The sequence below is a fragment of the Centroberyx affinis genome, unplaced genomic scaffold (genome assembly GCF_046629955.1).
Source record: "Centroberyx affinis isolate AG114_WGS23_722 - 3 ecotype Tasmania unplaced genomic scaffold, CSIRO-AGI_Caff_v1 ptg000264l_1, whole genome shotgun sequence".
In the NCBI taxonomy this organism is placed as follows: domain Eukaryota; kingdom Metazoa; phylum Chordata; class Actinopteri; order Beryciformes; family Berycidae; genus Centroberyx; species Centroberyx affinis.
Window position 1 is genome coordinate 242,965 of NW_027278945.1, and position 142,595 is coordinate 385,559.

Sequence of the window (142,595 nt, forward strand, 5' to 3'; positions counted from 1 at the left end):
TGCATTGAACAGTTCCCATCTATCACATCACTGTGTGTATCATACTAATTTAATAAACCACTGTATGTGTAATCATGCACAATAGAATAAGCAGGGCGGTGCTCAAGAGCAGAAGCTCAGTTAGTTTCATGTTTATGGCTTCTTGCAGTTCATTGGGGTGTAAGTGCCGGACTTTCACGCATGCTGAACAAACTACTGTGATGAACACCATTCTCCCCAGGAGAACACTGTTCAATCCCCCTTGTCTCTGTTGTTGTGACCCCTCTTGTTTGTTCAACTAATCATTCTGTTCCAAAAAAAGAGGATAAACATGGACAGCCTGCCATGTAAAGTACACTACCGTCATAACAATCAATGATCTAAACTTGGTGCATATGGAAGAATTTTCACAATAAATTAAAAAAAAAAAATGTTTACTCATATCAAGGATCAGGATAATTACAGTGTTTGGTGATATATTTGAGAATATTTTTCTTTTTAAACAAGAACGCTAAAAAGAATACAGAAATGAAAGTATATTAAATATTTGGAACCAATCATCACAAGCAGTCTCCATGTGGTATTGAGGTGGAACATGAATAATTCATGCATGCACTCATGAGCACACTGACACAAATTTAAAAAGACACAAACTCAGAGTTTTCGTCGGATATGAAGGATGTGGATGTCTGGACTGCTGAACTCTGGGTCTTGCTTGTCTAAGGGAACCTCCTCACAGTTGAAGCTTTGTTGCAGCAACTGAAATGAAAACACAAAAGGCCACAGTAAGTCATTGATGGCAAGAAGACTGGTAGCTACACAATATCTCAACTTCTTTCTATGTATTTACTAGTAATTACAAATGGAAGACACAGTCAAGTTCTCACCTCAAAAAATTGCCTTTCCACTTTTGGGTTGACGCCCTCAGTGCGTTGCTCATAGCAGCAAATAATGCAGGTCTCTGGTCCAGCAAGCAGTTTCAAGCTTTCCACCAGTGGCACAATAGACTGTATGGGATATGTGATTAGTCATCATAACATATTGTGATCAACAAATGTCCAATAATCCTGGTTTGTGCCATTTTATCATGATGCTGATGAGGTACAATCTTGCAAAGGACCACGTTCTGATTGAAATATGTAAATCAGAGAAATGAGTAGAAGAACACCTGTTTATAATAGATGCAGTCTGCCATAAGGACATAATGTGGAGGTGGCAGGAAGTCAGACACATCTTCACCCCTTTTAAAAAAAGAGAAATCAACATTTAGTATTTTGGAAATGTCTTATGATGTGCCATTTGGTGATATTGATCTCAAAGTGCAATCAAATGTAACATATAAAATAGAAAAAGTGCAAGTACAAACCATTTCAGTACCTTGGCAGTTATGGATCCACTACTGATGAGAGCCTGGTTTTCTTGGATATTCACTTTCAGGAGAGTCTGCAAATCCTCCAGGTCTGTTACTGTAACTTGAGCTCTATGGGATTTAATAGACAGTGATGACATGTATCTTGAGGAAGCATTGGGGTATGGATATAACATTTTCCTGCTGTTGTATAGTGGTTATAATAAAAGACTGATGACAAAACAGACCAGAAAAAAAAACATATCATCTATAGCATAGTAAAAGACAAGCTGGTATCTTCCAAGTTTTGGCTGTGACAGACGGCTACCCACTGAACTTGTCAAGCTATACAGGTGATTAAACATTAGGCAGCTCATGCAACCATCTCTGACGACTACAATAAAACAAAAGTAGTGAAGTCAAGCGTTGATGTCCACATGCTCCAATGCTGAAGTAAATTACAACCTGCTAGTTAGCTAGTTAACTTAGCTAGCGAACTAACGTTGGCAATATGACAAATACATGTTTGAGTAGAGCAGCTTCAACCCACAAACTAACAAGGAAGTTCATTATCAAACTAACCAGTCATCTCACCCCAGTGTTGCTGCCATAAGACCAACAACTCCTGTACCAGCTCCTAACTCCAAAACATCTCTGTTAGCCCAGGCGTTCACTCCCGAGGCAGGGTCACAAAACTGTTTCGTTTCTAGATATTTTGCAAGCACGATGGCTGCGTCCCAAACTACACAGCCGACGTCTCCTTTGTAGCACTGCTTCATTTTTAAAATACAACCATCGTTTTTCTCAATTTCTCTGACAAAGTAGCTACTCTGTTCTGCTTCAGCCGCCATGTTGGCTGTTCCGCCTGTTTCCTCTTTCCCTCCGGTTTGGTGGTTCCCCTCCACTGTCGTTAGTTCCTCTTTGGGACAGGTTTGCATGGGATAAGATCGCGCTTTTGACAGGTTAAAGTAAATCAAGGAATGGGCCAAGTCATACATTGCTTTATCCGTTAGCATAGCAATTAAAATGTTAAATACATCGAGACATTATTTACTTCTGCCAACTACAATTAATGAATCCATGAAATTACAAAATAGCTCCCTAACTTCTCTGTTTGTCTGTCCATGAACTACTACTACTGTCCATGAAACAGACATTATCACTGACATAAACAAGCAGTTATACTTGCAAGTTGCCACACAAGCATGTACGCCTTAATGACGTAAGATGAATGAATGAATGAATGGATGAATGAATCAATCAATCATCTACACCAGTTCAAACCAGTGATTTTTTTCAACCTTTTTCATATCAAGGAACCCTAATTTACATACATACATTAGATACATTACATATTAGGGCTATGGACCCCCATTTGATTAGATTTCTTTTTCTCTCGGACCCAAATCTGAATGTATTTATTGTTAGATATGATTTTGTCCAGAATTCCATGACTATCTGTATTGTAGGCAGATAGATAACAGTGAAACTATGATCAAAACAGTCATTCTACATTCTCTAATCGTGTTAACTTCTTGCAAATTAAATAATGGTGAAGTTTAACAATTCATCTATTTGCTGGGGACCCCCTGGTACCCCCCTCAAGGACCCCTGGTGGTTGACCCCTGGTGGGTGCTCTTAACTACAACTGGAGCGCGCAGCTGCAAACCTTGCAGGTGCATTGTTGATGGCGCGAGGATGGTGTGATGTGCCTGTAACGCGCGCACTACTTTGGTCTGCTTGCTCTGGCCAAAGTTGTTCGCGGAGGTTGTTGGTAAGCTAGGGCAGCTTTGCAGTTTGTAGAGGCCTCCTTTTGCTCTCGCTGCCAGCACATGTTACCTGATATAAAACTATGGATATTAATTTGGTCATCAAGCTTTGTTCGTCTGCTTGCTAGGGTCTGAAATGTTTCGTAGCAGCACAGAGGAGGTAACGGCAGGCGGCGACACCTCTGACTCTGGACAAAGCTGGGTTGTGTCGCCTTTGGACAGAGACGGACCAAACGAAACTACTTCACACGGTCCCGGATCAACATCAACATCCTCAGTTTCATCCTCTCGTAGTTTAGATGAGGCCAGTACGAGCTCTAACCATGGCCCGTCACTTCCCCGAATGGCTGCAGGTAATCGTTAAAGTTAATTGATAGCTAGAGCAGTTTAAGCTAACGTCAGCTGTTTTTTTTTTACTGTCTGGAGCAGGGGGTGGAACCACTGGAAATGAGATAAGAGACAGTAAAAGACCATGACAGTTACATTTCAGATATTAAAATTAATAACTATAGTCCTAAAGACCTGTGCCACAGGTCTTTGAGTGCACTATCTAGTGATTTTGTAAAAAAAAAAAAAAAAAAAAAGCAGAGTGGGCACTGCACTGCCCTTAAGAATTATTTGTTTTGATAGTGGAGAGTAGAGAGGGAGACACAAGAGAAAGCTCTGGAAACATTCAATCCCAGGCCAGTGGGGTCATACTTGTGAGAAAGACTTAACCACTGTACTGTATCTCTGGGTGCTGCACTATTTAGTGATACTGACCTCCTCCTCCTCCTTGTGTTAATATAGGTCAGTTCAACCAAAGCTTCAGGACAAGTTCATCAGTCCCTCCATCTACTTCTGGCAGCTCCTCCTTCCGCAGCCTTGGAGGAACACCGAGACACAGGAGGACCCCGGGTTCTGCCAGGGCTACAGGCTCACACCCTGTTCGGACACCGCTGACCGAACACACAGGTACTCCTCAACTATGTTTCTTTCAAATAGCTGTCAGAGTAGCCTAGTCCGAGTCTCTCATTCTCATTTCTCTATTTCTGCAGCGACAAGTTGCTCCTCTGCCAGCTCAACCTGTGATGCCTCTGTGATTGTGGCAGTGGTAGAAGGCCGCGGTTTGGCCAGGGGAGAGATTGGCATAGCCAGTGTCAACTTGAAATGTCCAGAGCTTGTTCTCTCTCAGTTTGCAGACACGGGGACGTATGCCAAGGTAACACATGCATGCTGAAAAGACAGTCTCAGCTGGCTAATAACAGTTGTTACGCTCTCAGAAGAGACTGTGAAAGAGAAAGCAGCAAAACTCAGTTCTCAAACATCCTCTATACTTTTCAAGGTCATCACCAAGCTTCACATCTTGGTGCCACTGGAAATACTGATGCCAGACACAGCCAGCGAGAAGGGGAAAGGGACAAAGCTGTTCAACCTCATCACAGAGAACTTCCAGGTACCAATGCCGAATGGCTGTAACCAGTAAAAAGAAACAAGTCACTCCAACAAAGATGTGCTTTTTTACTTTTGGTGTGATGTGGTATTTGTTTTCACATTTTTCCTTGTATGTCAGGGAGTAGCTTTCACTGCAATCCAACGGAAGTACTTTAATGAGAGAAAAGGACTGGAGTACATTCAGCAGCTGTGTGCTCCAGAATTTGGCACTGTCCTCATGGAAGTGCAAGCAAAGTATGCCATTGAGTATAGTAATCCATAGTAATTTAACAATAGTCTCTCAGTTTTCATAAGCACACATATAAATAATATGATGTAGGCCTATCGAAAAGGTACCCCTGAGGCAATATACCTGTTTTGATCAAATGTCATGATTTGTTCAGGTATTATTGCCTAGCAGCTGCAGCTGCTCTCCTGAAATACTTAGAGTTCATCCAGAACTCTATCTATGCTCCCAAGTCTCTCAAAGTAAGCTTTAAAGGGAGTGAACAGACTGCCATGATTGACTCAGCATCTGCCACTAACTTGGAGTTGGTGGTCAATAACAGGGACCACAGGTAAGAGGGCCAGCACCAGCACAACTTTGAAAGCATCATCTTTATATGTAGTGCTTGTGTAAGTAGAGATGTGTTGTGTATGTGTCTTTGCTTGTGTGTGTACAGGAGTGAGGATACTCTCTTAGGGGTACTTAACTACACAAAAACACCCGGTGGGGGCCGCAGGTTGCGCTCCAACATCCTGGAGCCCCTACTTGATGTGGATACCATCAACATACGCCTGGACACCATACAGGAGCTGCTACAGGATGAGGAGCTTTTCTTTGGCCTGCAGAATGGTCGGGAGAAAGCGCTAATTGTGTTTTATGACACTGAATGTTGTGTGTACTGATGATTGACAGTTTGACACAGTATATAAATATTTGTTCTTTTACTCCCCAGCCATAGGTCATTTCCTTGATATAGACCAACTGCTCTCTGTTCTTGTCCAAATCCCAAAGCAGGAAACAGTACGTACACAACATAGATTACTTATTCTGTAGAGCCTTAGCATCATTGCTATGGGAGGTCTTTAGATCAAGTGAAGTGCTTGGATATCTGAAATAAATGTAGGGCCAAAAGGTTCTTCTACTTAATAATAGTAAATGATAGATCAATAGTAATTAATTCTTGAAATATGAAATTCACATGCAGGTGTATTTAAGAATGCAATTTACATTTGGATGTGTTGTTGAAATGAAAATATTAGTTAATTTTGTTCTAAATTAGTTCTAAATTAGTAATCTTTTGTTCATATTTTTCCTGTTTGCTTAACTAAGTCTGCAGTTCAGATAAATGAGATGCAGTGTTCTTAATCATATCATTTTGCAGAAACATTTATTCTGCGTCTCTATTTCTTTGTGCCTCCTTTCCAGTCAAGCAATTTAACTATTTATGTGCAGGTTCAAGTTGCTGAATCAAAGATCACACATGTCATTCAGCTGAAGCACACACTGGATTTGGTGCCACCGATAAGGGTATGCGTCTGTTGGCATGCAACACATGAGTTTAGTTCAAAATCACCCCTGTTGTTTACATTTTACAGCCATTGACAGATTGATTAGTAGGACTGGGTGTTACAATCCCTGAAGTTTCTGCACTACAATTGACTTGAGGGGGGTTGTTCTTGGAGATGACCACTAGATGATGTTGCTACCATTACGACACATCTTCAGTTGTGTACCTCGGCGTCACTGGGTGTTTCGGCCTTTTATCACAAGACACCCTCAGCTGAGGCAGGCCCACCGCAGGCTGATCAGACCTGGGTGTGTGTCTCATGGTTAGTCTCTAGATGGTCATTTGGCAGCCCAGAAAGTATCTCTTCTTTTCAGCCACAGCCAGTGACTGCTCCTTTAGGCGGCATTGGCAAGTGCTTTGATTGCCTTCCTATGGGCCTGCCCTCTGACTCCTACTTCCCTCAGGAGCCTTGCGGTGGAACTGGCTACAAAGCCCTGGCAACCCACCTCAACTGGACGCACTTTTACATTCCAGCCTCTCTCCTCTGCTTCGGCCGCAAGGTTGGTGTATCGCAGCCTTTTTTGTTCGTATGCCTCATCCACAGCATCCTCCCAGGGGACCGTCAGCTCAATGATGAAGACACACCAGCAGGAGTTGGACCAGATCCGGTCGCAGGTTGGTCGTTGCAATTTCGGATGGGAAGGTGAGTCTCTGGCCTAGGTCAACACGCATTTCCCAGTCCCTGGCTGCGTTCAGTGGGCATGAGTCAGGAGGCGAGGGGTTAGCCCCCCGTTTCTCTCCTTCCCGGATGAAGGATGGTAATTGCAGGAACGTTGTCTGGGCATTGACAGGCACGGCGTTGGTGTTTACTCTCTTGCACTCAAGTTCAGCTGCCAAACACCTCAGCACTTGGTTGTGTCGCCAGGTGTATCTGCCTTGTGTTAGGCTGGTCTTACAACCAACCAAGATGTGCTTGAGGGTTACTGGAACTGCACACTGGGGACAGGCTGGATCCTCTCCCAGCCAAAGATTTAGGTTTGTGGGAGAGGGCAGGACATGGCTCTGATGATGAAGCTTAACCTATTTGACTCCATGCTCCACAGCTTACTCCATGTGATTTTCCTCCTCTCAACGCCATCCCACCTCATCCAGTGGCCTTGCTGGGCTTGGGATATTGCTTTGGCACACTTGGCTGCTTCTTCTTGGTGGCGCACCTCCTCCACCACCAGGTTCCGTCTTTCAGTTGGAGTAGCCTTTTGCCAGGTAGGTTGCATTGCTCCCAGACCAAAGCCCCTTCTGCCTTGTTGGACATGACCCACTATATACCGGTGTCGGAGGGTGGATTTTGCGTCCATTACTGCTGCGGCTGGGGTCCATTTCTTCCCTGTTGCTAGGGTTGGAGCAATGCCTCTTACGATTGAGTCCCGAGATTCTGTGAGTGTCATGTCCAGCCTTGTTTTGGCACATTTGTATTCCTCCACCAGGCTAGAGATTGGCAGTGAGAGGGCTCCGTTCCCGTAAAGCCCTATGCTGCTGAGGCATCTCGGTAGCCCAAGCCACTTCCTCACTTGTGAGTTCACCAGTCTCTCCAGCCGATTGGCATGAGATAGAGTGACCTTGTAGATGGTAATTGGCCACATGAATCGGGGCAGCAGTCCAAATTGGAGGCACCAAAGTTTCAGCTTCCCTGGGAGAGCAGTGTTGTTGATTTGCTTGAGGCCACTGATTGTATCCTGCCCGAGTTGTTCCACCTGCTCGGTGTCTTTGAGGTCTGCGTTGTACCATTGTCCGAGGCTTTTGATGGGCTTCTCCAGGACAGTTGGTATTGGCTCATCGTTGATGCGGAACCTTTCGTCAGTGAGCCGGCCTTTGACAATGGAAATACTGCAAGATTTGCTGGGTTTGATCTGCATTCGTGCCCATTTGATGTTTCCCTGGAGTTTATCCAGCAGGCGTTTGGTGCATGCTTTTGTTGTTGTTATTGTGGTCATGTCATCCATGTACGCCCTGATTGGAGGAAGACGCAGCCCATTCTTCAAGCGTTCCCCTCAGACCACCCATCGTGATGCTTGGATGATGAGCTCCATTGCCATGGTGAATGCCAGGGGAGAAATGGTACAGCACTCTTTGAATTTGCATGGCGATTCATAAGGAATCCGATTCCTTATGAATCGCCATGCAAATTCGAAGAGTGCTGAAAACTGCGATTCATAGGGGCTGGATACTTTCATTAGCTTCCAGAGGTATTTCAGGATGCCAGGGGTGTTCTTATAGAGCCTGTATGGACCGCCATTGGGCCCTGGGGCTGATACTGTTCTTGCCTGTTTTACTGTGTTCTCCACCTCGTTCCATGTAGAGGGCCTTGTGTCCATCTGATGCTCAGGTGGGTGAATTGGTGGCATGTCATCCGGAATGGTGACTGGCTCATGCCTCTGGTTGTCAGAGTCGGTTTTCCTCAGGTGCTCCTCCAGTTCCCATACAGGTACTCTAAGGATCCCGCTCTTCTCCTTGACAAAGAGGCTTTTGACGAACTTGTAAGGGTCTCTGTAGAAGCCTGTCCTCGCCCGTTCTTTCTATGTTGCTTTCTCAGGCATTCTGCTCTTCGCAGCATTGCCAGGCGCTGCTTTAATTCTGCCTGTAGTGCCTCAAGTCCTTTCCTTTCCACCTCTGTGGCCTTCCTCCACTGTTTTCTCAGCTGTCTTCTTTCCTTCATGAGTCTTTCGATTTCCTGCTGTTTCCTGGACTTGGACTTGACTGCTGGTTCCTTCTGTGTCCTCTGGTTCTTGACCTTCACCCATCTTCTCCAGTTTTCTTTCTACACATCCCTTCAGTCCTTCTAGAAGATGGACGAGGTCTGTGTTGATGGTCTCCCACTCTTTCTTCTGGCAGGATTTAGGCCACAAGATTTGAGGCTTTCGTCCTTCCATCTTCCTCTCTACTGCTGGCCGTGGCTGGTTGGGCTCTGGACTCGTGTCCATTGGTGGGTCTGTACTTGGTTGAGCTTCGCCTGGGGTGCTGATACCCTGTGGACTGTGGTGGTTGTCCTGCCACTGGGCTTCACTCGACTGATTTGACCTACCTCTTAAAAAGTAATGGTCAATGCAAGGCCCCTCGCCGAGCTCCCTCAGGCACTTTTTCCTGCCCTGGTGGATTTTAAGACCCTTCTCTGATGTTATCTTTGTCCAGCCACAGATACAGCTTTGTAGCTTGTGTCCTGCCGGCGCTGCTGCTCTGTCAATTGCCGTGCTGGTCGTCTGATTCATTGTTGTTTCCATTCCTGGGTCTGTTACCGTGTAGTCTGTTGGTGAGTCATCTTGCGCCCCCGTTCTCGCAGACTCAAGGGGTATTCTTCGTCTTGAAGTTTTCGTAGCAATAGATGGTTGGATCCAAAAACGCGGACTAGCGATGGATCCTGCTGGCATGAGTAGCTAGCCCATGCCAGCCCCGCTGGGGTCTGTTCCCTCCAGTCAGCAGTCTCTCCAGGCCATCACCAGGTCTTTCCCTGGTTGTCAGCTGCCCTTTCGCAGCGGTCACTGGTTTGTTCCAGATATTCAGATTGAGACAGAAATAGGAAAATTTGTAGGTTTTTGCTCTACAAAAAACAAAGTGCTAACAGATATTAAAATTTAAGCCTGAGGTTTTCGCATGCTTTAGTAAATCCTTTTAAGCATTGTACTTCATGAACAGATGGTGTTGAAGAACTGCAACACTGCTCTGCTCAAGGCGTACAACAGCTCACTGGAAGACAACAGGTACATACAAATGAACTGTTCTCCTTTGTGGAATTAAATTGACTGTCTGTGTACTGTCTAGAGATTGTTTCAGACTTATGTACGTAGACTCCATCTGCTGTATCTCCTTGCATCCACCCTCAGGTTTGACCTAATCTTGGAGCAGATCAAGACAGTGATTAACGATGACACCACCTACCTGAAGGGGAGCCTCAACATGCGCACCCAAAAGTGTTACGCCGTGCGGCCCAACATCAACGAGTTCCTTGACATCGCCCGGAGAGCTTACACTGAGATAGTCGATGACATTGCAGGTGTTTATGCTGGATGTTCAGTAAATATCTGTGGCTTATGTTTGTATAGAGTGTACATACCACAAGTTTTAAGTGAATCCTGTTGTGATGAACAGGGCTGGTTGACCAGATGGGGGAGAAGTATGGCTTGCTAATGCGCACCAGCTTCAGCACAGCTCGAGGTTTCTTTATTCAGATGAAGCTTGAAGGAGCAGCCTTACCTGATGGGAAACTCCCCTCGGAATTCATCAAGGTATGGCCCAGTAAAGAGATGGATAGATAAACCGCTAAGAGCCAGTAGACTTGTTAAGAATAGAATGGAAGAGAGGATAACTCAGCACTCCTTTTAAGTGAAGGAACCTGTTTCAAATCTTTGACTGTACTTACACCTCCTATATGTGCTGTTTTGCTTGTTTATTATAACCTTGACTTTTAAGTTTAAATTATACTAACTTTGCACCAACATTCTATCTATCATTGTATCTTGAAATCTGAGAGACATGTAGTGATGAAGGCCAGTGCCATTCTCAGCTGCCCTGGTCTCCCCTTTTGTTGCAATAATTTGATTTGTTAGGTGTTTCGTTGTGTTTGCATGGTATGCATTTTTATTGTTTTTAATTAGGTGTTTTTATTCTTTGTTTTTATTGTGTGTGTTTTAATGTCTTCAAACCCAATTGCCCTCATGGGATGATAAAGTTTGTATGGATGAATAAACAAAACATCTGGGTTTCAACATCTGCCACCTCAGGTAACCAAGCACAAGAACAACTACAGCTTCACCACTGCAGACCTGATGAAGATGAATGACCGCTGCGACGAGGCCCTTAGGGAGATCTTCCACATGTCCTATGTGTGAGGAGTTTATGATCATATTGCTTACAAACATGCACTGCAATATGCAGGAAATAAACATTGCTTTTGTACACATGTTCTATCTAAAAAACCCTTCCTCTTAATCCATCTTCCTGTTTAGTTTGTTCTACTTTTTGTCCACTAGAGGGTGCTATTTGTTTATTATTATTAGCTCCTGTACTTTGGCCCTCCAGCCTCTAACCCGTCTCCCTACAGGGTGATATGTCAACTGCTCAGCACTGTTCATGAGCATATCCACTGCCTCTACAAGCTTTCTGATGCTGTATCAATGCTGGACATGCTGCTGTCACTTGCCAATGCCTGCACCGTCTCAGACTATGGTAGGTATGATATGCTGTGTTTTCTTTTCACGCTCAAGTCAATCAAACTGTCAAATTCCTCTTGAAGTGGTCTGACCTGTTGTCTGAGGGAGTGCTGTACGCATATAAGGCAGAAGCCACCCAGTCATGCACCACACATGGCAGCCAGAAACTGCCCTACTAGGCTGGCAGCTCTGCTGGCCTCAGTTCTTTTTGTGTGGGTAGTGGACAGCACCAGTCCTGTCGGCCACGTGGGTGGTGAGCACTGGCCCTCAGCTGTCTGAAAGCATCTCTCCATACACACGTGCTGACTGCCTGCCCCCCTCTATCTCAGCCAGCTTGTACTCAGATTACCCTTGTTACATAAGTGTGCGCTGTATTTAACAAGACAAATCTCCCCACCAGAGGAACTAGCTGGCTGTATCCACTGCATACTCCTCTCTCAGAGATCATCGTTTGATTTTTTGCAACACTTCTTTCTGTTTAGAAAGGTTGTCATTATGGTTATAACAACATAGTACACATAATCATATAAGAATTTAATGGATGAAATATATACAATATTGGTAAGCATGAGTTACCATTTACTGCCTTATAACGTAGGCACATGTGCTTTCAGTGTGACAAATTATCTAATATTGCCACATCCTATTTAGCTATCTTTTGTCATCCTTTGCTTTTTGAGCATCCCATGGAAATGCATGAGACAGAGTTATTATATAAACAAAATACATTGCTGAAAAGACAAGGTGTTTTTGATTGTTTTTGCTCCTTTTCTGCTGTGTCCGCCAGTGCGTCCAGAGTTCACAGACACGCTGGCCATCAAGCAGGGCCGTCACCCCATTCTGGAGCGCATCGCCGGACAGCAGCCTGTGTCCAACAACAGCTATATCTCCGAGGGCAGCAACTTTGTCATCATCACCGGACCCAACATGAGCGGCAAATCCACCTACCTCAAACAGGTGGCACTCTGCCAGATCATGGCTCAGATAGGTTAGCAGAAACGTTTCAGCCTCACATGGATTTTGAAATGCAATCGCCTTGACTCCATTTTTGAACAGGCTCCTGTATTCTTATTGCAGGCTCTTTTGTCCCAGCTGAGTATGCCTCGTTTCGTGTGGCTGATCAGATTTTCACCAGAATCGGCGTGGATGACGATTTTGAAACCAACTCTTCTACCTTTATGGTGGAAATGAAGGAGGTATGTTGTTTCTCACTTGAGCTGCTTATTACCAGTGTTTTACTTTGTGGAAAAAGTATGGTTAACTTCATATTTGTACCCCTAAGGTCTCGTATATAATCCACAATGTAAGCGACAGGTCCCTCATCATCATAGACGAGTTGGGGCGCGGCACCAGTGCTGAGGAGGGCATCGGCATCTGTCACTCAGTTTGCGAGTTCCTCCTTAGCCTCAGGGTAGAGTATGCATCAACACAGGCCTGCATCGCCACTCCTTACTCCAAAAATAAAACTTGATTAATGACATTCATACTATCTGCTTTTAATCAACGAACCCTCCTGTCATTTCTGGTACACCTCTTTGGTCAACAGTTAAGATAATTAAAATAAATATTGGAATTGAAACAGAGTTTGTGCTATAGTGTGTCAGTCTTTAAGGTCTGTGCTGTTTCTCTGCTCTTGTCAGGCGTTCACTCTGTTTGCCACACACTTCCTTGAGCTCTGCCAGCTAGAGACTCTTTATCCCAATGTGGAGAACCAGCACATGGAGGTTCAGCACACACGCAGTGGTGACACTGGCGCTGAGAGTGTGCTCTATACCTACCTGCTGAGTCGAGGATGCTCTGAAGAAAGACACTATGGTACAAAATCTGTGAAATCCACTTACCACCCTGTTGAAATCAGTCATGCCACTGGTTGAGGACCTTATTTGTGCCCTTCTAGGTTTGAGAGCGGCAGAACTGACCGCACTGCCTCCAAGCATAATCCAAGAGGCAAAGACCATTGCCTCCAATGTCAGCCAGCAGCTTTTGGTATGCTTTACCAAAGAGGTCCAATCATTGTTAAGACAAGATTTTGCTTCTTTCCATCTCTCCATCTTTGTTGCCTCAACCTGCATTGCATTTACCTAACATTTACATTTCAGCTCATGCTCTTATCAAGGACTAAACGAGTGCAACAGTAGAACAAGTTTAAATTCCTACTTTGCCAAAATTACAAGAAACCAATATTAAGCAGTGTAAGAGTCAAAGCCACAGAGCCCTGGCCCCTGATGAAAGTCATCACAGATATTTGTGTGTTCCTTGAATGATCACGTCTGATATCTGACAAGTGCTCCACTGCTCTAGGCCAAGCATCACAGCGATCCGGAAACACAAAGGCAGAGAGCTGTGTACCACCTGGCCACCCGCCTCCTGCAGACTGCCAGGAACTCCAGACTGGACCCTGGCAGCCTGCGCATCTATCTGAAGGGTCTGAGGAAGCACTACGAGGCAGAACTGCAGGCCGCAGGACAGCCAGAGTCCATGGAGACAGAGGAGGGATGACTGACGCAGATTGGGAGGGGCAATGAAATGTCTGTGACAATGCAAAACCAGAATATGAAGATTATTACTTGTTTATGGACGTATTGATAGATGAGCTTATTTGTCATTAAATATTTTCTTTTGTAACCTCAGTAGTGGACCTGCAACTTTTTTTTTTTACCTTTTCATACCCTTAGGAAAAAACTGAATTGATTCTACATTCTTTTTTTGTATACTGTAAAAATATAACAAGACGTACTTTTATATAACTCATAACTAATATTTCTATAGAGTTAACATTATAGTGATACCCGAGGAGGTTAAAAAAAATATGAAAGTATTATAACATTACTATAAATTTACTACTGAGTACCACAGACACACTGTAGTCCCCATAGGAATAGTTGAGTGATTTTCGTTCGGGCACTAATGTGTCTCCTCATGTGTTATGGACCCGGGGATAGAGCATCTTTGGTGTAAAGACCACTCCCCTCTTTGCTTTGTCGCTCGTACGATTTGTGAGTGAAGGATCCTTTGAAAAGGCGGGGTTTGCTGTGTTTGCCGAATGTTAAAACGGCTCCACTCGGCCTGTCCCGAGTTACAAAACATGCGCTCCCCAGCAGCCTCTGACCCGCCCCCGCGAAACCGAAACAGCAGATAGACGGATAGCGCAGAAAGCCTGGCTAGGAGCTGCCCTGGGAAGTCAAGGGTCCGCTGAAGTCAACGCGGAACAACGCCATTTCAACATTTCAACGCTATCCAAGGGAACTGCGCAGTACAACCACAGGTATACTATTTGCAACTGCTTTTACCTATACTGTATTTATTTCTTGTAAGAATAGCCATTCATTCCGGTCTTGGCGTAGCTAAGCTGCTCATCCAGGCCTGGGAACGGCCCTCAAGACTTGAACGGTAAAATGGGACGCCAGAGTGGGTCAGAGATTTCAGGAGAGAGGGAGGCTGGGTCACTAGCCAGGCGAGGCCCGTGGGGGGCTGGTCCCCACGCCTCCCGACTGGCGTTGTGTATGATTGAAAAACAAACTTATGTGATCCTACTAAATATCCGCTAGTCACTTTTATCGCGGACTACTTTGTCTGTATCCTGTGTAATAATTGGATCGCCCAGCAACTTGCAGATATGTTACCTAGCTAACGTAGTTGGCTAACGTTAACGTTAGCTCATTCACAGCAGCAGCTCAGTGAGCCGAACTTGAGCAGTGATCAGCCCTTTCCCATATGGGTTCGTGTCTGCTTATAGCACTACCAAAGCCACTGGGTTAGGCTTCGACTGTTAAAATTGACTATATTTCCTGCCTGATATGGTCGTGGAGTCAGTCAATCCAAAGCTGAGTGAGCCTTGCCGTCGACATGTGTGCCACTCCTTGCGTTTTCAAGGTTCATTTGATTCCTACATGTGTGACTTAGTAGCTAGCTTGCTAACGCTAACTAGTTAGATTTAGACGGTGCGGCTTTTCGTGTTTCGTGTTTGCTGGCGGTCTACCCAGAGCTCTAATTTATCTCGCTACAAGACTACCTGTCATTAGCACTGGTATCTTGGTTAACTTGTCTGCACAAGGCCGACGATTAGACATGACATTGCATGCTGGAACATTCAGTACTCAGCCTTACTGAACTGGCCTCATTGCGTGGCCAGCAAGTGGCTTGATGTACAAAACCCGATCTCAAAAAGACAAGCCAAGGTTTTGTATTCCTGATATCTAAATATGGATATGATTTTGTAAAACTACATTTGTGATTAAGGTGGTGACTAAGGTGTGGAGGAGGGGCTCATGTTGCCTCAGAGTTAGGTAAACTAACTCAGTGTTATGCTAAATGAAGTGATATAGCAAAATACAACCTTCAACTTTTCTGGTGATCACCTGGAACCCCTCCAAGGACCCGTGGAAGTCTCTAGACCCCACTTTGAGAAACTTTGGTGTAGAGGCTGTTTGGATATTCCTGAGCTTGTCTGTCTCCTGGCTGGGTGTCAGTACTACAGTTCCTGTTGGCATGTTTGACTCATTAAATTTTTCCCTTTGGTGTATCTACAGATAAGCTCTTATCTAGCTCGTCTTGGGTTTACTTTTAAACATGGACGATGACCTTCAATTTCCTGTTTATTTCTTTATCACAGCCTGACCAGGAAGAACAGTCCATTTCACTGGAATATTACCTGTGTGTTTAATATTATCTGCCATAACTACATGCCTTATCATTTATTATGGTACTTGCTGTTCAGTTTGAATAGTTAGCAGCATACTGATGAAGGGGAATTATCAACTTGTTACCCCTACAGCTTAATTATACATTATACAGTTCCTCTTACACCTGTGTCCTACCTAGTCCACAGTTTAACTGTCTGAAATTACTGAAGTTTCCTGGTTCAAAGATTGTGTCCGACATTTTTTATTGTCAATTGGAAGCTGTTAAGTTGTTATTGCCGGGGGATTGAGTTTTGTGGCTTTGTCAGTGTGGCTTTAGTAGCTTTTATTTTCTTATGTAAGTGAAGAATTGTGCTTGCAAGTCTTTTATTTCAGAGGTATGGCACAGAGTGGTGGCTAGGTTTCTTTTATATCTTATCACCCTCTGACTCCAGAGAGGTGCATTGTGGGATACAAAACTCACTCATCCTTGATGTATGGCCAGCTCTTGTCTACACTGTTATCTACACTATCCTATCAGTGTCTGTGTTGGTTACATTGATTTACATGTTGTAAATTGTACTTGTAGTAGAGTAGCTGTAAGCTAAAGATAAACTGCTTCTGTGTTTTGTGGGACCACAGGTGTGTTGCTCAGTAAATTGTTGTTATCCTAAAGAGGTAGACTGTGTGGAGAGTGCTGCATGGCCTGGTTTTCCAAGTCCTGTCTACTCTGCTTTTTGGGACTGATAGTTATCAGGAGTTCCCTCGATGTCTGTCCCTGCCAAAGCAGGAGCTCTGGCCAGCCAAGTGGCTAGATTCCGGGGAGCCAATGGCCCGAGAGGGCTTTGTCCTCCAGGCTCATTTTGATGCTGGGACATTGCTCTGCTGAACAAGGAAACTCATGCACCTTCCACTCTGAGGCATGGGGTTGAAAAAAAGTAAGCAGGCTTCAAGCTTTACACTACTTGCTCCACCCATCCTGTATACGCCAAGAAGCCCTCTTGCTTAAGTGTTGTTACTTCACAGCTTCAATTGTTCTGACCAGGGAGTTCCCTGAAAAATACAATAAATGTTATGTGAAAATGAATTGCCTCCTATGGTGGTGAAAGGGTTACCAATTGTGCTTCTTTCTAAACCTTGTTTGCCACTGTATCCATGCTGTGTATGTATACATAATACATAGTTTATTTGTGTCTTTGATCTTGTATTCTCAATGTAAAGACACCTGCAAAGTAGCCTAGCTGGTTCGTGTCCAGGTCTTGGACTAATCATTTCTCCCAGCCTCTTAGGACCTTTTTTGGTCTTTGCATGCCGCTCATTACGTGTTGTTTCATTACTGACATTTGGCTGGCCAATATAGATGACGCACCCTCTAATGAGGTCAGAGATAAAATTACTTTATACAACACAGACAAGCAGTAAATCTAATTTAACAAGAAAAATGTAACAACTCAAAATGGGAAAAATCTAGTTGTTGTTTTTTTTATAGTTATTTTATGGGGTCTTAACTTTGCTTAGATAGTGACAGACATTGTGGAACCTTAACACAAACACAGTTGTTCCTCTGTCACAATGGAAGCATATACGTATTTGTTATGAATTTGCCCCAATTCAACCTGCAGTCTTTTGAGAGGAATGCATGCTCTTTGACACAGATGCCTTACCAGGGCCTCTGAGGAATTGCAGTGGGGATTGAATGTATAAGGCAAACATTGTCCATCAACCATAAGAACAACACATCAAATGTAATTTGACTTTGTCAGAGCTCTTCAAAAATGTTACATAAAGTTCTTTTATACCCTGTTGAGAGGAAAAGGTTGGCGTTTGAAGAGGGGCTGTGTTTCTTAGAATAAGGAACAAGTAGGCAAAGTTGTGAGACCTATCACAGGCCTAGTTGATTTGTGTGTGTGTGTGTGTGTGTGTGTGTGTGTGTGTGTGTGTGTGTCAGGCAAGAAGTAATGAGAGCTGTCATAGGCGGTAGTGAAACGGAGTGGACCTTACACTGTAAGTCTGCCAGTCCTAAGGAAGCCCTGCAGCGGAAAGTTATTCTTAAATGTATTATCATGGGTAATCTGCTTAATCCAAATTACCTAAGAGGCCCGGTCTAGGAGAACTACACACAAAGCTGACTCCTATGCTATATTACTGCCACTAATCTTGGCTACAGAGCAGAAGCGTACAGCACTTCAGGTCACCCACTATCTGTGTCTCTATATTGTTGACAAACACAATGCTCAGTTGGTTTATTTTTGCAGTGAGCCCATAAGTGTGCACAAGATACTGTTGTGTGTGAGTTTGTAAGGCATACTATAGGCAAGGCACTCAGGTGTAGAATCTGCTCAGTCCTGGGTGCTACTAGAGCAGTAATATTTGAAAAGGTGTTTTGTTTTTCAACATATTTATTTAATCATGATTATTGGTACTAATGTGATGCTGATGGTATTGCCATTAGCTGTGCTTCCTACAAAGTCACACCGCCACCTTACCAATTATCACAGTAGAAATGCCCTCTGGGGCATTATTACATTTAATGAACAGATACCAACTCATCTGTATTAACTGGAAAAAAAATAATAATAATAAGAACAGAAAAAAGAGGACTAAGCAATATTGCGATCTAGCTCCATGCTTACCCCAAGAGTTAGCATAGTAGTTAATTGTATTTTTGATAAAGTATGGCTAGCTGTGCTTTTTGGAAGTTTTCAGCACAGTTGGAGCATGTCTTGACTAATCAAAAACTATGCATTACCTTGTATGCATATGCATGAATAATTGTGTTACTATGACAAGTGAGCATTCTTCATACAAGTAGCCTAGTCATTGTGCAAGCATTTCCTCTGTGTAATTTTTTGCCAAGAAATGACACATCACAAAAGACTGCCTGTGCTCATATTGTTCATTGTGGCTTGTGGTGAGCTATAAGGCATTTTATGTCTCAAATGATTATTTCGTCTCCATTGACTCCACCCCCAATTGATTCTTACCACATAGCCTTGAGGGGACTACACAGAGTCTCTAAGGATATCTTGGGCAGAGGCGAAACTGTCTCAGGGCCTCTTTACACCATAAACTGTCAGGGCCTGCGATGGAAGGAGAACCTTTTCTCCCTCAGCTCTAAGCAGGCAGGGGCCAAACTGCAGCTGCAGCAGACGTCAGTGGGTGACATTACACGTGGGTGTATTTTTGCCCCTTGCAAAGCCTTCCTGTTTTGAGTTTAGAATGTCATCATGTCATCCTTCAGAGGGTTGAAGGAGGGAAGTGACTACTGAGACAGTGAGCCAAACTGGGATTTCCTTTAGCCTAGTTGTCTCTTTACTGTGGTGACCTATTTTGTACTCTTTTTTTTTTTTTTTTTTGAAGCCATGAATGAAATCAGTGGCCTTAACTCGCCTGTATTAACTTTTTCTATGCAGCTTTTGCCAATCCATGTTGTCAGAGGAGGTATCTCCTTCTCTCTGCCCTGTGTAAAGAGGGTATTAGGCTGTGTAGCTGTGGAAGTGTTGTCTAATAGGATCATATCACTAAAAGAGGACGGGGAGAGTGAGAGGACATGCAGCCCTCCTGATGTACTAATCCTTTCTCCCTCTTTCATCTCACACTCAAACCAGTTCACACGCCATAGACTGGCTTCTGTGGCTGCTTGTAGTGGTTGACCTGTCAATTTATTATTCTGAGAGGAGCTCAATAGCATGCAGCAGGTGTACTGTAGGATTGGATATGAGTAGCAAGCTGGTATTTGGGTGGCACAGAGAAGTGGCTTGGTTTAAAAAAAAAAAAAAAGAAAAAAAAAAAAGAAAAATCTATTACCATAACGTCAAATGATGTATGAAGAATATGAGGTACATAGCATGATGTGAATTGTATCAGGTCTGCTTTTTAACCTTCCAAGTTGAATGTGTGGTGAGAAAGTGACCTAACCTCAACACAAATGTTTTGTGTTTTTTTGCCTCTTTTCTGCAGAATGGCGGTGGATATCTACGACTCTCAGTACCTGCTCATCCTGGCCCCCTCCCTGGTCATCGCCCTCATGTTCCTCTTCTTCTGGCTCTTCATGAAGGAGACCTCCTACGATGAGGTGCTGGCCAGGCAGAAACGCGACCTCAAGCTGCCACCATCTAAACCGGACACCCGCAAGAAGAATGAAAAGAAGAAGAGCAAGAAGAAGGAGAGTGCCAGCGTAGGAGGTGGTGGAGGTGGCGGGGGCGGAGGCGAGTCAGAAGAGGATCTGCGGGACTTTGATGTGGCTGATGCTGCCAGCAGCTCCACTCCAGAGCTAGAGGAGGAGCCTGCACCTATGGCTCCACCAACTCCTATTCCCCCTGTGCCTGTGGCAGTGTCAACAGAGGCTCCCACTGGTCTGAGGGAGAGGAAGAAGAAGGAGAAAAAGGCTGCCAAGGCTGCTGCTGCAGCAGCCACTCCCCCTCCTGAGGAGCCAGAAGTGAACGGCTCAAAGCCGGCCAGCCGCAAGGCAGAACCACCGCTGGCTGTGAGCAAACAGCCCAGCCCACCCTCTCCCCAGACTGACATCCAGGCCCAGACCCAGGCTCCTCTTCAGGCCCAGACACCTCCCCCGATCTCTGGGAAGAAGAAAGAGAAGAAGAAACAAAAAGCCGAGGCTGGTGAGTAGCCAAGAATGCAGTACAAAGCTCAAAGTGGGTGTGTCAAGCACACTTTGTTCCTAAATATGGAATTGGCTAACTAGCGCCTTCCTTCATTACTTCCTATACATCTGTCATTCTGAAGCAAATAAGGCTTTTAAAATTTCAGTGGACATTGCTAGATAAATGGGAGGGAAGGAGTTTGCCATAGTAGCTAGTAGCCACAACATCAAATTACCCCCACACAAGTAATGCCACACAGTCATGGGATATAGCCTAATGGCTGTAATACTGTATGAATATAATTTTTCAGCAATTTCAAGGTAGCATAGCCAAGATTGACAGTGCTCTCCCTTTGCCTGTCCCTGTCCAGTGGATGACCAGCAGCCAGAGGCTAAAGTAGAGCAGGCTCCAGCTCCAGTCAAGAAGGAGGCTCCCTTGATTGCTGAAACCAAAGCTGTGGATGGCGCTGCCCCAACTACTACCAGTGGCAAGAAAAAGAACCACTCTAAGAAGCAGAAGACTGAGCCTGGTAAGGATGATACCCTGACCCTGCATACTAAATTATATCTGAATTTCTTGGAATTAAACATATCAGGACAAATGATCAAGCTGGAGCCTGCCCCTGTCACCTTGTAATCAACCCATTTCTCTCAAATCCAGTAGATGAGTCCCATCTCCTGGCTGACTCCGCAGCTTCTTCCAACCACCAGGCAGCCCATAACGATGATGTGCCTTTCAAGGGCAGTGGCAAGAAACAGAAGAATGAGACCGACAAAGGTAAAAGAGAATATAAATCTGTTCTCACTCTTTTTATACCTTTTGGATCTTTTTTGCTTTCCCATATCCACTGTCCAGACATATAATATCTTGCTTGATTCCATCCCCTATCTGTGTTTTAACAGAGAACACTGAGGTGAAGCTGAAGGAGCTGCTGTCTGGTCTGGCTAGTCTTGCTCTGTCAGAGGCGGAGGCTGTCAGTGTGATGGCCCTCCTCCGTGAGAAGAGCCCTAATGCCCTGGACGCCTGGCACAAGGTGAGGGAGTAATGAGAATTAAGTCTGAATTCTGCGTATTTGAGGAGTAGTGGCGTTCAGTGCTATAACTGAATGCGTTTGGCAGGAGAACTGGTGTTTGTAGTTTTACTTCCTGTGTGTTTATTAATGTTATCTGTCTCACCACCAGTCTACAGCTAGAGCGGACCCAGCAGCCCAGGAAAGAGAGCGTCTCCTCACAACTCTGCAGGAGGAGGCTTCCATCGCCAAGGACAAAGTCAAGCAGCTCAGCCAGGTCTAGTTGTCCTGCCTATTGAATGAAATAATATGATTAATCTCCCCTAAATGCCTTACTCATCGTTCCCTTGGACTCCCTTGGTGTGATGCTTCATGTACCCTCTTGTCTCTGTGTTGCAGGAGCTTCAAGTTGAGAAGCAAAAGACAGGCCGGGCGGAGGGCATGATGAGAGAGCAGCGTGCAGCCATGGAGAAGGAGCTGGGGGGAATGCAGGCCAAAGCACAGGGCAGTTACCAGGAGCTTCAGACCATGCAGATAAAGGTGAGTGTTTAAGTGGGCCCTGTGTATGTATGGAAATCAATCTGATTGTTTCCAAGTCTTGAAAAATGGAATTACACAAAAAGTATGGGGGAGGGGGGTCTGGAAAAAGTATGGAATTTGAAAAATGGGGAGGAACCCTGTTTTAACTCCTAGTGGCATCTGTCTCAAGGCTACATGGGGAGGTGATGGAGTCTGAATCCCACTGTCTGTCATGTGTAGTTCCAGCAGGTGAGGGAGCAGCTGGAGAGCCAGATCACCCGTCTGCAGCAGGAGAACGGCATCCTGAGGGACGCAGTCAGCTCTGCCACCAACCAGATGGAGAGCAAGTCAGTAGTGCCTAGATAAAACCCTATAGCCCATGCTCTCCAGAGATTCAAAAATGTCCCTTGTCTGCTCAGCATACTGAAACACTAGTCACCCTATTCATGCTAAATTTCCAACTCATCTTCTGTGCCACTTACACATCACTTCCTCTCTTTATCCTTTTATTTCTCCTGCCATTGATGCTCATGTTATGGTTAGTAGAGTTCTGTAGTAGCTTGGTCGCCAGATATTATTATTGTTATTTTTATATTTTGAACACAGTGTAACCTTTGTTCTTGGAAGTCCCAGGAGATTGAGTTGTTCATATCACTGAAATTGATTAAAAGTTTGAATATAAATATGAAACATGCATAATTACTACAATTATGAATATTGATAATTAACCATTTCAAATGGCTCATTGTATCCCCATCAGTAGACCAGTTGGATCATAAATCTGACATTGGGATAAAAACAAAGCGCAACCTATAGTGTTGTTTGAGGTGTTGTTTAGTTGAATACCTTTTGGTATCTGTGTGCGTTGCTTGACAGGAATTCAGCCGAGCTGAACAAGCTGCGTTCTGAGTACGCCGGTCTGATGAAAGAACTGGCAGAGAACAACAGCAAGCTGCAGCAGGAGGAGCACCAGAGGAAGTCACTGGAGGTCAGCTACAAGCAGAACGTGTCCCAGCTGGAGGTACACTAATCCAGATGCACAATGGCATTTTACGTGTTTATTTATCCTGCGCTTCAGTAGGCTGACATGGAACAGAAATGATCTGAGATTAACAAAACTTGGACAGGCCAGACAGCCGTAAAACTAGTTAACAGGCGTGGCTCTCTTAACAGGGAAATGCGAGGGAGCGGGGGGTGGGGATGCAGTGGAAGTCCTGGGGAGGGGTGTGGGGGAATAGAACCTGGAAGTGGAGGATTGTGTGGAAGTGGAGGATTGTGTTAGCCCCGGAAGCTGGGATGTTTGAGGCTTTGTGCTGGGTACAAACAACACATTCCTGCTAGACACCCAGGTCAGCCTTTCCTGTCTTTTTATTGACCATAATCAAAGATGGGAATTTAACACGCTGCCTTACCGCAGATGAGTAGCCTTTTGAGTGTTGTGAATAGGAGAGAACCTGAGCAGATTAGTTTTTCATGCTGAAAACTGGTATTGATTGCACTTTGTTTCACAGATTTGTCAATGATAATGTGTATGACATGTCAGACCAAACCTGAGTTTAGAGTATCCATTCATTTATTTTGTCTGCCCCCAAGTTGCATTTCAGTTTTTCAAGAAGGAATAGGCTATAGGGTTAGTGTTAGTGGATTAGTGATGGAAAAAAATCAGAAACTCAAGTGACCTTTATCCAAATTTAAGTCTCATCACTGACCATAACAATACAGTAATGTCGATGGTGAGAGGGCAGCAGATTATGTGAGAAAAAAATGGTTGGATGTCTTTTGTGATCTTGTATAGCACACCTGGTACAGCATGGCCATAACACTGCCAAGATTAGGGGTTTGATTCCCTCTCTGGCCACCCATGCTAAAATTATAAGCACACATGGGACAATAAGATGTGTTGGATAAAAGTGTCGACCAAATTGCATATATCTCTGGATCAACAGGCTCAACTGCAGGATGCTAAGCGACGCTGGGAAGAGCTCCAGAATTACCTCCACAATGTCAACGCTGAGAGGGAGAAGCTTCAAGCTGCCAAACAAGGTGATAAAACCGATATCACCCTAGGAATGCCAAGATTTTTTTTTTTTAATTGTTACTCCTACAACATTAAAGTATAGGGACAGGTTACATTGAGCAAGTGAATGACTCTTGTGTGTGGGCGCAGAGCTCCAGAGCCAGCTGCTGGCAGTGGAGACAGAGATGAACAACAAGAACAAGGAGATCCAGACCCTCCACAGCAGCCTGACTGAAGCCATGGTCTCCAAGGAGCGGGTGGAGCAGAAGGTGATGCAGCTGCTCGAGGCGTCCAAACACAGTATGCCTGATGACTCGCTGCAGGCCCAGGTCCAGGTGAGACACCCCAGCCTCACATACACCATATAGAGTAGGAGTGGCCAATCGTGCCATGGAGTGCCAACAGTGTTTTCATTCAAACCACAAACAACACCAGATGATGTCACTGATTAGTTCCTCCTCTCAGGTGGAGGTATGCTAAGATGTGAAATTCTTGGTGTAGTCTTTGGTTGGAATGAGAACTTGCATGTTCTTGGCCCTCCATGGCACATGATTGCCTTTACATGAACTGGGGCCTCATTCACAAGGATTTTAAGTTTATGTTGTGTTCTTAAATCCTTTTTTATATTCCTTCACTCGTTAATAAAAGCAGCAATAGTGTCTAGCCATAGTTTCAGGAATATTCTCCTGCTACACATCAACAAATGAGATTCCAAATAGGATGTTATCATGGTCATCACAATGTGAACTAGGGTTGGGCGATAGGACGGATATATTGGCTATCGGCGATTGGCTGAGTCCATTGCCGGTTGATTTTTTTTTTGGGGCGATTTTTGTCATTTTATTTTGCTAATTTAATTGGTCTAATTTAATGGTAAATAATTAACCTGTAAAGCGCAATTCAAAGCGTGCGCGAATAGGAACTGGCAGTTGGAGTTGGGCCATATTATGCACGTTCTTGTTGCACTGATTTCTGACAAGTCTTTCACAAAACAGGGCAGTAAATGACAATTAAGCCGTCTTTAGTGGTTGCTGTCCGATCGATTGGTGCTGAAAAGCAACGTCAATTCATAAATCATATTTGAGAACTAGACCAAAAGCTGTATGTGCAGTTGTGCACCCTGATCATTTAATAGCATAATATGTTATCCCCACCTGTTTGTTCATTTGGAGGCTGCAAGCGGAGGCTCCGTCATCTGACACCATCGGACTCTTTTTCAAATAGTGTCGGACAGCTTTTCAATCTTTTGCCGGCACTACTCGTTTGCAAAGATGGCAAATTACTTCATTTAGGTCCTTCGGCTTCCCAGTTTCGTCCAGTTTAAAACCAAAATAATCCCAAATAGGGGATTTTGTATTCTTTTGGCAACAAGTTCTTCCATGATTGTTCGCTGAAGATGGCGTGTGGGGAGTGGGGGACTCTGCCCTGTGTGTGTGTGTGTGTGTGTGTGTGCGCACACACCTGCGCGAATATATCGGCAATCACCGGTTGATGGGCTGACGGTGGCTGGTTGGAAAATTTTAACATATCGCCCAACCCTAATGTGAAGGAGACCATTTTAATGTTCTATCTCGCAAATAACTGCATTGATTTATCCAAAGAAGCCCAAATATTCCTTGTTTCAACCAGTACAAGTAAAATGGAACTTTTTCCCTATATTGAATCACACTGTTTCATATTGCATCACATTGCACCGCATCATATTATTTTGAGACAGAGCAGAATCGAATAATATTGAATTGTTGCCTGCCTACAATGTATCTTAGGTGCACAGAACCATTGATTCTGTATTGAGATCCATAGCGACTCAGAAGGAGTTATACACACCTCTAGTATGCACTAATAAAGTCTGTTTTTGACAGGAACTCTTGAATGAAAACAAAGCCCTTCAGGTCCAGAGTGACACTCTGCAAGTCCAGAATGAGAGCCTGCAGGCCCAGATCTCTTCACAGGTATATGGGTCAACCTCAATTATCCGTGATTAATGAGCAGTGTTTGACTCCAATCTATATAGGGGTGAGTGGATGTGTTTGTGTGTGTATGTAGGCTAATGAGGTATTTCTTTCTTCCTCATTCAGGCCACCCATGTCTCCCACTTTGAGGAGCTGCAGAAACTGTAAGAATGACTTTCTATCTTTTGAACATACTGATTGTATCAATTGGTGATATTGTTCTCATGGCTATTTGGCTGGTGGCCATTTTAGTGTGCACTCCCAACTCTTCTTCTGTTGCGTTTAGGTTGGCGGAAAAGGAGTTGCAGAGGAAGAGTCTGGAGGACTCTCTAAATGCTGAGAGGAGCAGTGGGGCCAGTAGAGAAACTAACATGCAGGTATAGTGACAGCAGCACCCTGTTTACAGCTCCTCATACTAACACTGCATTGGTTCATTAGTCAGCAGGAATGTGTTGAACATGTGGAGGCCTCACACGGCACTGAGGGGAAATATTGATTGAAGGCCATGTACACCACCCTGTCAGAAAGAGGGCATTTTGCTACACATTTACAAATGTTTTAGGTTGGATTTGAAATGGCTCTAATTCTTTTCATGGTTTACAGACCTAGGAGAGAGTTGCCTTGCAGTGTCATTGTTCAGACTATTACACAGTCTGTCAGATCATGTATTCTCTTAGCATAATAGGCGTTGACTCTCTTTTCCTGCCTCTGTCTTCTCTCCTCCCCAGGCCATGCACAATGAGAACATGTCACTGAAGGCAAAGCTTCAGAATCTGCAGGCTCAGATTTCTGAACAGGTCAGCTGTGTAACTTGATTGTTTTTCTAAAACAAAAAGGCTTGTGTGTGTGTTCCTCTGTTTGACACACCCTCTCTTTTTTTCTGCCTTTGACTCTCCCCATGCAGAATGCCTCGCAGCTGGCTTTGGACCAGATCCAGAAGAGGTGTGTGAGAACAGAAAAATTCTTCAAGAAAATTCTGATTGCATTGGCTAGTTAGTGTTGTTGTACCTTCCCAATTATTCGGACCATAATATTGTATATGTCAATCACAGCAGGACCCTATTACAGCCCATTACCCACATTGGTTCCTTGAGTGCAATTACCACTCTCTTACCACAATTTCAAGAACTTATGCAATAAAGTGATGAGGCTGCCCTAATCACTGAGTCTCTGCCATGTCTCCTACTCACAGTGTCCAGGAGAGGGAGGAGAACATCAAGACAGTGGAGGACCTGCTGAAGACGGGGCTGATCGAGGTGGCCAACAAGGAGGAGGAGCTCAAGGTCTGTCTGTCTGTCTGCTCTTGGGCCGTATTCATAAAGCTTCCTAGTACCAAGAGTTGGTCCTTGTGGTGAAATTCTAAGAAAATTCTTAGAATTATAATGTTTTCTAAGAATTTCCCCTTAAAAATTTGATTAAATCTTAGCAAAGATGAAAGCTATTCATTAAGCACCTTAGCCCTTAAGAGAGCTCCTAAGGTGAAAAACTGTTAAGAGTAGGGAGGAGGACTTTTATAAAGCTTAGGATTTTCTTCAGCAGAAGACAAATGGCTGCAAAAGGTGGAGAGGCAGGATTATGCACTACAGATTAGATTGTGCAGGGATGATATTTTTGGTTTATCTTTATCTCATTAGAGATGCCACACTTCCTCACTAAGATAAAAGTTCTTGTCCATTCTTTGCTCAGAGTTGGTCTGAGAACTTTCCTAAATCACTCCTAAGCTGGGAGTCCTTGCTAGTAAATTTTAGGCTAAGTTAAGAGATATTTAAGAGTTAAGAGTATTGTCAGAATGTTTGTGAATACAGCCCCTTGGCTGCCCCTAGAACGGGGCAGCCAAGGGTAGTGAAGGCTCAAGAAACAACTCGAACAAACATGCACCGTCACGCATACGCATAATACCTGCACTTCACTGACATCAGCTTCCCTTAAGTGACACTGCAGTTCGCTGCCTGCCTTGTAATCACTATTCCTAATGGGCAAAAAGTCTAAGTAATTGCTTTCTCTGCTGCAGGCTGTAAGAGAAGAGAATGAGGCACTAAAACAAGAAATGGAGGCCTTAAAGCATCAGACAGCAGAACAGGTGAGTTAACTTAAAATCTGTAACGACTATAAAATGGAAGTACCATGTGTTTTCACTCTATTCTGTATTTATTGGTTTGTTTTTCTCTTTTCTTCCAATCACAGGCATCATCAGAGTCAATAGTGGAAGAATTGCAGAGCAAGTAAGTTCAAATTGGGTAATGTTGGGAACTAGGGATAAGCCTGGTACAAGGTAGTGGGTCTAATTCAACTAAACATCTGTGATGGGAGGTTCCCACTTGATACCCCAGTGACAGACCAGATTCACACAGTCAACACTGCAATATTTAGATTAGGTGGCTGGTGAATGTTGCCGCCTGTCTGTTGGGCCTGTAGATGTATGATTGATAAAATGAAGCTCATCCTATTAAAATTTGAGCAGTTTATTTGTTTTTTGCATTCTTTACTTTAGACAGTTGTGTGTGATGAACTCTTATGTCACTTGTGCTTTCTAGGATCCAAGAGAAGGATGTGAAGCTAAAATCAACAGAGGAGAGTCTACAGGCAGCACAAGACAGTAGTTCTGCCAGTGAGAAGACTATTGAGGTGTGGACTTACTGCTATTCATAGTATTCCCATGATGTCACGTGCATTTCCTACCAATATGGTGCTTTACCATATACACAGCTCATTGGCTGTAGCTGTCATTTGATTATAATCACCTGTTAATTTATTACAATCGCCTGTTATTTTCCTACCAAGATGGCTGTGAGGTTATTCATAGTATTCTGTTACATCACCAGTTTGTTGGTTTACTCTATATCCTTGAATCATTATGTTTGCAGATTTCAGGAGCCCAGAAAAGTCCTGTTGTTTTTTACTTACTGTACTATATGTTGTCTCACAGATTTGGTGCATTGTATTGTCCTAGTTTGAGCTCTGTCTGAAGCAGTTTGTTGTCTTGCAGGCTCTGGAGCAGCAGTTGGTTGCCCTGCAGGCAGAGACAGAGCAGCTGAGACAGAAGGAGACGCCAGAGGAGCAGACCAATGCTGCTGCCCATCTCCAAGAGCTCCAGGCTCAGTAAGTTGACCACACACATCACCGTGCACCTCTAGTCTCTCCGCATCGCCCTGACAAATCAGAGCCATAATCAGGACCTCTGGCCCACAGGCTTGCTGCTAAGGACCAGGAGATCCAATCACTGCAGGTTGAGCTGGAGACGAGGACTAAGGAGGTGTGCGAGAAGGTGGAGCAGCTACAGCAGCAGGTGAGGAAGGACCTCAAAATGAAATGAATCACTGATCAAAGTCTCAGATTCACCTTCCTAGTTCAGATTTAATTTTTTTTTCAACGTAGTTTTCAATGTACTTTTTTTTTCCCCCACCCCAAATAGCAGTCCCATACAGAAGTGCCAAGCCCGGAGCTGCTTACAGCGTGAGTGCTGCGTAATTTCATGACACAATATGCCACATTATAACTTTACCACATGTGGTGGGTGATGTTCATAATTTGCCCTGTTCTTGTCCCCCAGGTTGTCAGATAAGGAGAAGCAGGTATCTGATCTACAGGGTGAGCTGGCTGAGCTGAGGGACTCCCTGGAGCTTCACAGGAAGAAGAACAACGTAGGTTTCCTGCAACGCTGACCTGACCTGACCTATAATACCTGCAACTGCTCTGGTCTATCCCGAGAGACCCCGTCCCCCTTGTGTGGTCCCCCAACACACTCCTCTCACCGTGGAGTCGCACTCTGCATACATCCATATTCCTCGTTGACCACTGCTACCTAGCCTCACCAAGAAATAAGCTTCCTCAGCTAAGGTTGCGTTTGCAAGATGATTATACACATCAGCACAGATGTCTATTTTGATTTGGATTGCTTCAGCTGAGAGTTGCATAACGGGGTTCCAGCCTACTCTTGTTATGCTTGCCGTTGGCCATGACTCTGTATCAGCAAGCTTGTCTGTGCTTGTGGGTGATTCAGAGCATTAGTAACTCGCCTACCTTTTATTTTTGAGAGGGAGACATATTTTGTTCAGAAAGCATATTTATGTTGGCCATTTATTTGGAATTTTGTCTACATTATCTACATCTCTAGACAGTCTTTAACCTTTATTTTGAACAGTAAGTATTTATGAGAAAAGATTCTGTACAAATTTTGCATACTGTGCATGTGCCTTTTCATTCACAAGAGGTGGGTGATTGGGAATATTAAGGCTATTTGTTAATATGTATTTCTAGCAGAGAGGTGTAGTTGGCGACCCATCCAGTCTCTGACTAGAACATGCTAACCTGAGCTAGCACCTGCATCGGAGCACGGGTGAAGAGCAGAGTGCAGTGATTTAAATGAGAAATACTTTATGAGATTTCTCTGTCATCCCTAGCAGTCTGTATTTAAGGGTCACTGAATGATTTTCCCTGAGGCTGAACTGAAAGTAGTATTTCTCTGGAACTGACCAAAACAGGAGCTTCGGGAGAAAAACTGGAGTGCTATGGAGGCTCTGTCAGCCACCGAGTCCATGCTGCAGGGGAAACTCGGCAAGGCCGTCAAGGTTCGACACCCCACTTCCAGTCTGCTTCACTCTAGTTCCAATCTGATACATTCCCCCAAATGCTGTTGTTGCCATAATTGACCCAGTGAGATTTCTCTTGCACCATCATCCATAACAACGCTGCATACTCATTTACCTCATTTCTCTCCCCTTCCTTGTGTTGTTTGGCCTCAAGTTTAAATTGGCTGTGTGCTGAGCTGTTGAACTCTGCTACTCCCCTGAGGAGAATTTAACACCGCAACTTTACAATTACTGATTTCTTTAGTGGATATGTCTACTTAAAGCCCTGTAACATCAAAGATTTCTCCTTGCCCAAAGCTCGGATGCTGATGCTTGGAAATGAGTGTGCAGTGACCTAGAAATGATTTCACTAGATGTCATTAGACTGAGATTCATGGTGATCATTCTGCAGCTTCCTGTCCCTTGTTGTCATGTGACTCTCATTTCCAGCATGCGTTCCATTCTGCTTTGTGATGTCCATACTGTCAATATCACCCGTTAATCAGTCTACCAATAATTGTGTTTTATTCATTTTAATTTGAATGAAATTCAGTACTTTTTAAAGGAAATTTGATTGTGCAAACCTTTTAATGAACATGTAACATTGTCAGTATCAATTTCTCAATGCTCTGTACTCTATATACGCTAAGCAAAATCTATATTGCTATCTAGTTACAGGCCCATTAACTTAGACGTAGAGTAGGCTACCAGATAGCTGTACTATAAACAGTTGTGGTGACGTGTGTATTTTTGCCCCCTCCCCATATCCCCTGCAGCAGGGTAGGGTACATGCTGAACCATCAGCGCAGCAGCTGCTCTCAGCCATCTGAGTACAGTAGAAAGCACCTTCTCAGAGCTGAGCCAGGGAGTTCCTTGGCACCTGTTATGTACCGTCAGAAAAGTGCATACTGGTTGTATACAGCCCAACACTTGTCTCAGAGCTCCCTTCTGACACGGTGCGTTAATGTGAATAGCGGTGAATGTGCCAGCTGGCTAGTGCTTTGCAAGCATTCTCCCATCAGGCCTCAGAGCGACAGTACATGATGTTGGCCTATCGTGGGAGGACTGATCGCTACCATTTTACTTAAGAGAGTTTCAGCGTGCTTTGTGCAGTTTGTGAAAGCGGATCGGTGCGCTTTTAGGCTTTCTGAGGTGGTTCCAGGAGAACTGGAGCATGTGAGCTGCTCTGAATCCGAGGTCGGTAGCCCTTGGCTTACCTCAGGTGACTCATGGTGTAGGTGTGGCCTGTTGAGAGATGCTGAGGATGGTATATAGGGTATTTGGGAGTGAGAAAGCATTTATCCTAAAGCCCTAATGCTATTATTTAAGATTATGCTCTATTAATTATTCCTATCCCATTGATTGGAGTGGGTGACTTGATGATATCCAGTTTAAAATGGGATAATGGAGCGTAGAGAGAGGGAGAGCGAGATTCTGATCATGTCTGCTCAGATGACCACTGCACGTTGTCCTCGAATGACTGTGAACCATTCGTACAGTCAGTGTTCAATCTCCTCTCCTCTCTTTTTTTCCCCCTCTCTGCCCCCTCCCATCACCTCGCAGGAAAACCAGACGACACTGGAGTCGTCCCAGGCTGAGTGTCGAGATGTTCTGCACAGACTTCTGCCCCATGTGCCTCTACCCAATGAGCAGGTATGGCTAATATTGGGTTATCACCTTCAAGCAAATAGTACTTGAGTCTTATAAGCGATACCCTCATTACCCCTTCCCTCTGGTGCTGCTCTTGTCTCTGTTCCACTGATGTGTCTCTTCACCTTTCCTGTCTACCAGAACCATCAGGAGTGGCTGCACAGGTTTGAGACGGCAGTAGCACAGTCTGGTTCCACCCCTGCATCAGGGGACTCTGAGGTAATTAAAGTGGTAACTGAGCATCATTTTTCTGCTACTGAGATTTAGGGTGAAGGTAGCCTCACTTCCCAAGTTGGCTTTAGCCACAAATACTTTTCTCTTACCAGGGACTGGCCGAGAAGCTGAAGGAATCCGAGGAAACCCAAAGGATTCTGCAGAAAGACTGTGAGACGTACAAGAAGGTTTTGGCAGAGACGGTGAGATAAAGTTTTTGTGTTAAGTTCGTGGTGGGGTGGTGGAAATGTTTGTCTAACTAAGCTGTCATACCTGCCGTGTCCACAGGAGGGCATCCTACAGCGCCTCCAGAGCAGCGTGGAGCAGGAGGAGTCTCGCTGGAGGGTGAAGCTGGACGTATCGCAGGGAGAGCTGAAAGAGGTATTGCATTCAGGTTTAGCTGGAAACAACTCCCACACTGAATACCACATCACTGTAGTTATATATAACATTGCATCTTGTGCTCTTCTCATTGCATCATTCTTCTTTGTCCTATCCTAGATGAACCTGAAAGTCACAGCACTGGAGCAGGAGATTGAGAGACTAAGTGATGGAGCAGAGTTGGAAAACGTCAGTGTTCTTGAAACGCACTAATTACACTCGCATATCTTGACTTGATTTAGTATTATTATTATTATTATTAGTGGTAGTAGTAGTAGTATAGTTTTTTGTTTTCAACTGGAGCATGTGTTTGTCTCAGTAGTATGCATCTCTGAATCTCTGTTGTGTTCTGTAGTTGAGAAGAGACAAACAGCACTTGGAGTCTGAGTTGGAGAGGGCAGAGCGTGAGAGCGCCACCTATGTGACAGAAGTCAGAGAGGTGAGCAGAAACGGGACGTCCTCACTGTGTTACTCATGATCCTCAGTCATGTCATACTGTTCATCTTCCTATGGCATAGGGACAAGCTCTGTTGTGTGGGTGTCGGTTATATGTTTATGTGATGGTGTGTGTTTCTATGTTGGTAGTTATGACATGCTCTACATTGTTTAGTTGGGGCATATGCAGTTCACGCAACAAACATTGAATATTTCAGTGTTGTTGAATTGATAGAGTGCACAGGTTTCATATAGTCAGCTCTAGCATTAACTTGGGTATAACACTTACCAGGCTAACAGACCAGACTTTGCCTCTGGTAACTGACGGACTATCATATACACAACAGGATCATTCAGTATTAAGTGCTTTATCCATCGTCACATGGCTCTGCTGAATAGTGAGAGCATTCACTTTTTGTAGATGCCTTATGGCAAGATCAGAGCTAGACTAGCTGTTATCTCACTGCTTAAATGGCAATAATTGCTGTAGGCTATACGCACATCCTTAGTAGCCCGACTTAGTACCCCAGTCTCTCTGATTCATTTGAGTAGAGCTTTCCTGGACCCAGTCCCACAGACACCCATTAAACACATCATCTCAAACTTCATTTCAGCTCAAAGATCTGTTGACTGAATTGCAGAGCAAACTTGATGGCTCTTATACAGAGGCTGTCAGGCAGAATGAGGAGCTGAATTTGGTAAGCGTTGCTCATCCTCTAGCTAGAGCTCCTATTAAACCTATCCCTACTGCACCCAGCAATGTTTCTACACTGGCTGCCACAAGACAGGGTTCTCCATGTTCTACAGGATGGTGGGTCATCATCCACAACCTCAGTGACTGTGCTTACTCAACACAATGTGTTTTCTTTGCACCATTCAAGATATTCACTTGGCTTTCAGGAGCTGTGAATGTGAATTTGTAGACCGTATCAAGAATCAGAGGTTGTGAATGATGATCCACCTTTACACTTAGTGATACTTACAAGACTAACTGTTCCTGCTCTACACTGTCACTCTGGTTCAGTTCACTCTGCCATCATCACGCTTTCTAACAAATGGCTTGCTAGTCGACTTACTGCTGCTCCTGCAAAGGTCAAACATATGCTCCATGTTGCCCGCCATCTGGAATCATTTTACTCCACACCTTGAACTGCACACTATCATTCCATCTTCAGCCATCACCCAGACCTTGTCTGTCACCTGTCTGTCTGTCCCAGTGTCTTTGTCTTGCCATTTATATTGTCTGAATATTTTTCAGTGGTCTTCATGAAGTCTTAGCCATCAGTAGTTAATGCAGCATTATGTTTCTGAGTTCATGGTGTGTTAGAGTAAGGTTGACGTCACAAAGTCGTGCTTTGATGTTTAGTACCATGCTGTGCCACGCTAGTTGTCAAGCAAAACCAGTTTGTCCTTTTAATGTATGAAGTGTTGGCAGGAGGCTTTTGGTAAACGTTCTGGGTGTGCATGCAAATGCACAATTAAAGAAGGGATTCACAGGTGTCAGCAGGCAGTAGGAAGCTGTCATGTGCTTTAGAACTTGTGCTGAGTGTCTGTTTTGATTCCAGCTGAAAACCCAGCTCACTAAGACTCTGTCCAAGCTGGAGACGGAGGAGAGCGAGAGGCAAAAGGTGGCTGGTGACCTCTATAAGGTAAGACTGCTCACATGTACCCATCTCGGCGTAGCAGTGCCTCACATGTACAGGACATTGTTGATAATGGTGCCAGACTCACGCCAGTTTGTTTACAATCAACTGATGGTGTCCTTTCTGACCCTAAACCCAGGCCCAGCAGTCTCTTGATCTCATCCAGGAAGAGCTCTCCAAGGAGACGGGCAACGCTGATCTGATAGAGAATAGCAGTCTCTCGTCACAGACGGTAAGAGTCACGGGCAGTTTGGGGCTATATATATTTGCATGTATGGTATTTAGTTGGTAACATTTGGTGTTTTGAAATTGGGTCTAAACCAGCCATTCTTTCTCTCACAGGAGGAGATTGACAGGAAGGAGAAAATGACTGCAGGGCTGAACCAAACAGTCAGGGAACTGCAGCAGCTGCTACAAGCCGTCAACCGGCAACTCACCAAGGGACAGGAGGGGGTAAGGCCTTTGATGTGCTGTTTCTACCTTCAACAACATAACATTGTAGAACTGACAAAAATGTATTTGTATGTGCATCTTAGAGGGGAAAACGGTGAAGGGTCCTAATTTGTGCTTTCTTCCAGGAGGCTGACAAAGATTTGCCTGAAGTATAGGAGAGGAGGAGCAACCCCCACGCAGCCACCCCGACCTCACTACAGAGACCACCCCTGACCTTTGGTCTCACACTACCACCATCGCACCATGCTGTCACACCCAACCGCCCCCTCGTTTCCAACCTCCGTCACCTGTACTGTAGGCAGCCTCCAGCTGACTCTGGCTCAAGCTCTGGCAAAACACTCCCAGACTCCATGCTGGCCACCAAGAGAGCAGGCAGGGGCTACTGTTAATTCCAAACACTCCAGACACCGTACCAGATCTTACACTACTGCACTCCCACCACATTCCTCTTCTACAGCAGCATCGGCATTTTGTAAACATAAAATCAACATCCAGCATAATTCAGAGTGCGTGTGGCAACCATTCCTCTGTTTAGAACACCCGTATTTTTCAATGAAATCCTTTTGAATACAGCAGTAGTTTTTCTTGTTATTTCTTTGTCAAAAGGGCAGTGATATGGATTTTCCGACTTGACTAAACAAACTTTGGGTTTTCAGTCTTTTTTTTTTTTTTTTTCTTTCTTAACTTAAAGTTTAAGTATTGTTTAAATGTACCAGTTAGGACCTGCTGAACTACACTATGTTGTTGAACTGTTTGCCTCCTGACCAGAAAACTCTGTCACATCCTGTGCATCATTGTGCATTCATGAATTCATAGCTCCATGCATACCTTGGCTCAGTATTGGGTGGGAGCAGGGGGAAGAAAAAGGGGTCTCGGCATGTCAGAAGGGTCACTGTGTAACTGTAACCATGGAGATGCATGGATGTATGCGTGTCTATACTGCAGCTCCAAAGAGAGAGTCTGTGACCCTGGCTGTGGGAGGAGAAGGCCAGGTCAACAGTGTAGAGGTTTTTAATCCTACTGCAAACTACTCTAGGAATAAGCGTCCCATATCATCTGTAATCAACACTTGCTATATTGTTGCTAAGCTCATTAACACTGAAGATTTTGTTCTTTTTGTAACAGGTGACGTTAATAAAAGGGATGCTTGATAAATCTGCCCAGCGTCCTGTGTTGCTCCTATTACTGTTGTACTGCCTGCACTTCCTTCTCCCTGCCACCTTGGGGCGCCACTCTTCCACTGTATTTGAATTTTCACACTAATTTGTTTCTTAGCCTTTTTAAAAAAAAAAAAAAAAACCTGAATGCGCACAAGGAAATTACAGTGCTTCTATTTTTGTAGCATTTGTTGCCTGCAATTTGCTGCTAGGCAAAATATTCCTCATCTGACTTCCCTGTACAAAATAAACATGTTTGTCATGTAATGGTGTCATTGTAGGTAAGTGTGTTTTGTATGACTGAAGAGAAGCTGACACACTATAGAGCCTCAGTTATGGAACTTTTAGGGTGTGACCAGTTTCCCAGGATGGCAACATACAATCCCTCAGAACAGAGGGTTCTTTTTTCTCAGCTCTTGTGCAACAAATTTACCATCAGGAACGGTTGGTGAGAAAGGAAGTGAGTGTGCAACCAGTAACTGTAATAATAAAAAGCTCACCAAGGACAACTGCCCCCTCGGCTGTAATATGGGAAACATTCTCATACAGGCAGACTGTTAATGTTAAAGTGGCTCGTTCATACTGTCAAGTACTGAGTATGAAGGCATAGTGTAACCTTTTTATGTACATCAAGAGAAGAATAAAAGGGGTAAAGATTTACTGAAGTGTTAGGCCTCTCTGTGACTGTTTTCAGTACAGTTTCAGACTTACATTATGCAACATACTGATGTTTTTGCCAACTCCAGCTCTTATATTGAAAGAAGAAATACAGGTTCTATAATGACAGGATGGACTTGACATTAGGTATCGACATAAATCAGAAATCACCTTTTGCTCTGCACATCAGAGGGCCCACCCAATAACAACAGGACTTTTGTGCGGGCCGGGGGTCAGGTCAGGGGCGAGAGCAACATGGGATCAGCACATTCCTCACATTCTCCCACACTGTCATGCTGCAGTCAGCTGATTGGAGCGCTGGCTTTTACCTTCATGGAAACCTCGCGACAAAACGGACGTCACTGTATCTTCAACATACCGCTCATTAACCGGATCGCACAAGGCGTGCCTGTCACAGCCTGCTGCTGCAGGCTGTTGTGCTGCATGTACACAGTCCCATGTGAAGTAGTTGGTTCCCAATATACAGTCACGGGTTTAGATGTCTTGAACTGAACATTTGAAAACTATGAGGGTGATTTTCTCTCTGATGTTGTAAATTCATAGCTATACTCTCCCAAAAGAAGAAAAACATCTGATTTATTTTTGTACAATTCTGTTTTCCTGTGTAATGTGCCTCACAGTTCATGAGAAAACATTAAATGACACAAACTGACTCATTTGCTGGATATTACACTCATCAGAAAGCACTTTTATGGACATTTAACATTTATGGACAGTCTGATGACTTCCATGGAACTGTGAGTGTGAAGCGTTGGTAATGTCTGATGCAGTGGGGTGAGGAAGTTAATTGGGGCTTTGTCTTTCCTATGTCATCATGGCTCATACTGTTAGTCTGAATTGCGCAATCCAGCTTCTTGCATTGGGCCTCCGCTCCGCATGCCTCTTGCCTGGTAACATTCGACTCCGCCTCCTAAACATAGACTTGCACTCACACTACACCAGACCAACTTCAGCAAAGCAGCCCACTCCCTGCATCTGCTCTCCATCAGTGTGGTATGTGCTAGAGAGCCTTTGATCCCCCCCCACTCTACAGTTTGTATGCGTGTGTGTGTGTGTGCATGCAAGTGGGTGAGTCAGACAGAGGGAGAGAAAAGGTTGTAGTGCTCTTTTACACAGACAATGCCCAGTGGATGAAAGCAGGCGGAAAGAGACAGTGACACAAAAGAGCAGTAAATACTCATTATACCCAAGGCAGTGAGGCCGGCCTGGAGGCCTGTGAGTTAAAGGCATAAAGCAGCTTGATCCCTTGGCACAACTGCTGAAGAAGCTGAAGTTCACTCCTCTGTACTATTAATGGACAAGTATGTGCAGCTATGAACGGAACCAACAAATGCCACGGATTAATCTGAGTTGTATTACTTACAGATGGAAAGACAAGATTGCCACATCAGAAAAAACAAATACATCAAAGTTTTCTCTTTAGTGTTACAGGTATATTTTTTAATGTTGTATTAAATATGGACGGGGAGACGAGTGCCTTCACGGGCCCCAGTGACCCCCTACTACCTTTTGTTTTTGTGTCAAGTGTTATTGCACTTTGAAACTGAACACCAGTTCAAACAGAAGGCTGTAATAGCAGAGGCAATGGGACCGCTGAAGGGGCCTGAAGAAGTGAGGGCGCTTCCAGCCGTGCGGATTCTTGTGAAAACAAGACAGAGACAGTAAAGTGTTGATGAGGGTGCCAGACAAAAGTGTAGAAGTGGCACATTCATCAGAAAGGTGTGAGAACAACTGGACATGTGGGATATGGGAAGGGGTGACATTGGGGGGTTGTGGGGGTTAAGAAGTTCTTGACATCTTTACATTCTCACATAAGATGTAGACATTTGGTTGACTTCAGAGAGTCAGACTCTAACATTGACTCATACTAAAAAGAAGCAGTGAAGCAACACTCGGGCCTGATAGGATCGTTTCCATGCAGCCATATGGCAAGATGTAAATCAATTTGATGAGATGTTGCGGCAAAGAAATAAGCATGCAGGCCTGGAACCAAGTTTATCCAAATGAAATATGAAAATAAGAAGCTAAGATGATGATTGAGTGGAATTCTTGTATATTTTGTTCAAATGAGCAAGAGTAATGTGGAATTAAACCTTCCACGCATGCAGATAAATTAAAGCCTATTCATTAGGCTGTAAGCTAACATCAGTTAATTAATCACACGAATTAGCCTATTGCAAAAAGTAGGGTAGATCCCTAAAACCAATCAAAATGGTGACTATTGACTTCTCACCGTCCAAGTGGGGTTCGGGGACCTCCCGGGGACTACAAAGGCCCCCAGGGGGTCCCCAGCAAAATGAGCAAAAGTTTGATTTCACCATTATATCACTCTCTAGAAGTTATCTCAATGAAAGAGGGTACGCATAGGTTTCACTATACCGCCCCAACTACAGTAGGCCTATACAGTCAGTTGTATAATTTTATACTAAGTCCTATCTAGTGACAAAAACTAGCTGAGATGGGGCTCATTGAGCCATTTTTTTTTTTTCAAATAGGGGAGAGTGCTGTAATACTGGGGGTCCTTAGCATGAAAAGGTTTGGGAACTCCTGCTCTAACCAGATGTGGCAGACTGGAAACTTTGCTAACGTAGCCGGGGAAAAGTATGAGCCACGGTATGATCCCTTTAAGAATTCCCAGATTGTACTCTTTGTTTACATAATACAAGGTGCGATCCACGGACCATGCGAGGTGGTCGAAGAAGGGAAGTCTACTCTGAAAACGATCACATTGATCCCCCGGGAATTGATTAAACGCAAAACACTTCTGTCTACAAAGACAAATATTATGGATTATGTCCATAAAATACCGTTCTGTGGTAAACACGAGTCAACATATCGTTTAAAAATAGAGTTGGTAAAGCGTTCTCCCCTATACAAAGTAAAGAACAGGGTAATGGTACATTCCGCCCCCTGCTCCTCGCTGTTTTTGTATCTGCTTCAGAGCGGATTCAACCGCCAAGTAAGTTACGTTTTGCAATGTCATGCAAAAGAAGTTTGAGCTGAATTAATCCATAGAAAACTGGATTCGTGTGGTCACCGAGACATATGCCGCTGGATATATGGTGTGAAATGACAGCGTCTCATGTTTTTTGAAGGGAATTCCTTGTGATTTTCAGCCGCTGTTATTACTACACACAGTGAAGCCAGAAGCCTCATGTTTTCGCCAAGCCAAGAGGAGCACTGCGCCCCGTCTAAAGACCCAGTTAAATACGGGGAGTTGGTAGTATTGGGGTAAGTCGAACCTTAGTGATATTTGTTTTGCTTGGTACAGTTTCATAATGTTACTTTAAAGACATCTCTACCTGGATAAACAAAGCACAGCGTTTGGCGTGATTAGGAAGTTTTCAGAAGCGGCACCGACAGACGGGAGTTTGGTTTTTGAAGAGGAAATGTGATTTTTAAGTGAATTTGTGTTTTGTTTCAAAGACGAAGATAAACTTTTCTTACACAGACACCCCCTATAGTCACAGAAAAAAAACCGTCGAGCCCAGCTGAGAAATTCACGCGCTCACGTTACTCTACAAATCAGACACGTGCGCAATCAGAAATGTGTATGTTTCCGTTTCCCGAGTTGGCAACGATGTTTCATTCCCTCATAACCGGGAACAAGATGTAACGGCTAACGTAGCTACTACCCATGAACACTCAGCTGTTGCACCAAACAGATGCGTTTTATGTGCAAGTTTATTAAACCCGGGCTGTACGTGAATACCCCACTGAGTAAGTGAAAACCGTATTCAGCAAACTCCTACCAGTGCGTACTTTCCCACCTTAAGTTGGATTCATGGGGTTTCAGGAATTCGGAAGTGGTGATGTCCCCTCCCCCAGCCCTCAGGGTTTTTGCAGTGCTATCTGTGGCTCAGAACGCAAAACTTTGCATCTGCAAGATACACAAACCCCCAAAGCTTTCCTTTCACAACTTCTCTAGTGACACGGAGACACACTGTAGGAAGGCCAATGTGTCTATTACCTCTAAGATGCCAAGTTCTGCCTAGCAGTGCACATATGCAGTAACTTCAAAATTGCAATAACAGTTTGCACACAATCTAGTAGGGGGCTGCAACCATTACAAGCCATTTGTGAGCAACATTAGCCATTTATCTGGTGTCCCAGGCTCTTTGTAATGGCAGTTTATTGCATCAACGTTTTGTGATGGTATGCCTTTGATTCCTTGATATTGAACACATTGAAATTAGTCTTTGCAGCACAAATGGTGCTGAAATGATGGTGATTATGGGTCATTTCTTTACATTTGATCTATATATGTCTTTGTTTATATCAAAGCATTTGGCAATGCTTTTTGTCATGGATTTAGCATTGCATCTGCAGACACCATTTAAAATGTGGATATGAGCCAATGCCTGTTGATACAGAAAATGTCAGTCAATAATATTGGTGCCCCAGTCTGTTTCTGTCTCACCCTGCTACTGGGTAAAAATACTGATCTAGCTGTTTCTCTGTTTATTTAAAAAAACTTTATTTGAAAACCTCAGACATAGGCTAACTGCTGTGTAGTTCTAGATTTGCTCAGAAGAAATTCCAACCCTCTTTCATTGTAAAGTTGTGATTATTAGCAGTGGGGAGGACATGAAGTAATGCAACAGTCATTTCCAGGTGTTTGTGCTGTGGGAATTTCACATATATAGAGCTTCTTTTGAACGCATTTTAAATTAGATGCTTATGAAGGCTTTACACAAGCCAGAGAAAAAGAATGTGGTTTTGTCCCCTGCCCTCCACCCATACACTCACAAACAGTCACAGTCATACTCACTGCTTATTACAAGAGACCAAAGGGCTGACTGCTTATTACCCGAGACTGAACATGTGGCATGTTTGAAGTTGATATGTTTGCACCTCTCTCTCGCACGCAGGATATAGCCTATATTTGAATCAAAAGTGATGGGTGTAAAATCATTGCTATGACAACATCACGTCCCCTTGATAATACTGATGGTAGACAAGATAGCTGACTGCATGGAACAAAGCTTGTTTGAGTAGCCATTCTCTCAATGGTTTGTTTCCATGACCAAAGGTGGCTTTTGTGCTTGCATGGCTTCCCCCCGGCTCTGTCTGCCGGGGAGGATTGGCTTGGTGCTGGTCAGTGAGCGGGCCGGGTGCGTGGGTACCCTGGAAATGAAAGGATGGATTGATCAGGACCCAGCCTCTGCCTCTCCTTAGCTCCCTCTGTCCATTGTGCCTGGGAGACTGAGCCTATTGATTGAACTTTGTACATTTCTCCCTCAAGAACCACAAGGAAGTGTACGGACCAACTTGGGGACGTCTCTGGCACAAATTGCCACAGACTGTTCTGTTCGGATGTGACCTTAAGATTTATTTTTGTGATACCCTATTGATCTCTGAAGGAGAAATTCTCTTTTTGCTTTCCCCTCTCCACAAAGAGGTCAGAGAGTAGGGTCAGCTACAGAACAGTGGCTGTGGAGCTGGTAGGGTATCAGTGTCTTGTGTGAGGAGGACACTTCAGCAGGGTGGATGCTTGCTGTCATGGGAGCTTGAACCTGAGCCTCCCAGTTGAAGGACGCTTTCCCCACTCACGATGCCTCCCTGCTGCCCCCCATGCAGTGATGAGGTGCCAGAGATGCATGTGGGCAGTCATGCCATTTAGATTGACCTATCTGAAATACTAATAGCCCGTAGTCCTACTTGACGTCTGTGCAGCATCATCTGACCCCTGTGTCATCTCAGGTGACCCGTTAAGGCTGCCCAAGCCTCTCTCAGTCATGCTAATGAGGGTTATCACTCTAACTAGTCAGCACATATCCTCCACTCTATGCTAACACTTCTTTCAAGTCGGCATAAGTAGTGGGAGGTACTGTTTGCTCCTTAGTGCGGCCCTGGAGGATAGGTGATACTCCCGATTCTCCAATCCCTACTGCTAAGTATTGGAAGGTAAATCCGCTGTCTGCCTGGCACAGGTCAAAAGGGAAATAGATCACAATTAGTTGGAGCACAGCTTTAAAGAGCCTGTCCTAGCTAAGAGGTTTCCAGGCGATAGAACATGCTTCCTGTCTGTAATGATGAATAATAGAAGGCGTGTATGCCATTTCTCACCAATGCAAGGTTTTATTCTGGAATTATAATTCATCATGGCGTAAATGCTTAGCTACAGAGAAATATATTACCTGATCATGTATTATGTGTAAGAAATCCATGCAGAGGAACCACAAATACATAGATATCTGGCACATGACCCCCCCAAATGGATAGAAATTTGAACAAAATGCAAACTGCTCTTTATTTTTGTGGGGACTCTCTGGGACTTGTTCAAGGAAAACCACTCTATTAGATAATAGGCAACAGAAGCAATGTAGGCTGAAGACTTGTTACAGTTATGAATAATTTTACAATGCTGACATTTATTATACAAATGATTATATTTATTATTTATTTTGTTATTTTTGACCCTGGGCTTAATGAGCCTGTGTATCATTATGCTGTCGTTAATATATTATTTCTAGTTTTGTTCACATTATCATCCATGGCCTGTCTTGCTCTCTGTGGGTGGCTTGTCCTACAGGCCAGCTTTGTGCTCTGTGCTGACTGGGACCATGTGTTTCCATGCCTGCCCAGCCGTGTGGAGACATGGGACAGGTGGCCTAGCCTGGGAGGGAGGCAGGCAGGGAGGAGCAGGAGGAGGCTCTGGTCTCTACTGTTGCATTGGTGTTGAGAAGATGAGGAGAAATTTTGGATTACATGCTGTTTGGTAAAGTTTATTCCCTCATGGTAGGAGAATGCATCGCTACGCAAGTTCAAGCCCTTTGATACAGATTTTCCATTGTACAAAGTGTCTGTTCAGCACACTGTGGTTATGTGTGGGAGTGTGTGACAGAAGGTCCATGTGTTGGATGGGAGTGTAGCATGGGGTGTCCCAGCTGTAGGAACCAGCTGGTGGATGGGGAGAGGACCAGTCCTACCGGAAGGGGCTTCTCCATTCACAAGGAGCAGCCTAAGGCTAGTTGCCTCACATTAGACTGAGAGGCAGTAGACTGTTAAAACTAGCATCACAAGCTTGATAGTGAAAGGAGACAATGCTCTGAGACGCTCTTCTGGTCATGTTCAGGTTTATTTTGAATCATTATTTTGAGTCATTAGAGCTTCCCATGTCGGTGTGTAAAACACAGCAACAAGAGATGAGTCAGTTCTCCACCCAGTCTGCAGCCCCAAAGTGGTAGCAGACCTGACGCGCATCCTAAAACCTGCTCTTGCCTGCGACCCAGAGCAGAGGAACAGCTGCAGTTTTACACAGCCTGCTCATTGAGATCACAACAAGTACCAGAGTGCATTATGTAATGAGAGACATTATCCAAGGTGACGCTTAGATTGCTAAGGGGAGAATTAGATCGCTAGTGATGCAATGGGTGGCAAAGCTTCTTTTCAAAATGCTTGAATGTGTTTCTAATTCTCCATGTTTACTTGTTATTTGATTACGAGAATTTTTGCCTGTAAATCTAATTAGGCACATCCCTTTGCAGACACAAAAACAACTCTATGTTTGCATTCTCACAAAAAAAAGAATTAACTGTGAATCTACTGTCCTTGCTTTTTTCCCCTGTGTGTCTGACAGGTACAATGGCTCTCTGCCCAGTGGAGATCGGGGTAGAAGGAAAAGCAGATTTGCGCTATACAGGAGGACCAAAGCCAATGGTGTTAAGCCAAGCACTGTGCACATCCTCAACACACCCCAGGCCAGCAAGGTAAAGAAGGGATCAAAGGATAAATGAGTGATTTAATGAACAGGCTCACAACGGGAATGAGCGCTTGTCAACTTGCCTTTTGATGAATATTTCAGTAAAATATGTCTCTGCATGCAAATGAAGAACTGAGACATGTATCACTGCTTTAGAAATAGATGGCTGATTTTCTCAGTGCATCAATGTAGATTGGAAAGTATGCAATTGGTGTTGAATGGGAATCATGAATCCTATTGTGATTGAACTTACTCAGCACATAAAGGAGGTTGGGATCTTTCAACTCAAGAAAAAACTTGAAAAACACCACAATTGCAGAATTTCAAAGCAGCAGAACGTTGGATTTTTTTCAGGATTTCAGTAGCCTATGCAACGTGGAGTAAACCATTTGCAGTATTCTTGGCGGACCTCAGTGTTGACATTTCCAGTACAATAACTGTAGGTCTTAGCCAGGCCTCCTAACTTTTCTCTGTGGTGCAGTCCTGCCAGAAACTGCCCCGTCCAGTATAACATGTCTGTCTTGCTGCATTCCATCCTTTGGTTCCCTAGCAAAAACTGCCAAACAAGCTAGAGGAGTTGCTTACATCTGCACCTCTTGGAGGCCAGTATTTCAGACATTTGTTGAGAGTTTAGTCCCCTGGCCCAAGGCCCGTTGGTTCAGGTTACTCTCACCTGGTGGAACTTGACTCTAATATCTGTTTATATGTTTTTCTGTGGCTGAGAGTTTTTCATTGTGGAGACTGTGCATTATTCCAGTCGAGCACAGTTTGAACTGTGCGGTATGCTGCAGCGGCCTACGATATATGGCTAATGTTGACTTGCTGCTCCGGGCCAAGAATCATTTCTCAGACAGGCTGCCCAGGGAATCATGTTACATTGGACCTGACTGTTCTTACAACTCAGCACATCAGAATGAAGAGTGCCATTTATGCAATGGGTCACAGACTGTTCCAGAGATGGGAGCTGCTTTACCTTCCTCCCTCTTCACTGCTGCCCCTCTCTGCCGCCCTGTTACCAGGCCCAGGATTAGTAAGGTGAAATGAGGAGGAAGTTGTTGCAGTTGGCTGACTCTCCGCTCCCAGCTGTACACACGGTCAAAAATAGCCGTTCCTTCAAAGGCAAGCAGGGAGATCAGCCCGTTTTGAGGCGAGCTCTCTTCATAAGGTTTACTTTAGAATTCACAGAAGGAGCTAAGTGAACCAAGCCATGCCTCCCTTTTATATTCTTTTTTTTTTTTTTTTTTTTACCACCGCAGTCCCCCAGCCCACTCTCGCCCCCTCACACAGTGTAGCAGTCTCATGCGAATGAATTGAGAATGCTCTCTGGCTGAGAAACTGAGAGGAAAGCTCACGTGTCTGTGCACACTCTGGTGCTCATGGCAGATAATGAGGAGCTCCCATGATCTCTGCCACTGCCAGCCTCCTATTCAAATCCTGCCCCTGCTTTCTAATCTCCCCACTTGATCTCAATTACTGTGTATGCATTTGTGTGTGTGTGTGTGTGTGTGTCTGTCTCGGCTTTCCTACGGGGGTTCCCTAACAAAGGCTCTAGGGCCCATGGGTGTGTGTTTTTTTTTTTCATCCTTTTCCTTTGGGGGTGGTGTGACATTTTGGGGGTTGCGCACATCATAACAAACATAACAAACATCTCTCATGATTTGAAGCGTCCTTGAACTCCATCTATCTGTCCATTGGACAGGTGGAGCAACCGCGGCTTTCATGCAGTGTAATTGAGACGACACTCTCACTGCATCTGCTGACATTTCTCCCCGTCTGTCTCTGATGTTACCGCAGAGTATGGCAGTGGCAGCACTGATGACCCACTTTCTCTCTCCCTCTTTCCCTTACGCACGTGACAAAGGGGGGATGTTTGGGAAATGGAATTTGCAGATTAGAGTGGGATGATAGTGGCATGTGGAAAAGTGTTGATGTGAGCTGGGCTTGAGTGGCTTCAAACCCTCCCCTCGCTACACATTTCTGAGTTCAGCTGATAGGCAAGCCTGTGTTGACTGAGGCCAGTAGACGGTTTATGGTCACTGTCATAGGAGTGTTACTTCGCAAGAACGTCATGCTCCTCTCGACTCCCATTCCAGAAATTCCTGGCTCGGACCCTTCCTTTTTCATCCAGTAATATAATTAAGCAGTAAGCCATGAGAGATCTTGCTTTAGTGATGATAACTGTTAAGAGGCACTGTTAGACACAACATGAAGCAGCTGGCCTCAAGAAGCTTATTGTTTTTATAAAACAATGGTAACAAACCATTGTAATAAAAAATCCCACAAATGTTCAATAAATCTTTTAGTTGCCATCAACAGTGAGAAAATAATGAAATGTTTTCTCCCACCAAGCAATATAGTTCTTGAATAGTAATAGACAATGTGGTTGCTAAGTGACACATAATGTTCAGTTGGCAGTTATATTAAAATTAACTGCTATGCGGTCACGTGTGTGTGTGTGTGTCTGTGTGTATTAACCAGGTGTTTTGCACCGACAGACAGACAGGCTTGGCCGTTCAGAACTGAGGACCAGAACAATCCATTTTTATAATGGAAGTTTTGTTTTGCCACCATCTGTCATTTCACCTCACTAATGATGCAATGATTGCATAAGGCATTAGCTAGTTCCCATTTGTGGAACCTTTGGCACTCTGTAATCCAGTGTTAAAGGAGCAAACTCAGCGGTCATAGGGTTTCTCCTGATTTCACCATTATACACAACAGTAAACAGACTTCTTTGTTGCTGTTGATGTGCTTTTACTTGGAGCCTAATCGTTTCAAATGATATATTTGTTTTTGTGTTTAGTCTGATAAAGTTTACAGTTACATATACTATGTTGTGTGTAATAGGTTGGTTGTTTGTTGTATTTCAGGCTGTGAACTGCAAAGGCCAACACAGTATCTCCTACACGCTGTCCAGGAACCAGACAGTAGTGGTGGAATACTGCCATGATAAAGACACAGACATGTTTCAGGTAAAAGCCAGTTTGATGCCACAATGATGTGTTACATTTTATTGGATCCTCTACATTTGACAAATTGTATTATATAGATGTGCAGTGACAGTCCAATCTATGCTCATTTTGTTATTTTCTCCCCTCCCCTCCCTGACCCACCACCCTCCACCAGTGAGTGCATGTGCTCTGTGTACTGTAAACTGTTCTGCCCCCCCAGCATTAATCTGAATGTACAGCAAAGAGACAGCTCCTCTTTCCCACCAAAGCAAAGTTAGTGCTGCAGACACGTGCTTCACATTCAGCCCTTTATTGTGTCCATGTGTCTGTGAACAGCACTAAGTAAACGGAAACATAGACACAGCAGAGAAGGGGGAGATGTTTAAAAATTAAAAAAAAAAGACTTAAGGACAATTTGAGACCTAAAAGAATGAGGAAATGAAATGGGGAAATGCCTTTTTTACTTCTGTTTGTTCAGCTTGAGAATTGTATGGACATTTTTTCAGTGTTGCACTCTGTAGAAATCTGTAGAAATGCATGAGCTTATTGACTTATTCTTTTTTGAAAAAAGAACAAATTGGATTTTCCTCATTTTTTTTATGCTCCTATTAGGCAGAGGTCTTGATGTAACAAAGAGCATTTTTCATTGCCTGTAACGGCTAGACTGTTCCCGAGTTGCACATGTGCAGTTTGGGACCTTATGTAAAGTGTAACAAGTATGGCCTTGTTGTGAAAGCAGCTTATCTAGGATGAAAGTTACTCTGAATAACCAGGTAATTGATGTGTTGTTCTGTAGATTGGGCGTTCCACAGAGAGCCCTATAGACTTTGTGGTGACTGACACAGTGTCAGGAGGCCAGGAGGGAGAGGAGACCCCGATCACCCAGAGCACCATCTCCCGCTTTGCCTGCCGAGTAGTCTGCGAGCGCAACCCACCCTTCACCGCTCGGATCTACGCAGCTGGCTTTGACTCATCCAAAAACATCTTCCTGGGGGTAATTACTAGTCAGCCTACTATGATATACCTCTGTTTACACTGCTCTCTGCTGTGGAAGATTGTATGGCTCGTCTGTAAATGACTTGAAAACCAGAGGTGGTAACTAGATACACAAATGCAGCTTCTTTCACCTGCAGTGTTATATGAAAAGTGGAACGCTGCATAGCACATATCAGTTTGCATCATCGTCGATGCTCTGTCTCACCCACAGGAAAAAGCCGCAAAGTGGAAGAACCCCGATGGTCACATGGATGGACTGACAACCAATGGTGTGCTGGTGATGCACCCTAGGGGCGGGTTCACAGAGGAGTCCAAGCCTGGCGTATGGAGGGAGATCTCTGTGTGCGGGGATGTTTACACACTGAGAGAGACCCGCTCAGCACAGACCCGAGGCAAACTGGTCAGTAGCTGCATACATACAGTATACATACACAATAGCACATCTGTCACCTGTGAGGTAATTCAGTCATCCCAGACCATATGCTGTTGTTTCCCAAGCCATGAACAAAACAAGGCTACAAAGGTTACATGCACAGTGTCAGCATTCTTCCTTTCATTTAGATGACTTTTTTGCCCAGTGAAACTAAATGTGCATATGCTACATCACCCCCTGCAGGTGGAGAATGAAAGTAATATACTGCAGGACGGCTCCCTGGTGGATCTGTGCGGAGCCACCCTGCTGTGGCGTACAGCCGACGGCCTCTTCCACACTCCCACCCAGAAGCATCTGGAGGCTCTGAGGCAGGAGATCAACGCAGCGCGGCCCCAGTGCCCCGTAGGCCTGAACACCCTGGCCTTCCCCAGCATGCAGCGCAGCCGCGCCCTCTCCTCTCTGGAGGACAAGCAGCCCTGGGTCTACTTGGCCTGTGGCCATGTACATGGTTATCACAACTGGGGCCACCGTTCAGAGCACGAGCCCAACGCTCAGCGAGAGTGCCCCATGTGCCGGGCCGTGGGGCCCTACGTACCATTGTGGTTGGGCTGTGAGCCCGCCTTCTATGTGGACACAGGTGCACCCACTCACGCATTTGTGCCGTGTGGACACGTGTGCTCAGAGAAGTCAGCCAAGTACTGGGCAGAGATCCCTCTGCCTCACGGCACCCACGCCTTCCATGCCGCCTGCCCCTTCTGTGCCACCCAGCTCAGCCTCACCCAGGGCTGCTCCAAGCTCATCTTCCAGGGCCCAGTTGACTGAGCTGGACGGTTCTGCTCTGGGAAAGCGATTAGGCAGGAATGCCAACATGCTGTGAAACTGTTCAGATTATTTAGTGCTTTCTTTTGTTTTTGTAAGCCAACTGTGGAAAGGAGTAAGGCCTCACAAGGTCTGGTCATATACTGTGGATTCTGCACAACAGAGGTCCATTACATAGTGTTTGACTGGGGCCTCCCCTGGCTCTTTGGATGGCCACTGGGATGCAGAGATGTGGAGCACACTGGACCACAGACACCCAGTTCCTCCAAAATGAAATACTGTTCCAACTGTCCTGCCAACCAACCGCTTTCAACAAGGCTCCAGCGCCAGGCTGTTTTAACTATAATAGCTGCTCGTTTTGCATCAAAGGGCCATGAGATTAGGGTCGTAGGAGTGAATTGTTTTCACTCTTTGTCATAAATCCTTAGTCTGAACCAGATAACAGTGAGCAGGTGTAGTTGGGGTCTGTTGGGAAAGGGAGAGGGGGGTAAGGGTTTATAGTCTAGTTCCTGGTGGGTCTGAGACACATGGTTTTTACAGAGCCAGACAGCTGGACTGTTGGCTGGGAGGAAGGCCAGGAGAGACTTGGGCTCATGGCTAACTAGTTGAGTGCTCCCCATTGGCCCCTCGGCCCTTAGCCCCTAATGGCATCCAGATCATGTAGCCTATGCAGCGGTGGGCTCCCTTCCATTTGGTAAACAGACATTTGGGGGAAAAGAGCCTTTTCTTTTTGTGTACAGAGATGTATTCCAGTGCCTCGAATCCCATTAAAACTTTGGGAATATTTTTCATAGATGAGAAAAGCTATTTTGTTGAAGGCAAAGGGAGAGATAGTTTTACATACAGAAGGCATAATGAAATGATAACCCACATGGATTCTTGTCCACATTTTTATCTGTCAGAAGAGGTATTTTACTACACTGAGGCCCTTGTACTGTTTTGTAATGAAAATGTTAATATATTTTTCTCCTGCATAAGTAGTGTGTGCGTGTTTGCGAGTGTGTGCGCGCGCGTGCATGTGTGTGTGTGGGTTGGATCGTGTGGGTGTCTTTGGGCTTTGTTCGACTTGCCCTGCATCATTTCACCCCTCTCCTCTCTATGATCTCGCCCACCACCCAAAAGGCTACACCAGAACACAAGAACTAAATCAACCTTTCGGGGTTTGACAATGAATGTATTCAAATACATTGACTCTCCTCACCGTTGGTGCTTTACCCTAAATTATGCCATTCACTTTCCAAATGGCTAAGAAATTTTCTTCTAAATGTGCTGTAACACATATGGGTCTCTCTTGATATAGGTATGGCCTTCATTTGCAGTGAAAGAGAGAACATTGGAAGTGTACTCCCATACGCAGCCATCCACACCTGCTAGCCTAGCTAGCTAGCTACCTAGCTAGCTGTGGTCCTGCCCCACACTCGCATGTACTGTATCCAATCTGCACTGTTGTTAGCTTTATCCCATGCTGGGTCTGATCCAATGATTTGTACGCTGTCAAACCCGGGCACAGTCTCAGCAGCATCAAGAGATTATACCAAATATAAGGAAGAGGTGTTTTCTCTCCACATGCAAGATGTAACAACCACTCTCTCCAATCCAAAGTGTTCCTGTAAACAATCCTAAACCCAAACCCAAACTGCTGCTATAGTGGAATGTTGACAGCTCTGGATTACAGTCAAGGCTATTCGGTTGCACTCACCAGCTCCATGGGCATAATGATATTAGCACACACGATGCCAAATTTGGTAAGTTCTATTGTGTGTAGATGAATGAAGTTGGCCAAAACCTGGAGTTTTAAAGTGCAAATATATTGAAACTAAAGAATCTGTGGGACAAATCTGTGCACTCTTATTGTGATGCTGGCTTACTGGACTGTGCCCATATGTAGAGTGTAGTTAAAGGCATCAAATCTACCACTAGTTAATCGAATAGCATGGCGAGTATTAAAATTCTGAAATGTTGAGAGCCACGTTTCTATTATAGCATTAAATTTTTCTTCCAAGTTACATTATCATGAATAACATTGAACCTGGAGGGCTTTCTCAGTGTCAAAATGCATATTGTTCTAAGGGCTCATAAACCCAGATGACAAAAAAAATAAATATGCAGTCTCATCAGTGGTGGACTGCTGAGATGCTTTCTTTACTGGTGTATTCCCATGAGAAACATACTTGGCAGTATGAAACCATCAGCAGCATTACGCTACGCTCACAGCACAGAGGATTCTCCAATGGCTTGATTTTCAATTTTTCTATAACTGCCGTGCAGGGTCAAGGACTAAGCCACATACAGTAGCATTCCTTCTAACACTTTCAGCTCAACAACACTGTGCCCCTTGCTAGAGACCGTGTTCTGTAACAGCTGCAAAGTAGCTGCCACAAACATTCCTCCTTGGTAAACATGGGTGGGGCCCTCAGTTCACCCAAGGGCTTGTTCTATGAATTTGTCTCCTACAGGAACTCTGTACACAGGTCATAGAACGCACTGATGCTCCCAATGCCTACTTTGCAAAGAATAAACTATTTTTAAAAACAGAGTATTGTCAGTTGGTGGTCTTTCTGCTTTCGGGCCTACTGAAGCTCTGACAGCAATTTCAAGTTTCTCCATCATGTTATTGTGATTAATCACAACATTATGAACGTGTTTGTTATTCAGTTGCTGGGCTGTGTTGTCCGAGAGTGTTGCTGCCAAAGGCAAGGCTCTGGGACCCTGAGGCTATTTGAAAATGGCTCACATCATCACATCTAACTTGGTATATGCAGTGCCTATGCAGTTTTGTGTGTTAGGGGAAGTTCTTTTTATGTGACAACTCAGTTTGAACTCCAGATGTCTGAGCTGTGCAGGCACAACACAGCAGTAATGTCTAATCACTCAGTTACATACATGTTTCATCATTCCTCAGTATGAGCGTTTCCCTCCTATCTTGGTGGCGCTGAATATTGATAGCTCTATCAAACACACTATTTGTTTGAGATAAGGGACAATTTTTCTTGAAGTCTATTTTATTCAGATTACATGTTCTATCTTATCAGCCTGAATCTTAATATTCACCATACAAAATGACATACAGCAGGAACAGCATTCCCCGGTATTCAAGGCTGTGTGTAGTTTCCTTCTTTAGCCACAGGAGGGCACTACTTCCTCAACAATGGAGATACTGGCACTTCGCCCACAGACCCACTGAGCCTACGGCGTCCAGTAGCCAATAACAGAGAGCAAAGAAATGCAAGTTTGATGTTTATTATAAAAAGACTCAGAATAAATACATTACTTCAGTACATTTCAAACAAGAAAAAACGAATTAACTAAATTAGCATGCCCATAGATGCTTCAAAATCCTCCATATGTGAAATTACCAGAGGAGATGCATGTATATGTTGAAAGTTAGACAGTGTTTTTGCATTCTGAGTGTCTTTATTTTAGCCAATTTTACAAATTAATTATACCTTTCTCAGATTTATTTCAGATTTAAGTCACGGCATCATACACAACAAGACATTTCTGTGAAAAATATGTACAGTGGTGTGCAATTTTTAGCCTTTATTTTTATGTGCATGCAAAAATATTGTACAATGATGGTGACATTTTCCATCATTCGCATGTGACTTCATCTCTATAATAAGGGCATATGAAAGGGATTTAAATACATAACATGTCAGTTAGGCATTTGGAGAGGAATGGAGCAGTGGGATGCCATGCTTCCTAATTAACATTTCTGCAGTAGATGTGAGATGGGTTCATGTGTCTGCGCACTTGCCTGTTTTTCTGAATGACAGAAGAGACACTGAAGGTGACAGCATGCTAATTTTGAGATCACTCGTTGGCTCCCCTGCCTTAAGCAGGGCAGGGTTATGCAAATAAAGTGGAATGATACAATGACTTTTTTACCAGCTTCCTGGATGAGAAAGTACGCTTCCCATGCTGCACTGATGCTGGTTTTGGTAATAAAATTGACACAAACCATAATACTCCATCATCACCTCTCTTGATTCTAATTAACTTCTAATAAACTATACTTTTCAGAACCACACAACTTAATTTCACTGCTTCTTATTTCTCAGCTGCATCTTAATTATAGTCGTACTAAAAAGTTAGTGTCAGGATGAATACTGCCGCTTTGGTTTGTCTGTGTGGGGTTTAGTGCCACACTTCCCTCTCTGATGTCCATCAAGGCACAGAGACAAGGAAAACAGAGACAATGTTCTCGGGCTCCTGACAGCCTCAGACGGGCTGAGGCCCATCCTGCAGGATCAGAGTATGGAGAGGGAACGTATGATGGAACCAAAAGTGAAGAGACATCCTTAACTGTCCATCCTTCTGATGGCCTTCATTTAATCAGGAGGGATCAGACGAATGTGGCTATGGCTAAATAAATGTTAGGCGGGAGAACGGCTCACTCCACCAGAGAAATGTTGGCATGTGTAGTGTTTGCCTCTGCTCCTGCTTCTGGTGCTTTGACCTGACATTTGCTTATAGTGTAGGTGAGCAGGATTTCCCTTTTTTGTCAGGGTTTTAAAAAAAAAAGGGAGAAAAAAAATCTAGATAAGGCATATATACATTGTAATGAGGCCAACTGTGACGGTACAAAATGTTGAGATAATATATTTGTCGTCCCATGCATTTAATATATTAACTAAATGTAATATTGTTTTGTGGTGGTTAATTTATGAGGTACTCTCCATCTCTTTCTGTCTTTCACAAGATCAACAGCATGGAATGAAGATCTGATAACTGGGCATTGTGGAAACCAATTACCTGCATAGTGATAATGGTATAATAATATAATGGTGTAAGAATTATCCCAGAAGCAAGGCAGGGGCTTCAAAATATCTAGGTTTGGAATATGATGTGAAACTGCTGTCTGTCACCCAGTTGTTCCACGAGTCAAATTATTACAGCAGGAGACGAGACACCACCCACCATTTGTATTAAAAGCGTACAACCTTAATTTTGTGTGTATCTCTATATCCTGTCTGCCCTGAGACCTAACATGTGAAATGCCACAGGTGGCTGGGGGCTGTATGCCAAGCTATCAGTAGGACACCTTAGTTGGCAAGTTGAAGGCTGTGATATTTACCTCGATTACCCAGCGTGCAACTGAGGCAAATTATATGCAGATCATCATCTGTAAATAAGAGATAGTGCTCTCCCCCCCTCGTGTAAATGAAGTAACAGCACATGCAACCTCAGAAGCAAACACAACAAGACACACATTTGTCTCCCTGCTTTTTAATATAGTAAACTTGGCAGTCATTTTTATCTTCCGGCAAATTGGACCGGTATGGCACTGTGGCACATGTTGGACGATGCTGTTAATTCCTCACTATTTCTGTCGTGTGCAATTAGTCACTATTTACTGAGGAAAATGTCTCATCAATTATCCACATCGCACCGCTATTTGGCTGTGAGTTGCGTCCACCTTGCTTTGTCCAGCCCCAAGGTCAAACACATCTGGGAATACGGCAAGGGGAGTCAAAGGAGACAGATGCTTTAAAAACCATCTGAATTCATGCAATTTGATCTTGTCATACAAAAACTCCACTTTTTATTTTTCTGCGTTAGCTGTCAGCAAGCTTTGTAGCAGTAAAATTACACAATTCAAGCTGTATGCAGTGCAGTTTGAAAAGGATTATGATTATATCAGGCCTATTTACTATTTCATGTGGCTCTTGATGATACTTTGTACTCAGCCTACTCAGCTTATTACTTTCTCAATGAATAACAAATGAGTTGTCAAATAAAATGCAAATAAACACAGACTAAAGTGAAGCCGATACAAATATTTTTATAACATACAAGGGAAAATAGGTTTGGAAAATCAACCATTAAATTCAAACATTAAAGTGGCACATACCTCTTTGCACACCATCCCCTCCGCCCCTGATGCCCTCCTCCTCTCATCCTCCTACAGAGGCAGATGTGGTGTATTGCCTACTCATCTAAACAAGGGGACAAATTACTTTAATTATGGAGTAATTGCAGAGTCTTGTGTTAATTAAATCTTTATCAGTTCAAGTAAGTGGATTGCTCCCACATGGAAACCATGCGGCGACGTGCTGTCTCGCTCTCCCTCCTCCTGTTCCATCTAAATTTCCCCCACACCACAGTCTGAGACCATCTTTTATTCACAGTCTCACCCGACTCTGCCTCTCTCTCACCCCTGTGTCTCACTGAAATGATTGGGATTAGTGTCATACTGGAAGGGGGGGTTGTTTTACCAACTCTGTCAGTCGCCAGCTGTTTCTTAAAAACACCATAACAAACATGATAGCACCAACATGAGGGAGTGTCCTCCACTGGAAAATGAGATACAAGATTTATCTTCAGGTTCCTGGTGTTTGACAAAATTGAATCCTCTCATTTTAATTGCTCTCAACTAGGTGTGCTGCTCTAGGCGATGGAAACGGGGCTCTGTGTGCTGTCCCTTGTTCGCTTCAGCCCATTATGCTCCATTGTGCAAAATGCCGATTATGATTTGCTTTATCCTTGCCATCTATCTTATTTAGGATCATTTAGTTAGCCACATGGTACAAAGGAACAGCAGTCAGTCCTGTTATTACAGTATATGGGACACAGGAGCAGTGTGTATTCGAGTCCCCTGCTTCTTGTAATGAGAACAGGATCATAGAGGAGAATTAATCTCAAAAGGCTTATTTACTGTTTTAAGGCCTCACTACATTTTACATAATACGCCAGAAAATTCAGTTGTTTCCTTGATTTCTATAGGCCTAACACTGTAGCCAATGAACAAGATCTCAAATAGTAATGCTAAGACAAGTAGTGTATTCTGATGGACAGCTTTCTCTTGCCCGTTTTTACCTATGGTACTCTGGTTTCCTGTGTAGAAAGAAAGGGTGAAGATTGTGCCTGATATGCTGTATGGAAATGTTGGCCCGCAACAGAATAGTGGCTCCCCACACTCCTGACAACATGCTCTAGTTTGCATGTTAAGCAAGAACCAAGCAGGAATGAGGTGAGTGATGATGCTTTATCACGGCTGTACTCTAAGTGCTAACTTTACTCACTACCGTACATGTATAATCAGTGCCAATGGAAGAAAATGTAGAAATTCAAATGATCATTTGCAGTGTGTCTGCTGTATCATTTTGTGCCAATAGTAACTCCCCAATGTTGTGGTTTGTTATTTGTTTTAACCTTTATTAATCCAGGGAAAGTCGACTGAGCATGCTTGCTCTTTTCCAGCGACGCCCTGCTTCACACTCAAGCAAATGCTCATATGGCACAAATACAGTGTAGCACAGACGTTTCCATTTGATCTCTTAAGGTCTACAGTGTGTGAATCTCGGCTTGTGGACATTGTCAGTCAGTGAGCAACTGTTTAGTAGGCAGAATGTTTAGGGAGGATGAATGGTTGTAATATGGCTGTGAAGCAGATTCAAAAGGGCTTAACTGGATTACACCTCATTTCAAGGATGCTTAAGGTAAGATTAAAACAGATATGTGGTAAGTGAGGAAAATACAAAATCAAATAGATCGAATTTCACTGAGTGGCCTCATAAGCCACTTGTTCATGCATGGCTGTTCTGTGTGTATCTGTAAGACACTGAGGTAAAACACCAGAGAAATGTAGAGGGACTACATATGTAAGACAATATGTAGTTTGTTCCTGGAAGAGATTCTTCATTTGAAGGATGCAGCAAAACAAACATGCACACATTACATACAGCAGAGCATCACAGAGTTGTGCTCTGTTGGACCATCACAATTCACTGTTAATGCCCTTTCTTATCTCATACTGCAAATCCCCAGAGCTGGAACATATGAACTCTCTAATCACACACACTGGCACACAGTGTGTGTATATGCACATCAGCACACTCATGCACAGCCATGCGCACACAACACACACACAAAATCACACACCTCACATACAATCTGCAAAGATAATGAATTTAATACCACTGCTATTACAGTCCACTAATGTTTGTTAATAGCTTGGTGCCATATGGAACTGGGGCATCACCCATGTGGGTAATTCCTCTCTTTGGACAAGCTGTCAATAAAAAGCCTTGCATTTTCTGGATGCACGGGGTAGAGGGGGGGAAGCTTGGAGGATGTGCTTAATCCACCAGACTCTCTAATGATTTCCCTATGCCTCTAATAGCAGCCACCACATACACAGGCTTCTATGAATATACTATGTACTTGCAGCTATGTGTTTTATTTTCCCTATCGCAATAGAAATGTGTGTCCATATTAATATTCCACTGAGCATCTGTGTGTGTACTGTACAGTTCGGACGGACATACGACTTCCCTTTTCTGTGCTGGGATGTATGGGGGTAATGGAAGTGTGCCTGAATGCAGCTCCCCTTGCACCCCCCTCCACCCCCCTCCTCCTCCTCCCCATATCCCTCTGCCAGCACTGCAGCCCAGCGGATAACCAAGCATGGATTAACAGTGACATCACACTGAAGAGATGGCTGAGCCTGAGAGTGAGGAAGGGTGAGTACTCGGGTGTGTGTGTCAGATGGGTGTGAGCGTATGTGTGTGTTCAAGACTGATTAGACGGTGAGGGTGGTGGTGAGAGGGGAGCGAGGATTAGAGAGCCATCTGAGAGTTGGCTAGGTGCTGACACCACTCCACCTCACCAAGGGCTCAATTTACTGAGGGATCAGACTCATTTATGGTGGGCTGGGATTATTATCAGTTCAATAGGGCAATTTCTTTATTACAGTAACCCTTCAACCTGTGAATATGGACACTTGTGAGACATTTAAAGGTGCATGTATCTTGTTTCAGTTACATCCTGTGCCATCCCGCTACAGTTAATTGTGTTTTAGCAGAAGCTATAATAACAATACTACGATGATTATGTACCCACGGCAGAAAAAGACAAATGTGTAACTGAAGAACGAGTAGTAATCTTGATATTAAATCTGAAATCACCAAATACATTAATGGGAAATTTGAGTGACTCTCTGTGGTTTTGATTTACAGGCCGTTTTCCATCGCCTTCATTCCATCACAAAAAACAGCCTTTTCTTTATTTTCTGAATGGACAAACGCCTATTAGGAATTTCAGACAAATCCATCCATCATACTTTGACTCCCTGGAGTTTAAAGAGAGCTACGGTGACTGTGGCGTGGAGCTTTTTCAAAAGGCTCTAAATCCGATAAGGCAGGCAGCTATGTTTGAGTTTGGGTTTACCTGGTATGTCAACACTCTTAAGCTGGCCCTCTGTATTGCACCCCTTGTAATGCATTGTGCATCCCTCCACTGATTCTTAGACAGCGCAGTCCACCGAGAAAACAGGTTTCGGCTGCATCCGCAGCAGTACAATAGGCCCCCTTTTGTTTGGTTGTGAAAGGAATGAAGCGTACATGTAGGCCCAATCCTTAGACCAAATGTAAAGCAAGGGCGGCCTTGCCATTGAGAGTCAAGTTTGTAAACTTTGGTGAGATCTATAGTGTGATGGTTGAAAAGACTGCACAATACTTCCATTCACAGATACCCACGATCCATAACTGTTAGGGTCTGTCTAAATTTTAAACTCGAAACAATAGACCCACATTACACTCTAAAAACAAATGTGAAATATAAAAGCACAATTGTAGCCTATATGAGATTTATTTATGAGAGATAAATAGGCAGAGACAGGGAATATAATGTATCAACAACCAGTGCCTTAATCCTTAATGTTAAGTATTTACTATTTATTTGCAACTGATTTTCTAGAAAAACAATAGAGCGGCCAGGTTTGTGCAGATAGTCCCTCACTAAGCATTAGAACTGGACCTAACGGTGGGAGAGGGCTGCATCTGCCTTGTTCGACTCCTAGGAGAAATCACAGAGCTTCATTCAATCTGAACCAGGAAGTGAAATCTTCAGCGGCACCCAGTTTTCAAAGGCAAGGCATTCGAGGAAAAACCTACTTGTTTTCCACTGTCACGGTTTATTGTATTAACTAGCTACAATCTAAATTATGACTACTTGTTGAATTTTCCAGGAATGGCGCGCCCATGATATCGCGAGTTTAGCACGTCGGCGTGAATCACTTTTGGGGTAAGACTACTTCCTGGATCCGAGACGTTTCACTTCTGCTAAACCTGCATATATATGATAGATAACTAAAGTCACTACTTAAGTGTTTTATTAATTTAACGTCAGCTGTAGTTTGACATAGTCAGAGCTCAAGCAATTAATACCTTAGCGTCCCAGTTAATGGTCCCTGCGCATGACATATATGGATGCTAACGTTAGCTAGCTAATCAATTAGCTATTGTGTAAATCTGTGTGTATTTCTCCAGACAGCAGAGCAATGTCTACGGAGCAGAGGAGAAGCTGGATATTGACAAGCGCCACTGTCGCTTGTGTCGCCGCGCTTTATGTGCCGTGTGTGCAGAGAGCCGTCCCCGGTGGAGACTCAGGTTGGTGCTAGCTAGCTAGCTAACATTACCTAGACCATGTGGCTTTGTTGTGTAGCCACACAGCGCCACATGATTGGGGGAGCCAATCATGTGGCGCTGTGTTGATCTAGCTCCTGCAGCTGAACTGGTGCTGTCCGTGGTACTGCTGGCACCAGGAGATCAACTGGGAACGATAGACTGTAAAATAAGAACCCAACCTTGGGAACCCAACCTTGTGCCACCAAATGCTTTTTTTTTTTTACTGCAGTCATCACTCGGAGCCCTTACTTCAACAACTTTTGTGGCCAAAGTTGATCGAATTTATGTTATTTAACCTTTTCTTGAACCAGCTAGTCCCATTTAGATTACAAATCACTTTTTCAAGGTAGACCTGGCCAATAAAATACAATCCACATGAAACATTGAGCATTCTATGTTTTGTGTGTGCCAGTGCTCCAATAAGAAGTAGTCCAGTATCAAAGCAGCAGGCTCAAAGACCAAGGTCCTGATACATTTTGACTAGAAAAAGGAAAGACAGCTCATTTTTGAACTGTTACAAGATTCATTAACCTTTTAAAATCATCAAGAGAGAACAGCTCTTTCTGCTTAAATAAAATGAATGGAAGTAGGTGTCAGCTCACGCACCAGCATTGTCTGATGTTTTTTAGATTCTGCTTCCAGGCCGAGGGACACTGGAGGCAGACATGAGTGTCCAAGGCAGAAATGAAGGGTCCTTTAATGTGAAGCTTGACTGCAGCACATTTGATTTGATTCCTATGTACATTTGTTTAGATGGACTTCAGTGTTCAGTGTCATTATAAATATGATGTGATAAGGGTTTATTTTGCAATATAAAATTTTAATAATAGAATTTTGGAAACTTGAAATCAACAGCCCATGTAGCCTGTTGTAATGTAGTTGTTGTAATTAACTTGACATTGCTCATCCATGTTAGAGTTATACATTTTGAACAGTAAACATTTTTTCTGTGGTGATGAAAGCACACAGAGACCAAAATCTTTAGTACTGAGAAAGTCATGGTTTCTGTGTCTTCCAGCCTTAACTGGCATGTGAGAACTTGATCCAGACAAGTTCTTGCTGACTTTTGCCATTAATGAATCACTATGGGAGTGAACATGTCATCATCACTCAGTTTACAAGCAACTTCAGATGCTGAGCTTTCAGCCATTGGTAGTGGGATAATGCCATACTCATTCATAATTTCATTACAAAAATTGCATGATCATAATTTGTCTTCACCCTTTCACCTGCCTTCAAGAACTCTGCATTTGCTTCTATTCTACAGAAGCCACAAGGGAAAAAAACAGTAGAACATTATGTATTATACTGTCTGCATTACACAGGTAGGTAATATAAGTACCATTAGTAATGACACTGCAATGTTGAAAGCCTTTGACTTCCTGTGAAACTTACCAGACTATAAATGACCAGCTGCCCAGAGTTGGAGTTGTATTTTTTATGTATTTCTTTTGGGAGATGATGGGTCCATCCCCGTAGGGATCCATTAACAGCAACAGTCAGCAACTGGAACTCTCTCAAAACTCAAGATGGGCTGTAAAAATGGTGTGCTTGAGTTTGTATCAATCCAGGCTAAAAAACAAGTCTAATATATAAAAAAATCCTCATTATATAGGCTAGTTCATTTTAATCCAGTGTTGTCTGTTTATGCATAGGTAAGTTTAATTAGCACTGTCCTGTAACAAGGCTGAACTATGCTCATATAGGACTAGTTGAAATGAATAACAGTGGGCTTAAATGTACTTAGCTCAGTACCTTTGTATGTTGTAGTCCATTGTGTTTCACAACATTCATTTAATGCAGTTTATGAAGTAATGCCTTGTACAATTACAAACAGTGTTTAGAAATGATAGCTAGGTTACAGACTGGTAAATGTGGACTCGAGGGCATGAAGGCTCTGCTTAGTAGGTTTGTACTGGCCTGGAATGCACATTTGCAGAATGAAAGCATGTGAAAAGCTTGGCCAGATAGGAGAGAGCGGAGACGGGGAGAGAGCAGGCAAACGGAGCGCTGAGTGGCCCCGCTGGTTGTGCTGCTGCCTAGCGAGCGGGGCCTTTGAAAAAATGGCCAGCCCCTTCTCCACAGTGTTTAGGGACGGTGCAGGATGCCCGCTCTGATAGTGCCAGCTGAACACCCTTCCGAATTCTCCAGGTCTCCGTCTCTGTGTCCTAATCTCTTTAGGTGTGATGTGCCCTGGAGAGGCTTGAGCGCAGCCCCGCGGGTACGCTGTTGTCTAGGAATGTGGAGTGTGGAAATGATGGGGATTATGGGAAGACTGGTGTGGGTGCCCATGCTCCGCTATCACAAAGACTCTTGGCGCCCGTGCTGCTACCCCGTCGAGTCAATATTTTCCCTTTTTAGTACTGGGGCTGCAGAACTGCATCTCTGTGGCACTGAGACGGATGTTTTGGCCCAGTATTAGTTTGAGTTTCTGCGTTGAATGGAGCAAAAGTGTGCCACTACTGAGGGAAAATGAGTGAAATTGAGAAACCGATGAAGGATGAGAAAGTGTGATGTAAAATGATGGCAGGTAGCTGCCGGCTCATGCCAGGTGAAATGGAGCTGTGAAAACATTTAAGCTGTGCAGGTGGAGGAGTTCTGGCTTCATGGTCCATTAGACTGATAAGAGTTAGGGCTCCTCATGTGGCAGAAATTTAGGCATCGTAATTCACTGTATCGGTAAGGTTAAAAAATAAGTAAGGCAGCCAACGCCATCTGAAATTCAACTGCTGTGTTCTATAATGTTGGTATTGCATCAGGGCCCAAGTTCTTGCTGTTCAAAAGTAAGTTTTTGATCACTTACATGTAAAATAACTAGCTATATTCGTAAGTGTTCTTGTTTTCTTTACATGGTTTGATTTACTGTGAATAAGTGCAATGTGTAAAACTGGAGGGCAAGTCAGTTAAACCCATACTTTTTTTTTTTTTTTTTTTTTTTTTAAACTTCCTACCCTTTCAAAGCAGTTTTTTTGCACTATTTTTAGTGTATTTATTTACTAGGCATCTTGCGTAGCTAATATGTTGGGTCAGTAATAGGCTGATTATCCTGTCAGTGTTGATGCAGTAAAAGAGGCCACTGTTTCATTGGCTGTAGGCTTGGAGAGCAGAGATGCAGGCCTACCTATCTGGTACCAGTAGAGGGTGCTGTCTTGAATCCAAACATTTATCAATGTCATTTAATCTGAACCAAATTTCAATTTTCATGAGTGGGAGATGCAAACATTGGGTGAGAAATCAGTATAATTCGAAACGCTCTGGGTGTATTCTGGCACAAATGGGTTTGTGCCCAGATACATTTAGGCTGCCTCAAATAGCTTTTAGGGGTTTTCTTTTCAGTTTGTGCCGCGCCCCACACAGAGCTTGTCAAAAAATTGTGCAACCAGCTCCTATTTTTGCAGCTTACCTCATTCTGTGACTGTCACCAACGCTGCCTTTTTGTATGTGCCCACTGGACTAAGCGAGACATTGAGACACTGGGAGTGTGGGAGCAGGAGAGAGGCACATAGAGCAGCAGAAGAAAGAGGAAGGGAAGGGACCTCGATGCATGGGGAGGATGGGACTGGAAGCATTATTCTCAGATCAGCATATGTGTGTCTTTGTGTGACAGAGCATTGGAGAGAGAGTCTAATGGTTTTTGTGTGTGTGTGTGTGTTTGTATGTGTGTGTATGTGCAGGAGAAGGGGAGGGAGGAATCAGGGGAGAAGCGAGAGATGAAGAGAATGAGCGTGCCGCTTAGGAAATGTCACACTGGGAAGATTTGCAGGTTTTGATCCTGGCAAATTAATGCAAAACCCCAGTGCAAGTATTTGATTTGGGAAAACTTTGGGAGCAGACTTGTCTCTTAATAATAATTATTGGGTTTACATTAATTTCCTCCCCTATTCTCTTCCACAGGAGAGCTGATCACCACTGCTTGTGAGCTGGGGGTAAGTATTAGCTGTATTGTTTAATCAATTCACTCATTAACTCTTATAAGCATTAAGGAAGTTTAATTAAGCATGGGCAGAAAGCAGATTAATTTACTTTCAGTCCACAGGTTTTTTTCCCTTCTTTTCTATACACTTATTTTACTAAGTTACAAGTAGAGAATGCTATAATTTGCAACCCGTTTTTCAAATCCAATTAAAGTCAATGGTAAGGCGATGGCTTTTGTAGGCTTTGCCTTATGTACGGTATAAGGCTTATTATATCCACCCCTCTTTTTTGTGTGTGTGTGTAAGCCGCGAAGAATGAACTAAATCGGGTTAACAGTTATAATAAGTTTTATTATTTAATAAAGTTTATTACGCCGCTGTGATCCTTTTAGGGAGGCTGTGTCGGTGTCACTATGCCAGTAATCCTGCCGTTAGTGCTGCAGTCCGTGTGGCCTGCCTGTCTGCCTTTCAGGCCTCCCCAGGGCACGTAGGCCGTCCCTGGGCCCCAGGCTGCTGGCCCTCCCCTCTGATCCCCAGAGCTCCACCGTTCTGTCTCCCCTTGCTCCCTGTGGCCGTTGTCCCTCAGCTGTCCTTTAGCTGCTTGTCTGTCCATTCCTGTTGGCCACACAGTCCTTCCTCCATGCTCCCTTACCTCATGTTCATTTTGCTGGAGCTACCTGTCTGTCCTTCCCACCCTGCCAAATTGTCCATTTGGTTGTTATCCTTTCTTGCTCCCTCGCTTTCTCTCTCCTTCTCTTTCTGTCTCTGTCTGTCTCTCTCTCCCTCATTGCTCTCTTTTCTCTCTCCTTCTCTGCTTCTCTGCCTCTCTTTCGCTCCTCGACTTCTCCTCCCCTACATGTTCCGTCCCCAAGTTGTAGTTGTTTGTGTGTTTGGACGCAGCCAGGGAGCCTTTGCAGTGTCCGAGATGACCTGGTGAGGTAGTCGCACTCTCACCTTTCAGCTCTGTCTTCATTTGAGGAGCTGCCCCTTCTCCCTGGCTGGGGCATGTTATCAGTGCCAGGGAATGAGTCTGTGTTTAATGACTGAGCCCTTATCAGGGTGGAGGAGACTTAGCGACTAATTGCTGTGATTGCCGAGATCCCCCAGGCGAGAATGACTGCGGCTCGGAGGTGGTTTGGGGGCTGGAGCTGGCAAGCACCACGTGCTGTACCACGGGCTCTAGGGAGGTGCACTGTCCTTGGGAAGAGGCTGGAGGAAAAGGAGTGGGTAGAGGGAGGAGAAGAAGGAGGAAGAGAAAGTGAGATGAGCGCTCTCATATCATAGCAGAGTCAGTTAGCGGTCAGGCTGGCTATGTCTGACTCTTCTCCGTCTCTACAGCCCACCACTGCTGGCATCCACTCAGCGCACAAGGGCAACTCGGGTGTGACACTCAATCAAGAGGGGCTAATGGAAATGACACATCTTCCCTGCTCCGTAACACTATCTGGTTCATTCCTGCTCCTTGCCTTCCATATTGTCCTTCCAGCTTTTGTATTCTTGCTTCAATCTCTAGCTCTTCACATCCCCCCTCTCTCTTTTTAAAACAAAGTGCAACATCTGCACTTTGCAACATCTTATTAAACTGCTGCCCACTGAAGCACTTCTGTGGTGAAGCAGTGCCTGGTTGTTGTACTGTTTTCTTAGTGCTGTGAAATTATCACATTGTCATCGCATCTCTGGGTTTGCATCTATTCCTTTTGTTTGTCTTTGTGTGTTTTAGGTGGCCCATCCTCCAGGCTACCCTCTCTTCACCCTGCTGGCTCGCCTGGCTATGTCTCTTCTGCCTTCCCTCTCTCCAGCCCACAGTGTCAACCTGATGAGCAGCCTGCTGGGGGCTGCAGCCAGCGGGGCCCTCTGCTTCACTGTCTGCAGGTAGGTACATTGAAGTTAGCGTCATTATACATCAGTCATCTTCTATAATTTGATGACGTATTCTTGTCATTTTACTGTCCTGCCACGCACTGATGTGTGCTTTTTTTAGTGTGATTTTTAGTGAATGTGCTTCAATAATTACATTTACAATTTAGAGGTCACTAAAGTCAGCACATTGTTAAACAACAGTGGTCAAAAAAGCCTGAATCTGAATGTCCAAAGAGGGCATCTTTGTGGTCTAGCTCTCTGATCCTTAAACATTCCCCCACTGACTTTTTTGCATCTTCATGGTGTCTGAAACGGAGAGTGGTATTTTTGGGTCCTGACTGACGGCAGTGGCGTCCCTGATCCTCTGTTCAGTATTCAGGAGCAGAGCCCAGCCACCCTCCCCCCTCCCACCAGCATGCCCGGCCTGTTTACCCATCAGCCACCCGTTGCGAGTGTGCGTGTGTGTGTATGTATGTCACAATTATCGTCCACCCCACCCCCACCACGAACTCCCTGTTCTCCTACCCCCCCACTGCCCAGCATGCTCCCAATCCTGACATGGCACGATTTCTAATCTCCCCCTTCTTCCCTCCTGGGTCTGAGAGGAACAGGATCACTAACTCTGCTCCTCCCTCTCCCCTCTCTTCAACCACGTCTCCCCTCACTCACTCAGGACCACAGAGTGTGTTACTGTGTCTCTACATTGCCATCTACCACCCTGCAGTTTTCCCTGCTGCTGACCCCATCATGTAAGGAGTATTTTCCCCCTTCCCTCTTTGTGTGTTTTTATCTCACAAGGTCGGCTGGACTACCTTACATCACCCTTTTGCTGATCTTAGTCATTTTCCACATTGCATTGTTGGTGGCATCTTAGTGTCAAGATTTTTTCCTTTTTGTCATTACTGAACCTGTTTATGCACACTGTGGCATTTCCAAGCATGTAATATACCTTTAATTTTATCTTCCAGCATAGGAATTGTGGAATATGATGTAATTTCTTCCTGCTGTATACCTGCAAATCTTGGCAAGCTGTTTGGGCCCAATAGTAGCGGAGGAACGCAGGTGACGACAGGGTTGCCGGGCTAGTTTGTGTTCCCAGGTGGGCCGCACGGGGCTGGGTGTATTTCCTGTGTGCTTGGCCGGTTGGTGCTAGGTGGCAGGTGGTCCAGAGTAGGTCAGGGTACAGGGTCAGCCCTGCTGGAGTGGGACAGGGGCTGGAGAGGAAGTGCTGCCCAGGGGACTGGCCCTAGGCCCGGACTGCAGCAGCCTCAGACCCTGCCCAGCCTCACCGCTCCTCAGAGGTGAATCAAAACCTGCCAGCTTTGGCCGCTCTGCCCAGGACAAGACAGGAGAGAGGACAAATGAAAGAGAGGACAGAGAAAGACAGGGAAGGAACGCTCTGCCTCTGTAGGACTGTTTGGCTTTATCTCCCTACTGACCCCCCGGTCTTAATGCATTTGATGAATTACCAGTCAATTGGAGGATTGGACTCAGCTCTTGGCCAGACATTTACAGACGGTTATTTTAAGGCCAAAAAATATCCATGCGTTCTGGGTGATATTTGGATCACAGTGCATGTTAACTGCAGCCCTGTTTGTAATCTCTGGGGATTTAGATCCAATTTTGGATTATGGTCAAGTGAAAAGTCATTATGAGGACCTCCACCCCCACCCGCCCCCCACAGGGGCTGATGGGTACTGAGGACTTCAGCCAGAGCACACAGTCACACCCTATAAGCTCTTAAGTATGAACGTATAATCTACGGTTTTCAATTTGAAAAATAAGCATAAAAGGTTTTAGTCATTATCTGTCCGGGGCCTGGTTTGGGCTGAGCTTGTGGCTGTGGATCAGCTGGCAGACTTGGCCTGGTAAAGCTTGAGGGGTGGAGGGGTTACTGGAGAGGGCACAGGAGGGGAGGGGGGAGAGGGTTTCCGGATGGTCAAGACCTCCTTCTTGCTTCTGGCATGGAGGGCGTTGGGTGCTTCGACCATACCCAGTGCATTGGCATAGATGGCATGCCACAGCACTGCGGGGATCCTCCGGCCAGGCCTGTCCCTCAGATGAAATGCCAAGACTGACCAGTTGACACCCGTTCATACCTGCCCTGTCCTTGCAATGACACCGATTGCTCTGTTGTTTTTTCCAACATAATCAACTTTTCTGATGTCTTCTCTTACTTTTGTTTCTTTGAGGCCCACATAAACTTTTTCACTACTTCTTGTTTGGTTTGCATCAGCTGAGAAATAGACTTTTTTCCCCCAAACAAATCATCGCTTTGTATGATTTTTTTTTTTTCCGGATGGTGAAATACATTGAAGTTAATACGGGTACTTGAAGGCAGTTTCTCTCAAATAGTAAATTGTAAGACCTTGAAATTCATCTGGAATATACCCAACATGGCAAGCCTTTGATGTATCAATTTAAATTAGTCGGCCAGATTGCCGTGTTTAATGTGGGGGAATGTAAGTTGATAGGCTTGGAAGCCACTTCTCTCTTGCATAAGTTTAAATGTAGCACTTAGCCTCCCTTTGATTTGTCAATTACAGTCCTCTTGGCTTGATCACATGGTTTGATGGCCAAATTGCATGTCTTGTTATGTTTTCACACCATGGCCTGACAAGCCTTTGAGGATGGTGGCCGTAATGATAATAATTACTATCGATTGCGCTTGAAGGTTCATATCAAAGAACATTTGGCCCATGGAATCCTAAAGTCCTCGACCATGAGTCTCTAGAGGAATAGGAATGTGTGTACCCTTCACAGAGGGATAATCCAGACAGCTCGGTATTCTGTGCTCTCTCGTTTCACAGTTTATCTGCTAAAGCTGCTCTGAATCTGTGCTACCTGAGAGGAATCTCTCCGTTCCCGAGCTTATCCCGAGAAACCAGGAAACAGACACGCTAGTGCGCTGACAGCCATCAGAGCGGAAAAACAACACAAACAACACTCAGCCATCAGCACTTTTCACACTTTTGTTCGATCACATGATTACATAACGGGACCGTTGAGGCACACCAAATGTGTCTGCCCTCTCCCTTCCTCGGCTGCCCCGCGCCCCCCCCAAACCAAAACGCACACCTGCGAGAGGCTCACCTGCCAAGAGCCGGCCCATGTGGCACAGCTGATACCTCAGTGGACTGGAGGGCGGGCGTGGTGCCATCCCCTGCCTAGTGCTGTGTCCCTAGCTCCTTATAAGGACCTCCACCATATGGTCCTGATGGCGCTCCCCCTCCCTGCTCCCCTCTACCCGCTCAGGTGGGTTGTTTTTCCACAGGGGTGGGGTTGCTGGAAGGTTGCGTGTATCTTGTCGGGGTCATCCCTGGAGCAGTGCGTGGGGGGGGTTGTTTTCATGTACCCGTTTGTGTAGTTTTGTTTTTGCAGACCTCTGAGCGTTCGTCTTGATATCTTGGAAACAGCTGAATAGAGTTGTTTTGTTGGAAGACGTTCTCACCTCTCCCTGCAGGTGGCAAGACTGCCCCTCCCTCTCACATCTGCTGTGGCCGGATAAAATCTTCATCCCGAGAGGTGATAGAGAATGCAACCGTTACTGTTTTCTTCTGAATATGCAGGAGTCAATTTTTAGGTTTGTCTGTTTGAAAGCCCCCAATCTCTGGACCTTTTGTTCCATTTGCACAGTATCTCCCCTGTCATATTGTAGTCCAACAGACCTCCTTCACTCCCCCCCATCCTCAGCATGACCAATGGTTCCCCCAGGACTCATCCTCTAATACAGTTAAACAGATGTCTAATGAAGATGTTATTTCCTCATTACTGGCTACGGGATGGGGATAGAGAGGGGGAGGAGGGAGGGCTAGATAGACAGCAGAATACAGTACCAGTTTAATATTCCTTTCGCCCGTGGGCCCGAGATTGTGTCTGCCTCGGACGTCAATATTACATTCCTCACCCACCACAGGCAGTCTTAATAAGGCACCAGGCACGGAGACGGATCAGACTCGGCAATTACAATTCACCCAGAATTAGTTAATGGAATCTATACAGCGACATTTATGTATCACTGGTGTGTGCCTAATGACTTTGTTGAAAAAGCAGCAATAAAAATGGCATTCTGTGAATTGCATAAACACAGGATTTTTGTAAATTGTTTTTTTTCTTCGTGTAATTTTTGTGTGTTGGGTGGAGATTAAGATGGCATTCTGGGAGAAATTGTCATGTCAGTGGCTGCATTGTTTGAGCAGAATTGTGGTGATTAATTTTACACGCACTTGGAGCACTGGAGCGCTCTCCTGGAGGAGGGGTGTCTGAGCAGCAGAGCCTGGGCCCTTATTTACCCTCCTCTCTGTTAGAGCAGACAGCTTCCCAGCCACACTCTGGATGAGCGAGGGAAGACAGGGAAATGCTTGTTGTGGTATACATTTACTGGCTGAAAAATTGACGGTGGAATCCCAGATTGAAAACACTTTTTTGAAAGAATACACCTAGGGCATTCATTTTCATGACAGGTGTAGTATCCATGGATTATATCATTTCATACCCTACATTTGAATTGAAGTGCTGTCTTTTTTTTCCTGTTTGGCTCTGAAATTTCAATACAGTGCCTCAGACACTTAGCAGTGTCATACAGTATAATGGCTACTAGCCTGCCTGTCCTGGCCAGAGGAAAGCCCTGGGGCGTCAGCGAGGGCCAGCTGGAAACCTCAGCCTGGCCCGGCCAGGCCACCTCCTCCACGGGCTTTCTAACCTCTTCAGGAATGTGTGATTCTTTTCCAGCCCTGCTTCCCCAAACCACCACTCAGCGAGAGAACAGTGCAGCGCTGATCCGCGATGGCACAGCTGTGGTATTGTCTGCTCCCTGGGGTGGTGTGTGACAGTGGCTCCCCTGGCCAGCTCCATTGTGAAGCCTCATTCACTGCAGAGTGCTGGTATAGGCTTTTTGTGTGCCGTTATTTAGCACAGACGACTGGTGCTGGCAAGGCTCTGGCCCATGCTGTAGAACTGAGGGGGTAAATGAGGCAGGTCCCGTTTTGACACTTCAAAGTGATTATGCTGAGCTATTGCTGTGTCCTTGAAGGGGACACTGCTTACCAGAGCCTACTGTATCTTTTATTATTTACCCTTGAGCTTGGTTGTTTTCCATTTGAACTCATCGGTAGTATTACATATTTTCATTTTGCCCATTTCATTTTTTCCTTATTAGTGTCTCCTGAATTTCCAGCAGTTTTTAACCAACAAAATTATTGATAATTGTATTTCTTATCCAGTTCCACGATTTCCAAGTATGAAATGAACTGTGCTTTATTTCAGGCTTTATGCATATTATTTGTCATTCAGTTAATTACCCAAGAGATGACACAGAGACATTTTGGCAGGGCGGATCACTTCAGGATGGAGTAGTCCCGTTGTCAACCATGTTGGACGATGTTGTCAACCATGTTATTCTCCTGCCATGTCTCAACCAGGCCATTGTCACTGAGCCACAGCATTACAGCACAGCAACATCCAGCACCGCATTGAGTTGTGATAACAGAGAACATGGCCACGCCGGTGTCAAGAGTGTCTCCTGCTTTATCTGAGTGTCCTGGGAGCAGCCAGCCTGGAGAATGAGCCATGGAGGCTGAGAGGCTGACTGGGACCCAGGTGGTCTGGCGCAGACAGACAGGTCGTTTATAGCAGTGCTGTACACACATCGCTGAGCTCTTACGGACTGACAGGTTCTAACAGAGAGATTTGTCAGCCACTCAGAGAGAATAAAGAAGTCGAAGAACAGGAGTGAGTCTGTGTGTGTGTGCGTGTGCGTGTGTGTGTGTGTGCATCTCTGAATATGTGAGGAGTGTTGCCTGGCTATCAGACAAGGCTTCAGAAGCCAGAGCAGAGTTGCTGTAATAACCTCGTCCCTGGACCCCTACTACTGCTCAGCACCCTGCACTACCCCAAAACCTGCCCCCCTGCTAAGTGTATGAGCTGGGGGTTAATTGTCATGCAGGGGGGTAGAACTGAGGGTGCGGGGGGTCTCTGCACCTCAACGAAAGTCCCCATCTACCCCCCCGCCCCCCCCACCCTTCTTCATCCTTCCTTCAAGTTACAACTAATTCCTGGAGCGGTGCAGCGAGAAAGACGCTGCTATCTCTTATTAAGACCCACTCCTAGACGCCCCATCAACACAGAACGCCCCCCCCCCCCAACACACACACACACACACACACACACACACATATACATACACATACACCAAGCTTGCCTCACAGTGAACACTGAGGGAAAAGAGTGGAGAGAAGGAGAGAGAAAACCCAAGAAAAAAAGGGGAAGTAGTCAGCAAGCAAGAGTTTTTTTTTTCTACCCTCCTCTCGCTCTCTCTCCTTTTTTTCCTGATTTACCGCGCTTTCCTCAGAAAGCTCCATTGTTCCCCTAGCCTAAGTCTCATCAGGCCTTTTGTGGCTGACTATCACAGCGGCAGGCAGAGAGCTGGAAATGTATAAATGGTATCATGCCTTGTGATTAATGGCGGTGCTTATGAGTCAGGTCTGATAACGGGCCTGCTCTCTACTCAATTTCAGATACCGTTAATGGAATCTGTCTTCTGCGATTGTAATGTGAGAGCGCCTAATTTGCTATGGAGCTTGAAGCTGTCACCGGCAAGGGATTGTGGGGTCATAAGGGACCTGGCAGCCGTTTGGCCTGCAGCTTGTATCTGCGGTGCTGAATAGAGCAGCTCTCTGCCTGTCAGTTAGCTGATAGGCTGATGAGGACTCTAAGCCACTCCACACAATGGCGGAAAGGGCCATACTGCCTGACTTCCCTAATTGTCGAGCCTGCTCATATTTCAGAGCCAGCATGCCGGGGACTGGGCTGCTTTTTTTTTTCTTCTCCCTTTTTTCCCCTCTCTTCTTGAACTTTTTTCTTCCTTTTTCTATATTTCATCCTTCATCCCGCACACTCTCTCACCCCTCAACGCACACTTCTCTGCACTATTTTTCTTTTCTTTCCCTTCTCCTCCCCATCATTTGTCGCCTCTCTCCCCCTCTGTCTCTCATTTTAGTAAGTGGTGGGTCTTAGCGTATGACAGATTATCCCAAGTTTGCTTCAATTACCGCTAAAGAGATGGAGACAGTACAGGAGAGGAGGAAGGGGAAAACTTTTGTGCACACATTATATTTAAGAAGCTGAGGATAAAGTGCTATCTCTACCACGGTGGTTTCTGTGCCAGTCTGCTTGAGATCAACCGGCTGCTAGGGAGGGAGTTCTCATGATATGTGAATGGCCCAATTCAGTGAGAGTGTTTTTCAAGGTCTTGTCCGAGAATCAAACTTGGGTCGCGGGGAGATTATAATGGGTCCCCAAATTAGTCTGGAGGAAATGGTGGCTTTTTTGACTGTAGAATTTTCATTTTGTGTGAAGCTGCCGGCTGTGTAACCTTTTCATGTCACTACAACGTAAGGTAGGCTGAATAAAACACTGTAAAATATTAGTAAAATACTAGTAGGTTTGTTGCCAAAAAAAACAAATGTTAGATTAACCTTCAGTCACAGCCCGCAAAGTAATTTTTATTTTTTAGAGAAATTAGTATGAAAATGTGGGTAAGGACAAAAAAGGTTTTAAAAAGGTTTTAAACTACGGCTAAAAACTAACTAAAACAAGGCTAGGATTGTTAGATTTGAATATTTTATGCTATATTTCTTCAGATTTATTTAAGCCCAAACCAAAAGGTTTAAAGGTTGCAATTAACCATGTTGTAACTATTGAATAATTAGTGAAAGTCTGTTGAAATATTGAATATTGAAATAGAAAAGTGAAATATTGTCAGGCATGACTCAGTCTGGCTCATCACAGCTCCGTTTGGGGTTGATTCCCTGGTCTATCAGGTCCAGGTCTGAGTTTAAAAAAAACTATATGAGTCTTTTGGGTTTGTGTAGAAAAGCCACAGGTCTTTGTCAAGTTGCTCTACCTCACCTCTTGTCTTCTGTCAGGTTGGCAGGGCCGGGCCCAGGAGCGGTGCTGACTGGAGGACTGTTTGCTGTGTCCAGGCTCAGCTGGCAGTGGTCCATGGTGGCGGAGGTCTTCACCCTCAACAACCTTTTTGTTGGTTTGCTCTTCTCCTTGACTGCCAGCTTTCACTGTGCTGAAAACGCCTTCCAGAGGAAGAAGGTAACCCAGCGCGTCACACTTCTGCCCTCACTAAGGACAGCGCCTTCTCAGATGCTTTGTTAAAATAATCTGTTGTATAATGTTGTGTATTTCACTCAGATTTAGCTCACAGTGCTGTACTGAACTGCTATTATCTGCCTTTACCAGATTTCACATTGGGGGGCGCTATGCTGTGGCTTGGGGCTCTGTAACCAGCACACCCTGGTGTTGTATGTACTGGTCGTCGTTCCCTGGGTCCTGCACCGACTCTACTCTCACAGGGTAAGTTCTGGTACTTTCTACTTTAATCTACTCTTTTCTGCAAGACTTTGAATGCGAATGCCACCTAACAGCAAATTTCTTTTGGCATGGGGTTTCTTGGGACGCAGCTTTATCAAATGGGGCTCAGTCGTCTAATTTGTATCCATCTCGGGGTGCTTGATATGAAAAGGTTTGGGAACCCCTTGATTTTGACAGGAGCTGTCTTTATGTGGCCTGTTGTCTCTGGGAGTGTGTTTCCTGGGCGGATTTCTGCCCTACATCTACCTGCCCATCTCCTCCTACCTCAACACGGCCCGCTGGAGCTGGGGGGACCAGACCTCCCTGTCCGGCCTGCTGACCCACCTGCTGAGGGCTGAATACGGCACCTTCAGTTTGGTACTGACACATACATACATGACTTGCATGCACAAGCACGTGCCTACACACACACGCACAGACAAACACACACACGCTAACATACATACACGCTCTTGAAATTCTTTATGATCTATCATTACTCGATATATGTGCTGTGTAGGCCTTTTTATCTTGCACGCCACACCAGTGTTTTTTAGTTTCCCTCTCTCTGTGTTGGCAGGCGAAGACGGAGGGTTCTGTGAACCTGACCACGATGCTGCAGTGAGTATTCTGACCAACAGCTATCTTAATCTGCTGCTTGGCCTTTTCAGCCTTTCATCTATCGTTTTGACTTGACCTCAGCTGTTTACATATTTGAAACACAAATCATGACTGGTTTATGTACCGACTTCGCCAGACATATTCACAAGCACAGTATTTATAGATGAAACGCAGCTCTTTATAATTACATGAAGTCTTTGGTGTCTGCATATGCCATAATGTAATTTAAACATTGGATGGCCTTTTCTTGGCTCCTATAGTTAGGTTGTACATGCCACAGATTTGATATTTGATCTATATACAGAAACAAATGATAATGTGGGGTTCTTGGTTCTGGTGGGGTTTTTTTTCTAAAAGGGACAGTGGGCAGTACGCTCACCCTTGTTTTGTTTTTTTATGTAGACGGTGGGAACATAGAGTGGAAGGTGGAGTAGGGGAGACACAGCAGAGAAAAGTGATGGGATTCGATCGGAAGGCACAGTGGGGGCTCACGTGTGCTTCCACAGGCAGGAGACTCAACCACTCTGGGCACTGGTTCTGGTGTTTTAGACAGACAGGTTTAACCACAGACAAACCAATCCGTTCTGAGAGCCCAGAGTCATTTCTGCAGCCCGTCTCTCTTCCTCCTCTCCCCAGCAGCTTTTGTTCTTCCCATTCCACTCTCTCCCATCAAAGCAGAACTGAACCTGCTTAGAGGGCCAAATCTCTGTGTTCTGTTTCTCCAGCAGTTTGAAATGATCACTCAGCTCTGGTGTTTAAGCGTGACAAGCTGTGATGACAGACACTGCAATAGAGCTGGAGAAATTGTATTTTTCCACTCCAACACACCCCCCCCCTCCTCCACCTCCACCCGATTCCCACTCCATCTCCTCTCCTCCCCCCCACCACCACCACAGTCATCCCACTTCTGGTATCTTCCTCCAACTGACGGGATGGGGGAGCATGTGCGTCTTAAGACCCCCCACAACCAGCCCCCCTCTGCCGAGCGCCCACCCCTTCCCATCACCCCTGCTGCTTGATGGACAAGCACACCTTCAAGATGGGGAAGAGAGGCGAACATGACAGGCATGTCACACTGGAGACGTAAACCCGCTCGAGAAGCTGACACAGTCCCACACACACACAGACAGACACACACGCTTGTGAGCACATACACACATAGTGTACATTGAGAGATATAGAGACTCAATAAGCTGTCAAATAGAGATGGGTATTAAGGAAGAGGCAGGAAACTATCTCTCTGCTCTGAGCAAGTGCTCTGTGACTGACAGGCGCTGTGAGGAGGGGATGGGGCAATGGGGGGGGTGGATGACACAGTCATTGGTGTCTGTCAGTCCGATTGAAAGGAGGAGCGCACAGTCCTAGGAGTTTGTTTTGATAGGGGATGGAGGGCATTTAGTAATTGGTGTCCTTGAGTTTGGTAGCAGTTAGAGTAATGGGGTTGTGCAGAGCTAGTCTTCGGTGTCCATCATATATATGTGTGTGTGTGTATTGTTTGTGTGTGTGTGTGTGTGTGCATGCATCAGGGCCCAGTTGGACCACTGCCTAGAAGACCTTTCACTCCCTGTCCTGGTCCTGGCTGGAATGGGGCTGCTCCTGTCTTCGTGCGATAGGTAAGATGAGCTAGATGCCACCATGCGAGTCACCAAACTCCGTCACACACCTCAGCAGCCACTTCAACCAAAAATCTAATCCCCTGGAGTAAAAGACATGGAACAAAACCACTGACAAAATGCTGATCTTAGAAAAGAGAGTACAAAAAGACACTGAGGCACCCAACTGTCATGCTGTCGCGACGCTCCGCATTCAAATGAAGATGGGTTGATGTAGGTGTATATTTTCAAAAACATGTTCATGTGTGCAAGTAAATCATTGCTTTTATGTATCTGTATGTGGCAGGGCTGTGTGATCCAGTAATTCATTACAGTAGTGCCTTTGCTGGTGTCTGTGGGGTGGCGCTGATAAAGCCTAGTGGAGCCCTGGGGCAGGAAAACCTCGGAGCTGGGCTCTCCCCAGGGCACTGGCCACCCCCTGCTCCCCCCTCCCCCCTGGGGTGCACTTTGATAAACTTGACTAGATGCACACACACACACACACACACACACACACATATAAGAAGAAGAGAAAGGTCATTCCATGGTATATAATGTATATATATACTATATACTTTAGTGGAAATACTTCATATATGCAATGTAAAGCACATCAGAGCATTTTATTACTGAGAAATCAAAATGTAACTACTAACCAAACTCCATTCGATCTGCAGAGTCCCTCTCAATCTTTAAGAAAAGGCTAAAGACCCAGCTTTTTAGTGAACACCTTCTCACCTAATGGACTGTGTAACCAAACAAAAAAAAAAAATCTACCTCTATGCACTCTATGCATTGCCTCTATGCACTGCCTCGTAGCACCTATGTCCTGTTGGACCAGAACTTAGCTTTATGGCACTTACTCTCGTTGTTCTCTCCTGACTAGAACCTTGCTTGTGTTGTATTAAAACTCTCATGTGTACGTCACTTTGGATAAAAGCGCCTGCCAAATGGGAAATTGTAAATTGTAACCATTCTGCATAATGTGAGAAGAATTGAGATGTAAATTCACACAAATAGAGGAAGCTTGCCAGTGGGTCTTAGTGGCTAGCCAGCAGAAACCAGCAGATCCCTCTGTTAGCAGTAGAATGAAAAAAATAAATTGTCATTTTCTCTGGCTTGGAAGTATTTCTTAAGGTTCAGATCAGCATTCGTTATTGGCATAAGGTTATAGTGTTTTCTCATTAGTGTAGAAGTACATTTTACAGCTGTACTGTAATGGGTTTGTGATTCAGTAGTTGGCACCAGCTCATTATGACTCACTATGCATTAGAAAATCAATCATGCACCTCTAAGCTGGCTGGGGTCTACATTTGCTCTTGGGCTCGTGATCTCCATCCTTGCATTCATATTTTTATGGAGGTATTAAAAAAAAAATGTACATTAGACTACATATATAGAAAATGTTCATATCTTTATATAGTGACAATGAAAAAATATTTGAGTGTAGTATCTCAATGACCTTGCTCATGGTAATTCCTGTCCTAGGACGTGTTGTTGTGTGTCCTGGCTGTTTGCTGCCATGCTGCTGGTCTACTCGCTGTTTTTTGCTTGGAGAGCCAACCTGGACATCAGCAGACCCTTACTGCTGGGAGTGGTGAGCTATTCGACTCGGGGTGAACTGTGCTCCGGGAGACCGTTGACTTCCACTCTCTGAGCTTGTGTGTGTGTGTGTGTGTGTCAAGTGTTTCCTTTACTTGCGCTTTTTGCTTTTCTTTATTCATCATCAGGCTTTATTGCTCAGTCCCACTCCCAAAAAAACAACTACTTCTGCAGTTAAAGCGCAATTGTCCTGTTATCATGATAGAAATCCGGAAATAATTGTTCAACTGCAATACCTATTGAAGCTAATCCTGGAAATGCCCCAGGAGCAAACCTGGGTTTCAGAACCAAAATTACTCTCACCCCCTACATCTCCCAAAAAAATCTACAGGAAACACTGGTGTGTGTGTGTGTGTGTGTGTGTGTGTGTGTGTGTGTGTGTGTGTGTGTGCTCCCTGCAGGTCGAGCGTTTCTGGCTACAGAGTGATGCTGCAGTGTGTGTGCTGGCAGGCCTAGGCCTGAGCTGGACACACACAGGGCTGGAGAGGAGGCTGGGCCGCGGGGGTGTGTGGAAGACCACAGGCTGGGTGCTCACCATGGCTCTGCTGGCACATATGGTACACTCCAATCGTAGGTGAGCATCATACTCAGTTAGCAGAAACTTTCTATGGGATGGAAAAACAATTCAAAGTCCAAGGTATTCATGTCTAGAGTTAAAAAACCTTTATTTGATTAGGACTCAGATATTAAAATCTTACTGTGAACTATTTGTTGCGGCTACCAAAGCCTTTATCAGGGTGTTGCTCTCTATTCTCTATTAGAGAGAATGCACATCAGCACCAGAAAGATACTTTTCAATTGGTGCTGGTATGAAGGAAATCCACTTGAGGTTAAAAAGGAAAAATGTATACTGCACATGATTCCTCAAGTCCTCAAGTGGATTTCCTTCATCCCAGGGACATCATGTGCGATGTTGACCCAGGGACATCATGTGTGATGTTGACCTGAGGACATCATGTAATAATATTGACCCAGGGACATCATGCCTAATGTTGACCCGGGGACATCATGCCTGATGTTGACCCGGGGACATCATGCCTAATGTTGACCCAGGGACATCATGTAGTAATGTTGACCCGGGGACATCATGCCTGATGTTGACCCGGGGACATCATGCCTAATGTTGACCCAGGGACATCATATAGTAATGTTGACCCGGGGACATCATGCCTGATGTTGACCCGGGGCCATCATGCCTAATGTTGACCCAGGGACATCATGTAGTAATGTTGACCCAGGGACATCATGCCTAATGTTGACCCGGGGCCATCATGCCTAATGTTGACCCAGGGACATCATGTAGTAATGTTGACCCGGGGACATCATGCCTAATGTTGACCCGGGGACATCATGCCTAATGTTGACCCAGGGACATCATGTAGTAATGTTGACCCGGGGACATCATGCCTAATGTTGACCCAGGGACATCATGTAGTAATGTTGACCCGGGGACATCATGCCTAATGTTGACCCGGGGACATCATGCCTAATGTTGACCCAGGGACATCATGTAGTAATGTTGACCCAGGGACATCATGTAGTAATGTTGACCCGGGGACATCATGCCTAATGTTGACCCAGGGACATCATGTAGTAATGTTGACCCGGGGACATCATGCTTAATGTTGACCCAGGGACATCATGTAGTAATGTTGACCCGGGGACATCATGCCTGATGTTGACCCGGGGACATCATGCTTAATGTTGACCCAGGGACATCATGTAGTAATGTTGACCCGGGGACATCATGCCTGATGTTGACCCGGGGACATCATGCCTGATGTTGACCCGGGGACATCATGCCTAATGTTGACCCGGAGACATCATGCCTGATGTTGACCTGGAGACATCATGCCTGATGTTGACCCGGAGACATCATGCCTGATGTTGACCCCGGGACATCATGCCTAATGTTGACCCGGAGACATCATGCCTGATGTTGACCTGGAGACATCATGCCTGATGTTGACCCGGAGACATCATGCCTGATGTTGACCCCGGGACATCATGCCTAATGTTGACCCGGAGACATCATGCCTGATGTTGACCTGGAGACATCATGCCTGATGTTGACCCGGGGACATCATGCCTGATGTTGACCCAGGGAGATCATGCCTAGTCGCTCTCAACTAACCTGATTATAATCACAGTACACCAGTAAACCTGGTAAAAATAAATAATAAACAAAAGGTGTGAGACATCAGTTTCTCCATTTAAACCTGGGTGCTGTGTCGCCTTACGAATATAAATCCAGAAGGTCTCCCTAAGTAGCAGGTTCTTGAATCTATTTCCTCCTCTATTAGAGATTGGTATATATTCAATACCTGAATTTTGACTACCATGATTAGCTTCTTTGTAGTGAATTGCCATAGGGTATTGGGGATTACAAGAGCAAAATAGTTTTTTTTTGTTCAGCTACTCTTGTTTTTAAATTTCTTTAGGTTCTCCCACTGTAAAGGTAGCTACATGTGCTTTCTATATACGATGGTTGTACAGGCATCTGCGATCAATGAAAATAGCATTAGGTTGAATTTGATAAAGTCGTACTTTACTGCACTCCACCAGCAGTAATTAACACTGGACTCATAATGCGCCCCAAGTTACTTTTAAGTAGTTCTTTATAGTTAAGTTAAAGGGAAATAAAAACTCTCTCTCATTCTAGTCCCTTCTAAAATCCCCATGCATTAGTTTTCCCTGAGTCAACCCGATTTGTTTCTCCTCTGTGCTTCAAACCGGAGGTCTGAACTCCATATGTCAGGTTTTTCTCTACTCACCCCATGGTAGGGGCTAAAGAGAGGCACGGTTAGCACATAGATTCCACTCACAGAGCTCAGTCTGAGATGTTAGCCGTCCGAGAAGGCAGATTACACCAGCGTAGTGCTGGGGAGTGCCAGACAGCCATCACTGAGCGGCTTTGATCAAGGGGAGAGCATGGCCTGTGCTGTCAGACCCATCACACCTGTCTCCCCACGATTAGATAGGCAGCCAGAGTGCGCAGCAGAGGGGATGGGGCGGGGGCACTGACAACTTACCCTCAGAGCACCTTGAAAGCGTACCTACAAACAGACTCGCGCTCACACATACACACTTATACACAAACACTTCTAAGAAGGAGTAAGGATGCACTCAGCCCTGTTTTAAATGCAAGTAAACACAACTGGTGTTTTGGTGATATTAAACAATATTACGCTGTGTGTGGTGATGCTCATAGGGAGTGTGATCAAAGCAGGAACGTTGTGGTGGAGAGGTTCGGCAGGGAGGTTCTGGCCTCGGTCCCAGCAGACTCCATCATCCTAACCAGAGGAGACCTGCCAGGAAACTCCCTGCGCTACCTACACTACTGCCAGGGTGTACGGCCCGATGTACGCCTGGTCGATCAGGAGGTCAGAGCTTTTCATTTCTCCGCCGTCTTGTCTATGTTCAGATCAACACTGTTGATATAAACCTGACCTAAGAACTTATTAAGAAAAGCTTAATTTCAGAACTGTATGTCACACAAAACCTATCCAGAAGCAAAAGATCTCTCTGAGCACAGTTGAGGTCAGGTACATTTAGGTATAAAAACGGGAAGCTTCAGTGGCACACCAAAAGAAGACAGAATCTGTCTGCTGTGTGATTTAAGAGAAATTTAAACTGAATGTAATTTTATATTCTTGTGTCTGTTATATTATAAGCTGAGAAATGTGCTTCATTGCAAAATGACTTTAATTTGTTGTGGTTGTCAATTATGAAAGAACGAAAGACTCAAGGTGTGTATCAGAAAAAGTAGATTCTATGTGGCAAGCTTTATCTGTAAAGCTTGGGGTACTTTGATTGTGTGACACCTGGATTTATTTAGGAATATGTTTTGTGTACATACATATTGCAGTGTGATATATGGATGTGTCATGTAGGCCCGTGTAGGCTGGGCACCTAGTCAAGTCAAGTCATGTCAAGTATATTTGTATAGGCCATAGTCAAAGAGCTTCACAACACCCATATTATGAAAATAATAAATGAAAACGACACCTCCTAACCTTATACCCTCAAATGAGGACATGGAAAAACGTGAAAACCTCAAACCTTAAACCAAGAATTCATGACACAAAGTCATAAAGACAGTCAATCCTCCTCTTTAGCCTGAAAGTACACAGCATTTAATTTTCTTATTGCTAATCACACTAAACCCATTCCCCTATACAGACATATTGGTTATTTATAGGCTTTAGGGAAAAGCCAGTTCTGATACGAATGACTTAAACTGAGTTGGTGGTACTCTTTCTATAGATGATGACGTACACTTGGTATGTGGCCAAACTGGAGCAGCACCACCCTGGGGTCCACTTTCCTGGCCGCTGGTGGGACCCGGTCCACCCTGAGGAGAAGGACACCTTCAGTCTGGAGCAGTTCCTCTCCCACAACACGCAGTAAGGCACTGAGACACAGGGAGAGAGAGAGAAGAGAGAGAATAAAGGGATGGTCTGAGCAGATGAATAGAAGGGTATGAAATGGAGAGAGTGAATGAGGAGGGCAACAATGAGCCGACTGAACAAGTGGGTGATATAATGAAGCTGAGATCAGTGGAATGGTCGACACAGCGGTGAGTGCAGGGGGAAGATAAGCCCATAGAACTGTTGCGGACATAAGAGGAGTCTGATGAACTACAGAAGTCGACTAATCTACTTGATTTGGTTAAACAGTCTCCAGCAGAGTGATTGCTGCTCCCTGCTCTCACCACTCACTCCTCAGGGAGGAACAGAGACCCAGCGTTAGGCAGGAGACCTGTTAATACCAAGCCCACCAGGGGGCAGTATTTGCCAGGCCAACATGCCTGTCTCTCCGAGGGGCAACACTGACCTGTGGGATTAACCCTCAGGGCCCAAGCCTTTGGTGAGGAGCAGGGGGCTGGAAGGAAACTAGAAGGTGTTGGGATGTGAGGAAATGTATTTGAGTTAGCCTTCCCTGCTGTTCATATGTGTGTAGCCATCACAGTTACCTGGGGTGAGAGGAAGGGTTTTTTAAAGGGAGATAGGAGTGTGTTTTATCTCCTGTGGTCCTGGAGTGTGAGGTCTGATTGTGTTTGTGTTTGTGTGTGTGTTTATCTGTTTGTCTGCAGGAGGGCTGTATTTGCCTGCATTGGGCTGCCTGATGGGGACCCAAGCTGGGAGCGCAGCTTCACTCGCTGGCCCCTGGGTGTGTGTGACTACCTGGTGCCTGCCCAGAGGCAGTTTCATCCCGAAAAATGGGCCCAACGCACCCGCAACATCTATAACTGGAGTGAGCCACACAACAGGTACACACACACACACACACACACACACACACACACACACACACACATACACATACACACAACCATTAATGCCTCTGGACAGGTAGCTCATTAACTTAGCAGGCTGTAATTTTATGGGAGACCCACTATTGGCCAAGGTCATAATCAAATAATTTACCATATCATTCCTCTTTGATTAAACAGCTCTTGATCTTTACATGGCACTAGAAACATTCACTCAGAAAGATAATCAGCCCCAACCAGCTCACCATGTGCCTCATCACCAACATCAGAAAAGATCTGCTTGGCCTCTCTTCTCTGTGGTCTTTGGCCATTCTGGCACAGACTCCACAGAGCTTCCTCCAGCGAGGTTGTCCTCTGTTCTCCATGCTGTGATCCAGCTCTTTGTGAATTCAACCAGAGCAAGACATTAGGCCCTCAGCCATTTGAAATGAGACTGAAGATGAAAAATAATGAGTTTCTTATTGCGTTTTGTCAATAACTGTGTCAAAAGTGGAATTAGTCAAAGCTCCATATTCTGTTGCTGTTGCCAGCAGCCCCTCATTCACTCAGATATCCACGGCTGAATACTGTGACATTATTTCCCGCACCCTCACGACAAGCGTGTCCGCCGATGCCCACAAGCCAAATATTAGCTCGGGAACCCTGCTAAAATATTCTTTTGAAGAAGAGGTCAAGTGTTTATAGTCAACAAAATGAAAAAAGGGAGATGTGGTTTACTGCATGTCTAATGTGCTAGCTGGTATTGTTGCTCAGTCATTTAATGTTTATGCAGCAAACATTGATGTTTAGTGTGTCAAAACCTGCACATTTGCGTTGAACAATATATTCACATAAATAATCATTTATAGCTAGTGGAACTGTGCACAAACCAAAGCCTGAAGCTATTTAGATAAAGAAATGTTTTTTTTCTGTCTCTGACAGTTTCCATCCTGGGTCCTGGGAGCGTGTTGCTAATGAGGAGATGTGGCAAGCCAGGTACATTAAACTTTTTACAGTAGATACTGGTTTCTTTCCCTCTTTGGAGAGGTTGTATACTGTAGTGTGCAGATAGAAGCTGCGTCACGATGCACACTAGCCTGCTAGAACATCTCCATAAACCAGTCTTGTGTGGTAGAGCATCTACATGTACATTCTATTTGGTGGCAGCATCTACATAAATCACTCCATTGGACTGGTGCGTCTGAGAGTGTAGATCTGCATGGCTCATCCATCCAGCACTTAGCCCTGAGCCTGCGTGCTTTGTTTCAGGATGAAGACGGCTTTCTTTCTGTTTGACCTGGCAGAAAGGATGCAGGGAGAGGGGAAAGCTCGCCTCTTTGAGCTGTCTTACACTGTGAGTCTGACCTCAACAAACACGCAACATTACTGTCATTTGCCATAATGAGGACATGACATCAACATGCAACACAGAAATAACTCCTGAATGTCTGTCATATTTTGCCTTATCAGTTTTCATAACATCTGTTTTTGTGTGTGTGTGTCTGTGTGTGTGTGTGTTTGCTGGGAAGCTGTATAAGGAGATAGTGGAGGCCCACTCAGACTACCCTCCCAACTGGGACAAGAACTTGGCATTAGCCTGCGAGAGGCTCCTCCGTTCAGGTCACCGGGGCCACAGGCCAGACAGCCTGCTGACCTGCAGCGCCCAGCACTTCAGTCGCTACTTGGAGAAGGAACACACGGATCCCCAGGCTCCTGCCATCCGCTCTGCAATTACTCACCTGCTCCAGGAGAGAGACAGGCTCCGCCAGAGCCAGAGGCAAGCCCCATGACAAGGTCCAGAGGGATCTACATGGAGCTGAGAGTGTGCCGCCAGCCCGACCCAAGTGCGAGGCACCAGGGACAAACCAAGGACAAAGTCTGAGGCAATGTGCCTCTTCTCTTGGTTAAAATTTGGTGCTCCAGAGGGGTAGAGGATGGTGTAGTGGTGTTTAGTTAAGATTCTGTCTGAATGGACTAAGAATTGGGACTGGAACTTTGGAGAATAGAGGGATCTGCATACATTGACGATGGGAGAATTGCTCAGACTATTTCACTGGACAAAGACATGGTACAATGTAAAGGGATCTACCTGAGGCTAAGTATGGGTTAAGGGGAATGCTGATGCAGAGACACCAGAGTCACAATGTATGTTAAAGTTGGTAAAGAGTGAAACAGACTGAGCCAGGCTTCATTGGATAAATGTTTACTGTTGACCCTGTCCTCTAGGGACAGGACTTGACGTTTGGAAGCCTTGACTGACCCCAATCAAGTTGTGCATGTTCCCCTTAAACTCACTCATTCGATTGCTTTATCTTTACATCTCATTCTTTTTTCTCCTCTTCCACTCTTACAGCTTTTAACGTGATGATTATTTTGCCTCAGCCTCTGCTCTAGTTCTCTTTTTCTCACATTAGGATGGCAAGGCCGAGATTGAGGGAAACCCAATTTGGGGGCAGAAATGGGGGATTAGAGCCGCAGTTTAATCTGGGACAGACTTGTGCTGTGCCACACAGTCCTCTCTCCCCATCACCAGCACTGCCCACCCACCCCTCTATCCATCCATCAGTCTATCTTAGATGGTCCTTTAAAAACTAATGGATTCGATGAGTGTTTTTTTCCCTCTTCCTTCCTAACGGCAGGGCTATAATCCCTCATGGATTTAAATGAAATACGAAATGTCACAATGCCAGGGACCCTTTTAGAGGTGTGTTTGTGTGTGTGTGTGTGTGTGTGTGTGTGTGTGTGCATGCATGTGTGTTTATTTGTGTTTGCGTGCCTATGTGTGTGTGCATGCTTATAGCTCCAAGCCAAGCCATTTTCCTTCAGGAACCTAGCCACGCATAAACATAGTCAATAAACAAATTGACACACTGAAAAGCAAAGTGCTTTGATCCTCAGAGAAGCACAAAGTCACGCTAACTCCCAGAGACACACATACACATGCGAAGCCCTCAGCCTCACAGCTCCCAGACAGATGGACTATTAGGCTCATGAGGATTGCTTGAGAGACATGGTGGCATGCAAACCCGGCGAACAGACCTGGAGAGGCACTTGACGACACCCTCAGATCTTTGTCTTTGTGTCTCCCCGATTTGTTCTCAGGGTGACACACTAGGGGACAGCAGTAGGATGTATGATGCTTTCTGTAACTGATTTTGTGAATGTTGGGTGTTGATTTTAATGAGCCTGGGGCCGCAGGAGTTGCTATGCAGAGGTCGAGCCAGTGTGTTGCCATAAGCTCCATAAAGCGCAGTCGGAGCCCGCTGTTAGAGATACCACTAGAAAGCTAAGGACAGTAAGTACATGTGTAGTTTTCTCAGAATGTAATCTGCCCTCTCTGTTCGCAGGCCTGGTTAGCGGCTGTCAGCTGGCTGGATGATGAGATTCGACCTAGCACAGATGGTTTGCTTTCTCATAAAAAGGGGAAATTGTCACTCCACTCTCTACAGATTAAAATATTCCAATAAAGATTCTGCTCTTTTTTTTTTTTTACAAAATATTCTTGGTGTTCAGGGGGACGCATATTGATCATATTTGTTGTTTGAATGAAATGAAATGTGCTAAAATAACATAGGATAATTCCTTTTCTGTTTTTTGTTATTAAACCATTGTTGAACTTCACAGATATTCGTATCAGACTATTTCCGCAGTTACATCACAGTGCCATTTGCCTTCTCTCATCTCATGCCCTCTGCCTTTTTTACTTTACTTTCTCCCTGTCCTCCCTTTTGTCATCCCCCTCTCGCCTCCCACCCTCTCTCTCTCTCATCCCTCTCTCACCCTGTCTTCCCCCAACCCCTCTGTTCCTCTCCTCTCCCCTGTCTCTGAGAGTCAGTTGCCCACCCTAAATCAGCAAGCTGCCGAGGATTGTGGGAACCCATGGAATCGCCGTGACCAGGGATGCAGGCAGGGAGCCACGGCAACGCTGGAATGTGGGGCGTCTGAGGAGATAAGAGCTGTGAGCCCAGCCAGGGAGAGGGGAGGGATGGAGGGAGAGGGGGAAAGAGGCAGAGAGAGGGTGAGACAGAAACAGGGAGAGCAGCAAGTCTGTGAATGGGAGACAGAAACACAACACCATAAACAGCCAGAGAGCGAGACAGAGGGAGAGAGCGAGAGAGGGGAGGGGGGACTTAGGGGGGCACACACTGGAGATGGGAAGCCAGCCTTATTCCTCTTTGCATTTCATTTACATCCCTGGCCGTATCGACCAATCGGATTGGGAGCAAAGCCCAGGGCTTAGGAGGGGAATAAAAAGACAAAATGCCTTTGCTGCTCTCATCCCTCCCTGATAATACCCCTTCTGTTTTTCTTTTCTCTTTTTCTCCCGTCTATAAGTAGATACTGTCCGAAATGCCAGCGGAAAAGCGACACCTCCGCTTGCTGTGTATCTCAGATAGACCGAGCGGGAGCAGGGGCTGAAAAGACAGCTTTAGCAACTGGGCCTATCTCCTCTCCTCTCTCTGGCTGGATGGAAGCTTGGAGTGGAGGGAGGCGGAGGGGTGGGGTGTGTTGGTTAGTGTTTGGGAAGAGAATAGAGGGTGTGAGAGGCATGATATACTGAGCTGGCCACAGATTTTGCAGAATCTTACACTCTGAAAAACTTTGCCTGCAGATCCCTTTCCTAAGCATGAGAAACCTGTTTCAAGGATGTTTACGAGGTGCCACCCATCTTTGTGAGCATCGCCAATGCCTGCTACCGAACTCCACACATATTTATAGCACAGGATTGTTGTTATTCTTACATACTAAGTTGCAGGTTTATCTAACACGGCAACTCTTGTCAGTTGATTGTCTGTAACCTCTTAGATAAGAGTGGAGTCTCAACACACTGGTGCTTTAGCTGTAAAATGTCTCAGCATATTGTAACCTAATATTTTCCAATTACCACTTTTAGAAATTATCATTATTATTTGGGCTAAATGGAGGATGTTTTCCCTTAAACTCATCAATGTGTATTGGGTGGCATTAAGCTCTTAATGTCAGTCTGTGTTGACATGACTTCATGAGTGACTTGTCTCAGGTTTTCGTTTGCTATTATCCCTGTTGTGTATGTGTTTCTCAGTGTGTGGTAGCCTGTGTTTGTATGTCTGCAGTGCAGGTACAGCATGTTTGCAGGTTTACTGAGTTTATTTGTACAGGTGTTTGTAGTGCTCTCCATTGTGTTGATGTTTGCCTTGGTTGCTTTGCTTCTATTGTGCCGAAATGCGCAATGTGTTTTTCTCTGCTTGCAAGTGTCTTTCCTCTATTTAATGGACTATGCCATTGTCTTGTTGCTCATGTCTTTGTGTAGGCGTACCCGGCCTTTTGTATTGCCACTGGACCTAATGCTGGCGTTGCTGCTGATATAGGGCTTATTGAAAGGGATTGTTGTTGCACAGATGAGAGTCCTTCTCAACAGGGGTCTGCAGCAAAGCATTCAGACATAGAGGGCCCTTTACCTGCCTCCACCAGACGCCTGGTGGAGATAAAGTCACCTTAGGACCCTGTGTGGACCCGCTCTACCTTCACAGCATCCTCATCCTCCTCACCCTCCACAACCTCACCCCTCTAATAAAACAAACCCAACAATAGAGGCAGATATGTGAGGATTAGAGGTCAGGGGGTTGGGGAATGCGACATCTCCATTTCCAGGATCAATCTTCAACCGCTTAGTAATCTCTGGCCCCAGGCCCCACATACCTCCAGTGGTCGGTCTGTCTGAGAGCTGGCATCGCCAGGCTGTGTGTGCCGGTACCCCAGCTGGGTGTGGGGGGCTGATAGGACAGGAGCTGCAGTTGGGGAGGGAGAGGAGATTTACCCTGACAATATGGATGGATGGAGGACCACAGGGGACAAGTGGACAAAGGGTCCTCACTCTGTATCCAAACCTCTCACCTCAATCCTCACTGATAGGTGTGTGAATGCATGCATATGTATGTGTGTGTGCAGAAATGTATGTCTGCGTACATACAGTATAAATGTTTGAATGTGTGTCTGCGTACTTGGGTGCGCGCATGTGCTCATAAAGTTTATTTTAATCTATAAATTTGCGAATGTGAAATAACTTTGAGTTCTTCACAGCAAACTGAATATTATCCCCAAGTCCCCGTTGTTATCTTGTGTACACACATTTGTTTATTTGATACAGCCCCTCTCTACTACAGCACTTCTGTATATCAAAGACAGCAGTGCAGAGCATAATTGAAAATGGCTACCGTGGAGAAAGGTCTCTCTCTGCTTTGACTGCGGAGAGGCAGAAAGAGCCCCATTCTCCGCTCCCTTCTTAGATCTATTTAAATAATTGAGGAGTAAACTGACAAATTAGGCACCTTTATGGACGCCCCTGGGCTCTCTCTGGGGTCCTTCAGTTTCCCCAATACAAGAGAGCGCCACCAGGCACAGGATAATATCTCTGTGTGCTTTGAGAGGGGGAGAGGGAGGAGGGAAGGAGGGTAGTGGGCCAGGAGGGGTTTCGCCAATCAAGCGGGCCACACTTCCTCCCCCAGGTTCTAATTTTGTGCCACATTAAAGAGCTCGGCCTCCATTTAGGACACAGAGAGGCATTTTCATAATTTGCCGCGTCTCTCGACTAGCTCGGGGTGCCTCTTTTCCTCTCTCTCCTCCCTCTCTCTCTCACTCCGTGTCTGAATGGAAGGCCTGGGGAGGAAGAGGGGTAATTCATTCGCCTCCTTTCAACCGACAGGCTTCAATTCTGCATAATGTTGCTGCTAGGTGTGTAAAGCAGCTAATATTTATCTCTTTAATAATTTGCTATTAGACCTGAATATTATTTGCTATATAAAAGCTAACGCTGCTTATTGTCAAGTATAAGGAAATAGTGTCATTCATGCTATGTCAATACATTAGGGCTGTTCCACATGCCCTGATTTAGCCCCTTACTAAAGGCATTCGGAGTTAAAAGAGGTCAACAACTGTGCTTCTCTTAATCTAGGACCATCAACCATAAAGCTGTGATGCCTGCATTAATCATACCTGTGATCTATAAATACACAATATACGTTAAAGTGGTTTGATTTCCTCTCGCCAACACCATCCATTCATGCACTACAGCATGCGTAAGCATTGATTCATATGTGATTGGTCACATAATTCATAGTCTCAGGGGGCATTTCATCACTGACAGACAAGCTAATCTAAAATCCCCCAATTTACAAATGAAAATCCCACCATCCAATTGAGCTAATAGAGGGACTTGAATGGGATAATAAGATGTGGTGTAATACTGTGTAAAAAGCCTGTAATGTTGTGTTGGTGTATGAGCCTGTGTGACTGGGTGTTTGACTGTTTGCAGTGATTACAGGGGCCTGCGGGCCTGGCGGCGGCTCCATGGCTGGGACAGGGAGCTTCTCCCAGGGCTAGGAGATACGCCTGTCTGCCCCTTCTGCCGAAGCCCTGGGTGCAGGGACCAGGAAGTCAGGAGGGAGAGTGCGCCCTGTGAGCTCTCTCTCTCTCTCTCTCTGTCTCTCTCTCTCTCTCTCTCTCTCTCCCTCTCTCTCTCTGTCTGTCTCTCTCCCTCTCTCTCTCTCTGTCTGTCTCTCTCCCTCTCTTCCCCTGTCTCTCTCTGTGTCTGTACTATTGCAGTGCTTGCAGATGTGCACAAACAAGGGAGGATTAAAGCAAAACGAATCTAAACAGACAAATGGAATTAGAGTGATGGGTGTCGGTGGGCTGGTTCACAGTGATAAACATAATGATGCTGTGTGTGTGTGTTTGTGTGTTTGTGTGTGTGTGTTCCTGTGTCTAGGGGATTATCAGTGGTTAGGTGTGTGGTGTGTATGGCTGGGTGACTGCTTCTGGGTGTCTTTGTGTGTTTGCCTATCTGTCTATGTTTTTGTAATTATGTGTGTGTATATTTACTCGGTCTCTACTTGTGTGTGTGATAAATGTGTTACTGCATATTGCCTCACAAAAACAAGTCTCTGCGCCCTCTGCATGCGTGTGGATATGTTTCCCCCCTCTGTGTTTTCCTGTTGGTCGGGGTCATATTTCCTTCTTGTTTATCATAGTTCCTGTTTGTATTTGTGCACTGCAGCTGTTAACTAAGCCTGTATGTCTCTACTGGACATATCAAAACTATTCACCCAATATTGACATATACCTAGAAAGATGATAACACGCTATTTGTGTATGTTTGAATATCAAGGTCTCATATACCGCCCCTCAGTGTTGCGTGGATGTTGTGTGTAGACTTGTTTTCTTGGTCCGGAGGTCTGTGTGTTTGTGTGCTAAGGAGGTCTGGAGTGTTGCGGAGCCAGCGGGGGGCGGTGATCAACAGTCTGGGGCTCCCCCGCCGAGGGACTCTGGGATTAGGGCTAAACCCTGGCCTGCCAGATGGGCAAAACACACCCCCAACATGGCAACAGCAGCACCAGCACCAGCACCCTTAGGACCGCATTCACCCTCCCTCCCCCTGCTGTGGAAACTGGGGGTTTGGAACTCGCTGGTATGCTTGTCCACCGGGTCAGAGGTCAATGAAAGTGCACTGACATAATCACAATAAATGTCATGTGAAGTCTTCCTAGCTTTATGTATTTGGACTTAAGCCCTCAGTTTTGTATTTACATCTAAATCAATTTAAAGCATGTCCTTTTCCCCATTGATTAAATTGGAGGATTGCTATTTCCTAGATTAATATTGATATGAATTAGTAAAATAGATGGGGGATGTTTGTCCAGAGCAGCCATGTACTCTGAATGTGCTGAATGTGTGATCATCTCTTCTCAGGACCACGCAGCAAGGTGGCAGGAGAGACGGCTGAGATGAGGTACTCTTCAAAGTGTCAGCTAGTGAACAGTATGGCCAGTCAGCAGGTTCAAGGGTATTGGCAGAGTAGGACCTGCAAATGAAACTTACAGGTTGTTTTGATGTGCTATATTTCAGAGCCACAGGCAACACTGAAATGATGAAGTGTGTGTATATGTGTGTGTGTGTGGGTAGCACAACTGAGTGTGTGGACTGAACATGCTGGCTCAGGATTCAGCACTGTGTTGATTGCTTCCCTCCTGACTTTTATCACACACAACTTGCACTTAATGTAACATCTCAAAAGTAATGGCTTGTGTCACCTATTTATTGATTTGTTTATTTATTCATTTGATACTTAATTGATCTCTCAGAAAGGAATCCATCTTCCTGCTTGTACCTAGGCCTTACGGTTGAAGGAAAGTCTCCCTAGTCGCTACGTCAACCTGTTGCCTTATGCTATTCATAGCTTTAGTATTGCTTATAAATTATGTAATAAAAATACCTATTTGAGAATAATGTGGACATGTTACAAGTCCTTTCTAGGTGGCACACAGCACTAACCTGCTGTAATCATCGTGGTATTACCCCACCTGGATATCGTGGTTATCCACGGGTTCCCCAGCATGACTTAGGAAATCTTCTCTGTATTACTAGAAAGCAGATTACATGAGACAAGTGTACAAACAAATAAAAGATTACAGGCTGTGAACATGTTCAGTCTAATGCCCTTTCAACAAGCAGTGCTCAGCACAATGCCTTTCTCTCCCCAAGCTAAATTTGGATTTCCCCTCTGATGTGAAGGCCTGCTGGCCAGCTATATCTTCCACCAAGAGCACAACCTCTGTAATGACAGTGTTCCACGCGACTGGCCTGTCTCCTCCGCTGGTATTAGTTAGGCTTTTGGAGTTCAAGTGACTACGGGGTTTAAACACGGATTTTTAAAAAAAAAAAGAGGGAAGAAAGACGCGCTGTTGTTCTTGAAAAGCTGTGTTTATCCAGGATTAGAGACACCAACATGTTAATAATTGTTTCTCACAGAACTGCAAAGAAGCACTTTCCTGTAATCCCCTAATCAGGCATTACACCTCTGAGCGAAGCCACAACGCAGGCGCATGGTGTCTGTGACGCAGCACGCCCACACTGTGTAACACACCCGCGTCTTCCCCAACACCACACCCACCAGATACAAAGCACCTGCTTTATTCATTTTCTTTTAAATCTACTTTCCGTCACCCACCATATCCATTCATTGCCCAAGATCTATTGTGACAACAATTGTGTCTGTTTTTTTAAGTACTGCTGTGTGTTGATGAAGCATCTGCCGTATATGTATTGCAGCTTACATTAGATATATGAAACTAGTGGCTAGCATGTATGAGACTATTCAGTCCCCTAGCCTATCTGAGTCCCATGGTCAGACAAGAGAACACTGTTGAGTTTTAATGCTTTACGGGCATAAACACGAGTTAGACATGTTGACATATAGAAAGGCAAGATAAGGATGTTCTGTTGGCCAACTGCATCGATAACTCATTTTCCCCTGATGGTGGTGTGTAGTAATAATAGAGGTCAAGCTCTCACAGCTGTAGACAGGGTCCTCCTGACATTTGACCGTACTGTGTGGGGAATCCAGACCTGTTCCTCTGAAGTTTCTGTTTATGAAGTTCACTTGAAGCGCTGACAGCCTATGAAGTAAGCTTCCTCTTGCGCGTTCCTTAGTGCCTTACAGCAATTGTCTTTACTGTGAATGACTCACACTTTGATATCAGTTACCACCCTCTAGGTAAATGCACGGGTGACATAAAGTATTTCTGTATGATTGCACCAGTTTGTTGGTATTGTGTGTTTATCGTTTCCAGTATGAAAGCAACGTCCAAAGCAAGAGTTTTTTCAGAGGCCGCCTGTTCTTCTGATAACTGGACTGCTGTCTCATTTTGGGCAAGGGTGTAATTTAACACCTCTTGTGACGGTGACAAGGTCACATAGTTTGCTAGTTTGGGTCAGCATGTCAGCTGTCCTCTGTAGTACAGTGGCACGGGGTCAGACATAAGGCCACTGTACATGCTGAGATGATGACAGGTCCGAGGCCAGTGTTGGTGAACACAGACTCTCTGGGAATGTAAGGGCATGCACACATGATAGGTTGTCAGCACAATGCACTGTTTCTTTGGCAATTATCTATAATAAGTCTAACAAAATGCTTTAATTGGCAACAACAGCATAAGCTCCATAAGTAGGACATAGCCTGAACATAGATTTTATCATTTTAACATTTTTGTTTAGGATGCAGTAGCATGCACATGTTAGTAGTCCGACAATGTTAGTGTGTCTTTGAGATGTAGAGGGTGTGTGGCCGGCTTCATCAAATGCTTGTTTGTCAAGGTACTTGCTTGTTCAAACCACCCCCGCTGCACCTACTGTTTCAATCTTTTCATTTTCACTTTCAGCCTCTTTTTGTTTTGAATTTTTTTTTTTGTGCCTATTGTTAGTGTTGAATGTTTATTGTTTGTTGTTCCCCCCGCGTCTGCCCCTCTCTCCTTGCAGGGCCTGGTTGGAGAGTGTGATGAGGGGATCGGCGGGGATTAACCTGGGGAATTTAATTAGTGGAGCTGTCGTCCCTGCCCTTAACATTTCAATCTCCCTGGGCTGGTGGGGCCGGAGCTGGGCCTATGATGGCCAGGCGCTGGGAGTGGGGGTGTGGATGGGGGGGCAGAGGCAAGACACACGTTTGACAAACAGATTAGTCTAGCACTGTGAGTGGCCCTGATGGAGGGAGGTGATGGAGTAGGGGGAAGGATGGAGCAGAGATGGATGCAGTTAACAGGAACCGGGGGGGGGGGGGGGGCTGAAGGGTGGTGTGCAGTGTGTCCTGCATGGCTTCTGCTTCAGGACTGACTGTTGGCCTGGACACACCCTCCCTCACAGGACCAGCGGTGGTGTTGGTGGGCAGGAGCAGGGTGGAGGAGGGAGGAGGGGGCAGACAGTGTGAGCTTGGGGTAATCACTGCGCAATCCAAAGCCACACTGTTGCATTGTAATCCTGATGCTAAACTCCCCATTAACCCATCTGGGACCCTTTTCCCCATCAACACCCCACCCCCACACACACACATACCCGACAAACACACACTCAAAACAACCGCGGTTGTGTGCTAGAAGTGTGTCTGTCCCGTTAGCACCTGCCAGGGGGTCATGTGCAGCAAATTAAGGACCTGATGTAGGAATGTCACCAACTCCCGCGGGAGCCACCGGCACCCGTCCCTCTCCCAGCACTGACCTGCTGGTCACTGGTGATCCCCTGTTTATATTCCACACACACGCCTGGCTCAGGGGAGCGGTCCCAGAAGCCTCCTGTGGGACTACTGATAATTTAAGTCAAACATTATGTCCCGCTTGTTTGACACCCATTTAAAGCTTTTCAATCACATGTGTTCGCTACAGTCCATTGCCTAGCCTCGCAGTGCCGTCCGTGTCACACCCTTTCGAGGACATAATCAATTTTGTTTGATCAAGTTCCTTGTGCGAAAACCATTGATTTTCTTTGTGAATCGCATCGTCGGACTGAGAATTCTGAATATGTTAGGTTTGGTATATGAGGTATATTGGTAATAATTTTTTTCTTCATTTATTTTTTAAGTGGAACCAACAGTAGGCTTGTTTGCGTTTTCTTCCCAGCAGGATCCCCTCCCCCCACCCTCCCTTCTCCCCACTGTGCCCCTCCCTATGCTGGGCTGGCCTGTGTCAGTGTGCCACTAATTAAGGACTCTTAAAGAGCTATGGAGCACACTCATTAGCAAACTGTAGCATCCTCACTGTCCATGGAGTGAGAGAGGAGGGGTGGGAGGGCTCGGTCCAAGCTCACCAGCTAATTCAGTTTGAGGGTCTGCTGGCCCCGTGGCCCGCAGATCTGTTGGCGTCCAGAAGGTCGGGGAAGACCTACTGAGCTTTTTTTCTGTTTTTTTCTCATGGTTAAAATATGTTGGGTAATTGAATGTGTAGTATGTGTATAGACGAGAACAGTGTCTAGAGAGACTACACAGGGTCTTGAATTAGTTTGAGTTTTATTCTGCTTTTTTTTATTATCCAGTTTTTACAGCCAATCAGTATGTCTTACTGTTAACTATCAACAGGCAAGGTTAATCTGTGTTGCATATTAGCATTGTTCTTGGCTCCTTCTTCTATGTGTTTCCGTTTTTTTTTTGCTAGGGTTAGGGTTAGGGTTATTGTTATTGTTTTTCAGGAGTTAATATTTTTTAGTGTGTTCAGAGGTTGTTGGGCTCAGTAATTCCCCACCCCTCAAAAAAAAAAAAAAAAAAAAACACGCTTCAACTGTCCCCCCACTTGCCATTTGTTTATTCCATTTTCATGGAAATGCAAAACAAAACAAATGGCCGTGTTTGTCTTTATGAAAGTAGGCCAAACAACCGCTGACAAACAAGAGGGGGAGTTGTAGGTCAGGGCAGCACAAGCCATGTGTAACCGTGCCTGTCCAGAGAGCATGACACGCTGTAGTAAGCCACAATAGACACAATAACATAAAGCACCCCTGCCAGAATGATGTAACATTGTCTAGACTACACAAAACTCTCAAACACACACATGCACGCATGCAGAGTCAGACCAGACATGCAGGGTGTGGACTAATTAACAGAAACACCACATTAAGAAGGACTTTAACATTGATGTGACTAAATCACAATTATAAAGTTAGCTAGATCTAAACATTGACATTTACGGAAAGTTATGAAGCGCAGAGTGCAAAGTAGCTTATCTCATCTGTCAAGGAGCTGAAATTAACCAATAGCCCACTACACACCGTTCAGGACTCTTATGACAGCGCTACGATTAATGATGAAGGCAAAGGGTGGCCCTGCTCCTTATTAGGTACTTGATAGTCGTATATTGTTAGGTGTTTATGTACTTTTGTCCACCCCCTGTATTTACAGTCCTATATTTTACTGGCCACATTACACAGTAATAATCTTTAGTGGTGTTGTGATCAGGATAGAGGGTGACTTGATGTTATGGAGGAAATTTTGAAAGGAACATTGTCAGGCCAAATCCTGTTCCTGGTGTTGGGACATTTCACTGTAAATTGGAGAATGGAAGGTTGTTAGTTTGAATAATCCAAGCGACCACCAGCCACCATCTTTATTCCCTTGAGCAATTTGACTTGTTTGCTATGTCGCTTCATTTTCCCCGCCGACCTCGGGGTTAAGATCCTCACCGCCTGGACAGACTCGACTTGACCTGACTTTGGTAACCTACAGACACTGCTGACCTGACCCCAATAATGACAATGTCAGTGCGCTGTTCTCCGCTGGAGTTCATAAATCACACAGCAGCACAGTCACCGGGGATCTCCCCAGTCTGATGGGAGTAGCCAATCATTGCTTGTTTGTATTAATCAATTTTATTGTTTTGTGAAAGGATATGAGTGAGCAAAAACTATAGCAAGAGCTGACCCAAGAGTTAACGTGGCAAAACTGTTATAACCCAAGAATTATACATCAGAATCAGAAATACTTTATTGATCCCTGAGGGGAAATTGGGTTACGTTGCAGTTGCTCACATTCTAGAAGATAAATATATATAAGCATAGAGAAATTATAAGAAAAATAGAAATAAGAAATATCTAAAATATGTGCATTATTGTCAATGTACACTCCCAGGTACTTGTAGTCCTCCACAATGTCCACACTGACCCCCTGGATGGAAACAGGGGTCACCGGTGCCTTGGCCCTCCTCAGATCCACAACCAGCTCCTTTGTCTTTGCCACATTGAGCTGCAGATGGTTCTGCTCACACCATGGGACAAAGTTTCCCACCACAGCCCTATACTCAGCCTCCTCACCCTTGCTGATACATCCAACTATAGCAGAGTCATCAGAGAAGTAATAGTAGTACATTTGGTCACTTTGATTTGTTATGAAATAGTAAATGGTAAAGTATGTATGTATTCAAATACATAGGCCATTGGGCCATAAAGGGAAGCAAATTAGTTTACAAATATATTGTACAGTACTTTGTAAATATACTATACTATACAGCCAGCAATCAGGAAGACCAGGTAGTAGATTGTTGAGATTTAACTAGCGGGTGCTGAAGCACTTTCGTTTTTTTATTTTCCTCTGAAACATTTCCTATAATCACTGTACATTGCATCAGTATCCAGGACTGTAGCACATCCAAGGACGTGGGAATATGTATTGTCATTATAATGCAGCATTTCTCTTACGTATAGCAATCCGTTACAAGCGTATGATATCAAACAGTATTCTGTAAATACTCTAATATTAATTTCAATAGCAACAGAAGTTGACCTGTTAGTCAGACCACAATCCATTCAAGAGTAGACCTCATTTAATTATAATAGATACAATTGTTTTTAAGTACCCCACCCCCCCGCCACATGTACGCACATACACACATACACACGTCATATTCTTTGTCTCCTGCCCCCTTTTCTGTGCACCGAATGGCACAATACCTCAGGTTAGACACACGCACACACACAACAGATGCCCCCTGACGCTCATTCACATAAGCGGGCACGTGATTGAGGACCCTGAGGCCACAGGCCTGCCAGCCTCATGGCATTGTGTTCCCCTTGGGCAGGCAGCCGGCCTCCCTAAATACCCTTTTGTCTTGGGTGGGATAATAAAGCGATGGCCAAGCCGCTGGTGTGGCACGCGCACAGCTACTCATCCCCTGGTCTGTGACCCAAACAGGTGGATAGGAGGGAAGGGCGGGTAGTGGCGGGTGGAGGAGGGGGAGGGGCTCTGGAGGGAGGGGAGAGAAGAGGCTGCATCTGTCCCCGTACTCAACGACTCCCTGGGTCAGCCACCGCTCCATATGCTCTCAAGAGAGAGAGAGAGGCAGGCTTGCAAACCCAGACTAACAGGTGGAGGGGGGAGAGGGGGATTAAGAGAGGTAAAATTGATCAGAGAGGGATAGAGGGATTTTGAAACTGTCAAATTAGCTATATAAGAGAGAGATTTGACTCTCCCGGCAAGATTTCACTTGGAGGAGAGTTTTACCCCTTAAGCCATATTAAATGTTTGGCCTATGGCTATGGGAAGGACGTTTTGTCTCTGCCTAACTGCCATACTTTCCCAGGCCTCCTTCTCATGTCTTCAACAGGCAACTTTTGCTGTATTTGCGTCTGCATGCAGTTGGCTCCGTTTTCAAGCCAACAACTCATATCATATCTGTGGTCATCTTTGTGGCTTTTCATTAAGTCGTCTTTTTGTGCGCCTTCTCGGTCTGCATGCATTGTTTCTCTTTGATGTTTCAGTGTAAGGGAAAAATACCAGAGTTACTGATGTTTTGTGAAATATTTTAGCCTGATATCCCAAAGGACACAAAAAATAAAAACACCAACGCAAAGTCTTTGTGCCGTCAAATGTTCTGAGGTATTTGTGATAGTCAAAGATGCATTTCCTGTCATGGTTTTGAGCCACCAATCCCTTAGAAGACAAGGTTAATGCTAAACAATACTAACATATGGAAGTAGATGAATGGTGCAGCATCTCCACAGAATTCTGTATACAAGTAGGCTCCGTGCTGGAAAACGTTCAAGCTGTTCTAATCATATTTTTGTGTTTCTGTGATGGTGGTGAAATGTGCCATCTCACATGCTATTCCATAATTTTCATCAAATATTCAACTGGGTTCATATCTGGTGACAGCCAGGTACCACGGTCTTATCATGCTTTTGAAACCATTGGCTTTTCAAATTCAGGGCCATTGTGTTTCAGGGCCTTTTCATCCTGGATGAAACCACTGCCATGAAGAATAAATTAGCCGTTGATGGCATTAAACTTCATCTCGAAGAAATGGCTGGACTAAAATTGAGCCAGCAAATGCACCTCACACCAGTACAGTGTGAGACGATTTTATGCAGGTCCATTAATTTGCTCATATATCCTGTGCAGGGACAGTTGAGGCAAAAGATGGTTGAGATGCTTCTTCAGTAGTGGACAGTATTAATGGGAAGTGTAAGGTGAATGCGGAGCAAGAAGATAATTGGGAGAGGAGCATAGGAGGAGGGCAGGCTATCCTCATTCAGTTTAATCCAGTCTTACACTGGAGCTGAGCATGGTGGGACTGGGTCACAGGTGACAGCATGGTGACAGCTGGAGGTCCCAGTCCACACTGTAAAATAATTTTAAAAACCTTAAATGAAGTTAGTCAAGGTCCTCTGAAGGTAGAGACACAGATACAGTGTAAATAAGTATATATAAGTATATCAGTGCCTTTACTTTTGCCTCTCCATCAATACTTCCCCCCTGTCAATGCCTTATCATTCCACAGAATTAATTGACATATTTTTCAAACCTTAACATAGTTGGGATTTGAGGACCATCTTTACAATCAGTGAGATAAAAATAACCTCTCAGGGACTCTCTCAGACATTTAATTGAATATATTTAACTGCAGTGAAAAGTTAAACGGCTGTGCTGTTGGAGGAAAAGTGTCTCACAGTCTTGGGGGATGTAGCGTTTCTGGAAGTCAAAGTGTGTTCAGAACTTGTGCGATAAAGACGCCCGCTTTCATGTATTCGAAGCACGTTGGATGAGGGCATACACACTTGCGGGCCATGAATTCAAAAGGCTTAGCTTCTAGCCCGATGACAACCTGAAACAGTTCATTGATGTATAACACTCAATGAAATATTGAAATAAGCAAAGAGGAGATTCTGCCTCGGGGGTGATTTGCCTGCTCGGTCTCTCTGCATAGTCGTCTAACTAAGTGTCCATCCAGGGGGGTCTCTCTCTCTCTCTCTCTCTCTCTCTCTCTCTCTCTCTCTCTCTCTCTCTCTCTCTCTCTCTCTCTGCTATAATCTGTTGGTTGCAGCTAATTAATTTCTGGTTCCTGGTATAGGCCTACTGTCTCACAAGAGAATCTTGTTTGCAGGAGATTAAGAGATAGTGTTTGTTAGAAAGGTGTGAATTATCAGTGAGGCCTGATCGCGTGCACCTGCTTAATTGTCATAATGAGGAGTCTCTTGGGCTCGGTCGGCTCGAGAGCGGGAGAGAAGTGGATCTTTCACAGGCAGGTAAGGCCTTCTGTGGTTTTAGACAAACAAAATGTACTCCTGATACAGTCCAAACAAATGTTGGAGAAATGTATTAGAAAGTAATAGGGACTGTTGTATTATATTATTGGTAATGGTGAATTACTTTAAGAGAAGGCTTGCCTTTTATAAATTAATTAATTGACATTGCTGACTTCACAGGGCAAAGGATTAATAAGAAACTGATAAATTATACTGTTGCTCTTTTTCTCTTTTGAGATACAGCTCTTTTTGATAGTCTGTGGTGAAAATACTGGGACAATGGGGTGAAATTGGCTCCCTTTACCATGAAGTCATTAAATTTGTGGGCTAGTTGTGATCAAAAGATGTGTTTGAGACGGTTAACTGTGGATTTTGATTGTATTATCTGCTTACATGTTATGTCAAATGTTAGTTGTTGCTGCCATTTCCTAGACTCCTGAATCACATCCCGCCCACTCATCAGATTTTGGAGAATAATGGAGTGGTAAGGAAATGGCCATTCAGTCTGAATATCAGGCTAGCCATTTCCCCCAGTTTCAGTTGAAAATATAGGCCAAAAGCAACTATCCAAGTCTTGCAAGGTAAAGTTTTTGTTACATATCCCTTATAAAATGTGTATTATTTCTGACTCATCTTTGACAAATTGTTGATATCTTACATTTAGAGACTTTACCAAGCCCAAAATGCTCCCTATCGCATCTTAAGACATCTCAGTGGGATGTCAGGTGGGGATTAGGTTACACCCAGCACTCTGGCTCAGACTAGAACACATGGATGACCGCAGGCCCTGATGTAGTGCATGGACTAAGCCACACCGGCATATTTCATGTTGTAAAGCACTTCAGCAGGAGGGATAGCTCTTTTTTTCCCCAATAGATTTGTATGGGAAAACTAACAAGTTGAGTGTGGTGGTGGGTAGAAAAGGGTATTTGGCTAGTGTGGATCCAGTATATTTTCAGTTTGTTCTGTTTGTTCCACACTGTTCGAAAGTACTGTAGAGCAGAATCCATTACACAGCAGAAAGCCTATTGAAATGCATTGAGATTAAAAAGGCTGCATGTTTGACTGGCAGTGTAATGTTGCCAGGTCCCACTTGAGATAATTATTTTTTATTTCACTTGTTACAGAAGCCTAGGCTTACACTTACTGAAATTTGGGGGAAAGACTGTACATTTTACCATTGATTTTATCTGGCTAAAATATTGTCTTGAATCATGGTCCTACATGTTGTGTATATGAGGGAAACAAGATAACAATAAGAACAATAAGACAATAAGAATTTGACCTTTGCTCTCCAAAGTCATAGTGTGGCTCCATCCACCATGCAGTGGCCAGTAGCCAAATTGTCTGTTTGAGCTCTAGGACTTTGTGGCTTCAGTAGAGACCATTAGTCGTCAGTTATGGGAATATTTGTTCATCGGGCGATTATAGTTTCATATCTGAGCACTTTACTCTTCACCATGCCTCTGCGTGTGGGACAGCACCATTAGCCCTATGCGTAATCCACCATAAAAATATTTCCATTTGTCTCCTAAGGAGATTTTTATTAATGGTCTAGGAATATTGTGGAATATACAGCACACCCACTTAATCCAAGGAGTTTTAAAGACCTGCAAGCTTAAAGTGGAATAGCTCTGTATTTCAGCATATAAATATGTTATTACTAAGGACAGGTTGGTCTGTATTAATACACATCATCAAATATTAAGTCACTATAACATTTTTCTTACCCCCTACCTTTTGATGCCACACTGATGATGAATAGATGGAAAGGATGACTTTGACTGTATCCATTATTTTCTGGGGGATGGTGGAAACTAGAAAGCACTATTTAGAATAAATTATTATTTGGATTTATAAGCAGAGAGACATTATGAGTCCACAGCGTCTCCTATTCCTTGCCCAGATTGTTGTTGCACCACAGATTATAGCTTTAGTTTGTGGCTTTGGGGGAGAGTTGATCATGTTGATTTATACTGATTGGATTGCCCTAGGCCATCAGAATAACATATGTGAATTTTTAGATTGAGCAAAATTCCCTTTTAAATGGACAGCCTGTTCAGTGCTAACTAGGTGAGCTTTAACTAACTAGGTATTAACTTGACCCATAAGCATAGTAATAACGGGGTTTGTTAACATATGCTGAGATCTGGTAATCTTCTTATGGGTTTGAGTTTTTTCCACCCCTGTGAATAGCTTAACAAAATATGACTCTGTAATGGATGGTCATGTCCTCATCCATTCCCCTCCTCCCACCTACTATAACTTAAAATAGGCCATCAAGTGGCTAATGAACTGATAAGCCCTCTGTGTCCTGTGAGGGCTTTTGAACATTATAAGCCAAGTGTTTAGGTGTATTTGGTGAAACAGTTTTTCAGAGAGCATGCAGGCGAGGGAGACTCAATCCCTCACAGCAGCAGCAATATGAAAAATTGCTTTCATGTGCATCTGTTTTTCTATGTGAATCATAGTAAATAGGCTATAACCATGGTAGACAAAGGTCATAGGTCAGTTTATTGGCTGTGAATGGAGCAATGAAATATTTTGGTCATATAGTCAATATTGTTTAGGTTAGCCTGAGCTAGGCAACGCTTGTAGAATGAATGTGTGGCCCTTTACTTTATCAGACCTCCAGCTAGTCAAGCTGCTAGTATCATTATCAGTTTTGCATCTCTGTAAATCCATGTTTGTGTGAGCAGTCTGAGAAATTAAAATAACATGCTTTTTACTGCGCTTACTTCAAATCTCTTTAGACTTCATTTTTAAAACATCTAAATCTGTTATTATGTAGGCTATACAAAACCCTTTTAATTTAATCTTTGACAAGATTATCAAATTCATTGACGATGTCACAAACTTAAATAATTTCAGAAAATGTCTACTAAGCCTGGATAAGCACTTTCAAGGGAATACTGTTGGATTAATTTAAAAAGTTATTATTATTATTATTGTTATTATTTGTATTATTTGTCGTTGTTGTTGGCATATTTTTCCACATCTTTATTAGTATTCTTGGTTTTATTTTTTATTGTCAGTACAATAATGTCAAAAACTACACATGCATATATATCAAGCAGCCTACCAGGCTATCAAACATGTGAGAACCATGCAACAAATCCTCAACATGGCTAATTTCAGCCAAAATGACTAAATGATTCAATTGAGAGTCTAACACTTAATTGTTGCAATTTCATCAAACTTTCCCATATTTCTGGGCAAGTTTCATAATCTCTCTCTCTCTCTCTCTCTCTCTCTCTCTCTCTCTCTCTCTCTCTCTCTCTCTCTCTCTTTCTCGACGATCAACTCAATTTTGCATTGCTTTTTCACCACCACATTTTAATATTTCCCGTTTCACCACGCCAGTGTTCAGTGCGAGGCTAAATTCCACCAAGTCCCGCGAGCAAAGGTGGATTGTAGGTTAACTGGGATTATTGGGTTTGGCAAAAACTGCAGGCTTGGCTGTGGTCAAACCTTTGGGGAACACTACTCATAACCACTATATCCTAACATATGAAATTAACGTTGATATATATATATAATATAAATATCGTCGTTTGGTCAGCCTATTCTATTGTAATATAATTTTCATAAACGCCTGTCTGATTCCCACTGGAGAACTTCCCATTCTCCTTGCAGGCTCTGAAGTCTGTCAGTTTCTTTGACCAGTGGTAGTTTTAGTTCGCCCAACTTTGCGCAGGCCGATGGTTTGTGACTGACTGGACAGCGACAAGACAAGGGGCGCTTTATAGCCTGTTGTTAGACAAAAACCAAGAGGGATTAATGCAGCGTCTGTCGGCCCCATATGCTCCTTAGCACTGCTTTGCTCTTGATTAAAACTCATTGTATGTATGAAGTAGACTATTCTGAAGGCCTGGTGTCTAATCCGACTGTGACTTGTGCACTTTGAAGACATGAGACTCCAAGGTTACAATAACCAGCAGAATAAAACCTATTGTGTGCCGGTGGATGTATCAGTGAGCATTGATTAGGCTTATGAGTCTATTGTTTAGACTAGAAAAGCACGGTGGCTCTCCGCCTTACATCCCTAACAGCAAATTATAATAGTATTGCTATAGTTTTCCTATAATAACTTATACCTAGTGAATCTGTGCTCTGTGCTAGGCCCACTCAATAGTGAGTTTATAATGACCTTATTGAACTTTATGGTATTTTATTTGTCTCCTATGGTATCACTATAATATTCCTAGGGACTCATAGTTTTCCTGTGAGATTTGTATCCTAAAATAAATGAGGTTATGTGTTTTTTTTTCTTTTCATGTCTTGGAAGTGAAAATTTCAAGAATGACTAAGCAGCTCCATTTAATCAGATAAAGATGATACAGTCTCATGGTGGAGATGATGCTGATCTCACTCTTTTCTCTTTTCTTCTCGTGTGGGAACTTTAATGTTGATTCTCTCTCGTTTTATTAATAACAATGACTCAGTCTCCGCCAGCTACAGCTGACGTTCGTTTGAAAGTGACCCTGCAGTCTGAAACATTGTTTTTTTGTTTTTTTTTGTTTTTTTTTCTTTTCTTCAGCAGACTGGATGGAGGAGTTGTTGACACGGAGTGGAGGCGCATCTCATGAATATTCAGGTTCCTGACAGCCTAAGCTATTGTTTCCAAGTTCAATTGTTTCATTGTTTATCGCCATATAGTTGTTTTTTAATTTCACAGTGTCATATGTCGCTGTTAAACTTGGCCTTGTAGCCTACTGCACAATATTTTAATTGATTTATGATTATTATAGCGCTAAAATATATAATAGGCTACAAAAATATAGATAAATACAGGCTGGAAATAAGAAATAATGAATAAGCTGCGGGCTTCATCCTTGGATATGTGCAACTATGTAATAAGGTCTTTCAAAAACCAAAATCCAACCTCCTAACAGACAGAAGGACAGACAGAGGGAGACACACGCACACACACACACACGCACACACCTATTTTCTGACCACGCAGGAGTGGAATCAAAGTCGCTCTTCTCTTTAACGCTTCGATTATTTCAAGCAACGCTTTTAATTAGTGCGCTCCTTTAGTGGAGACTCCAATGAAAGAGAGATTATTGGCAATGTCAAGGATGCTAATTGAATGTTGGACTTCTAACAATTAGCCCACTGCAGAGCCATGTCGACTCATTACAGATCCCATTGCCGGTCTGACGTTATTGTCTCTTGTAGTCAACTCGACAATAACGTTGCACTTCAGAGTTGGACTTTCAGAAATATAAATAAACTCTCCTTGAAAGAAAGTAGCCTTACTCCTCAAACTTAGTTTTTCAGGCTGTAACCTCTCCACTGCGCTTCAGTAGAGTCAATAGGACTCCGTTATCCCGTTACGAAAAATAACTAGCCTATTGTAATCCTATAATACAATTTTAGAAGGCTGCTATACAAATATAACAGTAAAACTAATAATTATCATGCAGCTACCATGAGTGAAAATAATATATCACAGAGAATCGTATAGTAATGCCATATATTTATCATAAAGAATATCATAAAGTAGGATAAAGTCACTATAAACTCACTACCACAGACACACTATATGTCAATGTAGGAATATTAAAGGAATATTATAACGAGTTCAATTTTAGGTTCACTTTCCTACATTACACGACGTTGCAATAAGTCTGTAAAGCAACTGTAACTTTTAGTGCCGAGTTTCTTCCCATTGAGGCCTGTGTGTTATAGATATTTATTTAAACTCAGGTCTAATTCAAGGCCCAGGCTCATGTTTGCAGAAACGATGACCTACACTGCCACGTCCCTAACGAAAAATCACTATAATAGCCTATTCTCATAATATTCTCATAATATTACATTAAGGACTTATAATGTGTCTGTGGTACTCAATAGTGAGTTTGTTGTGGCTTTTTCGTAGCATAATGTTTTTTTTCTCCTGTGGTATCACTATAATATAGGGACTTATAGTTTTGCTGTGGTATTTATCCTTCTGAATTATTATTCTCATAGTTCTTCATCATAAGAATGCACATTGAAAGAAATTGTGTATTTTTTCGTATGTTTTGAGTGGTGTAATAAATTCGTGGAGTTTTCAATGTGTTTGTTTAGATTTTTTTTTTTTTTTTTTCAAATGAAATGGCACATATTGACTCCTTTGGGTGCCTAGTCGGGATGTCGTCTCTAAACCCATGCGGCGGGGTCTGAATGAGACCGCTGCCGCCCTGCGCCCCAAAGAAACCCCCGCCGGTAAAATATTGAGATTAACATCTCTTGGAGGCTGGGATTAAACACTGCTTTCCCAAAACGCACAGTCTTTTTGTTAAGACTATCTGAATTGAACTACCGGAGACTAAACTAGAAAAGAAAAAAAAGAAAAAAAAAGTTAATTCCACCGTTTGGGGATAGCCAGTGATGTATAGTGGCAAGTAAAAAGGTGGGTAAACTATGGTCCCAGTCGGTGATTATTATAAGGCAGACAACCACCGATATCAACAAAAATATATTGAAAAAAACATTGATTTATCCTTTTTTTTCCCTCAAAAGACCATAACCTACTATAACTCTTTTTTTTTGTTTTGATTAGATTTATTCTCCCTTACATTCCTGGGAAAATCCTACTACCAGAAATAGAGTCGGCCATGATTAGGTTGCAGTACAGGCTATGTTAATATATGTAATCATCTCAAACGCCTGTTGGAATAACAAATAGTGCGTGAGGACACAGAGTGGGGTCGCCATTGAGAGGCGTTAGTATGATTACTCACTGAGACGGTAATTATTGGCCTAATTAACACGCAGTTAACACTCAAGCTGCAAAACTCCCGTCTGTAAAATTTCGAAAATGCTTGTTCTCATTATGAAGGTCAGAGGATTTTTTTTCTCAGATGTTTTTCGGTAGGAAAATCTCAAATACCCTCAAAAACATTGAGTCATCATATTAGATTATCCCATTAGTTTTACATCACTATTTCGTTTGAAGAAAAAAAAACCAGAGTCTAATGATTTCGTTCCGATATTTTTTTTTCAAACTTTGTAGATTTAAAAAAAAAAAAAAACAAGAATATTTCTGTAGCCCAAATAAACCACCCTAAAATCCCACTAAGTATTGTATCATATTCACTTATTTTTGCAGCGACATTATAGGGTGAAGTTGGACTGTGGGTGATAAATGTGTCCAGCAACCATATTACACACTTTGTTCATTTTCCATTTTCTCTCTGCAGCACATTCACACTCACACACACACACACACACTCACAGACAGATTTAGTTCCTTGATGAATGAGTGCGGTAAGCTCACAGGACCTTTATTCATGTCTTTTCAGCGGTGGGGTCACACCATCTTTGGAGCCAGTAAGGATCCATAATCACCGTGTGTTGAGATCAATGGAGGGGAGCAAGTGTGGAGCTCTCAGCAGCCGAGAGTCTTTTCCAGTATGGCTAACCCTTGATTATTACTACCATGTGCTTGGAAAGTCTTGTCTCTCTTTGTAATGCTAATAATTTAACCATTAGCATCTTTTGTTGTTCAAAAAAGTTAGAAATCTATTAAAATCACAGCAGAGAGTCTGATGCGAGGGGGCTCACAAATTGCATACAATACAACAGATCACAGTTTCGAAGGCTAGCACAGATAAAAAACACATATGTACCATTTATATAAGACACACACTGATTGTCTCTTAGAAACTACATATTGATTCCTTATAAACACTTTTTCTTAAATAAAGTAGTGCATCCATGTCCACACACCATCCTCATCAACGTGTCTCTCTGCCAGCAGGTCGGCAAAGTTGTGTAAGAAGCTTAAAGGAGGTCTGTCCATCCCAAGCACTTAACCAAAAGATTGGCTTCTCTAGCAGTTTTGTTCTTGGATAAGCATTTGTTCCGTGGCTGTGATGTACTTTTTCATTTAGAGTCCACTCTGAGTTGTGCCCAGATTAACCAACAGGTGTTTACGCATAGAGGCACACACTGACAGACATAGATGAGGGGCTACAACCTGTGAATGAAAAGGAAAAATCTCTTTGCCAGTGCTAAAATAAATTAAACCTCTCCTCTAGGGGGACCAAACACCATCATGCCAAAAACTCGAGGCCACTGAGAGCCCTGCCTCGCCGACGACGGCACACATTAACCAGTCTTTTACGCATGTATTTTATTGAGGGATGGCAGCGCTGTGTTTGATGTATCGTCACTGTTTGTGCACTTTTGACAGACGATCGCTCTGTTCACAGGACCTGGAATTTCCACGAGGAAGTTTGATCCTTATAATCCAAGCAATCGGCATTGAAGTTCAGCTTCCACGATGCCGCTTGGTCCTTATAATCCAAGCAGTCTGCCGTGGAGTTGAAGCCCAGGCCGGACGTCCCGTAGCCCTGGGTGGAGAGGGACGCCGGGGACTGGTTCAGATGGCTCGTGACTGCGTTTGTGCTCATCGGACTGAGAGTCGACCCGGGGCCTGACAGCTGGTGGTGCATGGGAGTGAGGTAAGACCCGCAGTCCATGCCGCTAAAGTAGGACGTCGAGCCGGCGTAGCTCTGGCTGTACCCCGAGGCTTGGGTGTAGGTCATGGGATAGGACCGCTGCATGCAGGAGGAGGAGGTAGAGAGAGGGTCTGACAGCGGAGAGATGGACGCCGGGCTCCAGATGGACACTGGGGCGGTGCTGGTGGAGATGGCGGGGACTGTGGTGGTGCTGGTGGGGGGTGTGAACTGGCCACTGGCCCCGCTTTCCGAGCTCACTTCTCTGGTTGGGGAACTTTTCTTTTTGGCAGGTCGCACCTTATTCTGGCCCCCGTTCTGTTGCTGCTGCTGCTGCTGGCGACACTTTGCCCTTCGGTTCTTAAACCAAACCTAGAATATCCACACATTGGTATATATTATAAATTTACATTCATAATTACCCTTATTAGACATATAACTTTGCTCCACTTTGCCTATGATGCGCCTGAAATATCTTAAATGAGCACAGCCCAGTTCAAAAATGTTCACACTGCAACAAATATCCCTCTTAACATTTAAGTCTATACTGAGTCTTAAATTATTATTATTTTTTTTCCTAAAATAGTTGAAACAATCTACAATTGGGGTGAGATCATTTCACTCGTTTCCAATGCAAATCAACTTATTTCAAGACTTTTTTTTTAATCAAGTGACATCTTGACCAGTGGACTGATCCGCATTGTTTCAAGACATTGTCAAAATTCTCGAAACGGGGATCTGCATCGGAAAAGTGGAATTATCTCACACCATTGGAAGAACTTTTCCACTTGATTTAATGAAAACAAGATGTTGAGACTCAGTACTAGACTCAGTGACGGGTTAAGATTAATATTTTCTGCAGTTCAGATGTAAAATATTAAATTGTTTAACGGTTTCATGTGTTCGACGATGTTTAACAATGGTGATGCTGTTTATCTTTCATGTAGACAGGATTAAGCTAGGTTGATTTACAAATTATAAATCTAGACAATAGCTGTTCAACCTGACAAAGAATTCTCTTAATTGGACATATATTTAGTATATATCTTAAATGATGGCACAGCCCAGTTAAAATCTTTTCACTTCTAAAATATTTAGGTTTTTAACAGTTTCACGTGCTCAACGATATTTACCAAAGATGCCAGATGCTCTGGTTAACTCACCTGTACACGGGACTCAGGTAGGTTGATTTTCAGCGCCACCTCTTCGCGCATGAATATGTCCGGATACCGAGTTTTGGCGAACAGCGCCTCCAAAACGTCGAGCTGGGCGCGCGTAAAAGTAGTCCTTTCTCGCCTTTGCTTGCGCGGCGTTGCTGTAAGGAAAACGACAAACATAATGTTGGTTATGTATCCATATGGAAAAACATGACGCACAGGTGAAAGAAAAAAATAATCAAAGCTAGATCTGTAGCCTACACGGTAGATTTTTTTTTTTTTTTTTTTTTAATGTTTGCGTAATTACGCACGAGTCCCGTGAGACGTGGACGTCAGTTAGGTATGGCAAGGTGTGGGCACTTACATACTTTGTAACCCAATGAGCCAGGATTTTATAGAGTAGTTTTTTTTATTATTTAATGGAGAGCAAAGATCAATAAAATTTGTCTATTTGGAAACCATATCTTAAAATAAACACACATCAGGGGAGCATTCTGGACCAAAGTTCCCTCTAAGTTCGTCTGTGCAATAAAGTTTGACGAGCTACGTCTAATAATTTATCAGACTGACCAAATAATAATATCTTGTCAGTCATCAGTCATTACTCCACTTTATCCTCAGAAATTCAGTCGACATAAGCTGGTTTGGAAGTTTTGGAGGCAAATGATAATAGATACAGGGGCTCTGCCATACTTTAGGGTTTAGTGGTTTGACGCCCTGCTGCGAGACCATAAACACACTGTCAGCACCCAGTCCAGTGAGCCGTTATCACCTGGCATCATTCATATTCTGTCATCACTCTTCATTCATTCCTGAAAAAGTTTGAAACCCACCTGGATAGCCCACCGATGGATGCAAAAGGTCCATTCCAGAAGTGGTTAAGCTCAGTCCATTGACTGTGTAAGGTGGTTGCTTGAGATACGACATCATGCTAATGTTTGTCTGGGGGCTGAAGTTGGAGAAAATTTTGAAAACTGATGAGAGCTCCAGAGATGTACTTGGTGTCCTATAGTCGTCGTGTTGTCCGTGTTGTACTGGATACCTGTTCCAAAAACGACAACAGAAGAAGAGATCGATCAAGATGTACCTTGCTAAAGGATGTTAGGTCTGTTCACATGGCGCTGGAACCGAATAAACCCTCTCCAAAACGCACGGCGCTCTTCAAAAAGCACCACATCTCCAGCTGTCCTCATCTCGAGAACCCCCCCCCCCCCTCCTCCCAACACACACACACACACACGCACACACACACACACACACACACACACACACACACACCCTGAGGCAAAAAAGCAACATTTTCAACAAGTAATTTGAAAGAACAAACAAACAGAAGTTCAAATATGCACAAATTTGATCCTGCATAAAACCACAATGAAATCAGAGACTACAATCGTCAGAAATATTAGGGGGTCGCTTAAATACTGTGTGCTGAAACAAGGGCTCTTCACAAAAAAAAAAAAGACAGACAACAAACCCCCGTTGGCAAAATGGAGTCAACAGGAGCCATTTCACTTAATTTTCGCTTTGTCACTGTGTTTTGTTCGCAGCGCTATTTCTCTAAATGTAAGCAGAAAGTCAGTGGGACGTGAAAGGAGAACCCACCTTTATTTTATTGAAACTTGTGTATTTACATGCCCGTCCTGTTTGATAACAGCATGTCCACTGGCAGCATAAATTACCAACATCTTTCACTGAACAGACCAAAGTCCCGATTCAAGATGTTTCACCTAATTTGTAAAACCTTTGCTCTGGAATGAAGAAAATCTTCACGAAAATGGCTTCTAACAGCCTGTTTCACAAGATTCACATACATTTTTAAGGGAAATTAAAGGAACAAATTTGTAGATATTTTGTGCTTTAAAAATCAATTTGATACAAAAAGCCTAAGTTCGAGGGAAGAGGTCTCCCCCTATTGAACACGTGCTTGTTGTTTAGTCACTTGTATATTTTTTTTAACTGAAATAAATGTTGTGTGATGATGCTGATTGGTAGATGAGTGATTGGTGTCAATTCAACTTCAGTGACCCTCACCCATTTTCCCCTCTGTGCCTCTTGATTAATTGCATTTTTTTTTTTTCAATATCCAACGGTTTTTCCCCCCTCATCTCAATCTGTCACTTAAAACAGACCCCGTCTACCAGTTGCACACACCCGCTCAATAATAATTACCCTGTCCAAGAATTAATTATGATAAATGTTTTTTTGTTGATGAATTAACGAGATAATCCGAGTGGCACCTAATTGGAGCTGCATGGCCCAGACTCTGTGCTTTTTGGTAACATTTTTAGTTTAATGTTGTTCAGGCTCCTACAAAAATAAATGCAGCAAATCAAACACGCACGGCTTCCTCCTTTATTTCAAATATACATGTATGAATTGTAATCTTAACATTTATTATTTTTTCGTTCTGATTTGAGTAATTATCACCAGTTTGCAGGAAAAAATATTTTAGGCGCTCGTGGAGAAATTAAACACTTACATTTTAATTCAATCGAGCAGAAAAAAAAGCTAAATTATATCATAATTCACAGTTCGAATTTTGACTCATGAACATATTTTCGAATCTGTCACTAATAGAGTTCAGTTGTAAAATATCCTCCCCAGTTATATTAAATGTCAAGTGTCAGGTTATCGTGTATTGTGGGAGAAACGCGTGATTCAGCTGTGGAGGCAGAGGAGAAGCAGCAGAGAGAGAAAAGGCCCCTGAACATTTTTTATAGCAGGCCTAACTGTGCTGCTTTATGCAGAGGGAGGTGCAGCCACACGCCTCCCCAATTATCTCCCTTTTGTCGCCACGCATTTCCACCTCGCTGCGAATGCATGCTGGGGAAAAATATGCAATATAAGTAAAAACAAATCTGGGGTTCGTTTCGATTTAGAGTTGCAATCGCCTGAGTTTCAGGTCAATGAAATGAGACCCGGAGTCGTCGGATGTACAGTGGTGAATAAAAAGGTGTGAGCTCCAGGAGAGCAATTAATATAAACAACAGACACTTATATTGCCAGAAAAGCATCAATCTATGCTTGTTTTCCTAAAAAAAAAAACCATATCTTTATATAACTTGCATGAGTTTGATTCTGCTTAGGCTGCTGGGTGCTGGGTGCTGTGTATTTACGTCATGAAGATTTATGTCACCATAAAAAGGCTTGTTTTTAAGACACACGCTGCTAGTCTCTGTACTCTCTTCCACTAATAAAAAGGTGGCTAAACGGAGTTTTAGCGGGTTTACCCTCCACTACATCTGATCTGCAGTATGAAGCACACCAACCAGCCTGTAAACACTGCCGTGATGGGTTTTATCAGACATGGGCCATGTTGAAACGTTTTCCCTTCTGTTTTCAGAATAAATCTGATGCTGCAGGCTTGTTAAAACTGATTTTTATCAGAGGTTTGATTTCGGATAGACTACCAGTTCTACGAGTTTCTGGACTCTAGTACCCCCACGGAGCCTGATTTATATCCAGTAGGCCTACTAAACATAAGAATATGCCCAAGAATAATAATATTAATAATAACAATAATAATTATAATATTAATAATAATAATAATAGCCTAATAATAATAATAACAAACAATAAAAAACAACAGCAAAACTTACTGTGATATCGACGAGTGGAAAGTTCTTTGTCTAGTTGATTTCCTCCGGGAGAAATAAAACTCAGAAGGGCTCCGGTGTCCTGACGGAAAAAAAAATACCAACAAAAGGAGAAAAAAAAGCCCTCTTCAATAGCAGGATAAAAATAGCGATTAAAGTTGAATGTTCAGCGCTTGCATCGAGGTTTGGAGCGGCGCGACAGCGTCAGAGTGATGGAGGAGGCTGCATGTACGCCTTAGGATTTGTTGGTCTGTTCTGAGTGAAGTGGTTTGAGTTGGATTTTGTACAAACTGCCAGCCAATGGGAGCCGGAGGACTGAGCTGAGGTCTGTCTCTGTCTCTGTCTCTCACACTGGTGGGGAGTTTTTTCTCTCTCTCTCTTCTTACTGGGAAACAAATGTCTCCAGCTACTTTTTTTTTTGACGCACAGTCCTCAGCCAATGGCAGCGAGAGGGCGACTGACAACATCCCCATCCCATGGCAGAGGGTACATTGATAATAAATAAACGCAAGTCTGCTGTTGTATCGCGTCTTATACAGGGAGGCAGTGGAGGCTAAACCCATAAAACTCAGTTTACTCACCTTTTTTTTAATTTGTGGAATAGAGTTTATAGCCCAACATTTTGACATTAAATAAATCTGAATGAGGTAAATTTATATTTTAAATCAATATAAGTATCAAAGTTATATGAAGACGGGGTATTTTAAGGGGGGGAAATTAATGCACAAGTGAATTTCTTTCTGAAAATATAATTGATTTTTGCTTGTATTGGTGGTTGTTTGGCTTATGTTGATCATCAGCTGGAGGTTATAGTTTACCCCCCTTTTTATGTGCGTATAACAATTACTCAAAATTATACCTTTCATTTATTTTTTAATCATCCCTATTAGTCTACCACTATTAAATTTCCCAGACCACCGAAGAATATCAAAACGCGTTTACATTATATTAGATGCATTATTTATGAGCCATCCCAACAAAAAGAAAGTGAAGCCACTAGTGATTGTAACTCTTATAGATAGTAAATGAGAGTTAAAAGTGGAAGAAGAAAAAAAAAATTATAGTCTGTGACAAAAAAAAAAAAAGAAAAAACTCGCCTGGGCTAAAGCAGCTCTCCATGTGAAGGCTGCACCGTCCTCTCACATTCCAGTGCGTCGCAAAGAGGGGATTTAGAGAGACTTATTTCCTTAAAACTGTCCTCCCATCCACACAGCCAGCCAGTCTGCTCCCATCAGGTTGATACGGGCCTAGCAAAAAAAAATTCACCCACAATATTTACAGGGGGAATTCCCACTAAGATAGACCGAGCAGCCAAGGACCGGGCTCCGGACCGCACTGATACACCCAGATATCAGAATAAATGCAGGGAAGTAAGTTTGATATGTAGGCGGCTGTTTCTCAAGTTGGCTACAATGCAGAGCCTGAGCGACACCATGAATGCCACTTTACTTTCCATCTGCCTCAACTTCTTCTTCAATTTGACCTGCAACGTTTTCTGCACAAGGAAGGTGTGAAGAAGAATGAAGGAAAAAAAAACAGAAAAAAAAAACAGCGACAAATATTCTTCTGAAGGTAGGCCTGTTTCCATTTTGATGTGATGTATATTTGCAGGTTTTTTTTATGTGACATTGTAAAAGGCCTGGGATCATATAATAATAGGCTAATAATAAGAATAATGACAATAATAGGCCTATTAATAATAATATGATAATGATAATAATGATAATAATCGATTATTGTGTCAAATTATTTCCATATTCTTTGTAATATTTATTGCAGTAGTTATAGTGGTTATTTACTGCAGTATTCATGGAGTTGTCACCATCTTTATTTTACATTTACTGATAGACCTACAAGGGACAAATAAGCCTCGTCTACGTCACTTGAATTTTGAACCTGCGTGCCCATCCCAAAATAATATGCCGAGGGTTTTTGTCACGGCTTGGTAAATGTATCATCTTAAGAGGCTTTGTGGAACACCTACACACACACACACACACACACACACACACACACACTCTCACATACACACACACACACACACGCCGGAGCGCTTGCACGGACACACCCGCTCACTTCAAACAGATTTGAATATTGATTTAGATTTATAAACACAGGCAGACCGTGGGTTTTATGAATCGTCATTTGCCTCTCTCTAGCAGTCTGGAAGGCCGGTGTCAAAGGTGCAGTGATAGCTGGTGCAGGGAAACGGCACGAGATGCGTTTCAGGCAGAGCTGCAGCCCGGTGAGGCTCACACAAACTGCTACACACAACTTTACATGCAAACTCTACGACATCTCTTTTGACAGATTTTGATCGAGAGGAGCGGGTACATGGATCACGCCCGGCTGGATGTTTTTTCCCCCCAACGACAGAACTCAGGTCTCGTCTCGTCTCAGCAGAGGCAAAGTTTAGCCGGGTGTGTGATCCTCAGCCTGCTGCCTGTTTGAAGGAATGGAGCTGCAGCACATCCAGGTATGATGCTTCCCTGTTTCACAGCCTTGTAATACATCTGGGCATCATGTCAGTCTAATATGCTATAAACAGTAGGGTAAACTCACATAAACCCACATTTTTAGGTTGGCGCAAATCTTTATTAGGCTATATACATTCATATTACAGATCATGGGAAGCAGTATCAAACTGATTTAAGTTAAATGAGGATGGGGTATTTTAAGGGAAAAAATATATAGGCTATATGCTTTTTTAAAGTATAATGGATTTTTGTTTATGTTGTTTGCCTTATGATGCTCATGGCTGGAGATCACAGTTTACACACCTCTTTATTTACCAATACATCACTGGCTGTAATCAAACTTGTGCCAAAATGGATCACGTTTCGCGCAGGCTGCAAAGTCCACACATCATGTTGTAAATTAATAGATATTAAGAGACGTCCGCATTTTTATTTTATTTATTTTATTTTTTTTGCACGCCTTCTGGACGTCGGGCCTGTAAAACGGACTTTTGCACTGCGTGGCCTCAGCTTACAGCAGGCTAAATAGGAATAATCAGCTTATAGCTAAAATTACATATTTCTATTAGGCTATATGAATATTCCCCTCGAACAGCTGTATGGTAATGTAACCTAACGCGAGAGTTACCAAACGCTGTGTGGAAAATCATGACGTCTGATATTGTTATCTGATGGATCTCACCGTTTAAATTGCTAAATAATTTATTAAATTGTAAAGCCAGGCCCTCCGCAGGGACTTTGTATCTTAAAAGGACGTTTAAAGGGAGAAGGAGTTAAACGCCTCTGGCAAGCAGCGCTCCCACTGACTGCCGGCTAATTGACGACGACGGCTTTTATCTCCGCCTCTGGTAAAGTGAACCTGAGGGTGAGGATTTTAATAGGCCTACACCAACCTGTGATTTTTACCATTTAATGCGTAGCCTATACGTCTTTAAAAAAAAATGCGTAGGCCAAGATGTTCGACCCTTATTTGATAGCCTTGAAATAAAATCATATTTCAAGATTGGGTCATTAATGAGCGAGGCAGATCCCCCACTCTCCGCCTCTCTCTCTTATCCACACATGTAAAATAATAAATACATGGATAAGGAAAAGATTGAATACATGTAGAAATTTGATGTAAAATAAAATAAATAAAAATAGAAATTAAAGTGTTGGCTGTTTGGGGAAAACAGAACACAGGTGTCTTTTTCTAAGATTTCCAAATTCAGGCTGTGCAACTGTGCAACATATCCTGAACTATCCCAGCTTTCCTCACCTCTCCTCTCTCCCTCCTTGTTTGATATTCGCATGGCTGAGTACGAGGAATTTCGGTGGAATTCATTCTGGGCTTAAAAAAAAAAAAAAGAAGAAGAAAAAAAAAGCCAGTGAAGCCAATTCATACAGAAATGCTGATAATCTAAGGTCAAGAAAAGCTCTTCCTTTGGCTCAACATGCTGCTCTCTCTCTGAGGAATGCGTCTGGGATTGAGATTTGATTCAGGAACTGCGTGTGGCTTTCCTGCAATAAAACAAATAAAAGTCACTTTAGTGAAACCTGATCAGCCAATGTTGCTTTTACGACTTTTGGTTCTTTTCCTCTTCTTTTTATCACTTTTTTATCCACCACGCAAAGTGAAGAACACCCACTATCCTTATTAATATTAAAACTATCAGCAGAAAAATTGTTTAGACCTGTCTGCCTTCCATATATATTTTAAACAAATGTAGATTTACATAGAAATACAAATTTGAACTTATGATTGCACAATTTTAAATTGTCACACAAATTACTGATCACAAGCACATTCATAATATTATTAAGTTCATTATTATTTTATTTAAGGTCATGTGTGTGTGTCACTAAATGCGGTTGAAAAAATGACTGTGGTTCCAATCCTTAATTTAACATGGATGCAAACAGTAATTATTGTGGATAAATATGCTGTGTGTGTGTGTGAGTGAGTGTGTGTGTGTGAGTGTGTGAGAGAGAGAGAGAGAGAGAGAGAGAGAGAGAGAGAGAGACAGATGAGCTGAAATAGGATAATCACAAGCTGTATTTTAATTAGCCTGGCAGGTCTGATGGATATGTTGCCACCGCTGCTGCTTTGCAAAAGGTGCGGCGCATATTGAGCAAGATGCCTAAATAGAGGGCTTTCCCCGCGCTATTCCCTTATCACAAAGGAGCTAAACCTTGTGTAATGTAACATGTAACTGACCCCAGAGGTCATCAAAACACATTCAAAGTCTTCCCCAGGGATTAAAGGGGGAGAAACCCCATTCAGTGTCAGTTTGGGAAGAGTTTACTGACACTCCGCAGCAGAGGCACTCAGCACTCTGCATCTCACCCATCATGCCATTTTATCTCCACAATTATTCACAATGTTACAAATTTAGTCTTGGTGCAAAGTTGTGGATGAATTATTCTGCTTAAAATGATTATAGAATTAAATGCTTATGCTGTTGAATGAGTGTTAGTTGTTGCTGTATTCCAGTGTTTGGGAAATGCTTGTGTATCTGCCATGGCTTTAGAGTCCATGCAGTGTGTGGTTTGGATTTCAACCCTACTACTACTGCTTTATTACACCTAGTGTGATTTTTATCAAGTGCAACATAATTTGCTTTTTCACATTCCCACTTGGTGATTTAAACTGAACACACCAGTGCTGAATGGATAATGAAATGGTGTAATAATCATGAAGCTACGGGGTTTCGTTTCCAAACAGTTTTCTCTATGAATTCAAATGTGAAGGTTATGTGTGTGTGTGTGTGTGTGTGTATGTGTGTATGCCGAGTTTGCACTTGCCATTAATATGACATGCCTTTTAATTAGTGCCATAATTGTTTGTGTTTTGTTTGCACAGGAGTTCGGCAACAAACAAACGGATCCAATTAAACACGCTCGCCTTCAGATCATCAATGAGGAAGCAATGTCAAGACTTATGGGAAACGGGCAAGGACAAATATGAGGCAGGAGGAGAAGAGTCTGTGTGTCCTGCCGCCTCAAGGTTAACACTGACTGAACGCATCTCCCCACAATCTGGATACTTCCTGCTTCTTCCACAAAGACATATCGCTAAAAAAAAATTTCACAGTGAATGCTATGTTTCTTTTATGATTTCATATGCCTATTCATTGATGTTGCCTTATTACTCAAGAATTACGCATAGTTTTTATTTATTATCATAGTTATACTTCATGTCTGCCTCCCTAGTGTCTTGGAAGTAATGAAAAATTCAGTTTGGCAATAAAGATATCTATGTTGATATAATTGTCAAGCATCCTCCATCCTATTCTCTCTCTCTCTCTCTCTCTCTCTCTCTGTCTCTCTCTCTCTCTCTCTCTCACATGCTCGCCCTCTCTCTCCTCCACCTAGCCGTAGCTAGCCTCCTCTGTGTGCTGAGGTGTCTGCATGGCGTGGTAAAACCTGCCCTGCAGACCGGACCTCTCAAGTCTTCAAAGGAGGAAGAACTCAATGTGGGGGATTTGTTCAGGCTTATTTGGTAACCTAGGATTTGAATTGGATTCTGGGAGGCATTCATAACACATTTGAAAATGTTACATTGTGTGATTTTGTGTGTAATCCCCATAATAAATTTTAGAAATGGTCACAGCGCGCTTGCACAACTGTGACTATTCATGATTTATCAAATGGTTTTCTTGTCTTGCCTCTCGGGGGTGAGGTGAGTGTTGCCGGCAGGGAACGAGAAGATCTCAGCCACTGGGAGTGCCAGTTAAGAGGTGCTTCTTCCTTTTTAACCTTTCTCTCAACACTGTTTTGTTTATTTGACCTGAATATGTGATAGGGTCATCCACCATGCTTCCAGAGGGATTCTCTTAGGCCCCCCAACAGCACTGGAGCATTACAACCTCTAGTGGATTATACCTCCCTGGGAGGAGGGTTAGTGTACACACGCACGCACACACGCACACAAACACAAACACACACACACACACACACACACACACACACACACACACACACACACACACACACACACACACACACACTGTAGGTACAGTTTACTAAACTGAGGGAAGGGATTATTAAACTCAATGTACAGTTTATTAAACCATGGGAACAGATGAATAAAGTTGTTTTCTTTTCTCCATCATGACCTGTACAATGTTCTGTGCATTGCCATTAATACAGTTAAGTAACAAACTGTAATGGGACATGTGCATGTAGTTCACTATATAGTTTCATAGTTGGTGCAAAGTGTCCAAACTAAAATGCACATTCATTTAGTTATTTTTTGATGCCACACCCTTCTGCGATCAATATGTGTGGCACATGTTTGCAAAAGAAGCGATGTGAGCAGGTGCTTTCTTGAAATAGCAAGACGTAACTCAAAATGTTGCATGGTTTGTTCTGGACTGTGGGACAGGCCAGGAGGACTGAGTAATATTATCCAGGGGTGTAACTTGCTCTATGAACATGGTCCATTAGTTTGGTGGCTCCACTGGTTGCATTTCTTGTCTGGTACATTTAACTATCCCCCATTAGTTAGATAAGAGTGAGCGAAATGCTTGTGTGTGTGTAAATCGGTGTTTGTGCCCTGTCCAAACCCCACTTTGCTTTGAATGACACTTTGGCGATGCCCCCAGCTCCCCACTTCGACTTCTCAAGCGTACCCCCTGTTAGTGCCAACTCTGCCAATTCCTCTCATGTCTTTAATATCTCTCTTTTGGGCCCTTGGGTTTTGCCAGTGAAGGCTCCCCAGTGACAGTTGGACGTTGCCGTCACATTTGGGAGACAGCGGCGGGTGTTTGTAGCGTTCCCAGCCCCAGGCCTGTGGGGAATCTGTGATGGCTCGCCTGTCAGCCGGCCCCTCCCCTGTAATTAGGAGAGTAAACACAGCGCCTGGCTCGGCTTGGGGGAGTAGTAGGAGGGAGGGGAGGAGGGGACCGTCCGGCTCCTGTCCTACTGCTACTTGAGCTGTCCAGGAGCAGCTTGGACTAACAGAGAGATTCAGCCTGCCTCTCCTGGCTGCAGGACACTCCCCATCACATCCCTCTGAACGACTGAGATGTTGAGATGTGGAGAGTGCAGTCTGTTGAAGTGCTGAGAAACATGAGCTCGTCATCTTCACTGTCACATCTCTGTAGTAAACCACCGAGGAGGCCTTGTATTTAACCGATTCTTTGTTGATAAAATAAAAGGAAATTGAACACTCCTTTGACTTGCTTTTTTATATCAGTTGTCCAGGTGTTAGTAATCTGTTAGCTTATTACTTAGGCTGTGAAACACATACTGCTGAACTCAATTATTAACTGCAAAACATTGACTAATAACAAGATAATGAATAAAGTAAATGTTACTACCTACAATTACAGTGCAACCACATAGGTATAAGGGGAACTTCAACTTCAATTTTCACAGTATTATGGTCATGACAAACTCTCGCAGATAATGTAAACTACACTACCACTGTGCCTCTTTCCCTCCTTTCTTCACCTCTCTCCTGGTTACTGGGGGGACTGGTCAGTGGCTAGTGGAATGTGTTGTGGGCTGGAGTTGTAGCAGTAGCTTGGGACCAGCTTGGGGGGAGCGCCGTCCCACCCACCCCAGCCACTGCGTTCTGCCCAGGCAGGGAGGCTGGCTGCGGGAATGCCGAGACCAGGAGGGAAGGAATTTCACTGGAGGACCTGCCAGAGAAATGCCATGCGGGGAGCGATGAAGAGAGAAACCTAGATAGAGAGAGAGAAAAGGGGATCTTGGCCAATTGAAACGCAGCCTGTCAATGTCACTTTGGTTTGTGAGATACTTACTGATGATGGGCCAGTTGCTAAATGAGCTGGTGTGCTCCGCCACACAGACACAGTGGCACCGCATCTGACTCAGCCAGATACAGATCGCTCTGAGATGGCTCGGGGTTGAGGGGTGTAACCGGGGCGGCTTGGACAATGTAAAGGCAGTGCATTTAAACATAATAGTGTTTTACAGTTTGAATTAAACTCCAAACCATTCATCTGTATTAACTGCCATCTGTCTGTGCTTACCTCCACTACATGAGCATGATTACATGCACTAGTTTTTGTGTAAGTACATTTTAAATCAGATGGTGTGCATCAGTGTGTGCATGTGGCGGACAGGGAGAGTACAAAGGGAGGGGTGCTTGAAGGCCCAGTGTACTTGCCAAAGTCTTTACGGCGCCCAGAGAGCCATGCTGCAGCATCATGGTCCACAGCATGGAAAGACATGGGGCAGATGGGTGCAGTGTAGCAGCACAACCTCCCCCTTCTCCACCCAAATGTGAGGCAGCAGTGGTGGGAATGGCACAGTGTGAGAGGGAGCCTGGGCTCATGGCTGAAACAGAAAAGCTGTCGGAGGGGCATTTGGGGGTTGGGAGAGAGTGGGGGCTGAAAGCTGTTTGAGGGGGGTGAGGGGGGCTTTGGAGAAGCTGTTGGTGGGGCATGGGTCCTGCAATGGAGAGGGAAAGCCAGTCCCCCTGTCACATCCCTTTGAAATCCAAGTGCAGGGGCACGAGCCCAGGGAGGAGTGGCAGCGTGGCCCAGCGCCTGGGCAGACAGGCAGTCACCGCACTGGGCCAGAGTCCAGCTCGCCTCGCCTGGCCCCTTCCCACCCCAGCCCACCCCGTCTGGCCCAGGCTTACGGGAGTCAGGCAGCCGGCCCCCAGTGGACAGGCCGGAGCCCTATGCTACAGCATCCCATCCCAGAGCCTCCGCTGGGCTGGGGCTCTTTAGAACAGGCGGCGTCCACCGGAGAGAGAGAGAGAGGCCCTCCAGAGACGGAGGTGCTGCGGCTGGGTCTCTGCTGCTGCGCAGCTCCTCCTGCACTCGGGCCTCTGGATGCGGCCCAGTGGAGTCTGCTGCTGATGATAACCCCCACCTCACCACCAGGCCATTCTGCCTTCAGGGCCTGCGCAGGTCCACACATCCCCATGGCAACAGTGGCAGGGCCGTCCACACAATGTGAGTGGGCAACAAGCCAAGTGCTGCCAAATTGGGATGAAGGAGAGGCATTTTGGGAAAACGCTCACAGAAATCCTGAATCTTTTCACCTTCGTTTTGTTTCTGGGTAATTGTGTTTTTGGCTCCAGTGATCTAATATCAGACACTTGGACAGCGTGGCCGTTTGCCTGTTTGAACAGCGGTCAACACTGCAGACAATCACAGTGTCTTTGTGAGGTTCTCTGCTTCTGCTCCATGATGTTTACATTCTTTCACCTCTCTTGAGGCTCTGAAATTGTATTTGTTATTGTTGATTTCATTAAATCCTAACCCTGCTGCTGTTGCCATATTGGTGACTTTGCCATATCTGTGCATGTACTTAATGTGCTGTCCTAATCTTGGGTACGTAATTGCTCTTGCTCATGCACTTTATAGCACATGTCACCTTAAATTTCATGCACTGGCCACTTCAATCTGTCACCTGACCTCAGGTAATGTGTATATATCGATGCACTCTGCTGACTTTCTGAGGAAGGCCAGGGGGCTGAAACATCAGTCGGTCAATCAGTCATTGGGAGCTGATTTGCAGTTGTGCAGACTTTTTTCATTATTATTGTCAATTTAATGACAGCAAAGCCAGGCATTTATAAAACTAGCCCCTCGGGTAGAATTGACCCGATGCGTTCTGGAGCGTTCGTTGTGTGTTTAAAGAGGCCTTGTCACATTAAGCTTGCGTAAACACAAGTAGTTCAATGACATTCACAGCAACCACCTAAAGTTGATTCCCCATCCTCTCTAAGCCACTGGGAAGATACTGTATAAGTGGTTGGGTGGTGTTTACTGAAAGTGGATATCTGCTGTTTGTTTTGTTGTTCTGCTTCCTAACCGTAAACACTGCATAGATTTCCTTGAGTAGTGTTTGGAACGTGTGTGTGTGTGCCATGTGTTATATTTGCTGATAACAGGATTTACTCAAATTGCGAATCGCCAATTGAGTAAGGTTAATTGTCAGTGCAGCTGGTAGAATGGGTACATGCAATAATTATTAGTCTAAGTTGCTTTATTATTTAGGGACGCTAATTAGGCATTAACTGTGGTCCCCTTTCTTTGGATCACAACTTCAATTGCATGTCAAATTGCATTAAGTTCACTTTGACATCCATTTATCAAACTAAAGGAATGCTGTTTTGTAGATGTCCTTAGGCTGTTTATTATTATGAAACTGATCTTTTTTTGAGGTATTGATCAGAAAATTAGCAGAGGGATTTTCAAAAATTGTTAAATGCAGGGCGTCCTCATTTTATTCCCAGTAAGAACAATACATTTCACGATTGGGTTGTTTGGTTTTTTTTTTTGGTGGTGGTGGTTTTAGGTATTTTTTAATTTAAGAACCCTTTGCTTGCATTAAGAAGGATATTTGATACACACTCAAAAACACAAACGCTTCAACAGAGATTTGAAGTGTATTCTCAATTGATATTACGCTACTTAGTAACACAAGGGTGGGTTTTCATCCTAAATGTGTGAATGTGCCACCCATGTGGATGAGGCTGGCATGGGTCTGGCATAAAGGTGAGGCGGAAAGTGACAAGGCAAGAAAGCAAGAGATCAAGGCATGACTGCCAATGCATGTCATTGCCCTACACTCTCATCAAATAGCCCCGTGCTGCTTATGTTGCTGCCCAGACGCAAATTAATTTGGATGCCTGGAAAGACTTGCAGAGCCCGGGACTCATCCCTGCCCTTTAAAAAAAGAAAAGACACCAGCGGAGAGTGCTCCTCCAACAACGGGGGCAGGGGCCGAGAGAGGGGTTTTGATGGATTTCAGTGGAGGGCAATACAGGGTCTGGAATAAGATGGGAGGGTACAGAGGACACGGTTGAATGTGCTTGTCCTGCTATGATGACAAGATGGCTCAGCCACCACTGTGCCACTGGCCTCACCCCCCCCCCCCTCCCCCCCCACCCCCGGTACTCCCCCTCAGGACACCAGTGAAGTAGAGGGGAGTGTTGGGGGAGGGAGTGGGGGGCTGGGGGTTGGCCACCGTTTAATCTTCTCCTTGGCTCACTGTAGATTCTTTCACTACATGCCCCACTCCCTCTTCTCCCCAAATCTGTACCTGCTCATCCCTGGGCCCGCTTTACAGGGGGGCCCTTGATCAGTGAGGTGATGGAGAATGGCCCTCGTCACACACTCCAAATAGGATCGGATTGCCCAGGAGTAAAAGGTGAGAGCTTCATGGAGCTCGGTGAAAGTGGTGGTGGTGGGTGGGTGTGTGTGTGTGTGTGTGTGTGTGTGTGTGTGTGTGTGTGTTGGGGGTGGGGGGGAGGGGGGGCTTTAGCAACCAGACACTACCAACAAATGAGTTCCTGCGCCGTTTGAGATGGAGTTTTCAGGGGTTAAAGATTTTCAGGGGGTTTGTGATGGTGCAGAACAGCCAAAAAACCTCCGGTACATGCGCTTTGGTGAGGGGGTTGGCCAAGAGAGGAGGGGAGTGAGGCACGGAGGGGCAGGAGAGGGAAGGAGAGGTCTTGTTCTCCGCTGGCATGTCGTTAACCTCCCAGGGCTCGGGGGAAAAGAATCAGGCCTCTGTGTGTGCTTAAAACCCAGGCTTCGTTTGTAGGGTGCCTGGGGAGAGCTGGACCCCTGCTGGAGGACAAGGTAACAAAACAGCAGCATGCTGACTGGAGGGCTTGGGACAGGGAGGGATGGACACTGGAGTAAGGGTTAAATAAAAACACATGCTGGGTCACAAACTAGCCCCCTGGATTACATATTATACAGTTAAGTGGCTCAGATGAATTGTTTCAGTATTCTGGAGAAGCCAAGCACTTCCCTTTTACCCAATAATCACAAAATGATCATGAATCTTGTTCTTATTCTTATCTGTTTTATGTTTGGCATAGTGAAACCAATAATGCCCAAACTGCTTACAATACACACCACTGCTTGAAGTATTACATACTGTACACATCACTATAACTAGATTAAAGTTGCTTTGTATAAGAAGTAACACTGTATTTGCTATACTTGCTTACATGGTTATCTGCTGAGTGATGTGTAATTCTAACGTAATAGGCTTGAATGTTTTTGTTATCATTAAAGTAGATTGGGACAAAGACTACTGTAATTTCTGCAGCCTGTCAACTGATCTAAATGCACATTTATTACCACCACATGACGATAGCACTCTAAGTGAAAAGGAAAAATAGCATGACCATTTTGTCTTTGTTTTGAGGTTCAAAGTGTGCTGCCAATGTGAGGCAAGTTAATGAGATGAAGACTGGAGATGGAGTGGAGAGGGAAAAAATGGCAGGGAGAGTCAGAACAAGAGGTTGGTAACTCTTGCTTAGTCTTGTGATCAAACACCAGTGGTGACACTACAAACTTCTATCCCTCTTTTCAGCATTTCTCCTTTCCACCCCCTTCTCTCTACAGTAGTAATGCCCTCACTATTTTTCTACTTCTTATCCCTTTTAATTAGAAAGCAAATTCTGCAGCCTGGAGAGACCTAATCCCCTACTACCCAACAATGCACAGAGTGGCTTTGAACAGCCGACCTGCAACCCTCAACCCCCAATGCCTCAAATTCCCCCCACTGCTGGACCTTTAAGGGGGGAAGGGGGCCTTTTCTTCCATAGAAACAAGAACATTATTACTCAAACACACACATGCTATGGTATGTGCAGAGCTACATCTGTGTGTTTTAGGCAGGTTAACAGTAATTAACGACTAAGCGACATATGTGACACAAATGATACATAACGCATGTATGCTAACTCGGTCTATCTCTCCTGCGAGAGATGTAGCCTCAGCTGATTTGCATATATATTAATGTCCCTTATTGTATAGATTAGATCCCATTAGTTGTGGTGATTCTGGTAGAAGGTGCAGTCACTACGATGATAAAAGTCCTGTTATTATGTTAAAATTATGTTTAAATTGTTGGAGGGCAAGGAAAAAGAAGGGGTTAGGGCACTGATGCAAGGTTAAGGGTGATTAGACACCCTGAGCATATTGACAATAGGCTGAGATTAGATTCTAAAAGCCCAAAAGGAAAAGGCCTCTCTAAAATGGAACTCCATTAGCTCTCTGTGAATTTACACTGCATGCATCTAAAATTACCAGCTTTCATTTCTTAATAAAAGTATATCTAGATGTGGCACACAGTCTGCTGAAATTAAATTCTAGTTCCATTCCATTCACCCTGAGTCTTTTAAAAATAGGCTGACCCTGTCCTGCCTCTTTACTCGCACTCTGGCAGTTAACATAGGGGCAAAGTGATCATTTACTGAGCTGTTTGTTAGAAGAATTATGAAGCTGTCAGAGTCTCCTCTTGTGCAATCTGTGGAAGAGAGGTCATCTGATAGCAGCTAAAATGAGAGAGAGGGGGAGAAAATCAGGCATAGAGACGTTGACAATGGCAAGAGTTTAATCTACTGATTGCTGCTGTTGATTTACAAGAGAGCTAAAACATTGGAAAGTTAGATTTTGAGTCTGTGTGTTGCACTGCCTCCAGTGGCCACAGCTATGTTTCACCCAACCTTGACATTGCTTATGCACTCTCACTATTACTGTAGAGGCAGTTATGGTCATATTCCGCTGTGCAACTGCCCTTGATACATTTCCAGTCAAGAAGATAATATATTTTTATTGCACTTGAGGTGTATTTGCCAATAGAGGCCAATAGTAAGGCTCTGTCAGCAGGAGATAGGCCTCTGTGGTGTTACAGCTACTGAGGATGAAGTGAATTGCCATACTTGTGTGCATGAGATCAAACCATGGAGGAGAGAGAGGCATTAAGGTTAGAAAATAAAGCTGGCCAGACACTGCTGAGTTGCCTGATATGTATTGTCTTCAATATAAATGAGATGGTTTTATTTCAGTCTTAAGACTAGTTACAAATCATTTGAGTAGAGACATCTTGATCTTCTGTTACATACGTGCTCATTTCAGGACAGTGCTGGAGTATTCATGCTCCTTTCCAGAGCTGCACAATATTGTCTGCAGTCTGCGTTAACTGTTTTTGTGTCTCCATAGCAGAGAATGCCAAATAAATGGAAATGATGTAACTACCAGTACTTTAGTTATGGGAACATTTATAAATCAGTCTTTATTCATTGGGGAACCCTGAATAATGGCAGTCATTTCAACCAAAGGAGATGAAATGTAGCGAAACGCAACCTCTGTCTTGAATCAATAAATTTGGCCTGTGTGGTGAACTTGATTAATCACAGACTGGGTTTTTCATAGCTGTGGATTTGTACGTTTCTCCATCATCCGTCTGTCTTTCAAGCCTCGTCACCTCTCCCCTCTGTCTGCAACAATGTTGTCTTAAAGGAATTCAAACAGAGTGATATTGACATAATGAATGAATGATTTCTAAGGAAACACCGATTACACGAAATAACTTCATTTAGCTTCCGTATTAATCATCGCTCAACTAATTAACATTGATTGGGATGCCCTGAGCGGGGATAGGGGTGTGTGTGTGTGGGGGGGGATTGGGAGACGAGGGCATTCTCCCACTTCCATTTACTTAAGGCTCAGAGGATCTTTTTTCCATCCTGTCTCAATTAGTTACTCGCGCTGTCACTCTGTCTGTCACATCGTCGTGTGTCACACCGAAGCGGCTCTGGAGTGGGCTGCCCGGATGAACGAACAACATCTCCGAGCGCGAGCATTCAGCAGGAGAGCGTGGGTCACACTCCTGCCTAAGGCCACCGTATTCCTTTCCTACTCAAGGGTTCAATTTTCAGAAAGCTACTTAGGTATTATTCTAATCCCTACCCAGCTTTTTTTTTTTTTTTTCCCAAGGCCAAAAACTCAAGTTACCTTTTTGGACACTTGATCAGGCATAGAGTTTGAAGTTGTCCTCCATGGTTTAGTTTGCTACAACGCTGTGTGTGGTATAAGAGGCCAACAATAGCAGATTTGAGGTGTTCAATACATGGGGCTACTAGCTACTCTCTTTGCTAATCTCTTCCACCGACTCTACAGCTGTCAAAAGTAGGAGATTTTTCTTTTCTGAACTGCAGTGTTATGGAGTCGTCAGTTACTATTTGACCGTTTGGAAGACAAAGATTTTCAGATTGCACTGCCTATCTTTATCCAACGGAGTAGGCACCAACTTATTAATAAAACATCATCTCTTAATTTGCTATAACAACACATTAGCATGACAAAATCAATGGCTTTGATTTGGTATTCATGTATTTCTCTGAGCATATTTGCTGCTCTCTTGGGCCTGTGTATGCACTGAGGTGGTATTTCCTGGAGGCTGCTGCAGATGGGGGGGGGGCAAGGGAGGTCATGGTGAGGACTGTTGGGAGTTGTGGGGACGATCGCCTCTGTGGGACGGTTTCTCTTGTACAGTTTTGTTGTCTAAATGTTTTACAAACTTAATTGGCATTCCCGGGGGAAGGCTGCCAGCTGTCTGCCTGATGGCGAGGGTTTCTAATTTGCGGCGTGGCGAAGGCTAGCTGCCGGGGTAGCTAGCGGAGCGGAGCAGGGCGCGCTACACGCCGCACACTGCACATGGCCTGATCAAGCCCGGGGTTTGTTTGTTTTTCCCTCGTTTGTTCAGGAGCAGACATTGCTTCACCAGAACAGAGTGGAACAGCTGCTATCTAACAAGCCTGGTGCAGAGAGAGCTAGGCAGCGACGTCGGGGTGAGGTTTTTGGAGAGAGTTGGCTGACCGTTGGTGTAGCTGATATCAGACTGGGCACAGATAAAGGCAACCGTGGCCTGGTGCGTTATCCAGGCTAACTAGTAGATAGTTCTTAATCCACAATCTACAACTTTTTTCTTTCCAATCATTGTTGAAGAAGGATTTAAAAGTTCCTGACAATGTAATTCATCAATGCTGCACAAATGTCTCTGAGCTACTCGCTTCCTCTCCAGTGCCAACGTGTCTAACCAGCGTTTCACTCTTCTCCTCCGCTCAGGTGAAGCTCTTACTGGGTAAGTCCTCTTCCCACCTCCATCCAACCCTTAAATCTGACAATCTGATGCCACTGAGGGATTTCTAAGGTCAAGATACCAATTTAAAAAGTCTACCTAAGCTTGATTTCTGCTTTAAGGACTAATTCAAATAATATAGTGGAATAAAGAGCTTGGGAGTATTAAAGGTTTAGTTAAGGGATGATAGTGGATAAGAAACAGCTGACACAACACAGAGCACTTTAAACAAAAACTTTTATTTACAAAAATGGAATTGCAAAGCAATCTACATTAGTGGCATATATAGGTGCTTTCCATAGGTTTGAATACTGTATGCTGTAAAATTCTTGTAAAATCCCAGAGGAATTATCAAATAGATACTTGGCTACAGACATTGATGCTGCATCATATCTATATTGAGATTACTATGTTTATAGTTATTTGCCTTCCTACTGCATATTTTTTGAACGGAATGTGCAATATGACACTTTCAGACAGCGCTCTATGGGAATCGCTTGTCCAGAAAGCAGGGGTGAATGAGTGAATGAGCAATTACATTTCTAACCAGTGTGTGTGTGGAAAAAAAATGTAATTGGTAGAGTGGATATATCTGGAGTGTGACCTGTTCAGATCCCCCCACCCAACCATCTACCCACACACACACACACACACACCCTCACACACACACTCACTGATCCATCCATGACTAGTTCTCATCCTGGATTCTGTGGCCCTGCCTCCAGCACAGCGAACAGAGGTGAGCCCCGCTGTAGTGACCTGTTTGGAGGGGTGGGCTGGGGTGTGCTGAGGCCAACCCCTGCCAGCGAGCTCAGTCTGTAGGACATGTTGACTCTGCGCACATTATCACCAATGCATGGAGCTGCATAGTCACACAGGATAATCGGCCTGCGGTGGCGGCACAGCAGCGGGAAATGTAAAAGTTGCTGGCTTTCAAGGGTAAACAGGACTCGTCTCCCTGGCAAGGTGGTGACAGCTGAGCAATTTATAAACATAAGCTGGTGAGCAAGGTCCATATTCATGACTGGATCTCCATGCACCATCCTCTAAGATCAGGAACAGCCGGCCAAAACCTACCATCTTGCTCATTATGGGTAAAATTAATGCTAGATGATATTTGGTATCCTAATTTCAAACCCATGATTCTGGAGGTGTGAACCATGTGTAGAATATCTTGTGTATAGCAGTAGTGCCATTAAATGCCATAAATACGCTCCTGTGGTGCCCAGAGATGGTCAAGTGGTTAAGTCCTCTGCCTCTGGAGCAATATACTGTACATGCCTGCACTGGCTTAGGCTAAAAATCCCACCAGAAATTCCTCTCCTGTGTCGCTCCTCTTCTTCTACTGCCTGGGAAAAGGAAAAATAGGATAGGCGACTGCCCACTCTTCTAAAAATATGCCCCTGTGTGCTGGAGTTGTGTTTTGCCTGTTTGACAAATCCAGGAGATATTCCTCGAGTACCCTATCAGGTGATGGCCAACATCTGCAACCTCTCGACTGTAGATGGGCTACTCGGCAAAGATCTTGGCTCAAGGCCCATCAGGTTTTTTCCCTCATCTTCTTCCTTTTTTTAACCAAGAGGCCGGATGTAGAGGATGTAGAGGATGTAGAGGATCAAGGGATCTAAAGCTTAGTAAGAGCGCTGCATTCATGACGCATGTGGCTGGGGCTGGAGTGAACATATGCCGGGGTCTTTATTGGCATTCTGGAGGAGATTGGAGGGACAATCAATTAGCCATGAAGCTGTGCGTCCCCAGGGGCTCTTGGGATATCCAAACGACTTAGTGGCCATACACCCACCAAAATGCTAATCGGCTGGGCTTGACTTTGTGGGCAAATGCCAATGGGTGAATACACAGTTATTACCCATATACCGATTTGGTTGATAAGACACATTATTATAAGATGACTCATTATGCATCAGCCGCTTGATAATTCAAAGAGGGAGAGGTCGATAAAGTGAACATGCAGAAGGTGTGCAGTGTTTGAACCTGGGTGGTACAGGGAAGCCTAGTGTTAGTGTAGCCGCTCTTCACTTTAATTGGCCCTGTAATGGTCTAATTGATAAGTGTTGTGAGCAGGACAGGGAGGGGGCAAAGGGTTGCACTGCACCCCTGGCTGGTGCAGACTTGAGAGGAGCATGCGGGGGCACTGCTGATTATTCAACATGTTTCTCTAATCCCAGCCCTTGTGGTAGGAACCTGTGAAAGAGCCTGGTCTTTGTGCCGGGGGGCTAATCGTGTTTTGGAAACGCCGATCGGGGCTAATCTTCTGGCCTGCCTCTAATGTGGAGCCGCTGATATCCTCTGCTGCGATAAATTAAGCTACTTATTAATCTAATTATGGTACATTCATCCCCACAAACTTTCATGTGACTTGGAAAGCCCCCTTCGCCATCAACTCCCACACTCCTCCATCCCCCTCTCCAAACCCAGCTCTTGAGACTGACTCCCCTCTCTCGCTCTCAGACCGCATGGCCCTGGCCGGCCCAATTAGGAGCCCTCAGGATCTTGCCTCTAACGAGCCTCCAGGCTCCAGTCAGCCTCTCCACACAGGCTGGGGTCAGTCTCACTGTATCTCCAAAACTCCACCTGCTTTATTCTCTCGTTCTCCTTTCATTTTGGTTAATTTTGTTTTTTCTCCGTAATTTCATTCCATAATTACTCATTGCCATATTTTTGCTGGTTTTCCCAACATATAACCACCTCTATCATTGCTTCTCCACTGACCAATCTTTTGTTTTTACCTTTCTCTCTTCCTTTTTACTCCATGTGCTCCATCCAATCATCCATTTTGCTGTCCTCTGGATCCCCTTCATGTTGGAGACAGTTAGACTTGTCCTAAAGTGCCCCTCCCCATGGCTTCCCTTCTAGTGGGGGTGAATGGGGCCTCCTCCTGGCCTGCTTTAGGGCTGTGTGATGCCTTAACTCTATGCTGCCCAGCTTTTTGGGCTGATGTTGCTCCTGCTGGGGCGGCTGGGCTGGCACAGGGTGGCATGGCTCTGTTAGGTGGGAAGCTGGAGGAGCTGGGAAGCTCGCTGTGGGGAAAGTGAGAGCGGGATGACAGGACCCTTCCCTCCGTGGACAGTGACCCTGAAGGGAGATGAAAGAAGTTCACGTCTGCACTTTAGCAGCTCAAACTGGGCTGCAATCATCCGTGAAGGCTCCCTTACCCGTCCACCCCCTCTCCGTCTCTCCTCTCCACCTCTCAGCCTTCTCTCCCCCTCTCCCTCTTCCTTTGATTTTAGGTGAGGTGGAGGAGAGTCTCAGCGTGCCCTGGTCTTTAGAGCCCTCTTTTTTCTCAGGCCCCTCCTCGTGTCTTTCTCATGCTCCTCTCTTTTCCTCTTTTTCCCTGTCCCTGAGGCCAGTGAGAAATGTCACCAATTGCCTTTTTGGTATTTCACTTGCAATAGCAGACTTGACTCGTGTCACAAACAGCTGTGTGAACTTCCACTTTATTGCAATACTAATGAGCAGGAATGTCAACCTGAGACTGATTGTCATACCATTTCAATTTCCCGTCTACCTTGTTGTTTTCCCTTACCTAAACAGCACGCTCTTTGATCTAGTTCTCTGTCATGCATGGCACTTCTTGCCTTGCTGCTATAACATGGCCTCACATAGCACACCTTCCGCAGGTATCAACTGAATGGCATTAACCTTCTAGTGCTCCCTCACTCAAGTGACGATGTGGATGTGTTTTCTCCTCAAAGCCAAGTGGAGGGGCGAGACGACAGGGAGACGCTGACTGTCATTTGTTCTTAGAAACAAAGGTTCTGTGCTGCTATCAAACTCCCATTAGATACGGAGAATTGAGTGTGCGGTCTGCGCCGCGTACCAAACGGCGAGGTGATAACACAGCGCAGAGGCAGGCCAGGACGCTAATTGCATGCCGAATATTTATAGTCCAGACAATTAGCTGTTGCCTTTTATATGCAAAATAACAACAGCAGCAGTGGCAACAGAGAGAGGGATGGGGGGGGGCGGTAAGTAATTAAGATGCTCAAAACAGGACAGGGACATGCAGTCTGTTGTGCTCTGATTTGTTGCTAACAAACACAATAATTAGCCTGTTATTGTGGGATAATGAAGTTGCCAGTGTCCTTTTCCCTCTGCCAAGTGCCATCCTGAACAAGGACGTTCCCACCACTGCTGTTGTTGCTGTGGACAGGGCCCTGGAGACGTGAGCGTTCAGAAGTTCAAAAGTCATAAAGTGTGGCATGGATGTTCTAGCGGCCTTATATTAGGGAGCAGTGACTTGAGGTGCTACAGAAATGTCTAAGATGCACTATATGTGCCTGCGAGAGAGGATATATCTGATTAAGTAAGCACACAACAAATGTATTACCTGTTGTCCTTGAGGCATAATGATATTATATTTGCATTAAAGGAGAACATGACAACATTGGAGACATGCATAGCTGCTACCCAATGAAAAGTAAATAGTCTCTATCTGTGTGAATGTCCATGCATATATGTGTGTGTGTGTCAGTGTGTACTTCCTTTGCACATATGGCTGCGTATGTCCCTGACCACAGGTTCATTGAATCAACAATGCTGTCTGGCAGGATTAGGTGAAGCTAGAGCTGATTTGATATTTGTGGCTGATAGTGCTTGTAAGTGCGCCTTTGTTCCCTTCCATTGTAGCTGAGATTAAGGCGAACCTCCTCTTCATCTTCCTGCTTCAGTGTAGTAATAACCTAGATAAAGCTACTCTTTGATTGAATCATTTCTGCCTGCATTCAGGACCTGCTCCCTCTTACTCCCTGTCAGCTGTCACTGGTGTATCAGACACTACATTCAACACATTTCCACTCTTTCTTTCCCTCCCTAACTCTCTCATTGTCATTCATCTCTGTTTTTTTTATTTTCTCACTTTTTTTTGTCTATAATACCTGTCAATCAGGACGTTCAACGCTAATGAGAATGTTTGTTCATGTTGTTTTCCACTAATGATGACTTGAATATGTTTGACTATTATTTATTTTTTTGTTTGTTAATGTCTACACTGCATCCAACACAGAGCAGAGAACTTTTGCTAGAACTTTTAATAGAGTCCAATAATTCCATTAACTCTCTGATAGGTTTGTTTGGGTGTGATTTGTATCCATTGAGGCTGTAAGAGATACCAACTAATTTGAGCAGTTACACTGTCAGTGCTGAGAAAACCGTAGATGGAGGATTACTGGGAAATGTTGGGAACTAGGGATAAGCCTGACCGAGGTACAGGGTTGTAGTGTAAGTGACTTTAGCTGTTTTTGGTGTTGAGAGCGGGTGTTGGGACAGTGACATACACTCACGTTTAGATTAGGTGGCCGGTAAATGGTGCTGCCTGTCTGATGATCCTGTAGATACAGTACATGATGGTGTAGCTTGTCACCGTTTGTGGGCTAGTACATAATTCTTTTGACATCTGAATTGGGCTTCTGTATGATTGCTCACCCTGGATTATGGCACAACATCACATCACATCTTGTAAATGTAATGTATGGAGGTGAATTTCAGCAGCTCAGTTGGAATTAATCAACACCTCTCATGGAGTGTTGCAACCTATTAGAGTTGGATGGCTGTGCAAAAGTGGTGCTTAAACCTCACCTGTCCCAAACCAACTACAGGTACTGTAGATTGTGTCATGGATTAGCTGGGTTCAGATGCTATCGCATTTAGACAGCCAGTATGTTTGTGCAGTTATGACCTGCTGGCACCATCTTTCTCCATTACACACACACACACACACACACACACACACACACACACACACACACGCAAACACTTTCTAGCACAGTTACATTCATGGTCACAAACACACCCTTCCTGTTTGCTCCCCCGCTGAGGGTTGTCACATGACAAAAGACGTCCAAAGTCATTTATTTTATTGTGTATCTTTCCTCCCTCTCTCACACACTAATCTCTACAGGTATTTCTCCTCGGCTGCTGTTATTAGAATGCAGCAAATGCTCTCTATTGATGCATGTCAGAGCCTCATTCTTTCATCTCCAACATTTAATTTACCGTCCTGTTGTGCCACTAATCCCGTGTCGTGCCATTTCCTCCGCTCCTCAGATTGCTCTCTCAAAGCCCCCTCTCCGCCAGATAAAGAGGAAGGTAATCGCCATTGTCTGGCTACAGATACACCAGTGCCGGCCCCCCTCCTTTCCGCAGCCCCAAATTAAAGGGCCGTCCTGCCCTCGCGCCCCCTTAATCACTGGCCTCGTCTCTCTGTGCGAGTGGACCCCAGGGCTGCTGCACTTTCATCCACAAATAGGCTTTCAGTGAGAACCACCCAGGGCTGGCCTCCTCACAGGAGATCCCCATACACTCCTCTGCTCTGCTCTGTCTTTCCTGCAGCATTCTTACTTCCAGCCTCACACACTCGCTCTTCTGCTAGGCCCCCCAGTGATTGGACATGAAGAGTATGCTACTTTCACTTCTAATGCGTCCTGATGAATTGAGTCTTTCTCTCTCCTCAGGAGGTCTGACCCACGAGTCTGTTAAGGAACTTCAAAGAGGGAGTGCAGAGAGTCATTTCAGTTCTTTCAATTGCAAGTGAATCCAATAACACCTTCCACTGCATTCCCTTTTTTTTTCTCATTTTTCCGCTGTGATACCAGATGTCTCTGGGACAAAACATCAACCATTGGTACATTTGATAAAATTTGTAATGTCCCAGATACAGTGACACTCATAGGCATGTAAGTACCACAATTTGTATAATTCATTAATATAGACTCTTTTCTACAAAGGCCTGTGCTTACATATCTATTCAAGGTTCACTGATGATGAAGCAAAGGCCTGCAAACTGCAGAGATGGCTACTGGGATTATTGATTGCGTGCTATGCTCAGAATGACAGAGTCAGTGGTATCATGAAGTTGGCTTGCAGTGGTGGAAATATAATTGATAGGGAACAGTGCAGGGTTGTGAGGGTCAGTGCCCTAGCTGCCCTCAAATATGTAGAGCTACTCAATAGCATTCAGCTAATGTCTGTTAATTGTAGCTGTTAACTTCCCTCCGATGAATTGACATAGCGCTGGAGGGCTCAGCCAAATCATCACCATTATGACATTAGCAAGGGCTTATCCAGCGCTAAGAGCTTGAGCTGATACTAACACTAAGGAGTTTAGGATGCTAAGATGAGACCAAGCAATCGCAATAGCTGCCATAAGACTGACGGACAACAATGAAAGTTTACAATAAGGATCAAAGATCCTCATAGGGTTAAAGGGACTATCCAATTAAGAAAGCATGCCTTTGAAAGCATTCACACAAAGTTGGATCATCACAAGTGAGGCGAGTGACACTGTTTGAGCTAATGCAGAAGAGCTACACCCCCATCCACTAATAACAAGCCGTTTAGCTTGAGCGACTGCCGCCATGTACAAAGGGACGACTGCTCTTTGCTACATGGTTAGTCTCTCTGCCCCGGACTTATTAAGACTCCTGTAAGAGGGATTCTCCTGTTTGACTTGGGTGAAGAGGCTGTTTAATGCACACAGCAAATTAGTGGGGAAATAGTATTGTGCTTTTCATGAGACAAGGGGTGGGGTAGAGGGTAACAACCAAGGGTTTTGGGTGCAGGGTGCGGGCTGTGGGGGGAGATGATTGCCTGTGATGTATCCCAGGTTGTAATCCTCGGACAAGAGATTGCGGGTTCCCTTTTAGCCAGCAGAGGGGCTTTGGCTGGGGAAAGGCGCTGGGCTTAATTAGACTTGTCTGGAGAAGAGATGGGCTTTAGGTGTAGCTAATTAAGATCATAGCTGTGGCTGAAATGGCTTAAACTGCACAGCAATACCAGTCAGGTCCCAGGGGAAGCAGAATAATGCCAGTGAGACACCATCTTCCTGCAGCCCATGAATTTACACATTTGGCGATAAGAAGGGCAACGGCAAGGAGCGGGTTAAGGGTGCAGGCAGTGATGATTGCATACCTCCTTTCTTTACATTTATGGGGGTTAATAGAGCATGAAGGAGAACCACTCCCAATGTGCCGGTGTGATTGCATTTCATAATATGGTACAATGTCATGACAAATTAATATCATCCAAAGTGGTGTATTGATGAGGAATCCTCATATGATCACATGATACTCTACACGTCAATAAAATATTAATAAATAAATGAAATACCAGGCCTAAATAACATTATATGAGTCATTGCATTTCAGACTACAGTAAGTCAATGGCCAAATCCCTGTCAGTCCGTCTGCTGGTGCTTGGGCCTGTTAGAGCCAGAGACACTTGACAGTAAGAGTGGAACTGAATCAAACTGGAGCCCTCTTGTGTCTTCTGGCGGGCAAAATGGTTGGAGGCCAAACAGCCGTTCCCATAATCCTCACTATTAACAGGGCCCGCTCTGTTCTCTGCCTGATCTGTTTGGTTTGTCAAGTTAAGGGAGCCCCTCTAGTGCTTGGGGGAACCAAATCTATAAACAAACCCTCAACTGATCTCAGGGCCTTTCCAATGTATTGTCCTTGGGCAACGATCATCCCCGCTCCTTCAATTGGAATCATTACTTAATTGGCTCCTACTACAAAACGGTCAGTTTTTTGTTCCATATTGGAGTGGGAAGATTATATTTTCAGCATGCATGAATTCACGTTTTGGCAGTAGCTCTGTGACTTCGCTGTATGATAAAATTTCTGCCATGTGGCTGATTATGAGACTGTGCCTCATACAAGTATAAAGATGGGAATGAATAGAGGAATAGAGAAATACATTTAGATATTTCTTTGGAGCTTTGCGGCCCTTTCATCATTTCATTCATCTTTGTTCGGACCAGACCTTTCTAGCTGTGACTTTGTTAAATTTCAGCATTTCCTGCCTTGTTCATTTCAGCCGTGGGCGAAAAGGGGAGGGGGCTTTCTAAATGTAGCCACATAGCTGCGATAACAAGGCTCTCTCTCTCCCTCCCCTCTGACCAGCCATCACCTTTAAATCTGCCTTTTCATATTCCTCTCAAAGCGTCTTGTCCATAGAAAAGGCGACTGCCAAACCGGATCTCTGGACAAACAAGAGCTGTGGAGGGAGAGAGAGAGAGATGCAGAACCTATTGGAGGCAAATTATTTAACCATTGGTGAGGAATAAAAATGCGTCTTTGTATTTCTGCCTCTGTCCCCCACTTTTCCATCTATCAATACATTTCATGTTGGTACTGGTTGCAATAGAGAGTGAAAAAAACAACGAAGGGAAATCCTAAATAATTTTCAATATCATGAAAGCGTTATCACAATGCTTACATTTTTTAAATTATTCTTTGTCTCTTTTCATTTGTTACAGTTTAATGTTTTCAATGATAGTCAATTGTAAAATCATATAATTCAGCGCATTTAACCTCTCATGGCTATCAACATCCTGGGATTTATAGGCAAGATTTTCCATGTACCAGACCTGAAAGCGTTGACAGTCTTTGCAATAGGCTGCTGATGCATGTTTAACATTTTGTCTTGGTGCTTCGAGGTTCTATAGAGCGTGAGTGACAAATCTAGACAGCAGTGTGAGCAGAGAGTATAGCCCATCTACCTGGGTGGTGGTCCGGTGATGGGCTGTGGGAGCGCTCAGGCCGGCTTGACCGACAGGCCTGCGATGGGTGACGACAGCCCGGCTCCCCATCCATAAAGAGCAAGAGGCCCAGCAGCACCTTCAACTACATCTGCCACCGCTTCAGAAAGAAGGAAATATTCAAATGGTAATCGGAAAGCCGTGAATCATAAGCCCAAGGTAAGCTATGTAATGCTGGTAAGACAGTGAGTAGTGTTTTATTGGTGAAGAGGGAAATCCCTTTTGCCATTCAGGAGATGAATTGCAACAGTAATACCATTAACTTGCACCCTGGATCGCCAAATGCCATTTAATTGCCAATAGCAGCCTATTGTTTGGAGTGGGTGAATATAGGCTTCGGTGCGGGTGTGTTTATATGTGTGTGTGTGTGTGAGAGAGGGGGTAGAAATGGAAGGGTTTATGTTGGAGGGGGGTTGTAGGGTGTCATAGTGTAAGATGTCTGGAGAATGATGGCCCCTCACACACGCACACTCACACACAAGCAGCCCACGCCTAACTAAAGCTCCGCAGTAACTAGCTTAACTAAAGTCTTTAGGGAAAGTAAATTCGGACAAACTCCTCTCTCCTTAATACCTGATTTGTTCAACAACATGATTTGGGGCGCGTCTATTCAAGGCGCTTTTGGGCCAAGCCGAGGTCTTAAGGCTCAGGGCTTGTACCTCGCGGTTATTGTGGGCTGTTTAGGGTTTGTCTCAAATCTCCTTGTGCGTGTGTGTGTGGACGCTCCTAATGCTGGCTAATGGGCTTCGGCAGAGTAATGGTCTCCCAGCTCCCATTGAGGACCCCATGGAAAGCAGCATAAGCTCTGTCGAATAAAGGTTCTGGCCAGACCTTTCTTTTGGAGTTTTTCATTATTGGGAAGAGGCCACCCTCCATCACCCCTATTTTCACCCCAAATCTCCTGTCCATTCTCCTTGGATCCTCTGTCCCCACCGACCCCCCTCCAGCCCAACCGTACCAGCAGCACCCCTTTTCTGGACTACGAGCCCAAACCCATCAGCATTATCATTACACCCCTCCTCCCCTCTAAACCTGCCACAGTCCAAGACATTGGCCTCCACCCCCAGCCTGGTCTCATACTGCCGATGCTGACCCTGACAGCCATGTCCCGGGGAGGGCTAAATTGAATGTGAAATGCATGGTGGGTCCTCGCAGACTCCATTGTGCAGAGGGGGAGTCTGGGAGGCGAGCAGCGTCACTGCTCCTCAGCGCTGATCGAGTTTGACAGCACGTCGGGAGGAGGCAAGAAAAACGTTCTCTTGCTTTCATTCAAAACTGAAAGAGGGCCTTTTTCAGTCCCCCCCCCCCCCCCCCCCCCAACTCTGCCTTCCCTCCTTTTCCTCCCTGCTCTCCCTCCTCTTCTTCTTTTCACCCTGCAATGAAACAGGCCCAAGCTTTCCTTGGACCTCTAGCTCCCTTGAGATCACACCAGGTTTCACATTGAGCTCATCCTTGGAATGACAACAGAGGGGTTAGGAACAGAGTTACACGAGTCATGTCCTTGTTATCTACTCTGCATCAACTTCTGTGACTGGATCCTACACAACACAACCTTCCTTGACCAGAACTCAGTCTCTTGTGAGACTGCTTTATTACTGACATTGCTTTTATTGACTAGATTTATAATTTTTTCTCATTACTAAACTTAAAAATAACTCTGGACTAATGTCATTGCAAATGTTATCAGTGGGCATATACTGTAATCAATTTCATGTGTGTTTGTGTTTGTGTGGGGATTGCATGGGTGTATGCATACATACCTGTGTGTGTGTGTGTGTGTGAGTGCATGCGGGTGTGTGTGCTTGTGTGTGTGTGTGTGTGTGTGTGTGTGTGTGTGTCATTCTCAGTGCATTATGGAAAGTGCTATTCGGTCTGTTCCGCTTGATGGCAGGCAGCCCCTCTCCCCTGGATGCGGCAAACCCCTCATTTAATGCAAATGACAGTCATCTAGAATCCACTGCATCTCTCATCGGTGCACATTGCCTAATCAATGTGAAGTGCTGTGTAAAAAAATACATTGCCTCCCTGTAATAGTTGTTTTTGACCGAGTCAAGTGCAGCTCCTAGAATTAATCCCAACCTGAGATTCAATTATGGGCGCCTGGCTAAGCAGAAGAGG

General features: G+C 44.3%; 6 protein-coding genes across 7 annotated transcripts; 4 read left to right on the forward strand and 2 right to left on the reverse strand.

Moving 5' to 3' along the window:
- Positions 1-421: 421 nt before the first annotated feature.
- Positions 422-2,187, reverse strand: vcpkmt (valosin containing protein lysine (K) methyltransferase). The gene is made up of 5 exons (XM_071546564.1): positions 1,922-2,187; positions 1,346-1,459; positions 1,148-1,220; positions 867-986; positions 422-738 (listed from the first exon to the last, which is right to left on the reverse strand). Exons 1-5 carry the CDS (start codon positions 2,176-2,178, stop codon positions 634-636), a joined length of 669 nt encoding a protein of 222 aa, XP_071402665.1. The 5' UTR covers positions 2,179-2,187; the 3' UTR covers positions 422-633.
- A 1,045-nt stretch (positions 2,188-3,232) lies between these two features.
- Positions 3,233-13,748, forward strand: msh4 (mutS homolog 4). The gene is made up of 20 exons (XM_071546553.1): positions 3,233-3,449; positions 3,886-4,050; positions 4,134-4,297; positions 4,421-4,531; positions 4,649-4,764; positions 4,914-5,087; positions 5,193-5,365; positions 5,469-5,536; positions 5,969-6,043; positions 9,711-9,775; positions 9,899-10,068; positions 10,164-10,300; positions 10,796-10,899; positions 11,116-11,240; positions 12,012-12,212; positions 12,302-12,420; positions 12,507-12,635; positions 12,865-13,039; positions 13,122-13,210; positions 13,526-13,748. Exons 1-20 carry the CDS (start codon positions 3,233-3,235, stop codon positions 13,721-13,723), a joined length of 2,775 nt encoding a protein of 924 aa, XP_071402654.1. The 3' UTR covers positions 13,724-13,748.
- Positions 13,749-14,354: 606 nt separating this feature from the next.
- ktn1 (kinectin 1) lies at positions 14,355-36,443 on the forward strand. The gene is made up of 35 exons (XM_071546489.1): positions 14,355-14,489; positions 19,804-20,462; positions 20,815-20,973; positions 21,105-21,221; positions 21,347-21,477; positions 21,626-21,730; positions 21,853-21,993; positions 22,213-22,319; positions 22,849-22,993; positions 23,919-24,015; positions 24,140-24,324; positions 25,852-25,941; positions 26,068-26,105; positions 26,228-26,318; positions 26,670-26,738; positions 26,846-26,883; positions 27,134-27,224; positions 27,953-28,021; positions 28,126-28,163; positions 28,476-28,566; positions 28,928-29,040; positions 29,131-29,227; positions 29,354-29,394; positions 29,492-29,582; positions 32,073-32,162; positions 32,301-32,378; positions 32,486-32,575; positions 32,661-32,753; positions 32,874-32,942; positions 33,109-33,192; positions 33,803-33,886; positions 34,754-34,837; positions 34,971-35,063; positions 35,174-35,284; positions 35,410-36,443. Exons 2-35 carry the CDS (start codon positions 19,805-19,807, stop codon positions 35,437-35,439), a joined length of 3,708 nt encoding a protein of 1,235 aa, XP_071402590.1. The 5' UTR covers positions 14,355-14,489; position 19,804; the 3' UTR covers positions 35,440-36,443.
- A 3,634-nt stretch (positions 36,444-40,077) lies between these two features.
- On the forward strand, positions 40,078-52,492 carry peli2 (pellino E3 ubiquitin protein ligase family member 2). The gene is made up of 6 exons (XM_071546445.1): positions 40,078-40,350; positions 44,702-44,831; positions 47,695-47,796; positions 48,572-48,769; positions 48,983-49,171; positions 49,388-52,492. Exons 1-6 carry the CDS (start codon positions 40,274-40,276, stop codon positions 49,964-49,966), a joined length of 1,275 nt encoding a protein of 424 aa, XP_071402546.1. The 5' UTR covers positions 40,078-40,273; the 3' UTR covers positions 49,967-52,492.
- A 7,453-nt stretch (positions 52,493-59,945) lies between these two features.
- Positions 59,946-87,112, forward strand: tmem260 (transmembrane protein 260). The gene is made up of 17 exons (XM_071546584.1): positions 59,946-59,989; positions 60,235-60,354; positions 64,267-64,298; positions 66,007-66,158; positions 74,072-74,249; positions 74,397-74,510; positions 74,706-74,885; positions 75,088-75,128; positions 76,655-76,741; positions 78,209-78,317; positions 78,724-78,896; positions 81,534-81,705; positions 82,589-82,728; positions 83,418-83,594; positions 84,519-84,572; positions 84,846-84,930; positions 85,106-87,112. Exons 2-17 carry the CDS (start codon positions 60,246-60,248, stop codon positions 85,364-85,366), a joined length of 2,064 nt encoding a protein of 687 aa, XP_071402685.1. The 5' UTR covers positions 59,946-59,989; positions 60,235-60,245; the 3' UTR covers positions 85,367-87,112.
- Positions 87,113-109,582: 22,470 nt separating this feature from the next.
- On the reverse strand, positions 109,583-111,921 carry otx2b (orthodenticle homeobox 2b). 2 transcript variants are annotated; one of them, XM_071546540.1, is made up of 3 exons: positions 111,825-111,921; positions 110,998-111,149; positions 109,583-110,206 (listed from the first exon to the last, which is right to left on the reverse strand). In XM_071546540.1, the coding sequence occupies exons 1-3, from the start codon at positions 111,919-111,921 to the stop codon at positions 109,583-109,585; spliced, it is 873 nt and encodes a 290-aa protein (XP_071402641.1). The 2 variants fall into 2 exon arrangements, with proteins under 2 accessions (XP_071402641.1, XP_071402633.1); XM_071546532.1 differs by having other exon boundaries at positions 110,998-111,152; positions 111,804-111,921.
- Positions 111,922-142,595: the final 30,674 nt, after the last annotated feature.

Bases quoted from the DNA above. Each gene is read 5' to 3' on its own strand.
- msh4 (XM_071546553.1), top strand. From the start codon at position 3,233: ATGTTTCGTAGCAGCACAGAGGAGGTAACGGCAGGCGGCGACACCTCT. The intron at 5,537-5,968 runs GTACGTACACAA...ATTTATGTGCAG, and splicing joins AAATCCCAAAGCAGGAAACA to GTTCAAGTTGCTGAATCAAA. The intron at 12,213-12,301 runs GTTAGCAGAAAC...TTCTTATTGCAG, and splicing joins CCAGATCATGGCTCAGATAG to GCTCTTTTGTCCCAGCTGAG.
- vcpkmt (XM_071546564.1), bottom strand. From the start codon at position 2,178: ATGGCGGCTGAAGCAGAACAGAGTAGCTACTTTGTCAGAGAAATTGAG. The intron at 1,221-1,345 runs GTTTGTACTTGC...TTTTTTTAAAAG, and splicing joins ACTGCCAAGGTACTGAAATG to GGGTGAAGATGTGTCTGACT. The intron at 739-866 runs GTGAGAACTTGA...TTTTCATTTCAG, and splicing joins TGGAAAGGCAATTTTTTGAG to TTGCTGCAACAAAGCTTCAA.
- otx2b (XM_071546532.1), bottom strand. From the start codon at position 111,921: ATGATGTCGTATCTCAAGCAACCACCTTACACAGTCAATGGACTGAGC. The intron at 111,153-111,803 runs GAATGAATGAAG...TCGTTTTCCTTA, and splicing joins TGGGTTTCAAACTTTTTCAG to CAGCAACGCCGCGCAAGCAA. The intron at 110,207-110,997 runs GTGAGTTAACCA...TGGATATTCTAG, and splicing joins TACCTGAGTCCCGTGTACAG to GTTTGGTTTAAGAACCGAAG.
- ktn1 (XM_071546489.1), top strand. From the start codon at position 19,805: ATGGCGGTGGATATCTACGACTCTCAGTACCTGCTCATCCTGGCCCCC. The intron at 21,731-21,852 runs GTCTAGTTGTCC...TCTGTGTTGCAG, and splicing joins AAGTCAAGCAGCTCAGCCAG to GAGCTTCAAGTTGAGAAGCA. The intron at 26,884-27,133 runs GTGTGTGAGAAC...TCCTACTCACAG, and splicing joins TTGGACCAGATCCAGAAGAG to TGTCCAGGAGAGGGAGGAGA.
- tmem260 (XM_071546584.1), top strand. From the start codon at position 60,246: ATGTCTACGGAGCAGAGGAGAAGCTGGATATTGACAAGCGCCACTGTC. The intron at 64,299-66,006 runs GTAAGTATTAGC...TGTGTGTTTTAG, and splicing joins CCACTGCTTGTGAGCTGGGG to GTGGCCCATCCTCCAGGCTA. The intron at 83,595-84,518 runs GTACACACACAC...TGTCTCTGACAG, and splicing joins TGGAGTGAGCCACACAACAG to TTTCCATCCTGGGTCCTGGG.
- peli2 (XM_071546445.1), top strand. From the start codon at position 40,274: ATGTTTTCGCCAAGCCAAGAGGAGCACTGCGCCCCGTCTAAAGACCCA. The intron at 40,351-44,701 runs GTAAGTCGAACC...TGTGTCTGACAG, and splicing joins GGGGAGTTGGTAGTATTGGG to GTACAATGGCTCTCTGCCCA. The intron at 49,172-49,387 runs GTCAGTAGCTGC...CACCCCCTGCAG, and splicing joins CACAGACCCGAGGCAAACTG to GTGGAGAATGAAAGTAATAT.